The sequence below is a fragment of the Euleptes europaea genome, chromosome 4, assembly GCF_029931775.1.
Source record: "Euleptes europaea isolate rEulEur1 chromosome 4, rEulEur1.hap1, whole genome shotgun sequence".
Lineage (NCBI taxonomy): Eukaryota > Metazoa > Chordata > Lepidosauria > Squamata > Sphaerodactylidae > Euleptes > Euleptes europaea.
This window is the reverse complement of record NC_079315.1, coordinates 578166-722344: the sequence shown is the minus strand read 5'-3', so window position 1 is coordinate 722344 and position 144179 is coordinate 578166. Positions and strand designations below refer to the sequence as shown.

General features: G+C 46.9%; 1 protein-coding gene across 1 annotated transcript; it reads right to left on the bottom strand.

Annotated features, from left to right (window-relative positions):
• Window positions 1-73431: 73431 nt before the first annotated feature.
• DLG5 (discs large MAGUK scaffold protein 5) lies at window positions 73432-142127 on the bottom strand. Its single transcript, XM_056848469.1, has 32 exons — window positions 142067-142127; window positions 135275-135443; window positions 133240-133383; window positions 129032-129215; window positions 120448-120707; window positions 117865-118177; window positions 117098-117328; window positions 114697-114881; window positions 113698-113823; window positions 113062-113194; window positions 112158-112285; window positions 111814-111989; window positions 104671-104774; window positions 103962-104054; window positions 101945-102970; window positions 101036-101174; window positions 100486-100630; window positions 99640-99761; window positions 99443-99535; window positions 98475-98643; window positions 94361-94523; window positions 92286-92419; window positions 90319-90483; window positions 89284-89467; window positions 86528-86676; window positions 85270-85440; window positions 84160-84356; window positions 81931-82074; window positions 80517-80644; window positions 77606-77715; window positions 75890-75999; window positions 73432-73565 (listed from the first exon to the last, which is right to left on the bottom strand). The coding sequence occupies exons 1-32, from the start codon at window positions 142107-142109 to the stop codon at window positions 73462-73464; spliced, it is 5742 nt and encodes a 1913-aa protein (XP_056704447.1). The 5' UTR covers window positions 142110-142127; the 3' UTR covers window positions 73432-73461.
• Window positions 142128-144179: the final 2052 nt, after the last annotated feature.

The window sequence follows — 144179 nt, the reverse complement described above, 5'->3', positions numbered from 1 at the left end:
TCAGGGTGCGCAAGAACGGGTTCGGACGAGAAAAGCAGCTTGAGCGTATCGAAAGCCTGCTGGCATTCCGAAGTCCATTGCAACCGAGCTGAGGGCAAGGCAGCTCCCGCCCCTTTCCCTTTTGTGCGTAGGAGCGAAGTGAGAGGGAGCGCTACCTGGGCAAAATTAGGGATGAAGTTTCGGTAAAAGTTAGCAAAGCCCAAAAACTGCTGTAAATGTCTGCGCGTGGTGGGGGGGGGGGTCCCACTCCATTACCGCCCGAACCTTCTCGGGGTCCATCTCTAAGCCTTGATGGGAAATCACATACCCCAGGAAAGTGATGGAGGGTTGATGGAAGTCACATTTAGAAACCTTAGCAAACAGTTTGTGCTCGCACAGCCGCTGCAGCACCTCGCGTACCAGTAGTACATGCTCCTCCATGGTTTTCGTATAAATGAGGATATTGTCCATGAAAACCACCACCCCGCGGAACAACAAATCATGAAGCACTTCATTAATTAATTGCATGAACACACTCGGAGCCCCCGAAAGTCCGAACGGCATCACTAAGTACTCAAACATTCCAAAACAACTGGAGAAGGCAATCTTTGGTTCGTCCCCTTCTCGACCCGTCATACGTGATTTTCAAATCTCGGCGGGCCGGTGGAGCGGGACGGATGGGAGGTGCGGGGGCCACGGGTGGCTGTCGTCCTCCGTCCGGCGGAGCCACGGGTGGAGTCTGAACCTTCAGTTCATCCATGGCTTGGGCCATGTCCAGCATCACTGCTTGCATGGTATCCATCCGGTCCAGTAAATCCTGGCGCTCTGTCTGCCAGCGCATCTGCTCCTCATCCATCTGGTGAAGTAGCAGGGCTTCCTTTCGGGCGGGATCGTCCTCGAACCCCAACCCGTGAACCACAGTCCGTCTTGACTGCGCGTCGCTCTTCGAGAGCGACCAATGCCGGGGAGATTCCAGCCAGCTCTCCAAGCGAGTTTGCTTGGACTTTGCACCCAAACCTGACCCTGAGTCAGCTCCACTGGGCGTCTTCCCAGTCGACTTCCCTTCCGAAGGGGGTAGGTCAGGCTTTTTGGGTACAGCGTTGTCCTTCTTGTCGCTGTCGTCCGGCTTGCCATTGTCATCCCCGTTGCCTGCCATAGCTGTCCAGGAACGGTACAGGAGCAGGTCAACGAGGCAGAGACTTGCAACTTAATGTGAGGGTTCCCAACCTCCCTGTGCAAACTCCATAAAATCACTTGCTCAGACGGTCATGCAGAAACAAGAAACTTTATTGGAAGCTTCAGAGAAGTACAGGCCTTACACTGGTAAAGTTGCAAGTGAATCCAGATTCACAAAAGCAGAAATATAACCCCTACAGGGAAGCAGATGTCAAACGTGTATTACGGGAATCTACGAGATAATTGTGCATAGTACAAACATCAAAGAACTCAGAGCTTGTTAGTACTATCTACCCACCAAGGCCACAGTGGTGGAAGGGAGTCAGCGAGAGCCAGGGAGGGACGTGGGAAGAGGGGGGAGACATTCCAACCTGGGGCCCGTCAGACGCTGCGCCTGAACCAAGGAAAGTCAAGAGACCTGGACTGCTTTTACGAGTCCAGGGGGGGGGGAAAGCATACAAGCCAAAGGCCTACCAAAGGTCAGGCATACAGACCCTCACAACCACCTCCCGAGGAAGCCTGTTCCACTGAGGAAGCACTCTGTTTGCAGAGAACATATTAAATGTTTTGGCCCTGATTCTTCAGTGTGGTCCTGCTTAAGTCATTCAAGCTATGCTTCTTTTCAATAATATTTATTAAATAAAGATTTGAGTCTTCCACCTAGGGCTGCCAACCTCCAGGTGGTTAATATAAAGATAGACACTTCTGTGTGTATAATAGTTAAACCAAAATTCACACAGGTAATAGAACCAATTTAGGTATCCTTTATGGGAACCTCTGAAATGGACTGAATATCCTAGACTGGTTAGGCAGAAGGATCAGTCTTCTACCCATGGGGAGTTTAAACTTGTGCTTCTAAGATAAAAAAAAGAAATACATACCAAGTGAAAAGATTAAGGTTGAAGAACTGATGAAGATCAAAACGGCCGTCTTCCTCACCTGTCTGACTTCTGATGAATATATTGTTGCTAAGAAGAAGAAGAAATATTGTTAGAATTATTATATACATGGTGATGTGTTTACTTGCCTATATTTAAAACCAGGATTATACACTTACCTGTTTGTATGCACCTACTGGTGAACAATACATGTGACTTTGTAATTTATGACCTGTGCTTGGATATGACTTTTGCATTACGATGGTAATATTGGAATTGTATTGAAATTGCTTGGAATATTTGTTTTCTATGTGAATTTTGGTTTAACCTCCAGGTGGTGGCTGGAGGCCTCCCACTCCAGCCAATAGAGATCAGTTTCCCTGGAGTAAAATGGCCACTTTGGCCATTGGACTCTCTGGCATTGAAGTCCCTCCCTTCCCCAAACCCCGCTCTTCTCAGACTCCACCCCAAAAATCTCCCATCGGTGGTGAAGAGGGACCTGACCATCCCTACTTCCACCACCCAATAGCAAAGGCTTTTCCTCTACCGCTTGATGTTACCCAAGAAGGAAGAAATGGCACTGAAGGATGGGGTAACTTGGGGGGAGGGGCAAAATTAGCCAGTGATGAAATTGCAGAGAGGAGGCAGGAAAGGATTGGGGTGTGTGGAGGGAAGAATTTCCTAACAGTCAGAGTCCTCAGTGGAACAGGCTTCCTTGGGAGGTGGTGAGCTCTCCTTCCCCGGAGGTTTTGAAGCAGAGGCTAGGTGGCCATCTGTCAGCAAGGCTGATTCTGTGACCTTAGGCAGATGATGAGAGGGAGGGCATCTTGGCCATCTTCTGGGCATAGAGTAGGGGTCACTGGGGAGTGGGTGGTAGTCGTGAATGTCCTGCATTGTGCAGTGGGATGGACTAGATGACCCTGGTGGTACCTTCCAACTCTATGAATCTATGAGGGAAAAGAGTGGGTTTCACTGAAGATATTGCTTCAGGAACAGGCAGCAACATGGCTTCATTTAAACCTTCCTACCCCATTCAAAGTTCAGGTTCAGGGAAGCTGAAAACATGATGCTAAACTGCAAAGAGTGTTATTCGAACAGACTCAGATGCCATCCACATGCGGGGGGAACAAACAGAATCAGGGTGTGTGTTTTTTATTTTGAAAGTTGACTATGAGGCAGGGGGACATTATATAGCTTTATTAAATTATGCATGGGGTAGAGACTGGAAAACGTCTTCTTTCGGAAGACGTGAAATCAGGGCCACCCACAGAAAGTTACTGGCAGTAGATTCAGGCTCGGCAGGAGGAAGTGTTTCTTCATATGCAGCACAGTTAATCCATGGAACTCCTTGCCACAGGATGAAACAGGTCTAAAGGCACTGTAAAGCAAATAATATTTATTGCAGAATAAGCTTTCACGCGCTGGAACTCACTTCCTCCGATGCATTAGAGTGTAAATCTATCGAGGCTGATTTACACACACAATCAAAAGATGGTGGAGGGAGGGGGGTGCTACAACAAGAGGTCTATTCGAAACAAGACCCGTCCCAAAGATAATCCAGTTTGCTCATTTCAGGCATGAGACTCCCAACGGTTGCTTAATAGGCAAAATGTAGAACCAAGTGCAAGATTACATGGGATAAGCAGATACAGAAGAGGAGTTGTTTTTTATATGCCGACTTTCTCTCCCACTTAAGGAAGAATCAAACCGGCTTACAATCCCCTTCCCTCCCCCTCCCCACAACAGACACCCTGTGAGGTAGGTGGGGCTGAGAGAGCTGTGACTAGCCCAAGGTCGCCCAGCTGGCTTCGTGTGTAGGAGTGGGGAAACAAAGCCAGTTCACCAGATGAGCCTCCGCCGCTCATGTGGAGGAGGAGTTGGGAATCGAGCCCGGTTCTGCAGATCAGACTCCACCGCTCCTAACCTCTGCTCTCAACCACGACACCATGCTGTGGAGGTAGAACTGGATCATACCCTTGATATTTAGTGTTTGCTATAACTGGAAGATGACCTGTCTTGCGCATTTGACCGTTGTGCCATGGCCTCTGACAAGCGGCCTCCGTTGAGAGTGTCTGCTTTGACAGCTGCCGAAACCACAACAACGCTCCCATGTCATGTCAGAGCCTCCCTGGGATGTTGGAGCTCCGTGGCTGGAATGCCGAGGGTGCCGCTTGGCCCTGAAAAGTGCCACGAAGAGCTCCGGTAAGGGCAGGGGGTTGCAGAGCGGAGGAAGAGGAGGCTCAGGTCTCCTCCCCTTCACCTTTTCCACCCTCAGCCATGCCCTCTCCGGAGCTGCTGTAAGCATTGGTAAGGACAAAGGAACCCTTATTGCGGCTGTCCCTTCAATCAGGACAATTCAGGGGGAGTTTAAAAAGAAACCCTTTCCTTGGTTTTACAGCCCAACTGTCAGGCCTGTGTTTCATCAGTTAGTTTTGTTTTCTCACCGATTCTCTCTCAAGGATTGTTTTGCATTCCTGGTCTCTTTGAAGCCTGTAGATGTCCGTGGGGGCAGCGGCGCCTCTGTACTGTTTGTAATGTGTCCGAAATAATCTCATGAGACTGTACTGCTGAGTGCTTTTTGCAATGCTTTATATTATCAAGTGCATGCCAGTTTCCTCCATTGCTGTCTTGGGTTCTCTATGCTCTGCTTACCTATGCTACCATTAAACCAACTTCTTTGGACTACTTCGTCTCCTGCTGTGGTTAGTGGTTCTCGATAGGGCAAGTGCTGACACCAACTCCTCCTCTGGTTGCTTTTTTTTAAGATAGCCATTGGACGTTCCAATCAAGTGAAAGCAGCAGGAGTCCCAAGCTTGGTGCCCATGGGTGCCATGGCATGTGCCGACGCCTCTCCTGGAGCGTGCCAAGTCTTTTTAGGAAGCGGGCAGGGCCAGGCGGGCTTCTGATTGAGCGCTGGAGATTTGACTGCAGAGTTTTAAAGACGTTGCTTTGGCAGCAGCTGCCACCTCAGCACAAGGATCTTCGCTGTGTAAGGGAAGGAGAGCTGAGGGAGCCATTTTGTGGCTGGCTCCGCCTCCTGAAGCGGCCATTTTGTGCCCCTGTGCCCACCGTGCTGGGTCAGAATTCCAAAGGTGCCCACAGGCTCAAAAAGGTTGGGGACCTCTGCTCTAAAGCATTTCAAATTGGTGGGTAAACTTTAAAATATGTGTTCGTTTATTTATTTAAGCATGCTCTTTTAACCCACCTTCCTACACTGAATGCAGACTCAAAGCCGCTTCCAGTGTTAAAAAAGAGCGACAACAGGCATAATGTGTTTGTTAACATATCATATCTAACACGTTTTCCTTTCCTTTTGCTTATGTATTAACTTTACATATAGTTTGTCTTCCTCCCTGAGATTCAAGGCAAGTTATACAGTGTAAATGGGTGCAATCAATAGGATACGACCTTGCTTATTAGTTGTCAGACCGGCAGCCCCTCTCCAGGGTCTCAGGCACAAAATGCTCTTTTACATCACCTGCTATCTGGTCCTTTAACTGGAGATAACGGGGATTGAGCCAGGGACCTTTTCATGCCAAGCAAAGGCTCTACCACTGAGCCACAGCCCATCTTTAGACAGACTAATGCTCACTTTTCACTCTCATGCTATATTTAAATCTCCCATTTGCAATTTTTCACTTACAGTTTTTATGCAAAAGTCTGAAATTTGTCAAATTCTGAATATAGTACAAAAATAAAATTAATTTTGCCTTCAGGTTGAAAGTCAGCGTGGTGTAGCGGTCAAGGGCAGTGGACTCTAATCTGGTGAACCATAGAATCATAGAGTTGGAAGGGGCCATTGAGGCCATCTAGTCCGACCCCCTGCTGAATGCAGGATCAGCCTAGAGCATCCCGGACAAGTGTTATAGAACCATAGAACTAGGTTTGTTTCCCCACTCCTCCACCTGAGCAGCAGACTCTAATCTGGAGAGCCGGGTTCAATTCCCCACTCCGCAGGAAACCTGCTGGGTGACCTCGAGCCAGTCACGGTTCTCTGAGAACTCTCCCAGCCCATGCAGAGGCCGGCCGTGGCAGAACCACCTCTGAACATCTCTTGCCTTGAAAACCCTACGGGGTAGTCATAAGTCAGCTGTGACTTGACGGCAAAACACATACAAGCTGGACAGCAGAACACAACCACATTACTGTAGAGGCTGGGCAGTGCCGTGAGAAAATCCTCTCCCTTTTGGGCCAGCGCTTCTCAAAACAAATATTTGATTAGAATTGTTCTGCCCTCTTACCTTGAAGGCTCAAGGCCTCCAAATACTCCAAATACACATTATATAATGCAGTAAACTCAAAAACCAAAAAGCACACACCGTAAGACAGACCCTGAAAGCCATCCAGACCTCCCAGGGCTTCTGGAATGTTCTCCCTAGGTAATGATCACCTCTGTTAAAAATGAGAATCGATAGGGATGAAACAACAAGTGGCAAATTATTAATTAATAACTCATTTGGGGGAACTAGGATCCATCTCATTTGGGGTTGCCAGGTCCCTCTTTTCCTCCGGCGGGAGGCTTTCGCGGTTAAGTGCCAACGCACACGCAGCACTTCCGGTTTAGAACCTGAAGTGCCACCTCGCAAAGGGTCTTTACCTCTTAGTTTGAGTGGTAAAGTGGCTCTTTACCACTCAAACTAAGAGGTAAAGGCCCCTCGCGAGGCAGAACTCCTAGTTGTAAACCGGAAGTGCCCCACGCGGTATGCTCGTGCGCATGCATGTTTGCCCGCCGACCTTCAGGTGGTCGGCGGGCAGAGGGGGCAATTGCCGGGGGGTTGCCCGCCACCAGCGGGCACCTGGCAACCCTAATCTCATAGGATTTTGCCGTTGGTCTGATACCCTAACACAGTGGATCTCTCCCTGTGGGTCTTTACCCGGGAAGTGGATTATGCAGGTCTCTTGCAGGTGGGTCGCGAGTCCCAAATTCTGGAGTTGAGTTCCTGTGGGCCCTTTCTCCCCGTGGTAGGAAAGGGGGAGTCTGGGGCTCCCTGCTGAAATAGTGGAGGTGGGGAGAGATTGTCATTTCCAGGGATGTTTCTTCTTCTTCCCCTTCCTCTTCTTCTTGCTCCTCTTCCTCCTCCTCCTCCTCCTCCTCCTGTGGCAGGAGTTTGCCCCGAGCCTTCAGGGATGGCATTTGACTCAGTGACCACCACCAACAAAGAATCTTGTGGCACCTTAAAGACACACTTATTCAGGCACAGGGGTCCCCAACCATTTCGAGCCAGCGGGCACCTTTGGAATTCTGATGGAGGGTGGTGGGCGCAAACACAAAATGGCCGCTGCAGGAGGCGGAGCCACAAACACGCACACACAAAGAAAGCCCCAGAGCAGGGGACAAGAGGAGTAATTTAAAAAAAAATACACTGGGAAAGAGGAGTGAGAGAGAGCATAGTCAGTCCGTTTATTACAGTGATTGCCAGCAAAAGAGAACAAATATACATTATATACATTATAAATACAAAATAAACAGTTACTAAAAACCCAGATAAAATATTCTCTCCCTAAAGGTGGGCATAGTCAATAATTTTAAATCCTAAATTATTAAAATTTTGGCCATATTTTAATAATTTAGGATTTAAAATTATTGACTATAAAGTTATGCATGGTTTGGAGAGTGTGGACAGGGAGAAGTTTTTCTCCCTCTCCCATAATACTGGAACGCCAGGTCATCTGCTGAAGCTGGAGGGTGAGCGATTCACAACAGATAAAAGGAAGTAGTTCTTCACGCAATGCATAGTTAAATTGTGGAACCCCCTGCCTCAGGATGTGGTGATGGCTGCCAACTTGGAAGGCTTTAAGAGGGGAGTGGACATGTTCATGGAGGAGAGGGCTACCCATGGCTACTAGTCAAAATGGATACTCGTCATGATGCATACCTATTCTGTCCAGGATCAGAGGAGCACACTTATTATCTTGGGTGCTGTGGAACACAGGCAGGACAATGCTGCTGCAGTCAAAGTCTTGTTTGTGGGGCTTCCTAGAGGCCCCTGGTGTGAGGGTCTGTATGCCTGGCCTTGGGTAGGCCTTTGCCTTGTATGCTTTCCCCCACCCCCCTGGACTCGTAAAAGCAGTCCAGGTCTCTTGACTTTCCTTGGTTCAGGCGCAGCGTCTGACGGGCCCCAGGTTGGAATGTCTCCTCCCTCTTCCCACGTCCCTCCCTTGCTCTCACTGACTCCCTTCCACCACTGTGGCCTTGGTGGGTAGATAGTACTAACAAGCTCTGAGTTCTTTGATGTTTTGTACCATGCACAATTATCTCGTAGATTCCCATAATACACGTTTGACATCTGCTTCCCTGTAGGGGTTATAATTCTGTCTTTGTGAATCTGGATTCACTTGCAACTTTACCAGTGTAAGGCCTGTACTTCTCTGAAGCTTCCAATAAAGTTTCTTGTTTCTGCATGACCGTCTGAGCAAGTGATTTTATGGAGTTTGCACAGGGAGGTTGGGAACCCTCACATTAAGTTGCAAGTCACTGCCTCGTTGACCTCCTGTACCGTTCCTGGACAGCTATGGCAGGCAACAGGGATGACAATGGCAAGCCGGATGACAGCGACAAGAAGGACAACGCTGTACCCAAAAAGCCTGACCTACCCCCTTCGGAAGGGAAGTCGACTGGGAAGACGCCCAGTGGAACTGACTCAGGGTCAGGTTTGGGTGCAAAGTCCAAGCAAACTCGCTTGGAGAGCTGGCTGGAATCTCCCCGGCATTGGTCGCTCCCGAAGAGCGACGCGCAGTCAAGACGGACTGTGGTTCACGGGTTGGGGTTCGAGGACGATCCCGCCTGAAAGGAAGCCCTGCTACTTCACCAGATGGATGAGGAGCGGCAGCGCTGGCAGACAGAGCGCCAGGATTTACTGGACCGGATGGATACCATGCACGCAGTGATGCTGGACATGGCCCAAGCCATAGACGAACTGAGGGTTCAGACTCCACCCGTGGCTCCGCCGGACGGAGGACAACAGCCACCCGTGGCCCCCGCACCTCCCATCCGTCCCGCTCCACCGGCCCGCCGAGATTTGAAAATCACGTATGACGGGTCGAGTGACCAGCTGACGTTTTTTATGGTGCAAGTGGACATTTTTATGCGTGAACAGGCCCGGACTTTTACCTCGGAAGACTCCCGGGTCCAATACGTGGCGTCCCTCCTACAAGGTGAGGCGGCCGCCTGGATGGTACAGCAGTATGAGCTCCGCTCCCCGGTCTTGCGAAGTCTCGATGACTTCATGGTCGCCCTTTGACACCGTTTCGAGGACCCGCATTTGGGTGAACGAGCAAAAACTGCCTTACAACAACTGCGCCAAGGGACTAAATCTGTCACGCAGTATGCAAGCGAATTTCAGTCGCTCTCGAGTCGAATTTTGGATTGGAGTGAAGCTACCAGGGTGCAGTGTTTCCGCGAAGGTTTGAACCCGGAATTGCAACACTGGGCTTTCATGCAAGGTAACCCTCCTGATGTGGAAGGGTGGGTCCGTCACGCCGCGGACATCAAAACCGAAAGCAACTGTTGCTCCTGTCCCGACAACGCACCGGACGGGAGACCAAGACCCGTGGAGACAGGCCCGGCGGTCCGAAGGACTCTCGTCCCCCCTCGGGGGGAGGACCCTCCGCGACCGAACGCCGTAAACACTTTGAGAGCGGGGTCTGTCTCGTTTGCGGGGGGAAAGGACATTTTGCTTCTCAATGCCCTTCACGACCCGGACGTCCGGGACCGTCTCGTCCGGCAACGGCCGAACCTGAGAAGCCCCCTCCCAAGGGGCAACCTCGCCGCCGGAGCGGCGCACCAAGCCGACGGAGCACACCCTCGGCCTTGCACGCACGCGCCGAGGTCGAAGCCTCGGGCTCTCCCAGCCCATCGGGGCCACGGATTACAAATGAAGCCTTTGACTCGTCGGAGTCACGGATTACAAATACCGCAGCTGCTTCCTCCAGTGAGGAGGAAGACTGGGAACTGTCAGCAAAAAACGCCGTCGGTCTGCTGTAAAGGGGGCTCCTCAGCAGACCGCCCCGAACGTTGTGCAAGGAGCTCCATTGATGGTAAGCGCTCAGGAAGACAATGTGTATGTAAAAGTCAATCTCTCGCTGCCCAAAGGGGGGCCCACATTAGAATTTACGGCCCTAGTTGACTCGGGTTGTGCCCGCACCCTGATAAGCGAAGAGACTGCCCGACAATTGCGCGTTAAGCGAAAGCGGCTACCTGAACCCATCCGTTTTGCCCAGATGGATGGCAGTGACTTTAAAAAAGGACCTGTAACTCACCGCACTGCCGCGGTCGTCATGGCTATAGGGGAACATTGGGAAGGCTTTATTCTACCATTGCCCCCATCACTGCGCCCGTTGTGTTAGGGATGAATTGGTTGCTGGGGCACAATCCCTCCATAGACTGGGTTGAGCGGACGCTCACCTTTCCCCGCAACCCATGTGAACTTCATGATAAAGACCGAGTACTGCACACTCCTGCAGCCGCCCTCGTAGGGGCCCCTTCAATCGGGCTTCCACTGCCCAACTTCCCAAAGAGTATTCCCAGATTGCCGATGTGTTTGATGTGCGGGAATGCGACGAACTACCCCCCCACCGGGAAACGGACTGTGCTATCGAGATAGTGGGGGATGGCAAATTGTCCAAGGGGAAGGTCTACCCCATGAGTCCTAATGAAAAGGCGGTGTTGCGAGACTATTTGGACACCAATTTGGCACGGGGCTTTATCCGCCCGTCTAAGGCTCCATACTCAGCTCCCGCCTTCTTTGTCAAGAAAAAGACAGGAGACTTAAGACTGTGTATTGATTTCCGTAGACTGAATGCTGTCACTCAGTCTAATGCATACCCCCTCCCGCTCATTCCAGACCTTCTCGCACAATTGAAAGAGGGCCGAATCTTCACCAAATTGGATTTGGTGGAGGCTTACCACCGAGTCCGCATACGAGAAGGGGACGAACCAAAGACTGCCTTCTCCAGTTGTTTTGGAATGTTTGAGTACTTAGTGATGCCGTTCGGACTTTCGGGGGCTCCGAGTGTGTTCATGCAATTAATTAATGAAGTGCTTCATGATTTGTTGTTCCGCAGGGTGGTGGTTTTCTTGGACGACATCCTCATTTATACGAAAACCATGGAGGAGCACGTACAACTGGTACGCGAGGTGCCGCAGCGGCTGCGCGAGCACAAACTGTTTGCTAAGGTTTCTAAATGTGATTTCCATCAACCCTCCATCACCTTCCTGGGGTATGTGATTTCCCATCAAGGCTTAGAGATGGATCCCGAGAAAGTTCGGGCGGTAATGGAGTGGGACCCCCCCACCATGCGCAGACATTTACAGCAGTTTTTGGGCTTTGCTAACTTTTACCGAAATTTCATCCCTAATTTTGCCCAGGTAGCGCTCCCTCTCACTTCGCTCCTGCGCACAAAAGGGAAAGGGGCGGGAGCCGCCTTGCCCTCTGCTCGGTTGCAATGGACTTCGGACTGCCAGCAGGCTTTTGATACGCTCAAGCTGCTTTTCTCGTCCGAACCCGTTCTTGCGCACCCTGATTGTGAAAAACCTTTCGTGGTCCAGGTCGATGCCTCTGACGTCGCCATGGGGGGTGGGCTCTCTTGCAACGGGACGAGAACGGTCAGCTGAAACCTTGTGCCTATTTTTCTAAAAAATTCTCCCAATCTGAAATCAACTGGGCCATTTGGGAGAAAGAAGCCGCTGCTGTTAAACATGCCCTCACCATTTGGAGGCATTTTCTGGAAGGGGCAGAGATCCCTTTTGAGGTTTGCAGCGATCACAAGAATCTAGAGGCTTTAAAGGGGGCTAGAAAGCTCACCGCGAAACAAATTCGTTGGGCACAGTTTTTTGCCAAATTCCGCTTTGTCCTGAAACATGTGCCAGGGAAGGACAATGTGTTAGCGGATGCTCTTTCTAGGCTCCCCCAATACCGCAATGACTTTGACCGGCCGGTGGATTCCCTGTTTACCCCTGAACAGAGAGGCGAAGTCTCGGGACTCGCAGTAACCACCCGGTCCCAGTCCCACCGCCAGGATGTTCCCCTCCTCAAGGGAATCCCGGAGGCTTTCCAACAGCGGCTCCGGGACGCTTCTCTGAGGGAGGCGGATCAGCAGGTGCTCCCCGCACATCTCGACCAACAGGGTTCCTTGTGGTTGCAGGGAGGTAAGCTTTATGTCCCCGAGGTACTCCGAAAAGAGGTGCTGGGACTGGTTCACGGGGCCAAACTTGCGGGGCATTTTGGGTTTGTAAAGACTTTGCATTTATTGCGGCGTCAATTTTGGTGGCCAGGTATGAGAGCCGATGTGGAGTTGTACGTGCGCAGCTGCCCTGTTTGCGCCACGGCCAAAAAACGGATGGGAAAGCCTCCCGGACTCTTAAAGCCTCTGGAGACCCGACCATGCCCTGGGAAGTGATCGCCATGGATTTTATCACGGATTTGCCCCCAAGTCGGGGGAAAACTGTACTGTGGGTGATAACAGACTTATTCTCCAAACAGGTTCATTTTGTCCCTTGTGCGGGACTACCATCGGCCCAGAAGTTGGCTAAACTGTTTATTAATCACGTGGTGAAGCATCATTTGATTCTGAGGAAGGTCCTCTCCGACAGAGGGGCTCAGTTCGTGGCCAAATTCTGGAGGGCCTTCCTGAAAGTCATGGGGGTGGAAGAGCAAGGACTCTCTTCAGCCTACCACCCCCAGACCGATGGTCAGACCGAACGTGTCAATGCTGTAGTAGAATGCTATCTAAGGTGTTATGTCAATTACCACCAGGACGATTGGGTAGACTTACTGCCTTTTGCTGAATATGCCTACAATAACGCCCCCCATTCCTCCACAGGTTTCAGTCCTTTTCACGTGGTTTATGGAAAGGACTTTGGACCCTTTGGTTCTCCTAACATCCCTCCTGAACTTGAGGGGGTGCAGGAGGTTCAGGATTGGATACAAGTAGTGCAGACCACTTGGCCCTGGCTGCAAAAGAACCTGGAAAGGGCCAAGCGCAAGTACAAAGACCAGGCCGATAAACATCGGTCTCCGGGGTGGGAACTCAAGGTGGGAGGGCAGGTTTACCTTTCCACAAAGAACCTATGGTCACTTCGGCCTTGCAAAAAGCTTAGTGACAAGTATGTAGGTCCTTTCCCCATCACCCGGGTGATCAATGACGTCACGGTAGAGTTGGAACTTCCCAAGTCTCTTCGAGGGGTGCATCCGGTGTTCCATATCAGCCTACTTAAGCCGTATGTCGCTGCCCCTCAGTTCCACCCCCTCCCTAAGTCTGAAGTTCCTACAGTTGTGGGAGGGGAAGCGCATCTTGAAGTTTCTAAAGTGTTGGACTCTAAACTGAAAAAGGGAAAACTGTTCTATTTGATCCGCTGGAAGCACCTGGGGTCCGCCCAGGATGAGTGGGTGGCCGCTCCCCATGTGGCGGCTCCCCGTCTGGTTCTAGAGTTTCACTCTGCCTATCCTGACAAGCCTCGTCCGCCCGGACTCGGGGGAGGGGGGCCTTAAGGGGGGCAGAATGTGAGGGTCTGTATGCCTGGCCTTGGGTAGGCCTTTGCCTTGTATGCTTCCCCCCCCCCCCCCCGGACTCGTAAAAGCAGTCCAGGTCTCTTGACTTTCCTTGGTTCAGGCGCAGCGTCTGACGGGCCCCAGGTTGGAATGTCTCCTCCCTCTTCCCATGTCCCTCCCTTGCTCTCACTGACTCCCTTCCACCACTGTGGCCTTGGTGGGTAGATAGTACTAACAAGCTCTGAGTTCTTTGATGTTTTGTACCATGCACAATTATCTCGTAGATTCCCATAATACACGTTTGACATCTGCTTCCCTGTAGGGGTTATAATTCTGTCTTTGTGAATCTGGATTCACTTGCAACTTTACCAGTGTAAGGCCTGTACTTCTCTGAAGCTTCCAATAAAGTTTCTTATTTCTGCATGACTGTCTGAGCAAGTGATTTTATGGAGTTTGCACAGGGAGGTTGGGAACCCTCACACCTGGTTGGCCACTGTGTGAACAGACTGCTGGACTTGATGGGCCTCGGTCTGATCCACCAGGGCCTTATGTTCTTATGCCCACCTTTTCCAAGCGAATTTTGATCGCTACAGAACAGAATTTAGCTACCTGTAACAATCTATTAAGATCTCCTTCCCACAAAAGGTATTTCAATTTCTCCACCTCTTAGCTAAAATCTGTTGTATTAATAAGTGGGCAAATCAATTTCTAGCGCATTTCCTCATAAAAGATACATCTGAATAAAACATGACCTACATTCTCTATTTCTCCTGTCTTACAAGGGCATCCCCACTCTGATTTTGCTAGCTTCCTAAATTTTCCATCTATAATCACTGATGGTAGCGCCTGCCGAGCCTCTGGCCAGGGTTGGGGCTCTTCTTGGCTTATTGAGAGAGGGGATAAAACCAAGAATGTGGTGGCCGCTGCTGCTCAAACAGCTACTCAGACCTCCAATGGCCAACCAGAAGCCCTGCTGGGCAGGAGCCCCCCACCTGGACACACACACCCCCAGCAAACTGTTTGTTTGAGGGTCCATCCAAGTCAGTATTGTCTACTCAGACCAGCAGTGGCTCTCCAGGGTCTCAGGCAGAGAGGTCTTTCACATCACCTACTTGCCTGGTCCCTTTAACTGGAGATGCTGGGGATTGAACCTGGGACCTTCTGCGTGCCAAGCAGAGGCTCTGCCACTGAGCCAGGGCCCCTCCCCTAAGGTTCTGCTTTCCTCCCAACCTTTGCAGTGCTGCAGCTTTGATCGACAGGCAATTGTTTCATAAAGAGTTAAATCAGTCACAAACCAATCACCAATAAACTGTGTGTTTTATAAACGTTCTACCATGCGGTATTTGTATAAGTTGTCCTCAGCAAGGTTAACGCCTGCCAATCTGTTGGGAACTACACTGTTTTCATGCACGCGCAAAAAAAGTCGACGTGAGCCTGTTCATCAGGTAGTGAAGTCCCTTCTTTTCAAACTAGGGTTAATGTCAACCTCCAGGTGGGGCCTGAAGATCTGCTGGAATTGCAGATGATCTCCAACTAAAGAAATCAGTTCACCTGGAGAAAAGGGGCTGCTTTGGAGAGGGAACTGTACTGCATTATACCCTGCTGAGGTCCCTCCCTTCCCCAAACCCTTCCTCCTTCCTCCTGCATATCTCCAGGAATTTCCTAACCCAGAACTGGCAACCGAGCAATCAGCTCACATGTGATCGATACAGTTGAATTTAGCAAGTTCATCTGTCAAACATGTTTGGTGCAAGATCTCTTTGGTGCAGCATCCCTTCAAATTTTGGTTCACCCGTGAGTCTCACTGAGTTAGAGCTCCTACCTCTGAATAACTGTATCTCACGGGGTTATATTGCAGGTGACATGGAATAATTCCTCCACCTCCCCAGTTTCTTGTCAAAAGAGCCATCCAGAAAATGTGAAAAAATAAATTCACACATGTTTGGCCTGCTTTGGAGTGGGATTTTATGTGATTATTCATTGCCAATTAAAGCAGCTACTGAATGTTGTAGATATATGAAAAACCTTGTAAAATGGCATATAAAGTTGTTAAATGGAAAAACATGTTTCCCATATGAAGTTTTCACTGACATAAAATCTTAAACCGTGACGTGTTGACAAGACAGCCCAACGAACACCATAAAACTGCCTTCCAAGCAGGCTTTTAAATCCCCATGGAGATTTGCTGAAGTGCTGCTGATCTTCTCCCCTCAGCAATTGAAGAACTATTCTCATGAGTGAGACTTCGGGTTAACACTGTGAAAAGATCATTTTATACCTCGGTGTTATGAGGTTCCAACTACCTGTCTAAGAAAAGTGTTCAAATGTGGTGTATTTGTTGCGTGGCTGATTTGAAAAGCAGTAAATGTTAACAAAAATCTTTCACAGAAATTAGACTGCAGAACAGCCAGGATACCCCTGGAATCAGCGTTTTGATTTAAAGCAATCTCTGAACATAATGCAAGAGTCTCTACACTAGTAATTAAATGCCTTGGAGCATTGTAAGAACATAATATATGAGCCCTGCTGGATCAGGTCAGTTCCTCTGGAGGTCCAACTACCCTAATCATTGCGCTGGTGGAAAACCATGGTTCATGATGTCATAGAAATGGCACAAGGCAGTTATCACATGGTTGTGATATCCATTCCTAATCATTGCACCAGTAGAAAATCATGGTTCACGATGTCATAAAAATGGCACAAGGCTGTTATAAAAGGCACATGGTTGTAATATCCATTCCTAACCATTGCGCCAGTGGAAAACCATGGCTCATGATGTTATAGAAATGGCACAAGGCTGTTATAAAAGGCACATGGTTGTGATATTTATTCCTGGTGCTATCCCACTGAAATCATTGGGACTGAACTGACATCCGTACAGGCAAAAGTATGTTTCTCTTCACATAACATGGAATTCACTTATGGAACTCTCTGCCACAATATGTGACAATAACTGTGGAGTGGGTTAAATCCAGCCGGCTTTTTCACTCAGTCGCACCAAATTCCCCACCTTACTACAGCCCCTGTTCCAGGTGGGTTTTGTCCATGCAGCTCCCATGATTCTCAGTAAAGCTTTTTGGGGGGTCAGTTGGTACCCCCCCCCCTTTCCTTTTTCAGCAGTGGAAAAGCTGTTTGGAACCAACCCATTGGCTTAGATGGCTTTCAAAGAGGTTTAAAACTCCTGGAGCCGTCGTTGCTAAAGAGAACCTCCAGGGTCAGAAGCAATGTACCTGAATGTCAGTTTTTGGGGGCAAAAAGCAGGGAACAGCTGTTGCCTTCCCATCCTGCTTTAGGGCTGATCTCCTCCCTGCAACCCTGCAAAGTAGGACATGCTAATGAGTAATGTCTTAACCTAGACAAACTCTTATCCAACGACAGGGCTCTTAAGATTTTAGATCCAGAGCTGAAATATCATAAAATCTAATCTCTGATCAACTGCAATAATAGTTAAGAACAAATAACTCAGTTTAGTCGGTTGCTTGCAAACTAATACACTTTGTTTTGTCAAGAATTATTCACTTGATTTTATTTAAAACATTTTTGTGCCGCCTTTGCACCCCAATACAGTCGGCAAACAGGTGGCAAACATAAAAACATTTAAATCATTAAAACATAATTTCAAATGCACACATAAAGTATCTGACATATGAAGAAACACATAAAGCCAGCTGTTTTGTTGAGAACATCTGGGGCATGGTTTTGACACGCTGATTTGAATTCAGCAGAGCCTCCCTTGACTGGTACAAACAATGCAGAGAAACAAGTAATCTTTAGAGCTCCCCCTTGTGGAGAGTCTGGGCACAGCACACCATAGTTCTATGCTGCCCATTTTTAAAAAATGCAAATACAAAATGATTAAAAAAAAACCAAGCAAGTGGTGGGAGAGGGGGGTTGTATCATATGCCATAGATAGATTTATGTATACCGCAAGGACAGTCGCATCTAAAGCAGTAATTTGCAATGTGGAATCAAAAAGGCCGTAGAAAGTGAAACAAAAGCTTATTTAGGTTTAAGAGCCTGAGTATATCCATTAACTAACAAAAGGGTACTAGATAAAAGGGAAAACGGAAAAATTAATCACTTGAGCGACTCGAAGAAATAGCAGTTTGAAGGTGATCAGAAAGCCAAAAGCAGCCGTGCTTCAGGCCCAGGACGCTTTTAAAACTGCAGCCACAGACGTGAAAGACACCAGGGTCGATTCTTTAGCACAGCAAGATGCTGGTACTGTAGAGCCATCAAAATGAAATATATGGCTAATAAATTGAAATACCGAGGAACTGAGTAAAGAAGTTTTTTAAAAAGTCCAAAAATGGTATTACCAGCATGATAGGAAACATTTATCTTGCTGTAAATTCAAACCGAGCATTTGAAACGATCCCTGAGAACACCTAGCGCATGAAAGAAGGTAAAGTACCCAAAGTTATAAATGCCTTGAGGCCCGGGGTTGCCAACTGTCGGTTGGGAAATTCCTGGAGATTTCAGGGTGGAGTCTGGTATGGCAGGATTTGGGGAGAAGAGAGACCTCAGCAGGTATAATTATGTCCACCCTCGGAAGCAGCCGTTTCCTTCAGGGGAATTGATCTCTATAGGAGCAATGGCACACCTGTTAGGCTTGGAGTAGGGCTGCCAACCTCCAGGTGGTTAGCAAAAAATAGACACTGCTGTATAATTGTTAGTTACAAGCCAAAGAATACAGTTCCCAAGGAAGAACTTATGAACCTGGACTAGCTCTGAGGAGCAGAGGATATGGTTTTTGTACTACCCATGAGGATTTTTGCCATCGGCGGGAGCTTTTTGGGGTGGAGCCTGAGGAGGGAGGGGTTTAGAGAGGGGAGGGACTTCAATGCCATAGAGTCCAATAGCCAAAGCGGCCATTTTCTCCAAGTGAACTGATATCTATTGGCTGGAGATCAGTTGTAACAGCGGGAGATCTCCAGCCACGACCTGGAGGTTGGCAACCGTACTGGTGGTGGAGACTGGGAAGGTGTTCTCATTCAGGGTGCCCAAATAACTGGGCTGGTTCCTGTCCAGAACATACCCATTTCTCCCCAGTAAGGGAAGTCCGTTAGCACCCCACGGCTCTAGAGAAAATGCACAATTTCCAGTTCAGTAGTAATTTAAGGCCTGGACAATGGTCTTTTTCAACGCAGGCCTTCTTCAGATGGACTTTGGCTCTGGAGTGCAAGGTGAAATCTTGCCGTTTAAACTCTGAAGTTTGCTCAGCCGTCCGTAAAAAGTGTTCTTACAAACCCCTGTGCTGGAGTGCTTCTATAAAGGGTACAATTATAAAGCATTTCAGCCTTCTTCCCTGTGCTGCATTACCTATATAAATGCCATAGCCATTTTGAGCAGCCTTTTTGGTGCATCAAGACTGAATTATTCTCTCTGTATTAGATTGCTATTATTGCATCTACAAAGACAAATCAATTAATATCTATGAAGATTCCAGCTGATGAAGCTGCAATTTTGCAGTGAAAATGCTAGTGTGCATCCGGACCGCGTTACTGTGGACTTCTTCAATTTTTCAGCTCTCCTCGTGTTGCTTTTTGAAGAAAACAACCTAGAGATAAGACTCTTACTTACCTTGAAAAAGATTTTCCACCTTGGATTTGCTTGTACATACTATCACTGCTGTTTTCACTTGTCTGTAGATGTTACACATTGTTCACAATATATGTTTGCATAGTTTGCTTGTGTATTATTTAAATTAATTGGTTTGAGCCTAGTACTATATTTATAGTACCTGGAGGTTGGCAACCCTAATCTCCTCCCTTCTTCTTTTTCCTGTCACATGACCTCTGATATCACATGACTTCCTGTAAAATGTCTCCACCCTACCTGTTTGGATACAAACATCCCATCACAGGTCCAAATACCTTGACAGTTGTGCCTTTGTGCACTTCTGAAATTCTGCTCTTATCACCCAAGTCTAAAACAGCTGCTTCAGCGGACGGTCCCTTTGCTGCTAGATCGCTGAAATGTTTGCAAGGCTGAAATTAGGTCACCTTTCCAGTATAGCCTGAATACCAGTGTAAGATTAAGAAATGGTGGAAGCAAGTAGATTCTGTTACACTGAAGCCATAGCCTATGTGACATTCAGCAGGAGCTTGGGTTGCGTTTTAATAAGCTACAAACAGCCGATACAGCCCATGGAAAAATAACTCTTGAAGATTTTCCGCTTTGATAATGCAACCGGGCAATCAGCAAGAGTCAGAGGGGATGAAAAGTCATGTCACGTATTCATGGAGAATCCCTTGACCTGTAAGGCAACTCAATGACAACTTTACGGGAAGATGGACCGACCTGGGCAAGCTATGGAGATTTTTGTTATGGATTACGAACAGGAGGCCATTGAGAAGTTTCACAACCAACAGGTAACTTGTAGTCACAAAAGTACAGCAGGAAGAAACCTTGAATTGAACCGGCTGCTAGCAAGAGCCAAACTGAGCCTGTTCGTGGAAGCTGTTGAACACATGAACACATGAAGCTGCCTTCTGCTGAATCAGACCCTCGGTCCATCAAAGTCAGTCTTGTCTACTCAGACCGGCAGCTGCTCTCCGGGGTCTCAGGCAGAAAAGGGTCTTTCACATCACCTACTTGCCTGGTCCCTTTAACTGGAGATGCCACTGGGGATTGAACCTGGGACCTCCTGCATGCCAAGCAGATGCTCTGCCACTGAGCCACATCCCTTCCCCTCTTCCTAAGTGGCCAAATTCCAGCATTTGCAATACACTACAGTTTTCACATGAACCCGATATATTTTTATGGATGGAGAACAGCAAGGGAACAGTCTGGAGCGAAGTTTTCCGGCAGAAGCCCCATTGAAATGGAACCTGCAAAAGAATATGATACTGATCCTGCATGGTGTTGTGGTTAAGAGCAGCGGGCTCTAATCTGGAGAACTGGGTTTGATTCCCCACTCCTCCACACAAAGCCTGCTGGGTGACTTCGGGCCAGTCACAGTTCTCTCAGAACTCTCTCAGCCCACGCGGAGGCAAGCAATGACAAACCACCTCTGAACGTCTCTTGCCTTGAAAACACTATGGGGTCCCCATAAGTCAGCTGTGACTTGACGGCACTCTCCCACCTCCACAACCTGTGCAATTCTCTTTCATTTTAAAGGGTGTTTACGCAGGAGGAGAATGCCTTGTTGAACCTTGTACCCAGTCCAGAGGAGGGCAACAAAGATGGTGAGGGGTCTGGAGACCAAGTCCTATGAGGAAAGGTTGAAGGAGCTCGGTATGTTTAGCCTGGAGAGGAGACGACTGAGAGGGGATATGATAACCATCTTCCAAGTACTTGAGGGGCTGCCATATGGAGGATGGTGCCAAGTTGTCTTCTGTTGCCCCAGAAGGTCAGACCTGAACCAACGGATTGAAATTAAATCAAAAGAGTTTCCGTCGAGACATTAGGAAGAACTTCCTGACCGTTAGAGCTGTTCCTCGGTGGAACTGGCTTCCTCGGGAGGCAGTGGGCTCTCCTTCCTTGGAGGTCTTTAAGCAGAGGCTAGATGGCCATCTGTCAGCAATGCTGATTCTATGACCTTAGGCAGATGATGAGAGGGAGGGCCCCTTGGCCGTCTTCTGGGCCTGGAGTAGGGGTCACTGGGGGTGTGGGGGGGAGGTAGTTGTGAATTTCCTGGTGGTCCCTTCCAACTCTATGTTTCTATGGTTCTGTGATTACCATTCTTCTGTAGTGTCTGCTTCTTTTAGTCTTATTCTGTCCACTCGGGACTTGTGTATCCTCAGCTCGCCTTGGGGCCATGCAGCGAAAGGAGAAAGCGGGATTAATCCTTCAACTTTTGCTATTCTGAACCCGCCTCCCTGACTTGTGATGAGCATTTTCAATGAGAAACAACAGGTCCTTTAAAACACACTTTTTTTTAAAATCATGTCTGTGTACTGGTTTCACACTCATTCCTCTCTGCAGGAAAACGTGCAAGCTGTAATTGTACATGGTGAGGGATGGGCTCGGGGTATCTAACAGGGAATTCTTAGTATCATCACTAAATTATAATTCCTGAGGTTAGCTGCGACAGTAAAATCGATATAAAACTAATATAAATGTATAGGGTTGCCAGGTCCCTCTTTGACATCAGCATGAGGTTTTGGGGGTGGAGCCTGAGGAGAGCGGGGTTTGGGGAGGGGACTTCAATGCCATAGAGTCCAATGGCCAAAGTGGCCATTTTCTCCAGGGGAACTGATCTCTATTGGCTGTAGATCAGTTGTAATATCAGGAGATCTCCAGCTAGTACCTGGTGGTTGGCAACCCTATAAACACTATAAACGTATAATGTAAATATGCTGGATGTTCGGTAGTAGCCGTGCTAGAGTGGGACAAAATACACTTGCCAATCAGTCCTGTGCATGTTTACACAAAAGTAAGCTGCGCTGAATTTAATGGGACCCATTTCCAAATTTGCCCTCAATTTGCAAGACCTGGGCAAGGCTGTCAAAGATAGGACATTTTGGAGGACTATGATTCATAGGGTCGCCATAAGTTGGAAGCGACTTGACGGCACTTCACACACACACACACACACACACACACACACACACACACACACACTTCCAAATATTCATACATGGGATCTAAGCCTTAATCTGTCCAGGTGGCTCAAGAATTTTAACACTAGGATTTTCCTCCTAAGTTGTTTTGGAGGCAACATGTTGGATGTAGTTCTCATTAGCACACTGCCAAGTTTCAGTTTGCACTTCATCCTAAGGATTCTAATGCACAGATTAAGAACGGGCGGCTTACTAATGGGCATTTACGTAAAATGGGAATTTTAAAAAGCCGGATCTTTCAACGAGGCATTAGAGAGGAAAAACAAACAAACAAAAAAGAAAGAGGAAGCTCACAAGAGCGGAGAAGACTTTTATCTGATAGATGACAGACAGGAATACCAATCAGAAGACAAGCCTGGAGGAATAACTTGCAAAGAATTAGGACAGAATTAGAAAGAGCTCTTTGCAGCTTCGCAGAGAAAGGCTGTTTGAGGGGGGGGGGCAGTTTCTCTCCTTGCTGACAAGATACGACAGCAGGGAGTCTCTCAAGCTGAAAATGAGACACCAAGTGACCAAGTGACCAAATCCTTGAGGCCAATATCTTGCCTTAAATGTAGCATGTTGTGTAATAAGATAAATGAATGTGCAAATTACAACCAAATTTTAGTTGCAACCCAAAAAAGTAAAGTGCATCCAACAGGGGTCCTGTTGATTCACCCCACTGTGTGATCAGATGCTCTTGGGATGTCTGTGAGGGAGCCATGATGGTCACCTCAGCAGCTGACCTCCAGAGGGTCCATGTGACTTCAGGTCCACGGGATCTACAGGAGGGTGACATCATGGTCCCAGATAAGATGACTTCCAGCAGCATCAAGTCGACCTGGTTTGGGTCATTCTGAGGGTGGATTGAGACAGGATATGAAAAAGGGTAAATTACTATGTGGAAAGCAGAACCTTCTGCACGGGACCTTCTGCATGCTAAGCAGATGCTCCACCACTGAGCCAGGGCTTCTCCCAAAAGAATTGTGTTCAATAGGAGTGTTGGTCACATGAACACATGAAGCTACCTTACACTGAATCAAAGTCCATCAAAGTCAGTATGGTCTACTCAGACCAGCAGCGGCTCTCCAGGGTCTCAGGTGGGGTCTTTCACATCATCTACCTGCCTGGTCCCTTAAACTGGAGATGCCGGGGATTGAACCTGGGACCCTCTGCATGCCAAGGAGATGCTCTACCACTGAGCCACAGCCCTCTACAGCCCTCTATTGATTTGAGTCCAACATAGGGTTGCCAACCTCCAGGCACTAATGTAAGCTCTTGGCCCAATCTGAACCAAAAACCACATCAGAGACAGTCAGGTCCAAAGAAGTTGGTTTTTACTGGTCAAATAGGTTAACAGAGCATAAAGAAAAGGTGACAGCAATGGAGCTTGCTGGTTTGCACTTGGTAACATAAAAGCATGAAAAAAAAGCAAGAGATTACAGAACACAAACAGCGCTGTGGTTCTCACAGCTTCAAAAGAGTTTAGGTATGCATAACAGTCCTTGAGAGCTGGTCAGTGGGAAAACGAAACCAACTGAGACACAGGCCTGACAACTAGCTGGAGATCTCCTGCTATTACAACTTATCTCCAGCCAATAGAGATCAGTTCACCTAGAGAAAATGGCCGCTTTGGCAATTGGACTCTATGGCATTGAAGTTCCTCCCCTCCCCAAACACAAGGATCTGCCCTGGCTGTGTCCCTGATCCACCAGATTCCTCTAAGTTCCACACTCGATCCACCAGATTCTGGTTGTCCAGACCCCAACCACTGGACCAGTCAGGGGAGGGGGACTCTTCCCCCTCCCCCATAGGCTGTAGAGGGCTGTGGCTCAGTGGTAGAGCATCTCCTTGGCATGCAGAAGGTCCCAGGTTCAATCCCTGGAATCTCCAGTTAAAGGGACCAGGCAGGTAGGTGTTGTGAAAGACCTCCGCCTGAGTGCCGGTGTGGTGTAGTGGTTAAGAGCAGTGGTTTGGAGCAGTGGACTCTAATCTGGAGAACTGGGTTTGATTCCCCACTCCTTCACATGAACGGCGGATGCTAATCTGGTCAAACGGGATTTGTTTCCCCGCTCCTACACAAGAAGCCAGCTGGGTGACCTTGGGCAAGTCACAGCTCTGTTAGAGCTCTCTCAGCCCCACCTACCGCACAGGGTGTCTGTTGTGGGGAGGGGGTGGGAAGGCAATTGTAAGCCGGTTTGATTCTCCCTTAAGTGGTACAGAAAGTTGGCATATAAAAACCAACTCTTCTTCTTCCTACAATAAAATCTCAGAAGTCATCCGAATGCTCAAAGCTGGCATTCGTCAGCCCTCTTTTGGAATGGTACACTTCCGTGTGGGTTCCATGCCCAGTGTCAGTGTACAGTCTTGTACGTGCCATGGTCAAAAGAGCAAGGAGCATCGAGTCGCCAAGGCAGAACTTTCCAGGGAAGCTTAACGCGTCTCCAGTCCCCTGAGTGACAGGTGCGCTCAAGGTCTTAGTGACATTGGCACGGGTACAAAGGCAGTATGTGTGTATATATAAGGACAAAGTGTCCTGAACTATCTCACAAATGTGACAGGCACACCGATTATTTCCTTTAACATCTCTCTCCTCTCTCTCTCTCTCTCTCTCTCGCAGCCTTATCCACCTCCCTTCTTTCTGAATCCAGGATATGATGGTAAAACCAGGAGAGCGTCGCTCTTGGGCAGTACAAAGCCAGAAGGAAGTCTGTCTTGGCTCTACAATCTCAGTTTTGGTTCTCCATCAACGTTCATATTTACTAGCAACATTCCTGCCATAGTGGCAGGTGCTAGGGGATGTGTGCTTGTTTACAGCAAGGAGCTCGGGGGGGGGGGCAGCATGGGACTTGGACACCATGGGACTTGTCCTCAATCGGGAGTAGCTAGCTCTTTACCGAAAACGATTGTCCTTCTTCAAGCCTTTCTGTTCACTATGGTTCTTACCTCACTAACCCATCGCCATTTTGGCGTGGGCCATGCCTGCTTTGATGGGTTCTTTGATGGAGAGCTAGCGTGATGTAGTGGTTTAGAGAGGTGGTTTGGAGCTGTGGACTCTGATCTGGAGAACTGGGTTCGATTCCCCACTCCTCCATGTGAGTGGCGGAGGCTAATCTGGTGAACCGGGTTGGTTTCCCCACTCCTACACATGAAGCCATCAGGGTGACCCTGGGCTAGTCACAGTTCTCTTGGAGCTCTCTCAGCCCCACCTACCTCACAGGGTGTCTGTTGTGGGGAGGGGGAGGGAAGGTGATTGTAAGCTGGTTTGATTCTTCCTTAAGTGGCATAGAAAGTAGGCATATAAAAGCCAACTCTTCTTCTTCTTCTTCTTCTTCTACGCCTCGTACACATAGATTTCTAGAGGTGAAACTAATATTCGGATCATGAAACACAAGCTTAATTGGTAGTTAATTGCCTTGCCACTTGTAAGTACTTCACGTCACATTTTGAAGTTCATGAAACATGAGCTTGCCTGGAATCCTCTCGCCTTTCCAGAAGATTCCATCTCCTGATTTGTACCGAGGAAACGGAAAATCGATGGCCAGGGAATGTAGAGACAGAGGCCATAACGAGGGCTAGAAATGGGAGTTTGGAGGGTTAAAAAAAGATCTGCAGTGAACATAAAACTTTTATCAAACACTTTCGATTTTCTTGTAGTCACTTGACTTGTCGCTGGGAGATTTCTGATGTAGCATTTTCAGGTCGTTCATATTTGCTGATAAGTAACCACAATTGGTGTTATCGGGATCTTCAGCTAATTGAGGTTAGCTTTGCACAATTTCCCACATTTCCATGGGCAGAGGATGCCTCGCAGGCCGAACTGGCTTTAGCGTTCTATACCATTAGACATTAATCTTGAAGCAAGTTTTGGTTTGGGCCTCAGGCTGCAGGAGTTCACAAGTTGGGTCACAAGCGGTTTATTCCGAGATCACAACGGTCTTATCCTACTGAACTAGTCCAAAATGGCATGTCTTTTTAAATTAGTCCAAAACAAACCAACCTACTTCCACAAGGGCTTCCCCCACACACACCATGGAAAGCACAAGCCCCCACCACCACCACCACCATGTTAAACGGGAACGTCCCCATGATGTGATGTTTATTCCAAACATGACCCACAACATTCCTCGGGATCCCCCTTTTAAAACAGATTACAAATATATCTGTTTGAATCTGGCTCAGTCTGGCAAGTGGCTGCACGGGACACACACACACCCCTTGTCTTTACAGGGAGGGGGACACAGATCTGCTTTTCAGATTGGGGTGGGGCAGTTGTTACCCCCCCCTCCTTCTTAGCCCTTAGAAGGGCTTTTCCCCTCTCCCCGCTCAGCTGTGCCATAGATTTACAGGGCAACTCAGTAGAGAAAGGGAAAATGAGAAAGGGGGGGAAGGGGCCACAGGGGGTCCCAGTAGGGTTGCCAGGTCCCAGCGGAAGGTTTTTGGGTTGGAGCCTGAGGAGGGTGGGGTTTGGGGAGGGGAGGGACTTCAATGCCACAGAGTCCAATTGCCCAAGTGGCCATTTTCTCCTAGTATACTGATCTCTATCGGCTGGAGATCAGTTGTAATAGCGGGAGATCTCCAGCAAGGGCCTGGAGGTTGGCAACCCTACCAGTACAGGAAATCCAGTTTATTTGCTCTAATTGGTTAGTTCTGTCAGCCTCTCCTCCTCGGACTGGTTTGGCAGATGGTTTGCCATCGGCTGCCTCTGTGTAGAGAAACTGGACTTCCTTGGTGGTCTCCCATCCAAATACTAAGCAGGGCCGACCCTGCCTAGCTTCTGAGATCTGATGAGATCGGGGTCGCCTGGGCCATCTGCGTCTGGGTTCTTTAACAATTACCTCCTTTCAAAAGTGCAGAGTTCCCACGGTGGAGGTGATCCGGCTCAATTCTGTGGTACCTGAAGCTGCCTTTTCTGCAGAGCTGCGCCTACCTTGGCAATCCAGTCCCATCCACCTAGAAACCATTCACCCGTCTAAAGTGTTTTTCAGGGAATTGGATGTAAAATCGCACGGGAGTTGTATTTGCCACTATTCTAACTTGCTGGAATAAAGGTTATTTGATAAATGGCGGCATTTACTAGCACAGAAATGCCCAAGAATTGTGATGACAAGAAAAAGAATTACTTTTCAGACATTACGCTGCATGTATTAGAATTTTATTTACTGCCGCTTAAAACGATCTGTTCTCCGGAAAGGAATGGCATGCCACATCTAAAACAATTGGATAGAAGATTTCTTTTGAACTTCAGGCTGTTCCTATTTAAAATCTCCTCAGATTTGGCTCCGGCCATCATACTTTCCCCCAGTTCTCATGCTTACAGACTTTTCCATTTCCTCCTCACATATTACCACGTAGAACCAACACATTTTCTGGTGCCCACCAAGTATTTTTAGGAGGTGGGCAGGGCCAGGAAGGGCTTTTGCCCAGTAGGGTTGCCAACCTCCAGGTAATCAGCTAAGGAATTATTCAGTACGCAGCCACCAACACACTTATTTCTTTTACTTTTTTCACACTTATTTCTTTTACTTTTGAGAGGAAAAGCCTTCAAGTATTCAATTATATACTTATTTTACAAGATAAACCATCATATGCACTTTTTATACAATATGTTAGAAAGCTGTTGTATCATTTATACAGGGAAATATATATACACAGATATATCACTGTTCATATAATTCATCTTATTCAGTAGAACAATGTCCCTTATGAAATTCTAACTATGTATAAACCAAACTTGTCAAAACGTTCCAAAAGATAAATCCATGGTGGAGCCTGAGGAGGGCGGGGTTTGGGTAGGGGAGGGACTTTAATGCCATAGAGACCAATTGCCAGAGTGGCCATTTTCCCCAGGTCAGGGGTCTCAAAACTGCGGCTCTTTGGCTCATTGAGTGCGGCTCTCCAAACTTGGTTCGGAGCCCCTGTTCTTGCGCCGGCAGCCGGGCTGCCGAGCCAGCGCGCCTGAGAGAGCGAGAGAGCGGGCGAGCGGGCGCGCTGTCTCTCCCCCCACCACCACCGTGGAGAATGCCCGGGGCCCCCTTTCCCTTGCCCTCAATGGTTGGGAGGCTAAAGCCTCCCCTCCCCTCTAGCCGCACGATTGCTGGGCAGGTGGCTCGGGGGTTCCTGCCCCCCCCCGCCTATCAGCTGTTGGACGGGGCGGGCTTCCTTTGGTAGACCTGGCCTCCGGCTGAGTCCCATTGGGAGGCCATGTCTACCCACTGGCTTTTTTGGCAGCAGACCTGGACTCCGAGGAGGGGGAAAAGTCCCCCTTCAGAGGCCAGGTCTACCAATTGGCTTCTATGGGCCTCCGGAGGCCAGGTCTACTGCCAAGAAAGCCAGTGGGTAGACCTGGCCTCCCAATGGGACTCAGCCGGAGGCCTGGTCTACCAATAGGCTTTTATGGCAGTAGACCAGGCCTCCAGACGAGGACTCTGGACGGGGAGGGGAAAATGGCAGGGACTTATAATTTAATTTTTATCAATAAATAAGATCACTATTAAGTATGATATCAAGTTTTATTCAGTGTACCTATAGTTTAATTAAGACTTAAAACTTTAATTAAAGTTTATTAAGTTAATAAACAGTGTACCTACCTATATAGTTTAAGAAATTTGGCTCTCAAAAGAAATCTCAATCATTGTACTGTTGATATTTGGCTCTTTTGACTAATGAGTTTGCTGACCCCTGCCCCAGGTGAACTGATCTCTATCAGCAGGAGATAAGTTGTAATAGCAGGAGATCTCCAGCTGCTACCTGGGTGTTCGCTGCTCCTCCCAATTTGGTGTCATCTTCACATTTAATGAGTAGTCCCTCCACAGCCTCACCCAGATCATTTATAAAACTACTGAAAGTACCGGGCCCAGAACCAAGCCCCGTGGCACCCCACTGGACACCTCCCTCCAATCAGATTGAAATGCCATTGACAGCTACTCTTTGGGCGCGGTTCTCCAACCAGTCCCCTACCCACCTCACTATCCTAGGGTCCAGCCCACAGTCCTCCAGTTTACCCATCAGAACATCATAGGGAACCCAGTCAAACGCTTTACTGCAATACAGGGGAATCTCATGGATGGCGTTCCCACAATCCAGTAAGCTGGTCACTCGATCAAAGAAGGAAACGAGGTTGGTCTGGCAGGACCTGTTGGGGACAAATCCAGTGGCCCACCGGGATCTTTCCCTGTCAGTGAAATGGCCAGCCTGCCCCTGTACCTTGGCTGGACTGTGCACTCTTCTCTTGCCTGGTCACACTGCCTGGTCTGCTCTTTCTTATTTGATATATAGAGTTCTGCCAGAGATGCAACTTCTTTTGGGTTCTTGTACCAGTGAGGAATATTTCTCCTCCCCAACATCTCCTTTCCTTCTGACTTTGCCTTGTTCTTGTCCTTCCAGGAACTGGCCAGTTTCAGCAGGGCCCTGGCCAGTTTCAGTATACAGCCTGCTCTATTTTAAGTGCTTTAGAAATATTGAACAATGACAAAAAGACTGTTTATATCAAAGCTCTTAGTGTTTAAGCTCAACGTTGTAATCAAACAAACCACTGGCAATATCCAACTGTGCCATCATATGTCAATAGCAAATGAAATAAATGTCATTTCCTGCCGGCAGCTGGAACTGTCCCCTGTCCCAGATCCAAGACCGAGGAGGCAACAATATTCCCAAGCTCCAAATCTGGGTGTGTGTGCGCACGCTAGAATGCTAACCTCCATTATGAGCCACATTACATGCTACAAGCTAAAATCCACATGCTAAAATTCCCCATTACCTATAACACATGGTTGCCACAAGAGCTCCAACTCAATTCTGAAGCCCCGCAGGGGCCCAATTTGGATTGAGGCCATGGCACGGAGGGAAGGTGGGCTTCAGCCTCCCCTCATGGTGCTGTTTTCTTGACCCAAAATGTTCAGTGCATCTACAGCCCCCACAGTGGGACAAATAACATCCCCAGGTCTATTTTGGGTCAAGAAAATGGCACCGAGGGGACAGAGGGTTGCCAGGTCCCTCTTTGCCACCGGTGGGAGGTTTTTGGGGGGGAGCCTGAGGAGGGTGGGGTTTGGGGAGGGACTTCAATGCCATAGAGCCCAATGGCCAAAGCGGCCATTTTCTCCAGGGGAACTTATCTCTATTGGCTGGAGATCAGTTGTAATAGCAGGAGATCTCCAGCTACTACCTGGAGGTTGGCAACCCTTGGGGGACACGGTAGCCCCTCCTTCCCCCACACAATGGTCCTGATCTGAATCGGGCCCCTGCGGCACTTAGAATTGAGTTCCTACGGGGAATTCACAGCTGCTGTACCGCAGCAAGTCTCCGTGATGATCACATGTTACATCTAATGTGTAGTTTTGACCTTTGCTAGTGTGAGAGGTGTGTAACCATTTTGGGATACACTTTTAATCCCGTTTCTAGGGAGAGATTCACAAATGTTCCTTGTTGTGGTATTTTTCCTGAGCACCAGGTGTCTTGGGCTTCATGAATTCCCGCTATCAGATTTCTCGGTGGAGTGGAACTCCTTTAACCAGTTGGGGTACGCTTTGAGTTCTCCGTTTTGAGGGAGATAAGCACAAATGTCTTGTTTTGAGATTTCCCTAATACTCAAGATATCTGCAGCCACACATAGAACCAAGCCAATAACGTCTAAGGTTTTCCAGCCAAAAGGATCAATTACTGATTTGCAGTTTGTGAATTCCTAGGTGGAAAATGCTCTTATATGATTTAAAAATGTGAAATACGCTTCAAATGTTACCTATTCAATACAACATTTATAACATTCAATTGCTTTCCTCAGAGTACCAGAGGATATTTACAGCGCAACCAAAAATACAATGTAGATTATGTCAAAATCAAGTGTTTGATTTGATATATTTTGATAGTTTTCCTCTTCTCCTTTGGCAGTATCATAATCCATAGAATGTTTTTAAGTAGCAGGAAATGGTAGGAAAACACGCTTTCTAGCACATATTCTAGTAAATCTGTCCAAAGGAAAAATACTCAAGAGCTGCATCTCGTTGCTGAAACTAACTGCTCCACATCAGACCTAGAACCAACTCAAAATGAGAGAAAGAAGGCTGATGTAGAGATGTTTTTCTTTCCCAAAGCTCAAATGGTGCGGCAGAAATATTGCGTATTAAATTGCATTTTTATATGATTTGACTTCATCCATCCATCACTTCTTAACTATGAAGCCGTGTCTCAAGGACAGCCTTGGTATCATTGCTATAATTACTACCAAACCGGCTGAGCGATAAATTGCAAATAAAATATAATATCGCCGATTAAAAGAAGATAAGGAGCAGGAATTTGGATCAGGGATGGCTCCAAAATTATGCATGTTATCAGATTTCTTTTCCTCTTTTACCCAGCTTGTGGGTCACACACCACACAACTATTCCAGCTCTTCGTCATTGTTGACAGGACCTTGTTAAAAGAAGAAGACCTGGTTTTTATACCCCACTTTTATCTACCTTTTAAGGAGTTTCAAAGCAGTTTACAATCACCTTCCCTTCCCACCCCACAACAGACACCTTGTGAGGGAGGTGGGGCTGAAAGAGCTCTAAGAGAACTGTGATTGGCCCAGGGTCACCCAGCAGGCTGCATACGGAGGAGTGGGGAACTGAACCTGATTCTCCAGATTAGAGTCTGCAGCTCATGGGGAGGAGCGCAAATCAAACCTGGTTCTTCAGATTAGAATCCACCACTCTTAACCACTACACCACGCTGGAGTATAACCTTCCAAAGTGACCATTTTCTCCAGGGGAACTGATCTCTGTCACCTGGTGATCAGTTGTAATAGAGGGAGATCTCCAGCCGCCACCTGGAGGTTGGCTTCCCTACTGTGGAGTCTCCCAAAAATACAGAACCTTTAGGCAGGACATTTGACCACTTCTAGCAAGCAGACTCCTGGCGATGTCTCCTGCCTTCTGGCTGCACTCAATGGACTGAGTAGAAGCTAGAAGGTTCAGCCTGGTTGGATGCATCCAGGTGGGCCACATGCCTACCTTGGGTGGCCCCAGAGAGGCCAAGAGCCCATCCAACCAGTCACTAACTTTACCCATTCTTTAATTGGCAGTGCCATACTGGATGCACTCAAGAGGATAACAAGATTAGCTGCTTAGGTGGCAGGAAACGACCTTGCCAGAACAAGAGGGAACACCCTGTACTGTGAGCGGTTAAAAAAAAAATGCAGGTCATGTTTATTTTGCTCTTCTTTGCTTCAGGATCCAATTAAGCCCTCTGTTAACTTAAGCATGAGTAAGCAGGGCAATTTCTTTCAAAGCACCCAGCCAAGTACGGGGACTGGCAGACGCCACAGGGCTGATTAACAGCTATTCTTTGGTGGCCAAACAGCAGACTTGGTTGCCAGCCTCCAGCTAGGGCCTGGCACTCTCCCAGAACTGCAACTGATCTCCAGAGTACAGAGGTCCGTTCCCCTGGAGAAAATGGCTGCTTTGGAGGGTGGACTCTATGTGATTATACCCCCACTGAGGTCCCTCTCCTCCCCGTGCTCCGCTCTCTTTCCTCAAATCTTCAGGAATTTCCCAAGGAGGAGTTGGCTACCCTATTTGGGGCACCTCTCAGGTTTATCACAGCCTAAAGTTTGTGGGCTGGAGACAACTTATCACTGCAAAGCAAAAGCAACAAGTGAAAATTGCTAATGCCTGATTTACATCTTTCTTTCTTTCTTTCTTTCTTTCTTTCTTTCTTTCTTTCTTTCTTTCTTTCTTTCTTTCTTTCTTTCTTTCTTTCTTTTCCTTCCTTCCTTCCTTCCTTCCTGTCCAGACGCCTTTGGCTCGTCTCTCCTGTGAAATCCCTGGTATGCCTTGCTCGGAACATACCAGCCGTTAATTGCCTCAAGAGCAAGAGTTTCTCGTGAAGGAGAATGCAGGACAGCGAAAGCTTGTGGCCTTCGGTCCAGATTCTTTTCCCGTGCCACACAAGAAAACAGCTGCTAACTACCGGATTACTGCACTGGATGGCAGAACTATGGGAGAAGCACCGGCTTTGAAATGTGCAACTGTTGTGTCTCTGACATGCCAGGGAGCTCTGGCATTGCTTCTCAGTGACCGAGAGAGAAAGAAAGAGGTCCTGTTGGTCGTGTCCAACAGCTTTAGTTGGGCCGCCATTTAGAAGAGGAAGAGGAGGAGGAGAAGGAGAAGGAGAAGGAGAAGGAGAAGGAGGAGAAGAAGAAGAAGAGGTTTTTAGATGCACTTTACATTTCTAAATTTCGTACAGAGGATTGTGCACCTGCGGTTTGCGGCCATTTGTGGGCATTCTTTCCCTGTGTATTCCCAAACTGTGCAAACTGCAAAAAAGCAATCTTGATTTGACTGCATATTTCATTGTATCAAGATGCTTTTTTATGCCTGTGGTCTACTGGTACACAGGACTCCATGTTAGGGTTGCCAAGTGCCCGGTGGCAGCGGGTAAAATCCCTCCAATCCACCGGGCCGGCGGGAAACGCATGCACACCCACCCACGCAACGCATCCATGTCACTTCCGGTTTTCCCTGGAAGTGACGCGGACGTTCTAGCAACCTCTGCCGAAACTCTATGGCAGTGATGGCGAACCTTTTAGAGACCGAGTGCCCAAACTGCAACCCAAAACCCACTTATTTATCTCAAAGTGCCAGCACGGCAATTTAACCTGAATATTGAGGTTTTAGTTTAGAAAAAACAACTCATACATTAACATCTTTTGCCTTAAAAGAAAAATACAATAACAGAGCTTTCAATGATACAAACAACTTTTTATTGAAAGGTAAAAGTTTGCATTTGGCATGCTTTTGAACAGTTAATGTTTGTTCAAAGCCCCTAAGCTGGGCGGCGGGGAGTCCAGGAAAGGCAGACGCGACGGCTGCTCAACTTACCCGCGTGTGCCCACAGAGAGGGCTCGGCGTGCCAAGTCCAGCACGCATGCCATAGGTTCGCCAACACGGCTCCATGGAAACCATAGAGTTTCGGCAGAGATTGATAGAGCATCTGCGTCGCTTCCAAGTAAACCCGGAAGTGATGTAGGCACGTCGCACCAGGCGCGCGGGTGCGTCGTGCGCTGAAGAGAAGCTCCTGCTGATGGAGCTGCAGGCCCTGGTAATCCTACTCCATGTGCACTTCAGAAGTCCATCAGGATAAAGAAAAGGAAATACTTCTTTACGCAACAAGTGATTAAAAGGTGGAATTCGCTGCCAGAGGATGTAGTGATGGCCACAGGCATAGACAGCTTTAAAAGAGCATTAGACAGATTTGTGGAGGAGAGGTCTGTCAGTGGCTACTAGCCATGAAGACTGAAAGGAACCTCTATATTCAGAGAGAGTAAACATTTAGATACCAATACTAGGTGGCAACCTGAGCAGAAGGCCTTGTCCTCTCTGCCCTGTTGTTGGACCTCCAGAGGAACTGGTTGCCCACTGGGTGGGACAGGATGCTGGACTAGAGGGACCACTGCTCTGATCCAGCAGGGCGCTACTGATGTCCTTATGAAGGCCTCGGCGTCTATGCCCTGTTGGTTGGCCATCCAAAGGAACTGGTTGGCCACCGCGTGAGATGGGATGCTGAACTAGATGGACCACTGGTCTGATCCTGCAGGGCTCTTCTTATGTCCTTATGTAGGCCTCGGCCTCTATCCCCTGTTGTTGGACCTCCAGAGGAACTGGTTGGCTGCTGTGTGAGACAGGATGCTGTACCAGTGGTCTGATCCAGCAGGGCTCTTCTTATGTTCTCAGGCCATCTTATGTGTGTGGGTCTCTCTTGCTGTATGGGTTGTCTGTCTTTGAGTACCTTCCTGTTTTCTGCGCCAGCCAAACCCTCGTAGTTCTTTTCTTGGCAACACAAGTCCTACGCCATCGCCCCTTCGGCTTCAACCCAGATGTCAGCTTTATCACCTTCAAAAATACGATGGTGTCAGAAAATTTATGTACCACTTTGAGTCTTGCTCTCCTGCTTGCATCGTAAACTGTAGCAAGGGCTGGATAAGACATCCCTCAAGATAACGGCGAGTGACACCAGTCTGGATGTTTAAAGAAAAGAAACCTTCCTACTTGCTGGCTCTGCCATTTCTTTGAAGTCATTAACAAGGCATAACAGAGTCTCTTCTGCATAGTTACCGAAAGGTTTCCTTGTATTTTCAGAGAACATGTGAATTAATCTACGCCTCTTATTCATCCTGTATGAGAAGGCAGAAGGACGATCTGAGGCAGATAAATGACTTTTCATAGCAATGACGGATTGGCTGGAAAAGGTGTTCCAAAGTCAGCAAAGTAAATACAATATGGGCTTGATGCATGAGTTTGACACGCAATCTATGGCGAGATGGGAAAGGGAAGGGTGTCACTTTGACAAATGACTACTTTTGATGAATGAACTTCTTATTTGGGGCTCAGGCAAGTGACTGGCTATAAGCTGGCGCCGTCATCTGTAAAAGACTGGGACAGATCCAGCCTGTCTGTTTAAGTGGGAGAGATGCACAGAGACAAGAAGAAGAAGAAGAAGAAGAAGAAGAAGAAGAAGAAGAAGAAGAAGAAGAAGAAGAAGAAGAAGAAGAAGAAGAAGAAGAAGAGATGTTTTTTATATACCAACTTGAGTCAATCAATCAATCATCACCTTTATTGGCATAAAAGGGAATAATCAGAACAGTCTAAATACATCCAGCATAAAATTTAAAAATTTCACAGTTAAGATACAAGCTCCCTTATGCTTATTGCACGTTGTAAGAATTCTGCTACCCAATTGGTTGAGTCTGGGTTCTGGTTATTCAATAAGAACAATAATTTATATTTATCAGATGACTCCTTCTTTTTACTTAGCAAGGGTAATAAGAATTTGACCCGGATTTCTGCATACAAATGGCAGTATAACAAAACATGAGTAACAGTTTCAACAGGAGCATACTCACAAGGGCAGAGTCTGTTCATATATGGAACTTTACGATATCTCCCCTCTCTCAGCACTGCGGGCAAAACGCCGACTTTCTCTACCACTTCAGGAAGAATCAAACCGACTTACAATCACCTTCCGTTCCCCACAACAGACACCTTGGGAGGTACGTGGGGCTGAGAGAGCTCTAAGAGAACTGTGACTAGCCGAAGATCACCCAGCAGGCTTCATGGGGAGGAGTGGGGGGAATCAAACCCAGTTCTTCAGATTAGAGTCCATTTCTCTTAACCACTACACCACGGTGGCTTTACATGAAACTTACTTAGAAACTTATAGTCTGGCTCACAATTTGAGGTGTTACGAAAGAATTTAGCAAGCACTGTACCAAAAGACAGAAAGTATCGATAGTTTCAGGAGGGTTAGGCTGTGGTAGTCCCATAAATTTTGAGTCCAGTAGCACCTTACAGACCAACACAATTTCCCAGGGTAAAAGCTTTTGAGAGTATCTGAAGAAGTGAGATTTGTTTACAAGAGCTGGAAAGTTTTGTTGAACTTTAAAGTGCTACTGGACTCGAAGAATGTGTTTATTTTAATAAACATATATGTTGCTTCTGATTCAAGCTGTGGTTGGCCACTGCTTGAAACAAGACGATGGGTTTTTGCTCTGATCCAGCAGGCTTCTTATATACCAATCAGAACATAAGCCAGGATTCATTTGTCAGCAACAGGGTTTTAGCTTCCTCCTTACAAGTGGCTCATCATTTGGAACAGTCACATCATTTTCAAAAGTACTGAATGTTTGGGTAGCCTTTTTTCCCCACCAGAACCAGAAAAAAGAATTTAGTATAATCTTCCTGTTCATATTATACAATCATTTTGAGACTAGGGAAGATCAGGATTGCCTAGAACTGAGAAATCAATTTAAAAAAAAAAGTGTTACTGTATTATTGGCTGAAAGACGAGACTTTCTCATGTTAAAAATTATACCCAGTGGACAAGATTAGTCTCTGTGCAAGCTTCCGGATCGTTAAAAATCCAATGCTCTTCCCACATAGAAGCAGAGAGCTAGTTTATGCGATCGCCAGACTGAAGTGGAGCAAAATGCCCCAGAACTTTCCATGCTCGTAGAGTTGCCAGGTCCCTCTTCGCCAACAGTGGGAGGTTTTTGGGTTGGGGCCTGAGGAGGGTGGGGTTTGGGGAGGGGAGGGACTTCATTGCCATAGAATCCAATTGCCAAAGCAGCCCTTTTCTCCAGGTGAACTGATCTTTATCGGTTGGAGATCAGCTGTACTAGCGGGAGATCTCCAGCCACCACCTGGAGGTTGGCAACCCTACGTGAACATTTCTTCTCAAAAAACCCCTTTGGAATTCTGCATTCTCCCTTGCTGGACTGCAGCTCTGCTCAGCATAAAATTGTTTACAGATAGTTAAATCAAACACAAATTGTATACAATTTTAATCTGCACAGCCTATCAGAAGAAGAAGAAGAAGAAGAAGAAGTGGTTTTTATAGTCTGATTTTCTCTACCTTTAAGGAATCTCAAACCGGCTTACAATCACCTTTCCTTCCCCTCCCCACAACAGACAACTTGTGAGGTAGGTAAGGCTGAGAGAGCTCTAAGAGAACTGTGACTAGCCCAAGGTTCCCAGCAGGCTTCATGTGGAGGAGTGGGGAATCAAACCGGGTTCTCCGGTTTAGAGTCCTCCGCTCTTAACCACTACACCATGCTGATCTCCAGTGGCCAATCAGAAGCCTCACTAGGCAGAAGTCCCATCTGGCCCCACATTTTCAAAAAACACTTGGTGGGTGCCAGAATGGGTGTTGGTGGGTGCCGTGGTGTCCACAGGCCGTGTGTTGGGTACCCCTGTCTAAGGGGTGGGGCTGTTGCTCAGTGGCAGAGCATCTGCTTGGCATGCAGAAGGTCCCAGGTTCAATCCCCGGCATCTCCAGTTAAAAGTGACCAGGCAAGTGGGTGATGTGAAAGACCTCAGCCTGAGACCCTGGAAAGGCACTGCCGGTCTGGGTAGACAATACTGACTTTGATGGACCAAGGGTCTGATTCACTATAAGGCAGCTTCATGTGTTCAAGTAGTCCTTAGCAATGTTAATGACAGCATTTTCACACAGGAGCAGCTTTGCAAACACCTGCCTGGCAGGTGTTCAAATCATTTAGCTATGAACTGAACAGACCCCATGGCCGGCTCATATTTAATCAGCACAGACATACATAGCAAGTTGGTGGGACACGTTTGTTGTGAAATTGGCGGCACCCGTAATCTCTGCTTGGTGTTACTGATGCAAAGAATTGGGTTATGGTGATCAGGAGAGCAGATCCATCTTCACCCACCGGGCCAATGTTACCTTGCAGTTGTTCAGTGCACACCACAACCGCTGTGTGGAAGGAAGAAGAAGAAGAGTTGGTTTTTATATGCCGACTTTCTCTACCACTTAAGGCAGACTCAAACCGGGTTACAATCACCTTCCCCTCCCCACAACAGACCCCCAGTGAGGTAGGTGGGGCTGTGAGAGCTCTATTAGAGCTGTGACTAGCCCAAGGTCATCCAGCTGGCTTCAAGTGTAGGAGTGGGGAAACAAATCCAGTTCACCAGATTAGCATCCGCCACTCATGTGGACGAGGACGAGTGGGGAATCGAACCTGGTTCTCCAGATCAGAGTCCACTGCTCCAAACCACCGCTCTTAACCACTACACCACGCTGGTGGTTTCCTCCCTCTAACACGCCTTACCTGAAACACTAGCACAGGTACTTGTGATCTACTGCAAGAGAACAGGCCAATGGATAGTTGAGCTCTCGCTTCCTCCCACATCCTGAATCTTAGATCTGTATATGTCATACCGCAAGTTTGAAAATGCTTCTGACTGCCTTGAGCAGTCACTAAAAAATCCCATAAAATCCAGAGATATAAAAGGCTTTTTATACTTGTGCAAAGACCTGGAAGGGAAGAGAGAAAGATTAAAGCTCGGTGGAGTATTAGAATTGCTTCCCATCTCTCAGCCAATGCATCATTCTATCCACACAATGATGGACAACAACTCAAAAATGCAATGATCCTTGCATTTGTGAATCCTTTCCTGGCAAAAATATCCTGTCAATCAGCCTCAGCGCTCCTGCTCGTGAACAAGTGATTAGCAGAATCATAACCTTGCAGAATGGAGTCTGAATGGTTTTTCCTAGCTGTTCAATCCAATAAAAGGGGTGTCTTTGTAGGGTTGCCAACCTCCAAGTACTAGCTGGAGATCTCCTGCTATTACAACTGATCTTCAGCCGATAGAGATCAGTTGTTCCCGTGGAGGAAATGGCCGCTTGGGCAATTGGACTCTATGGCATTAAAGTCCCTCCCCACCCCAATGTACATTTCAAAAGCAGATGAAGGGAAAGGTATTGGGATGACTAAATGCAACTGCAGTAATGTACACTTAAGCTTTGGTTAATAAAGACCTGCATATTCTGGACAGTCCTGCATAGGCTAGATCTACGCATACACAGAACATATGAAGCTGCCTTATACTGAATCAGACCATAGGCCCATCAAAGTCAATATTCTCTACTGGCTGCGGCTCTCCAGGGTCTCAGACAAAGGTCTTTCACATCACCTGTTACCTCATCCTTCTAACTGGAGATGCCAGGGATCGAATCAGAGACTTTCTTCATGCCAAGCAGGTGCTCTGCCACTGAATCACACCGGTCTTGAATTAGGAAACAGTTTTTGTTGCGTATTGGAACCCTTCAGGGCAATGCACATAAGCCTAGAAGAGCAGAATTCTCAAACGGAGACCTGTGGCCTTTTAGCTTAACATCTATCCTGAAATGACCGTTATTTTTAAAAGTAGAAATGATCCCTTTCAAGTTGTACGTTAACCTAAAGTTGTACATTAACCTCCTGTGACTGGGCGGGAAAAGGATAAACAACGTTGAACGCAAACCGGTTTATTGTTGCACCCTTTTGCTATGACGTGTTGAATGATGCACACAAGGCATCCATCTCTAAGGGGCTTCTCCAGTGCCCTGGGGAGGGGGGGATTACAATCAGCAGAAGTGGAATAATCTCTACACACTCTGTTTCATAGTCAAGAGCCTGAAAAGATTATTTTAAAGTCAATTTCTGTGTCACTTTAGTGTGTGTGTACAGTGTTATAGCAACTATATAGCACTATAGCGATATAGCAACTGTGTGTGTGTGTGTGTGTGTGTGCGTGGTTTTAAAAGATGAGAGATTCATCATTCACCTAACATTTGCTGTTAGGTTGGGCAGTGACTTCCTTTAACACTATTGGAAATTGTAGGTTTATGAAGCAGGTGCTCCCAGCACACATCTTGCCTAGGTGGCTTAAGGGACTTGGTGGTACTGGGATGACATGCAACCTGTCTCTTTCCTGCATCAGCTGTTGCTCATTAGGCCGTTCGGCATTCCTAACCCAGTGGAGTGCATCAGCCTCATTACTGCTGTTGGTTAGTGATTTACGCTGGGCTTGTAGCCTGGCGCTCCGTCGCCTGTCTTGTATGTCCACTCTGAGCCTTCAGCACCTCTGCTCCACCCCTCCAGTGATGCTGACCATGATGCTGACCGTGGCTGGGCCTCAGGCACAGCTGAACCCCCCGCCCAAGCGGGAAGCCTGCAGACACGGTTTGGCCTCCTCAGCCTGCGGCTGCTCCTCTCTGCCTTCACTGCCTTCTGTCTGCTGCCGCCGCTCCTCTGTCCTCACCCTGCCTTCCGCCTCTATTTCCTCTTCATCTGAGGCAGTCTCAACAGGCTGACCCACGGCATCCCCTCCTCACTCATTCCATTCTGTTCCTTTTCTGTTCTACCTCATGAAGAGTCCAGTGGGGCTTGCAGACTTCATCCCTAGGTTGAACCAATAAAAAGTATCCTTTCCCCTACTTTGTATTCTCTGTCTCTTAATGCTTCAAAAGAAGATTGCCTTTCAGCTGAAGAAGCCAAAGTCATTTGGATTCTGCAGGCACAGTTCCTGAAGCCTTAAAAAGTAAAAACCTTAGCCTGGAATACCTGCCAGGAAAAGACTACCTCAAATAAAACAAAAAAATATGCATGGAGAGACTCCAGTCCAAAGGGAAGGCTTTAAAAGCATTAAGGCCCCAAGCAATTGAATCTTGTATATCTTTGTTTCCATTATCTTCCACAGTAAAAGACAAGGTAACAGGACTGAATATTACCACAAAACGAAACCAGTATCATCTATCCTATTTTTTAAAAAGCAAATATGGACTTTGGCTTTGTGTCCGGCGATTTGTGGATCAAAGCAGGTAGAACATTCCCCCCCCCCCCAGACACACACACTTTATTTATCCTAGTTTTATAACAGCAGATCAAAATGCAACATTTGCTGGAGGTTTACAGGAAAAATACCAATACGTAATCAATAAGAAATAAGGAAGAAACAACAGCTTCCACTTGAGTAACAATTTACCAGAAATGAATCTAACCCAAAATTATTAAAGTTGATCCAAGAACACTGAAAGAAATGTAATAAATCCAACTCCAAGGGGCAAAGCAGGAGCTGCGGTAGGAGAGGGTATTTTGAGAGGGTAGCTATGTAGAACAGCTAGATTCAAGACCATTAGCACCATAGAGATCAACAAGATAAGCAGAGGCTGATTTAGTGATATCAACGCCAGAAAGCAAATTGTCTCTGCGGCTGCTGACATCCTAACTGCACGCAATGAATAGAGGGGCAATAATTAATACTGGATCATTCTGCAGATCACCGTCAGGACTTTCTTAAACTCTCCTGCTGTGTCAAATGTTGTGAAAGGCACAGAGGGGAAAGTGCTCCGTGGTTCCCTGCTGCCGTTTCCCCCTCCGTGCCTCCCCCAAGCCACACATAAGGGTTTTTCAAGAAAAGAATCGGTGGAATAATACATCCCTCTCTGGCTTCCAGTGGGATTTGCCTGGCAAAAAGTCTTCAGGAGTGTTGAAAAGCTCACCCACACGAGGGGTTGTTCTTTCCATCCCATGGTGTGCAGAGGGAACGCTCCGTTATGGTGAGAAGTAAGCAGAAGGGTGTATCGTAAGGGTTGCTTGCTTCCATGCCTTCTGCCCCAGTCTCAAACAGGCATTCCTCTCATGCTGTGCCTTTACAGAGCAAGCAATTCAGTTACCAGCTTCCATGAGGCAAAATTCTGTAGCCAACAAGCAGAACAGGGCATCTGCTGCTCCATTCAGCTTCTTCGGTAATTATTTTTAAAGACCAAGTTTCTAGCCCTTATAGCTGCGGAGTTGAAAACATGCAGGCACACTGCAATCTCAGGAGCCGGAGAGGGGATGGTATGCAATTTCTAGTGATTGGAGGGGGGAAACGATAGATCTTTGGTGTCTTGAACATCTCTTTGCTTCTTTCCCTTGACTTGTGAAACAGAATCTATTGTGAAAAACAGGGTGTTGTTGTGCAAATGTCAAACGTACTCTCAGGGCCTAGAATGGAGGATTGCCAACTAGCCAGGGATGAAATGTCCTGGTCTGCTCTGTGCTATGAAGAAATCCGTGGAAGAGGCCCCTTGCCAGCAGTGAAAATATTACCTCCTGGGCACTGCCGCAATCTGAACTGCTGTTAAAGGAATAACTCCAACGGAGGGTTTGGAAGTTGGCACCCTTAGGAAGTGGGTTTACCATGGGCCCAGAAGCCTAAACCAGGTGTAAACATTCATGCCACTTCATTCTGTCCCATTTCTTTGGCAAGCAATGCCCACAAACTCCTCTAGATACATGGCCTGGCAATACGTAATATTTTGTTCAACTTTCTGGCTGCTGAAAGATGGATAATGCTATCTGGAAAACTCTGAACTATAAATCAGTCACCTATACAGGCAGCATATTAAAAAAAACACCCTTAAATCTTGCCTGTCTCCCATAAATCTGCCAGGGCTTAGGTGGCGCATCCATTGCTTTGGCACCAAGGTCAAAGATCTTTGAAATCTATGTGCTGATGAAGTGCTAATAAGGGCATAGGAGAAGGATTAGACAGGCAGACGCAAAACAGATCCTAGACAACGCAGGCCAACGCAATGCGAAATGGAAATGTGGTAGACTGAAGTTCAGATCCGCCTTGACAACACGCCTGATGGAAACACCAAGGACTTTGCTGTAACAAAGGAAATTCTAACAGCTTTAACTAGCAGCACAGTAGAGTCAGGAGAACTGCTTTAGTGCTGGGCTCTCCAGCAGGGTTGCCAGGGCCCTCTTTGCCACCGGCGGGAGGTTCTTGGGGCGGAGCCTGAGGAGGGCGGGGTTTGGGGAGGGAAGGGACTTCGATGCCATGGAGTCCAATGGCCAAAGCGGCCATTTTCTCCAGGGGAACTGATCTCTATCAGCTGTAGATCAGCTGTAATAGCAGATCTCCAGCTAGTACCTGGAGGATGGCAACCCTAGCCACACTGCCTCTATTTACTAAAGTCACAGCAGAAAATAAGAACTGCCCTACTTTGCATATTCCAACTTAAGTCCTTGTAAGGCAAATCTGGGGATCTCAGGCAGCTTGTTACTGGGCCCTCTGCTTTTAAACTGTTCTCCTGCCCCTTTAATAGAGGCTTAATGGGATGTTATTGACCTTCAAGTCATGAAAAGCTCCAAGGGCCCATTTTCACCCATTAACCCTCCATTAAAGGGACAGAACGCTTTCTTCTCCAAGCTGTTGGCCACCCTTAATCCAACCCCGGAGAGTCTGCCTCTGGCAGGACGACTCAAGGAGGTTGGCAACCCTAGTGCCATGTTGCCCACCAACACCTTTCTTAGCTTCCACTAAGTGTTTTTGGGAAATGGGTGGGGCCAGTGGGGCTTTTGCCCAGCGGGGCTTCTCATTAACCAGGGGAGATCTGGTTGGCTGTGCAGGTTTTTTAAAATTGCTTTGGCATCAGCTGCCACCATAGTAGCCAATCAGAAGCCTTGCTGGGCAAAAGCCCCACTTGGCCCCCCCTACTTTCTAAACGTACTCAGCGGATGATAGGAAAAGTATCAGGAAGCACCATAGCTCCCACGAGCAACATGTTGGGGAACCACTCCCATAAGGTCTCAAAGCCTCCATGAGCCAATTGAGGATGAGGGGATGTGGTTCAGCGGTAGAGCCTCTGCTTGGCATGCAGAAGGTCCCAGGTTCAATCCCCGGCATCTCCAGTTAAAGGGACCAGGCAAGTGGGTGATGTGAAACACCTCTGCCTGAGACCCGGGAGAGCCGCTGCCAGTCTGAGTAGACAATACTGACTTGGATGGACCCTCAAGGGTCTGATTCAGTAGAAGGCAGCTTTGTGTGTCCATGTGGTTCTGAATTGTCAGCCACAGGAACCCACACCCAGCAAAGACAGTATAGATTATTGCTTGCACTGCACTGCTCAACCCCACAGTCCAAAACCAAAACACTCCGCTTTTGCCAAGGGGAGGCATGAACAGTGATGTAACCGTTCCAGCAGCTGCAGCACAGGGACAAGTGAGCGGGAGAAGGAGGGACCCTCAAGGCCAGTTTCTCCCAAGGACGTTTTGACAGTGTGTGCATTGGGGGGGGGGGCAAATGAAACAGCTGCTTGGCCAAAGGGAAATGCAGCACACGGCGCTCCCCTCCCTGGCGTTCAATATACTGAAGGCAGGTCTTTTTGAAAGGGTTTAACATTAGCGGCATCCCAACATCTGAACTGTTTTGCCGCACAGACATGCTGATTTTAGTCTTTCAGACATCTTTCCCCTGCCAAATCTTACCATGGAAGGTTCTTTGGACCTTCTTGGGAAGGGAGTTTTTGGTTTGCCGAGGAAACAGAAAGTAAAGAAGGCCAACTTTTGCCTTCTAAACAAACTCTTCTTCTTCATCGTCTTGGAAGCCAAGCAGGGTCAGCCCTGGTAGTACTTGCTTTTGATTTTATGCTTGTTATGACCGTGTGGTCACAACAAGCTCATCTATCTATAACTAGTTAAGGATGGGCTACTCTCGGTCGATTGTAAACTGTAGAACACAGACGTTATTCTTTGACATGATTTTACAAGGGATTCTGTTATGGTCGGTTGCTAGTACAGAAATAAAACTGAGCTGAAATAGAAACGAACCCAGCAGGCAGAGATGAGCCTGCAGCAGCGAGCCATATTGAGAGGGTTCTCGTTGGCATGAGGACAGGGTATGAGAAGGGCATACGAGCACCCCTCTTGTCTCCTGTGAAACGTTGGAAGGTGTGGATAACTATGCCCTGACCTGAATAACCAATGACATGGCTTGCTGTACATGTTCCCTTCTCAACGTATTAGCTGGATTTCTCCCATCACCCCAATCCCAGCCCTGTAAGGTTGCCAGGTCCCTCTTCGCCACCAGCATGAGGTTTTGGGGGCGGAGCCTGAGGAGGGCGGGGTGTGGGGAGGGGAGGGACTTCAATGTCATGGAGTCCCATTGCCAAAGTGGCCATTTTCTCCAGGGGAACTGATCTCTGTCAGCTGGAGATCAGTTGTAATGGCAGGAGATCTTTGTATACTGATAAGGCCATTTTAAAAGGTAAAGGTCGTCCCGTGTGCAAGCACCGGGTCATTCCTGACCCACGGGGTGACGTCACAGCACGGCGTTTGCAAGGCAGACTCTGTTTACGGGGTGGTTTGCCAGGGCCTTCCCCAGTCGTCTACACTTGACCCCTCCCAAGCTGGGTAGGGCTTTTGGCTGCTGCTATTTTAAGGGCAGCGTCATGCCAAAAGCATAGATGAATTTCCTGCCATCTCCAGCTCTCTTCCTTATGTTATTTGTTTACCAATGAGGTTGATTTATTTTCGTGGTAACCTGCAAGGGCTCCAAGAAATGCTCACAATTCCCTTCTGCCTTCCCTGGAATAAGCTTGCCTTTCGGGTTAATTCCCTCGCCTGGAGTTTCAAGATTGAGATAGCAGTCCTATTTCCCATCCACAGCCGCTCCGCCAATCAATGAATTATGACTTTTGCCCCAGACAGGGCAGGAATTCCAACCCGCAGAGCTATAGATTCCCCCACCGCAGCAGTAAATCGAAAATCCTCCCTCCCCTAAGCTTAACACGTGGCTTTCTGCTAACTGTCTCAGCTCCCAGTGACTATTTGTAAAGCTTACCATGGGGGGCTGGCAAACACACTGTGAGTTATTACAGAATTGCTACTGGTGGGTGTAGCTGAAGCCGACCATATCGTATGAAGAGAGGGATTATTTCCCAGTTGTTCGAAAGAACCTGATCTTCAGCAGTGAACTGACATGACTTTTCGTTTCCCACACCAATTAAATTAAAGCCCCCAAATTGGTTGAGAGTTCTCCTTGTAGACTTTGTCCACCCAACTAGGCTGCAGCTGCAAATTTGTTCAAGCTGAGTCCTCAAACGGATCATTTGTATAGAATAAGGAAATTACCAAAATACCTCTGTTTGGCCCAAATAGGGTTGCCCAGTCTCCAGGTACTAGCTGGAGATCTCCTGCTATTTCAACTGCTCTCCAGCCGATAGAGATCAGTCCCCCTGGAGAAAATGGCCGCTTTGGCAATTGGACTCTATGGCATTGAAGTCCCTCCACTCCCCAAACCCTGCCCACCTCAGGCTCCGCCCCAAGAACCTCCCACCGGTGGCAAAGATGGACCTGGCAACCCTAGGCCCAAATGAATTAGCTGCCAAGGCTAATTGTTTTCCTGGTGTGTTTTTTTAAAGGACTGGGGAGAGACACCAGCTGCACAAATCATGGCAGACGTAGACTATCATGCCTTTCCCCAAGGTCTTTGATAGGTTCCAGCATTTTGTAGACCCATATAGAATTCTATAGTTGGAAGGGGGCTTATAGGCTCTTCAAATTCAACCACCTACACAACGTAGGAAATCCAAAGTTAGAGCTTTCCTGACAGATGGCTACCCAGCCTGTCTGAAGACCTCCAATGGGGAGAATCCCCATCAACATTAACTGGATCCATTATCAATCTGCTCCTATTGTACTGAAGATTTTTCTTACTGTTCAACCAACATCTGCCCTCTTGTAACTCATTAGATCGAGTCTCGCCCTTTGGAACAGCAGAGAACACATCTTTATGCTCTCTAGGGCTTCCAGACCTCACCGGGGGCAGGGGATTCTTGGCCCCCAGGACCCAGCCCACCCTCCTGCCCCCACCAATCAACTACCAGCAGGGGGACATACCCACAGCAAGGAGAGACCTAGGCTGGCATTGCTGGTGATGCAGCAACATCACTTCCGGCGCACGCTGGAAGTGATGTCATCGTGTTGCTGGAGACATGGGATTCTCTGGGATTTGGGCAAAAACTCAATAACAAGTTATAGGAAGAGGGGGGATCCAGTGTGGTGTAGTGGTTAAGAGCTGTGGTTTGGAGCGGTGGACTCTGATCTGGAGAACCGGGTTTGCCTCCTCACTCCTCCTCATGAGCGGAGGAGGCTAATCTGGTGAACCGGGTTGGTTTCCCCACTCCTACACATTAAGCCTGCTGGGTGACCTTGGGCTAGTCACAGCTCTCTCAGCCCCACCTACCTCACAGGGTGTCTGTTGTGGGGAGGGGAAGGGAAGGCGATTGTAAGCCTGTTTAAGTCTCCCTTAAGTGGTAGAGAAAGTCGGCATATAAAAACCAACTCTTCTTCTCCTTGCTACTGGTAAGCTTCTCCATTGGTTGCCGGGAGGGACCTGGGAACCCTAGCCCTCTCACAAAGGGATAGCTGTCCTCCATATAAAGAAATGTTTTAAACCCCAAGACTATCTATCAGGTACATTAAGATACTGACTAATCAATCTCTAACACACAATGACCCGATTCAGAATCAAATTCAAGTAACTTCTTCACTAGATATAGCAGACTTGAAGGAAGCGATTTGCTTTGCCCTTTTCATGCAGTGGCTGCCTTTCTATACCCAGATGGCAGAGGGAAAAATTAGCCTACGAGTATTACTATTACTCTCTGTCTCGTCTGGCAAGGCTGACACTTTATTTAAACTTTCACTCCAGAGAAGAAACCATTTGTCAAACCCAGCAGGAGATTCTGAATCGCATGGACAAAAACTGGTTGAGAACAGACTTAGACCCTGACAGGTGAGGATGCCAGCCTCCAGGTGGGACCTGGGGATCCCTCAGAGTTACAGCTCATCTCCAGACTACAGAGATCACATCCCCTGGAGAAAATGGGTGCTTTGAAGGGGGGGGGCTCCGTGGCATACCACCCCCCCAGCCCCCCAGGACCTCTGCTTGAGACCCTGGAGAACCTCTTCCAGACTGAGTAGAAAATTCTCACGAAGAGGACTTTCAGTTCACAAAAACATAATGTCACAAGAAATCTTTAGTAAGTAAATCTGTAAGAAATCTATTTCAGTTGACTCTTGTAACCTTGCACAAAAAGCAGCGGCAAAACGGGTTGTGCGGCGGTGCTGGATGAGAAGTACGGGGATCGCTGGGATTGAATTTGCTGACATTTTAAAAAAAATGTTATTTGTTACATAACATGAAGCTTAACACCTACAGTAGCAAAATGGCATTTACCAAAGGATATGAGAAGTCCCATCAATAAAATAATAATAATAACCCACCATTTAAAAAATGTTTAAAATGTAATTGAATGACATCTGATCGGTGGGTGGGTGGTAGAGAATGAGTTCTGACTTTTGTTCCACATTTATAACTACTAAAGACAGATCAACATACCATTACCGTGTGTATAAATGGTAGCAGAGGGGGAAATATATCTTACTATCTTACTATCTTGATAGATTATGGAGAAATATTAACTCAACCCCTTCCCCTTCCGTTCGTATTATTAACAGAGGCAACCCTATGAATATCACATTCTTCTGGAGAAAATGGTTGCTTTGGAGGGTAGTCTTTAAGACATTATACCCTGCTGGGTTTCTTCAGCTCCCCAAACCCAGCCCTCCCCAGACTCCACCTGCTAATCCCCGGCAATATCCCAACCCACAGTCGGCAACGGCAACCCTAGTAGGGGAAAATCTAGAGAAATTCCTCCCCCTTCCGCTGCTGGGAAAGCATCTTGAGATTCAACACAAGATCTCTTACTGCTTTAAACAAACACAGTGAAGTATTTAGAGTTTTACCAGGATTGTGCCCTTCCAAAGATTCGTTCCCTTGTAAAAATGTTGAATAGTTATAAATAAATAAAGCCAGTGTGTGTTGTAAACAGAGAGCTAAGGCAACTGTGCTTGCAAGCTTTTAAACTGGCCTGTCTGACCATCTGTTTGATATCAGTTTTGATCTGCAGCTATTCTCAGGTGATGGACTTCAGCTGCCTGCCGAGGGAAGCTTCAACTGCCCATAGAAACATAGAATCATAGAGTTGGAAGGGACCACCAGGGTCATCTAGTCCAACCCCCTGCACAATGCAGGAAATTCACAACTACATCTGTCCCTACACACCCCTAGTGACGCCTACTCCACGCCCAGAAGATGGAGAAACTATCTATGCAAAACTGGTTATCAGTATCCTGCAGTTCTCTCTTCTTGGTGGAAGTCAGCCAAAGCAGAGAATTCAGGGCATTATTTAATGGAATTGCAAAATAACAACAGAGCACAACTGGGAGAGGGGAGAGACAGGGAGAATCTGTTCAACTCAGTTAGAATGTTGGACTAGGATCTGGGAGACCCAGGTTCGAATCCCCTCTCTGCCACTGAAGCTTTCTGGGTGACCTTGGGCCAGTCACACTCTCAGTCTTATGAACTTCATAAAGTGGTTGTTTAAAAAAATATTATTCAGCATGTGTGAAAGGGTCACAGGAAAGGTGTTGGTGAGCGCCCTGGTACCCACAGACACCATGTTGGGGGGGGGGGCTGTTCTAAATGCTGAAACAAAATGAGGTTCTCACCCACAGCGCATTTTGGGTGAGTTATGTAACTTCAAGGAGGTCTAAGAATTCCCTGTCCGGCATTGTGAAGAGATCCGAGCTGCAGCGAGGGACCCTCACATTTCCTGGAACGAGTTATAAATACAGTGTGCTAATTCTGAAGACTTTATTCTTGGAAGGAATGCGAACAACAGGACAGGACTTTGCACAAAGAATCGCATTCTCCAAACTCTCCCCCTCGCCAAGGTCGCTGTTATTATCTTTCTTAAATGTGCATTGCGACCTATGAATAAAATGCTCGTGACATCTGCGACTAGAATTCCACCCTACTTATGGGAGCCTAAAGGACCCCACCAGTGGTCAGTTGTCACAGCAGCAGTTCTTTTATTCTTCCCACCCAAACTGCAGTTGTTGAAATGTATCTGTGCCCCTCCCACTCCCTTATGTAATCTTGGTTTACAAAATTTGATTCAACTGAGGATTCAAAGAGTGGAGATGCTGGACGTTCCACAATTGGAAGAAGAAGAGCTGGTTTTTATATGCCGACTTTCTCTACCACTTAAGGGAGAATCAAACCGGCTTACAGTCACCTTCCCTTCCCCTCCGCACAACAGACACCCTGGGAGGTAGGTGGGGCTGAGAGCTGTGACTAGCCCAAGGTCACCCAGCTGGCTTCGTGTGTAGGACTGGGGAAACCAACCTGGTTCACCAGATTAGCCTCCGCCGCCCATGTGAAGGAGTGGGAAATCAAACCCGGTTCTCCAGATCAGAGTCCACTGCTCTTAACCACTGCTCTTAACCACTACACCATACTGGCTCTCCCAGCAGTTTCTTTTCCTCCAAAAATCATGCATGTGGAGGCCTGATTTGGATCAGGACCATGACATGAAGATAAGGGGTTTCAAACGCTATGGCACTGAAGTCCCTCCCCTGCCCAAACCCTGCCCTCCTCAGGTCCACCCCAAAAAACCTCCCACCGGTGGCAAAGAGGGACCTGGCAACCCTAGATGAGCAGCGGACTCTAATCTGGTGAACCGGGTTGGTTTCCCCACTCTTACACATGAATCCAGCTGGGTGACCTTGGGCTAGTCACAATCTTTCAGCCTCACCTACCTCACAGGGTGTCTGTTGTGGGGAGGGGAAGGGAAGGAGATTGTAAGCCAGTTTGATTCTCCTTAAAAGGCAGAGAAAATTGGCAGATAAAAACCAGCTCTTCTTCTTCTTCAAAACAATTACGATGCTCCTAGAAATATGAAGTTTTCCCTCCTGCAATATATCTAAGAGACAAGGGATTTAAATCCTCGGACATGCAGTTCAGTGGGTGAGCTTCAGCCCATTGCCCTCTTTCCACCTAATTTACCTCAAAGGGTTCCTGCAGGGATAAAATAGGGAGGGGAGAACCTCGTAGACCACCCAGAGTTCCATTAAGGGAGGAAAACATTAAACATTAATAGATTAACTGTTTTACACAACAAGGGCTGTGAGATTTCTGCTCATAAAGCCACTATCTGAAAAGTCAAATGAAAGGCTTTTTCTAGCTTTGTGTGGGGAGGGGGCTGGCAGTGGGGAAGCAAACTTGGCTTCTTCTCCCAAAAATCCAGCATATGCTACCTGACACTTGGGAAGGCATGCTTAGGGTTGCCAACCTCTAGGTACTAGCTGGAGATCTCCTGCTGTTACAACTGATCTCCAGCCAATAGAGACCAGATCACCTGGAGAAAGTGGCCGCTTTGGCAATTGGACTCTATGGCATTGAAGTCCCTCCCCTCTCCAAACCCCGCCCTCATAGAATCATAGAGTTGGAAGGGTCCACCAGGGTCATCTAGTCCAACCCCCTGCACAATGCAGGAAATTCACAACTACCTCCCCCCCACACACACACCCAGTGACCCTCCAGTGACCCAGTGGCCAAGATGCCCTCCCTCTCATGAACTGCCTAAGTTCACAGAATGAGCATTGCTGACAGATGGCCATCTAGCCTCTGCTTAAAAACCTCCAGGGAAGGAGAGCTCACCACCTCCCGAGGAAGCCTGTTCCACCGAGGAACCGCTCTAACTTTTAGAAAGTTCTTCCTAATGTCTAGACGGGAAACTCTTTTGATTTAATTCCAAAACGTTGGTTCTGGTCCGACCTTCCAGGACAAGAGAAAACAACTCGGCACCTTCCTCTATATGACAGCCTTTCAGGTACTTGAAGATGGTTATCGTATCCCCTCTCAGTCTTCTTCTCTTCAGGCTAAACATACCCAGCTCCTTCAACTTGGTCTCCTCGCTCTGCCCCAAAAACGTCCCGCCGGTGGTGAAGAGGGACCTGGCAACCCTAGGAGTGCTTGATGGGGCTGTTTGCTAACAGGATATGGTTGTACCCATACATGCACTACCCTACCGCCCAAAGGGGAAGAATGGGGGGGGGGCTCCAAATCCTGTGCATACGGGGCTGCCACTAAGGACATCCATTCTCCATTAAGAAAAGACAGTGACTTTTTGTTTAACCGGCTTGATGAGTCACTTCTGAACAGGCCTCCCAAACAAATATTAATTCATCCACCTAAGGCTTAATTTATTGAATCTGAAGTAGGTGCGTTGCGAGGCTGGCCTTCTTTAGCCTTTTATTCTTGATTAACTTTTTTTTTCCTGGAGAGAAAATGCTATTTATTGGATTAGAAAGAGGAAAAAAACATAGCAGCGATTTTCATGCCATTAATATATATTTCTTTTTCTTTAAGAATCAAGAGAGAGTGAGAGAGATGGCGAAGTAATTGTCTTGAGTGCTAGAAAACTCTCTCTAAACATATTAGGCATATTTCATTAGACAATTTTCCACAGTTCGGTCATCTAAAACTTTGGTACCCTGGCATGGAAAAGGCATTTGGAATCTTATTTTACTTCCATAAAGCATAACCATTGTTATTGTTTTTTAAACATGCCAGTTCCAAAGGTTGGTGGTGGAAAGTGCTATCCGGTCACAGTCGATTTAGGACAACCCTGTAGGGTTCTCAAGGCAAGAGACCTTCAGAGGTGGTATCCCATTGCCTGCCTCTGTGTCACAACCCTACACTTCCTTGGTGGTCTCCCAGCCAATTATTAACCAGGACCAACCCTGGTCAATAATTGGATGGGAGAAATGTGGTGTTGGAGGAGAGTGTTATGGATACCGAGGACAGTCAAAAAAACAAATCTGTGGGTTCTAGATCAAATCAAGCCTGAACTGACCCTAGAAGCTAAAATGACTCAACTGAGGCTGTCGTATTTTGGTCACGTCATGAGACGACAAGAGTCACTGGAAAAGACAGTCATGCTAGGAAACGTTGAGGGCAGCAGGAAAAGAGGAAGACCCAACAAGAGATGGATTGACCCAATAAAGGAAGCCATAGCCTTCAATTTGCAAGATCTGAGCAAGGCGGTCAAAGATAAGACATTTTGGAGGACTTTGATTCATAGGGTCGCCAGGAGTCGGAAGCAACTTGGCAGCACTTAACACACACACACCCTGCTTAGCTTCCCAAATCTGATGAAATCCAGCTAGCCTGGGCCATCTAAAGCAGGGCAGAGATGAACAGAGAGAGTCTGCCGTTGCCTGCCTCTGCATAGCAACCCTGGACTTCCTCAGTGGTCTCCCATCCAAGTACTAACCAGGGCCAAGTACTAACCTGCTTAGCTCCTGAGATCTGACAAGATTGGGCTAGCCTGGGCCATCCATGTCAGGGTGAGAGATGTTCACAGGTGGTTTGCCATTGCCTGCCTCTGTGACCTCGGACTTCCTTGATGGTCTCCCATCCAAATTCTCACCAAATCTGGCCCTTCCGGGATCTGACAAGGTCGAGTTTAAAATACTATTCTTTCAATCCCTACATTTATCACTTGCTAAGATCAAGTTGCATTAGGCTACATTGCATTACAGTGTATTCTGCATTGGTCAGACCTCACTTGGAATACTGTGTCCAGTTTTGGGCTCCACAATTTAAGAAGGATGTTGACAAGTTGGAGCGTGTCCAGAGGTGGGCGACCAGAATGGTCAAAGGTCTGGAATCCATGCCCTGTGAGGAGAGACTTAGGGGGTTGGGTTTGTTTAGTCTGGAGAAGAGAAGGTTGAGGGGTGACATGATAGCCATGTTTAAATATTTGAAGGGATGCCATGTTAATGAGGGAACTAACTTGTTCTCGCTTCTCGGTTGCTTCAGAGACTAGGACAAGGAGTAATGGATTTAAACTAAGAGAAAAGCGATTCTACCTAAACATTAGGAAGAACTTTCTGACAGTGAGGGCGGTTCGATGGTGGAATGCCCTGCCTCGGGGCGGGGGGCGGGGTGGAGTCCCCATCTTTGGAGGTCTTTAAGCAGAAGCTGGATGGCCATCTGTTGGGAGCGCTTTGAGTGTGGGATCCTGCATGGCAGGGGGTTGGACTGGATGGCTCTTGTGGTCTCTTCCAACCTTGTGTGATTTTGTGATTTTTGTGATTTTGCATGCAATGCAAAGAGACACCGCATATCAAAATCTGTCTGATTCGCAGGCCAAGAGGATCTCAGAAAAGGGCAGAGGAAGAAGTTCTACAAGAAGAGATATCCAATATTATTGATTTAAATCTATCCTCAAAAAGGCAAAAGATTGTTGCTTATAGAGGTGGCACTGAACTGCGAATGTAAGAGTCAAATTTAAAGACAGTTGATCTTTGGAATGAGAAGAGAGCCGGTTCTTACAGATAGATTTCAGAGGGTACTCCCATGTTGGTCAGCAGTAGAATAGCTCAATTCAAGCCCAGTACACGTTAGAGACCAAAACTTTTTTTCAGAGTATGAGCATTCAAGAGTCAAAGCTCTCTTGAAAGCTTATACCCTGGAAATCTTGCTGGTCTCTAAGGTGATACTGGACTCAAATCTACCATTTCTTACACGTTCTCAGAGCAGACAAGCAGGAAGAGAATCAAAAGAGAATCAATATAGGCTTCCGGTGAACGGCCGCTTTGTATTTCTACACTAAAACAGGCTGGTAGTCTTGTCTTTCTTCCCTGTAGGGCCGTTGAGATCAATTTCAGCCTGGACGTGGCCCTACAGAAGGTCAGAGCTGCCACTTTTCCCCAAATTTTTTTTTAAATGTTACTTCATTTATTCCCGATTGCTCTCCCTGATGGGGACACAAGGCAGCTGACATATAGTTAAACTGTCGCAATCCCTGCCCCAGGATGTGGTGATGGCTGCCAACGTGGAAGGCTTTCAGATGGGAGTGGACATGTTCTTGGAGGAGAGGGCTATCCATGGCTACTAGTCAAAATGAATGCTAGTCATGATGCATACCGATTCTCTCCAGGATCAGAGGAGCAGGCCTATTCTATCAGGTAGGTTCTGTGGAACATGGGCAGGATAAATGCTGTTGCAGTCATCTTGCTTGTGGGCTTCCTAGAGGCACCTAGTTGGCCACCGTGCGAACAGACTGCTGGACTTGATGGACCTTGGTCTCATCCAGCATGGCCTTTCTTATGTTCTTATGACATTATTCTCGCCTTCATTTTGTTTTAACAACCCTGTGAGGTAGGTTAGGCTGACAGTAGAAGAGAGGGGATTTGAACCTGGGTCTCCCAGATCCTAGTCTGACCACCACCTCTCATTGGACGTCTCTGCCTCAGAAGTGGGCAATTCCATCATTCCGATCCGATGTCAACCTGTCCTGAAGATCTCCGTATTACTAGGCAACGTCTGGGTGGTTTAGCATCAGGGGAAATGTGCCAAAGGCACCGAGGTGATGAAGCAGGCAGTAATGGGCATTGCTCACCCCTTCTTAGCCAACCCTCACCATCCCCTGCACACTCATCTCAAAAGAGAGAGTTCAGGTCCATTAAAACGAGATTCTCAGCACAACGGATGCCTGCTTTTAATGTACCTTATCTGTAGTTTTCAGTTTTGTCATAATTAAATTTCCAAGTGCTCATTTCTTGCAATACGTTGCAAATTCCATCAGTACACATGAGAGACCTGGGCCATGTCCGCACTGCACGTTTGCAGCTCTGAATTCTGCAGGCTTTCCTTGCATGTTCCCACTTACCCGAAGGATTCCGAGTGTGAGGAACTGCTCTGGTTCTTGTTCTGGTCTGCCTGTACAAGCGGCAGGTCAGACCTTTGCTGGGACTTTGGTTCAGGCTTGGCTAGAATATCCCCCCCCCCTGCGTAGGCCTCGGCTGGAATGCATCGCTTTCACTCCTCTCACTGTGCCCTCCTCCCTTCCCTGACCTTGGCTTTGCAGAGTTGTAGTAACGAGCTTCTAGATGTCTTTGATGTCTGCCTAGTAGTCTGGCTTGGTACAGTTATCGCCCCATTCCCAAAACATGTGCTGACACCTGCGTGGTAGAACTGTTTATAATCTCACTCTTTTGTAAATGCAAGCACTTGCAACTTGGACCGTGTAAGGACCTAGATATTCCTGATGCCTTTCAATAAACTTGCCTGCTTCTGATGGTCGTCTGAGCGAGTGATTTTATGGAAGTTGCCCAGGGAGACTGGAAAGCCTTACACCGAGGACATCTCCAGAGCGCAATTTCGCCGCGTTAAGCACATCCGCTTATACGGCGAATTAAAAAAAATAACACGTCCTTTACACCCGCAGCCTGAAAGTGGGAACATGCAATGCGTGTTCGATTCGCTTCCTGCTGCCAGCCAACCCCCGCACTCCCCCCGCCTCCCTTACTAACACTGGACCAATCGCCGTCCTTGCTTGGAGCGCCGACTGGGCATGCGTGGGAGGCGTGCCGGTCTGGGCTTTTCAAATGCAGCGGAGAAAGGCAGCACGGTGGGAACAGAAATTTAAAGTCGTATTGGATTCTTTTGTACTGGACGTGTGTAAATTGCGAGGTAAGTTTCTAGTGCGTTCACGGGGCCAGTCAGGTTTGAGAAAGATGAACGGCCTATACCAGGAATTGGAAATCAAAACGGGCATATACTGCACACATTGGCTGACACCGCTCCTTCTGGGGCCAGAGAATAAATTGCGGAAGGAGGACATTCCAGCTCCATCAGAGCCAATTGAACGCATGAAGCTGCCTTATACTGAACCAGACCCTTGGTCCATCAAAGTCAGTCTTGTCTACTCAGACCGGCAGCGGCTCTCCAGGGTCTCAGGCAGAGGTCTATTCACATCCACCTGCTTGCCTAGTCCCTTAAACTGGAGATGCCAGGGACTGAACCCAGGACCTTCTGCATGCCAAGCAGATACTCAACCACTGAGCCACGGCCCCACCCCATTTGGCTGTGGGGCACTATGATTCTTCTACTGGCAAGTGAGTAGGGAGGTGGAGGCTATAGAGTCCTATGTTTTTCTGCAACTGAGTTCAGTTATCCATGGCTGTTTCCCTCACCATCGCTCATCCAACAAATCCAGGTCTTTGTATTAATTATGCATGCCATTTCCAACGGTCAGAGGCCGCCTCACTCTCCCCATGTTTCCCCGCGTTTTGCCCATGTTTTCAGAGACCTGTTTTATCTAGAATTTTTTTTAAAAAAAACACTAAACAGTAGAGCAGTGTTGCATTTACCCTGCACAAATTCCAGCTGCATTTACTGATGGAAGGAATGAACTGTGTAAAGCCGCTCACTTGCCAGCACGGACCCCAGGAGGACCCTAGAGGAGGACAGTAGAGTCAGAAAGGCTAGATGGGACACTTCCTGTACCTTTCCTCTAGACCACATGGCTGCTGTCCCTTTGTTATAGGGTTGCCAGGTCCTTCTTTGCCACCGGTGGGAGGTTTGGGGGGGCAGAGCCCGAGGAAGGCAGGGTTTGGGGAGGGGAGGGACTTCAATAGAGTCCAATTGCCCAAGCGGCCATTCTCTCCAGGTGAACTGATCTCTATTGGCTGGAGATCAGTTGTAATAGCAGGAGATCTCCAGCTGGTACCTGGAGGTTGGCAACCCTACTTTGTAACCAAGTGAGGTAGCCAAAAGCTCAGAATTCATGTCTCTCTTTCCCCGCTTTGTCCTCCATGAGGGCTGGAGGTGGTCTCCACAATCTCTCTCCATCCTAGCATAGATAAATAACTAGAAGCTCTTTGTTCTGCCTCCCCTGTTCAGTACGGAGCTGTTCACAATAGAGGACTTCTATTTCCTTTCGAAAGGCACAAGCCTTGGTGTGAACTTAATGGTAAGCAGCAGGGGCCTGACTCGGATGTGCCAGCCGAGCTCTGCTTTCATTTAGCAACTGCTACTTTCTCCCCAGCACGCCGTTTCTGTGGCGTCAAGTTGGACACCCACATAATGTGAGGAATGGGAACCCGGGGCAAAACGATACACCTCCAAATTTGCACAAGCAAAACCTTCCTGTTCCCTCTTCATCCTGGAACGTTCTGCTCTTGTTGCTGTTTAAGGGGCTCGGTGTGAGACCCACACGAGTGCAGACCAGGCCTGGCTTCCGTAAGGCTGCCAGCCTCCGGGTGGGGCCTGGAGATCTCCTGCAATGACAACTGATCTCCAGACTACAGAGATCAGTTCCCCTGGAGAAAATGGCTGCTTCGGAGGGTGGCCTGTATGACGGTATACCCTTCTTGGGTCCTTGCCCATATCTCCCTTTCTCCAGCCTTCACCCCCAAATCTCCAGGAATTTCCCAACCTGGAGTTGGCCGCCCTCTTTATCATGAGCTGATCGGCTGGCTCTTGAAATGGAGCGTTGTAGGGTTGCCGACCTCCGGGTACTAGTTGGAGATCTCCTGCTATTACAACTGATCTCCGGCCAATAGAGATCAGCTCACCTGGAGAAAATGGCCACTTTGGCCATTGGACTCTATGGCATTGAAGTCCCTCCTCTCCCCAAACCCCGCCCTTCTCAAACTCTGCCCCCAAAACCTCCCGCCGGTGGCGAAGAGGGACCGGGCAACCCTACAGCCTCCCCAGCGGACGGTCGCCAAGGCCGCCTATTCCAGGTCGCGTCATTTCTGTCTCTCTCAAGCAAAACTGTGTTTTTGCCACTGGGCTGTAGATGTTCCCAAGCTCCTTTCAGGTCATGGGGAACTTGCAGTCTGAGTTCAGATCTCAGCCAAGCCTGTTGGCCCTCCTAATGCTGCCCCTGCTGTGCAGAATGGAGAGCCGTGTGACCCAACGGGACCGTGGCTCAGCGCAAGAGAATGGACGGAGGTTACAAGTTTTCCATAAACGTTTCAAACAAGTTGATAATCTGCGCATAAAATCCAGGCCGCTGCTTATTCAAATGTCCATTATTTTCAAGCGTTGCAGGTCAAGCTAAGGCCAGCTGTGGGCTGTTTTGAAGCTGAGGATCCTAAAAGGCAAAAAGAAAGAGAGCGGGAGGGAGAAAGAGGGAGCCGAATCAGACTTGGGAAGCCTTATATGGCCAAAGTCTGCTGCCCAAACCATGGTGAAAGTATGCTGAAAGCCTCAAAGATCACAACACCACCTGGCTGGGTGTCAACTTCCTTCTCATAAAGGTATGGCTGTAAAAGGGAATTACTTGGTGACAAAGACGCTTCTCGTGTTGGCAGCAGGCCGGCTCGTTTTCCATCACAAATTCACCAGGCGGGAGATCTGTCATGGAGGAGACCTGTTAATGTTCTGAGACCTGGCCTGTTGTTGTTCAGCATTCGGACAACCACAGCCCGTCCTGCCCAAGAGTTTTGTCTCCACAACTGCTAATTTATAGGAAATGGATGGCTACGATACAAGGAACTGGATAAAAGCAGATCGGATGAGACTAGGGTTGTGCAAAAAATTTTGGTAAATTTTAGGTCCAGGTTTATTGGGCCTGGTTTTTCTGGTAAATGTGGAATAAGCCAAATACCTGTACCGGTAAAGGGGTATTTTGGCTTTATTTCCAGGTTTACCGAAACAATTCAGGTCCATTAGTCCATGGGTTTTTTCCCCCCCAAAGCTCCTGTGGGGGCATTTTTTGAGGTAGAGTTCCCAAATTTTCAGGGTACCTTCCAGAGACTCTCCTTGCATGAACCCCAAAGTTTGGTGAAGATTGGGTCAGGGGGCCCATTGCAAGCATTCATAGGAAAATGGAGTTTTCCCACGATTTCTTGGGTATGGTGCGGCCATTACAGAATTTTACAATTCTTGCAACCCTGGCTGCTGCTGCTGCCGCCGCCTACGATCATCCAACTGAAGAACAGAGCTTCTTCAGTTCTCCTACCTTGGAGGGTAGGAGAACCCAGTGGGTCCATTTCATTGTGATAGGGAGGCATTCTGCCCCATTAATTTACTATTGGAAGGAACCTTGGTGGTCTTTTGTATATGGCAGGGAGGCTTTTGCCCACATGTATAAGAAGAAGAACGGAAGAAGCTCTGTTCTTGCGAAACGACTACCAAACTAGAGGTGTCATCTTGTTGCTGTTGAAGAACCTTCTGCTTTTTGTTTTTATATATATTAGGTGATTCAACCTGTCTAATTTGTGTTATACAGGACCATTCACGAATAGGACCTTGTTCCTTTTGTTTATTTACCTTGGACTGTTTCTTCTTGAGTGTAACTTCCTTTGGAAGTGTTTCTGTTTACATATTGTTATTTATGTTTTTGCTTACTATGTTGTTACATCGCAGAATTCTACTTCAGTAAATCGAACTGTTTATGTGAGCCCTCGTGCTGTTGTTATTGTTAAAACCTCCAGGTACTAGCTGCAGATTTCCTGCTATTACCACTGATCTCCAGCCGATAGAGATCTGTTCCCCTGGAGAAACTGGCTGCTTTGGCCATTGGACTCTATGACACTGAAGTCCCTCCCCTCCCCAAGCTCCGCCCCAAAAACCGCCCGCCAGTGGTGAAGAGGGACCTGGCAACCCTATCTCCAGGTGACAGAGATCAGTTCCCCTGGAGAAAAGGGCCGCTTTGGCAATTGGGCTCTATGGCATTGAAGTCCCTCCCCTCCCCCAAACCCCGCCCTCCTCAGGCTCCGCCCCAGAACTTCCCGCCGGGGGCAAAGAGGGGCCTGGCAACCCTATCCAGCCCCCCTCATTGTAGCTCTGCCTGGATTCCTCTCTTTCTCTCAGCCCCAGGGCTTACGGATGCACCCGATTCTTCCGGGGGTTTGACCTCACACTCAGGTTTCACTCCCTGTGAGATTGTTCCTCATGAGCCCCCGCAATCTCTGATCACCTCATGGGGTCTATGAAGTACTGCTGCTCTAAACAATTAAACATGGAAAGAAACTGGCCCCTGTTGATAATATTGCTGCTATGGTGTTTTGTTAAAAAAAAAAACCACAAGCAACAAAAACGCACTGCTTTTTTGGCAGTTTAACCTTCAGTTCTCCCCTCTCCGCTGTTTTAGAAGACAGTCCTTTGGCTCCTCAGCTGTGGTCTCGCTCCACATCCATTCTTTCCTTTCCATCGCCCTCCCTTTAAAACAGTTATGACATCAGTCAGTAACCCTGGAATTGGGCATTTGGAGAAAGCCCGTGAAGAGCTTTCTTTGTTTAGCCTGAAGAGGAGAAGACTGAGAGGGGATATATCACCATGTTCAAAGTACTTGAAGGGCTGTCATAGAGAGGAGGGTGCCCAGTTGTTTTCTGTTGCCCCAGAAGGTCGGACCAGAACCAACGGGTTGAAATTAAACCAAAAGAGTTTCCGTCTAGACATTAGGAAAAATTTTCTAACTGTTAGAGCGGTTCCTCAGTGGAACAGGCTTCCTCGGGAGGTGGTGAGCTCTCCTTCCCTGGAGGTTTTGAAGAAGAGGTTAGATGGCCATCTGTCAGCAATGCTGATTCTGTGACCTTAGGCAGATGATGAGAGGGAGGGCACCTTGGCCATCTTCTGGTCACTAGGGGTGTGGAGGGGGGAGGTAGTAGTGAATTTCCTGCATTGTGCAGGGGGTTGGACTTGATGGCCCAGGTGGTCCCTTCCAACTCTACGATTCTATGATTCTAGAGGCCAAGGGAAGAGTATTTTATTTGTCCAAACGTTTATATGCTGCCAATTGGACCCCCTGTTCCAAAGTTCACCAAACTTTGGTAACCATCTAAGGAGAGTCCCTTGCAGCCACACTGCAAATTTGAGGACTGTACCTCCAAAAATGCGCCCCCCCCCAGGAGCTTCAAAAAATCCCCATAGAGTAAAATGGGCCTGAATTTTTCAGTGAACCTGAAAATAAGTCGAATACTAGAATTTACAGGTAGTATCTGGCTTATTTCAGGTTTACCCCCCAAAAATCCAGCCCAATAAACCTGAAATTTACAGATTTTTTTTTCTTGCATGACCCTACAAAGGCAGCTTACAGTAATAGTTAAAACATTTTCGGTTCAAAACCAAAGTAAAACGACAGGGATGTCTGTCCGCCTGGACTAGGGCTGCGAAGGCATTTCTTAGCCCAAGAACAGAAAGACATTAAAAATCACTGACGTGTGTAAAAAAGCAAGATCATTTTGACCGATTCAGAACTCCTCGTTTCAGATGTGGGATATCTTCTTATGTCCACAAGGCAGAATATGAAGTACCATATCCATTCAGGGAAATGAAATATAAATATTTGAAGGGCTGATCAAGTCTTATGCTCTCAACCTGTAATTGTAGCCATTAGGGGAAATTCTTTGTCGAGGAAGTCATTTGTAGGAGTTTAAACACATTCTGCATTATTCAGGTGGAATTCAGGCAGTTTAGCCAGCCCCTGGCGGAGGCAATCCCTAATTAATGGAGAGAATCTGCTCTCCTTGCAAGACGTGTGAGAAGAATCATTGATCGAGGGTGCCCAAAGGGCTCTCGTTCATGCACCCCACAAGTGGACTCTGATCTGGAGAACCGGGTTCGATTCCCCACTCCGCCACATGAGTGGCAGACTCCCAATCTCGTGAAGCGGGTTGGTTTCCCCACTCCTCCTCATGAGGCCAGCTGGGTGACCTTGGGCTAGTTACAGCTCTCTTAGAGCTCCCTCAGCCCCACCTACCTGACAGGGTGTCTGTTGTGGGGAGGGGAAGGGAAGGGGATTGTAAGCCGGTTTGATTCTTCCTTAAGTGGTAGAGAAAGTCAGCATATAAAAACCAACCCTTCTTCTGCTGCTGCTTCCTCTTCTTCCTCCTCCTCCTCCAGCTACCATTTTCACTTCTGAGTAGTTCTAGGAATTCCCAGGAACTCTATGGTAAGAAACATCCTGTAAGTAGACGAGGGCTTTATTTTTCTTTTTAAATTTTTCTCCCGGGACACTGCGGCCGCCCCCCCCCCCGCCCCCCGCCGCATAACCCTCCTGCTGGTTGCCAGGCACGGCCTAATTTGCAGAAAACACAGAGTTATTCTGAGCTTCCACATTCCCCTGATGCTACCTGGCATTATCCTTTCCTCAAGATGCAGTTTTCAGTACTACAAGAGCCAGCTAGATAAAATGCACAAAGGAGTCGTGGAAGCAAGGAGAAACAAGATAACCGTACAGGTGGATTGAAGAGTTTACAGAATTGATAAAATGCCTTTGTGCTCTGCCACAAGAACATTCCCATTGCTATAAAGAAAATTATGTGCACAAGACTCCAGATAAAGGGCCGAGGATTGCACGTGCTCAGTAGAGGATGAAAACCATAATTTGCTGTCCCAAGAGAGGGCAATAAAGAATCAGCTTTTTAATTTGCTGGGAGAACCTTTGGTGATTTAGAATTTTTTTTTAAAAAAAAATTATTTTGTAATAAATCCTGAAGTAAATGGTCACACATCGTTATAATAAGTCTTAATTTGGTTAGAAAGAGGGGGAATACTTCATTGCCGGCTGTATTTTAAATATTTAACACTTGAACATACGTGAAACTGCCTTATACTGAATCAGACCATCGGTCCATCAAGGTTCATATTGTATACTCAGACTGGCAACGGCTCTCCGGGGCCTCAGGTCTTTCCCATCACCTACTGCCTGGTCCTTTCTAACTGGAGCTGCTGGGGATCGTACCTGGGACCTTCTGCATGCAAAGCACAGCCCCTCCTCTCCAAGGCACTCTGCTTGGGGAGGGGCTGTGGCCCAGCAGTAGAGCATCTGCTTGGCATGCAGAAGGTCCCACGTTCAAGGTTCCCTTTCAAGAGGGAAAGCTGAACACACAGCGAAACAGTTTATGAAGTATATACGCCAACAAACATTTCCAATATACCTTTCAGACAGTCCCACATAATGAAATAGCTAGATTTGAATCCAGGAGTGCATTAGAAACCAAGAAGATTTTTTTAGTTATACACTTTCAAGAGTCAAAGAAGGGAGCTTCGACACTCAAAAGCTGAGGCTCCGAAAATCTTGTCGGTCTCTAAGGTGCGACTGGACTCAAATCGGGCTGTTTTGCTGCCGCCCAACACAGCATGTTGAATCCGGGCATGCAAAGCTGTACAAGGCCGTGTAGCTGTGTCCACGGCAGAAGAATCATTTGGACCTTCTGCTTGTAGCTGGACTTGTTGCAAAGTTCGCAAACATTTTTTTGCTGTTTTCTGTACAGGTAGAAGCATCGTCCACCTTGTTTGCCAAGTTCTATTTTGCTTTCCCATATTATCCTCACCTGATAAGCGCTCCAATGGCTTTCACAGCATTAGTGGAATGTCAACATATGATTAATTGTAACGGGCATCGTTGACTCGTTCAGTGCTATTGGACATATCGTACACCATGACAACAGACCTCTCCAGGAGTCCAAGGTCCGCGTTTTCCGTTATTCTTATGTTTGCACTGAGAGCGGCAAACGCACCTGGCGCCTCATCACATACTGGCCACGTTCACATCTTCCCTTTGCCATGAGGGGAAGTAACATCATAACCGGTGAAAGCTCGGAAGATGGGTGGTGGTTGTGGAATGTGCAGTCAAGTCAGAGCCAACTTACGTCAACTCGGTAGGGTTTTCAAGGCAGGAGACATTCAGAGGTGGTTTTCCATCCCCTGTCTCTGCGCAGTGACCAGAGACTTCTTTGGTGGCCCCCCATCCAAGTGCTCACCAGAGCTGACCCTACTTAGCTTCCGAGGTCTGAGGAGACTGGGCTAGCCTGGGCCATTCAGGTCAGGGCAATAATTAAGTGCTGTCTAGTTGCAGCCCACCCACTTATGGTGAGCACCGTAGGGTTTTCAGGCAAGAGATGTTCAGAGGTGGTTTGCCATTGCCTGCCTTTGCATAGCGACCCCGGACTTCCAGCTTGGTGTAATGGTTAAGAGCAGTGGTTTGGAGAGATGGACTCTGATCTGGAGAACCAGGTTTGATTCCCCGCTCCTCCACATTAGCAGCGGAGGCTAATCTGGTGAACTGGGTTGGTTTCCCCACTCCTACACATGAAGCCAGCTGGGTGACCTTGGGCTAGTCACACTCTCTAAGCCCCACCTACCTCATAGGGTGTCTGTTGTGGGGAGGGGGAGGGAAGGCGATTGTAAGCCAGTTTGATTCTTCCTTAAGTGGTAAAGTCTGCATATAAAAACCAACTCTTCTTCGTCTTCTTCTTGTATCCTTTCCCTTCATTAGAAGCCTCTCGCAACCCATAATTAGTGCATGCCTGGCGTGTCCAAGTATTGGCGGTTGTGGGAATATCAGCTTTTCCATGTGTAAAAACAGCCATACTATTCAGGCAAATGTTTTGAGTTCTCAAGGCATTTCCTCTCTTTGTTATGCCAACCGTTGGTAGCAACACTTTTATTGCAGATATCCAGTCCATCATGAATTGGGGGGGGGGATTCTTATTACAATCTCCTAGGGAGCTTTTCCAGCCATTTGGGCCTGTGCTAGTTCCTGTGCTTCTCCTGCCCCACCCAGACCCAATTTCAACCTTCAGGCGCAAAAGGGAAACCCCCCCCCCCCATTCTGTCCGGTGCAATCTGCTTCTGCTGCAGGAAGAAGAACCTCTAGCGTCTTCTTCAAATGTGTTTGCTGCGGTTTGCTGCGGTTTGCGGCGCTAAATGTACCACAACTGACCCATCTCCAGCACCATCTGCTGGGGTTTGCGTGTGTCATTTTGTGACACGGTCGCTTCAGCTCCCGAGGATTTGGGCCAGCTGCAACTTCTCACAGCTCTTCAGAGCCGTCACTGAGAGAGATGCGAGGGTGGGCGGATTTCTGTGCTGCGATAGCTCTCTCCAACCCAACTGACAGTTCAGGCAGGAGCTGAAGAGCCAGGAGGACACGTCACGGCCTTCATGGTTTTCTGGTGGGCCACAGACCGGAGCTTGAAGGGGGACATCTGGTTAGACTGAGAGAAGAACCTCCCACCTCCGCTATCGGAGGCCAGTGGGAATGGCCATCAGTTCTATCAGGCACCATCATGATCAGCAATCTTCACAGTGTCCAGAACAAGAAGGATGGATGTTTAGCCTGAAGAGGAGAAGGCTGAGAGGGGACAGGATAACCCATCTTCAAGTACTTGAAGGGCTGTCACATAGAGGAGGGTGCCGGGTTGTTTTCTGTACCCCAGAAGGTCGGACCAGAACCAACGGGTTGAAGTTAAACCAAAAGAGTTTCCATCTAGACATTAGGAAGAATTTTCTAACAGTCAGAGCGGTTCCTCAGTGGAACAGGCTTCCTCGGGAGGTGGTAAGCTCTCCTTCCCTGGAGGTTTTTAAGCAGAGGCTAGATGGCCATCTGTCAGCAATTCTGATTCTACGACCTTAGGCAGATGATGAGAGGAAGAGCATCTTGGCCATCTTCTGGGAATTGGAGTAGGGGTCACTGTGGGGTGTGGGGGGGAGGTAGTTGTGAAATTTCTGAATTGTGCAGGGGGTTGGACTAGATGACCCTGGTGGTCCCTTCCAACTCTATGATTCCTCTACAAAAGGTTGGGTCTTAGGATGGTGAGCTTGTGTACCTTGTCAACGAATGCTCACTGGGTCTCTGCACATGAAATTTTAACACATAAAGCTGCCTTATCCTGTGGGAGGGGCTGTGGCTCAGTAGTAGGGAATCTGCTTGGCACGCAGAAGGTCCCAGGTTCAATCCCTGCCATCCCCAGTTAAAGGGACCAGGCAAGTAGGTGATGGGAAAGACCTCTCTGCCTGAGACCCTGGAGAGCGGCTGCCGGTCTGAGTAGACAATACTGACTTTGATGGACCTCGATGGTCTGATTCAGTATAAGGCAGCTTCATGTGTTCATCCTGAATTAGATCCCCGCTTGAATACATGAAGCTGCCTTATACTGAATCAGACCCTTGGTCCATCAAAGTCAGTATTATCTACTCTGACTGGCAGTGGCTCTCCAGGGTCTCAGGCAGGGGTCTATCACATCACCCACTTGCCTAGTCCCTTTAACTGGGAATGCCGGGGATTGAACCTGAGACTTTCTGCATGCCGAGCAGATGCTCTACCACTGAGCCACGGCCCCTCCCTGACCTTGGTCCATCAAGGTCAGTACCATCTCCTCTGACCGGCAGTGGCTCTCCAGGGTCTCAGGCAGAGGTCTTTCACATCACCTGATTTTTTAAAAAAAACAGGAAATACCAAGGGTTGAACTTGGGACCTCCTGCATGCCGAGCTGAAGCTCTACCACTGAACCCCGGCTCTTCCTGCTACCTGCCCTGTTCACTGTGACTGACAATATCCTATAAATCTCTGGCTCCCTAAACAGCCTTCTGTATTCACTGGATGGCTCACCAGCAAATATCTCGCACTGCAGTGCCGTCGGATTCTTTAGCGGCATCAATTTCTCCTCCACCGCCTTTAGTAACTTCCCTGGCCTGCTTGTAATGTTGATCAATCCCCTGCTATATGTTATATTTTATGCTGGCCTTTGGCTGTAATAAAAATAAATGAAAACGATCAATCCCCAGCACCAACTATTCTCTCAAAAATCTGAGAATCACAAAGTTCTCCTCCTCCTGGAATTCACTATAGCCACCTCCAGATACTTGTTTTTCCCCTCAAAGGTGAGGTGAATAAGCTGCTAGATTTGAGTCTGGTAGCACCTTAGAGGCCAACTAGATTTTTGGGGTGTACGCTTTCAAGAGTCAGAGCTCCCATTGTCAGATGTGAGGTGAATGAAGAAGAAAAGTTGGTTTTTATGTGCCGACTTTCTCTACCACTTAAGGAAGACTCAAACCGGCTTACAATCACCTTCCCACCCCACAACAGACACCTTGTGAGGTAGGTGGGGCTGAGAGAGCTGTGACTAGCCCAAGGTCACCCAGCTGGCTTCATGTGGAGGAGTGGGGAATCAAACCTGGCTCTCCAGATTAGAGTCCGCTGCCAAAGCAGCCATTTTCTCCAAGTGAACTGAGAGATCAGTCGTATCAGTTCACCAGATTAGCGTCTGCCACCCAGATCAGAGACCACCACTCCAAACCACCGCTCTTAACCACTACACCACGCTGGCTCCTATGAGAATGAAAAGCCAACATGTGTTATTTAAATTGCTGCTTTAGCAAAATGACAGTTTTCAGCAAGATAAAAATACATTTTACAATCTATCAAACAATGTGACTATCAGTATTCGCTGCCAGGGAATTTATGAATCGGTCATAACATTATTAAGACAGGGATCCCTCTGACTGGAGAGTTCAGGCATGGTGGTAAAGGGTTAAAAACATGGATGCCTTCTTGCCTTTTCAAGAGGCTGCATCTTCCCCAAGAACCATTACTATAATAATACCCCTGACAAACTGAATGCCTCTAGCAGAATCTGAATCATTTTCATGAGCATTTGTACTTATTGTCTCCATTAGCCGGACAAGTGGAATACCTCCTCCTAGAGTGGCGAGTCAGAGAAAATAGGTAGTTTCCAGGGCTACCCTGTACAGTTGGGGGTTTTTAGTCGTCCCCCCTACATCTACTCTCAAATACTTTTTTTCAAATTCAGATTAATTTCTCTGCTGTCTCTGAGCTTCTTCAGCTGCAGCACCGCGGGGGAGACAATTATGCAACGGACTGCAGTGTCCACCATGGCGCTGTGTCATTCATCAAAGCCAAGCGCATTATTTCTAGGATTTAAAAAAAGCCACCCTCCATTCCTCAAGGCACCTGCTTGCCCTTGCCACAGCCGAACGAGCCTCGACTCCCGGATGGCCAGCCGGCCAGCCGTTACGAAAAGCCCCGAGCGCTCTCCTAGTGTCAGCAGAAGCCCCAGTTCAGGCAGGAGATGATACATTAATTTTACCAAGTCAAATGATTAGTTTTGAATGGACTACTCCATTTTTTTGCTAGCAGGGAGAATGCAAGCTTGTGCCGCGGAGGACACACACTGCACACAAAAAAGGCGTGGTCTCCAGGGACAGCGGCAACTTCTCCCAAGGTCACCCTCACGGTGTGGTCACAATAAGAACATAAGAAAGGCCCTGCTGGATCAGACCAAGGGCCACCAAGTCCAGCAGTCTGTTCACACGGTGGCCAACCAGGTGCCTCCAGGAAGCCCACAGACAAGACGACTGCAGCAGCATTTATCCTGCCTGTGCTCCACAGCATCTCATATAATTATATATAAGAACCTAAGAAAAGCCCTGCTGGATCAGACCGAGGTCCATCCACTCCAGCAGTCCGTTCACACAGTGGCCAACCAGGTGTCTCTAGGAAGCCCACAAACAAGACGACTGCAGCAGCATTTATCCTGCCTGTGTTCCACAGCACCCGATATAACAGGCCTGCTCCTCTGGACCTGGAGAGAACAGGTGAGCATCATGACTAGTCTCCATTTTTGCTAGTAGCCATGAATAGCCCTCTCCTCCATGAACATGTCCACTCCCCTCTTGAACCCTTCCAATCTACCCCCATATCAAGAAACTCATCCAAGAGGTTAGACAGGGGCCTGGCTCAGTTTTCAGTGCCCCCCCCCCCGAATTGAGTTCTGTCAAACAAAATGAACAGCCCCTCCCGTGAACACATGAAGCTGCCTTGTCCTGAATCATATCCTCCTCGGTCCATTATTGTCAGTGTTGTCTACTCAGACCGGCAGCAGCTCTCCAGGGTCTCAGGCGGGGGTCTTTCACATCACGCACTTGCCTGGTCCCTTTAACTGGAGATGCCGGGGATTGAACCTGGGACCTGCTGCATGCCAAGCAGATGCTCTGCCACTGAGCCACGGCCCCTCCCACAGTCTGTGGTATGATGGAGAGGGGGGGCAGACCCCATCCTCTCTGTACAATGGAGGCCACTGTGGACGGAGTCAGCTGCAGCCTCCCGTTCAGTGCTATCTGAGCCCACCCACCCCCAAATGTTGCTGAGCCCTGAACTGGCCCTGATAAGGTGAATGACATAAAGCTATTGCATTAGCAAAATGGATCTTCCCAAGGAACCACATGAGAGACAAATCAGAGGTCTATGGCAAGGAGGGGGGAACAGAGAACCCCCCCTTTCTATTAGTAGAAATTATTGCTAGGATCCAACAGCAACATTTTGCTCTTGGCAAAATGGACCACGTCAGCCCATTGGGTTTGTACCCCCAGCCCAAATGCCCTGCTGGGCCTTCCGTGTATGTTGACAATAAAAACTGCATTATAAGAGCCACGCCCTTGATGTTGGATTAATATTAGGCAAATCCACACATGCCTATCTAGGCCAGCAACAGCTTAGTTTGGGATTACAGCTTCCAAGACTCGTCTCTGTGGGCTGACGCAGCCCCCGATGCTCTGAAATATAATTCTGCTGCGTGGTAGAAAACGCCATGAATTGTCAACGGGTGGATTGTCTGCTACTCTCTCAGCCCCACCTACCTCACAGGGTGTCTGTTGTGGGGAAGGGAAGGGGATTGTAAGCCAGTTTGAGTCTCCTTAAAAGGTAGAGAAAGTCAGCACATAAAAACCAACTCTTCTACTACTACTACCTTTTTTGAGGGGGGAGGGAAATGGACAAGCAGGGAAGGATGTAGGAATAGTAAAAAATAAGGTGTACGTTAAAAAGTGGGTCTAAATAAATTTGTATATGGTTGGAGCAAGTATAATCAAGAGTATCTACTATTAAGTTGTTAGTATAGTTTACTATTAATGAAAATTATTATTATGTTAACAAATTGCTATATGGTCATCCAGATCTTATTCCTTTGTTTTCTTTTATGGGTATATGTATGCTATTTTTTCTATGTACTTTTTCATTTTCTATTTTGTATTCTTGTTTGTATTATTTTCTGAAATGAAATTAAAATCTCTTTTAAAAAACTGGGTGTTGTGTTAACCTGTTAGAAGAAGAATTGGTTTTTATATGCCAACTTTCTCTACCACTTCAGGAAGAATCAAACAGGCTTACAATCACCTTCCTTTCCCCTCCCCACAACAGACACCTTGTGAGGTAGGTGGGACTGAGAGAGTGTGACTAGCACAAGGTCAACCTGCTGGCTTCATGCGTAGGAGCGGGGAAACAAATCCGGTTCACCAGATTAGCGTCCGACTTAGCCATTTTAGAACTTCTCATAACTTGGAGAATTATACCTTTTTTTCCTGACCCATATTATCAAGGGGGAAAACCCAGCAACAACAAAGAACTCTGTTGCCAAACTGGCTTCTGGAGCCTGTTGTGTGTGGATGGGAAATTGGACAATGCTTTTTTTGGACAGGGCCTAGGATAGTAAAAGATCCTCAGTGGGACAGGCTTCCTCGGGAGGTGGTGAGCTCTCCTTCTCTGGAGGTTTTTAAGCAGAGGCTAGATGGCCATCTGTCAGCAATGCTGATTCTGTGACCTTAGGCAGATGATGAGAGGGAAGGGCATCTTGGGCATCTTTTGGGCATGGCGTAGGGGTCACTGGGGGTGTGGGAGGGGAGGTAGTTGTGAATTTCCTGCATTGTGCAGGGGTTGGACTAGATGACCCTTCCAACTCTATGTAGGAACGGGGTTGGTTTCCCTGCTCCCACACAGGAAGCCAGCTGGGTGACCTTGGGCTAGTCACAGCTCTCTCAGCCCCACCGACCTCACAGGGTGTCTGTTGTGGGGAGGGGAAGGGAAGATGATTAGAAGCCGGTTTGATTCTCCCTTAAGTGGCAGAGAAAGTCGGCAAATAAAAACCAACTCCTCTTCTTCTTCTTTCGTAATTAGCTGTGTTGGACCACTGGCGCTTTAAAGTATAAATTAGTTTGGAGACTTCTTTTTGCTGAGAGAAGAAAACGAGTTGTTGTATTTTTAATGTGGTAGGGGTGTGTCTTACTGGGAAATGCTACAGATGTCTGCACATTATTTCTTTTCTTTTCTTTTTTTGTAAATTTTATTTCTGAAGCTTTGTTTCTATGGATTATAGCAATAAACTGAACTAGAACAATCTGCATCATTTCCATGCGAGTCAAGTTATAGAAATTGACCTTTATTTAAACACAATACTCAGTTTCTTTAACTTTTTTTTGTTTTGATACAAAGTGACTTTTTTTAGTATAGAAAAAAATCCATGTTGCAACAGTACCGGTTTGTTTCAAGCGTACCGCTGAAGTCCACCTCTGGCCCCTCTCTTTAAAAAAATATATAACTGCTGTCCCTCAACTTATAAACAGTACTCCAACTAAGAATTTATCAATAGGCTTTCTACATTTTTTCCCCTCTCCTTTTTCTCTCTCCTGTATTTTGAACTATAAAATAGTGTCTGGAAAAAACAGAGGTTAAAATTTCCAACCAATTTTTTTGTCTTTGAACAACTGTGCAAGAAGAATCCCTTTTTTAAAAAATTAATGCAAATAAAAGCAAAACTAAAAACTGAAGGGTAAAAAAACCCCAAAAAGGTGGGGAGGGAATCTTTCTACATTATGAAATGTTAGGAACAGGTACCACAATGCAAACGATACTTGAACATCGACAATAAAGTTACAGTACCTACAAAACGCGACATGCAATCTTCTTTTTTTAACAAAGGAAAAAATAAATGCACGCTGCTGGAAAACAAGGTTAGAAGTGCAAAGAGAAACATACGATGGAATTTGGTACAGTCAGGAAATAAGTATTGTAACATTTTGTTTTAAAAAACATACACTATTTGTTGACAGAGGCAAAACTAAGAGTTACAGGAACACACTAGAGGTTATCAGATCCCTAAAAACTCAGACGGTGCATCTAATTAAATTAAAAACCCCTATGATTACTACACACCAAAGCATGAGCCATGTATGCTTCCAATTAAGCAGGCTACCTACACAAGCCATTAAATAATGAAGTCCGGGGCCGGTTATTAACCCTTCTCATCTGCTGTTCAAACACAGGCACAGCAACCCAAAATTACTATTCCTGGATACACAATAAGCACAGTTTGATCAGATACGTTATGACATTAAATATTAGATCCATGCATAAAAGCAGCCCCGGAACTTTTGACAGACAAAGAGCTTGTGAAATAGGAGCAGCGGCCTGACCCAGGAGTTCGGAGGAGGGCTGCGTCTGCCTGAATTCGCTTCCGAAACACGTACCTACGCGAAAACTCGTTCACAATTTTTGTGCGATTATTCAGACATGAAAAAAGTTTGGCGCCGAACGACAGACCTCTACCGTGGCGAGGTCAGGCTCCCTCGCCACGAAGGAACTCCTCTCTGGCGTCTGCTTCTCGTATCAGAAGCGGAGAACGAAAACAAAACAGAAAACAAAACGAGAAAAACTTCGAACCCATGGTAAAAAAAGAAAAGAAAATTCAAGTAAACATGAACCTCCAAGTACTTGGGGAGGGGGAAGAGAGATTTTGTAAACGTATTTTAAAGGGTTTCTTTCACTTTTTCTGTAGCCTTGCAAAGTCTTTTTTTTTTAACGAGGAAAAAAAAGGAATTCTGTATTAGTCCATTTGTATAGAAACAAACTTCTGGGAATTCTGCCGACGCAGGGGTCACCGCCTTCCAAGTCGCTCATGGGAATCTATAATCTGCACCCACCATACCGGCAGATATAAATGGACTGCCCCACCCTTCCCTGTTTATTTAAAGTTCTGTTGCAGAATTTCAGCCATTTTATAGCAGGTGTCTATAAGGGGCCAGCAGGAATCCACAGGACTTTGTTTTGCTCTTGATCCACAGTTGTCATGATCTGAGTGCAAATGGTAGAAAGAGGACCACCTTGGACCACACCTATAAAAAAAAAAGGAGAATCATACATGGCAAATCAATTTTCCCTCCCAGAACAAAACAGAAACTGTATTTATTTATTTATTTCTCTCACAGTGATGTAAGATACTGGACCCTCTTGGCCATCTTCTGGGCATGGAGTAGGGGTCATTGGGGGTGTGTGTGGGAGGTAGTTGTGAATTTCCTGCATTGTGCAGGGGGTTGGACTAGATGACCCTGGTGGTCCCTTCCAACTCTATGATTTTATATATATATATATATATATATATATATATATATATATATATATATATATATATATATATATATATATATATATATTTGTTTGTTTAAGGCCCTATTCACATTACTCTTCTAAACCGGCTGTCATCCGTTGCTGGCCCATTCTGGAATAAAGCGATTCAAAGATGGGTGTTCATACAGCTCATTTCAATCTGTCTATGAGCCATCTCTAAAGCCCTTCTAGCCAGTTCAAACAATGCCACGATTCTTTTCCCTGCCTATTTTGCCGGTGCGTTCTTTTCCGGCTTTTTATTTTTTAACCGTTCTGAGATTTGCATTATATAGCGCTATAGCTTCCTTTTTTGCTTCCTTTTTTGGAGCTTGTACATTTGGTATTAAAGCATTGAATATGCATTGAAATTTTTGATGTATCTTTTATCTTATTTTTCCTCTCCCCTTTTTTCCCTTTCTGTATCCCTCTTATAAAAATAAAAATAAAATAAAATATTTTTGGTGTGTGTCAGCAGTTCTTCAAGATCTCAGCAGAACATGGGGGGGGGGAGAGACCTCTTAATTAGGGTAGCTAGCTCTCGCTAGAAAGACAGCCCCCCCCCAAAAAAAAGGCAGGAGTGATGGAGAAAGACTTGGCATGCAGATGGTTCGCTTAATTAAAAAATGAAAACGGCAGGCGGAATAAAGCAGCTCTGATCTTCTAAAACAACTGTTTTGTGACTGATCCCACCCAAAAGCTATTTTCAGCAGAATCAGGTGACGACGTTTACACATGAAATCTAAATATGGTCCGAGGGGACCCTGTTATAGCACACAATAAACTCTTAGCAGCGGGGCTAAGTTTAGCCTCGAGACTCCAGCCGTAGCAACAAGCCATTATTTACAAATATTAGAACGAGCCACAGAAGACCAGGCCCTTTATGGGCCTACTTAATAAAACAAACGCAGCTGAAATTAGCAATATTTGGGGGGGTGATGGATTTAGAGGATGAAAGAGAGAGCAAACACACATGTTAATGAGAAGCAAAATTAATGATTTAAAAAACATATTCAAGGCAGTCTCAGAAGGCAGCCGTGTTATTCTGCAGCAGAAGAGCTACATTCGAGTCCAGGAGCACCTCAGAGACCAAAAACATTTTTGGGGTATGAGCGTTTGAGAGTCAAAGCTCCCTTCATCAGGAATCAGGGCTTTGACTCTCAAAAAGCTTGTACCCCAAAAATCTTGTTAGTCTCTGCGGTGCTCCTGGACTCAAATCTAGATATTCAAAGCAGATTCTCAGGACGAAGGTAAAAAAAATAAAAATGCATGGTATGGAGAGAGTGGGGCAGGGAAAAGCTTTTCTCCCTCTCTCATAATACTAGAATGTGGGGTCATCTGCTGAAGCTGGAGGGTGAGATTCGAAACAGACAAAAGGAAGTATTTCTTCACACAACGCATAGTTAAACTGTGGAACTCCCTGCCCCAGGATGTGGTGATGGCTGCCAACTTGGAAGGCTTGAAGAGAGGAGAGGACATGTTCATGGAGGAGAGGGGTATCCATGGCTACTAGTCTAAAATGGATTCTAGTCATGATGCACACCTGTTCTCTCCAGGATCAGAGGAGCATGCCCTATTATTTTGGGTGCGGTGGAACACAGGCAGGATAAATGCTGCTGCAGTTGTCTTGTTTGTGGGCTTCCTAGAGGCACCTGGTTTGCCAATGTGTGAACGGACTGCTGGACTGGATGGGCCTTTTGTCTGGTCCAGCAGGGCTTTCCTTATGTTCTTAAGTGCTACCACTGAAATGCATAAGTGATTGTGCAGGTGGGCTGATGGGATTCCCTTGAAATGCCCCAAAGCACTCAAAAGCAAACGTTTCCCCGTTATCATGCAGGAAATCTTTGGACACAACCCTGTTCCCACTCAAAAGTGATTTGAACTCATAATATATCCAACTGTCAAGAAGATCCTCTACACAGCTTCTGGTTGATAAGAGACAAAAATATTTTAAGGAGGGAAAAATGTTTAAGAACATGTCAAGGAGAACACCGAAGAGCCAGATGCAAACTTTCCCAATTTGCTCTGGCTTCTTTCATCATAATAAAATACGAACCTGTAAAGTACTTGCTGTACTCCTGTTCTATTTTCTGAGCAGTCTCAAACTGTTCTTTGGAATGTTTCTGGGTAACTTTGTCCCGCAGAAAGATTGGGTCTTTTTGCTCCCTGTAAACACACAAAACATATTTTAAGGGCCTTGACGTTTTAAGGGCCAACTTTTCCAGCAAAACTGAGATAGACAGCAGGAAACAGAACACATTTGCATCCCAGCCTGATTTTTCTACTGACGCAACCATGCGCAAAGGGCGCCATCTGCTGTATGGCATAGAAAGGCCACTCCTGATGGGTGGTGCAGAATCATAGAACCATGAATCATAGAATCATGGAGTTGGAAGGGACCACCAGGGTCATCTACTCCAACCCCCTGCACAATGCAGGAAATTCACAACTACCTCCCCCCCACACCCCCAATGATCCCTACTCCATGCCCAGAAGATGGCCGAAATGCCCTCCCTCTTATCATCTGCCTAAGGTCACAGAATCAGCATTGCCGACAGATGGCCATCTAGCCTCTACTTAAAAACCTCCAGGGAAGGAGAGCTCACCACCTCCCGAGGAAGCCTATTCCACTGAGGAACCGCTCTGACCGTTAGAAAATTCCTCCTAATGTCTAGACGGAAACTCTTTTGATTTAATTTCAACCCGTTGGTTCTGGTCCGACCTTCTGGGGCAACAGAAAACAACTCTGCACCCTCTTCTATGTGACAGCCCTTCAAGTACTTGAAGATGGCTATCATGTCCCCTCTCAGTCTTCTCCTCTCCAGGCTAAACATACCCACCTCTTTCAACTTTTCCTCATAGGATTTGGTCTCCAGACCCCTCCCCATCTTCGTTGCCCTCCTCTGGACATGTTCCAGGTTGTCTACATCCTTCTTAAATTGTGGTGCCCAAAACTGAGCACAGTACTGAACCAGCCACAGTTAATCCTTTGGGTTGTTCTACTTGAGAAGGCATTCTGCTTTCAGCAAAAGGAAAGCAAGCCGGGCCAATCCGATCAAGCGCGGCAAAGCAAATGGTTCTGACTCCGCTGTGTTTGGCTGTCCAGCCTTCCTTCACATTGTGCTCTTCTCTGCTAAGTTTATTTTTAGAATCACAAAGTGCAAAACGTCTATTACAAAAAGAAGGGATAGAAGGTCATAGGATCCCAGCTTCCCACCCTGCCTCACTGTGATCCTGAGCCTAAGCTTGCCCCCTTCCTAGGGTTGCCAGCTCCAGGTTGGGAAATACCTGGAGATTTTGGGGGTGGAGCCTGAGGAGGGCGGGGTTTGGAGAGGGCAGGGACTTTTATGCTTTTCTACCCAGTCAGGGTCCACAAAGCAAGCAAAAATAAAAACTTCTAAACATTTGAACAATTAAGAACAGTTAAAATGGTAAAATAATTCAATTAAAAGATACCAGCTGGATATTAAGATTTTTTTATTTATTTATTTTTTACAGTGAGAGTAGTTTAGCGGTGGAATCAGCTACCTGGGGAGGTGGGTGAGCCTCCCCCCTCTCCGGCAGCCTTTATGCAGCGGCTGGACAAGCACTCATCAGGGATGCTCTAGGCTGATCCTTCCAACTCTGTGATTCTGGGATTCTATAATTCTATGAGAAGAGAGATCTGTGGGCGCACAGTTCCCACACAGGTGGTCTCAACTCCTTTTTTAAAAAAGCAGGATTGGGCCGGGGAGGGACCTCTAAAACAGCCCATCCCACGTCTGACTCTTACTTGATCTGCTTGGCGTTTTTGTAGCGAATGAAGACGACGATCGGGTAGATGTGGATGCTGTGGAGCCGCTCAATGGCGTGAGGAGCGATATCCAAGAGGCAGTGGCAGTCCTGGCAACAAAACAGCAACAACGGGGACTTGCAGAGCAATTTGTAAAGCATTTGACCGCCAGGAATCCTAACACACCTCCAAACTAGGCCGGTTGTTGTTATCGTCGCAACCGAGCTCCTGGAAGCCATTCTGACTAGTTAACAGCTGTACATCCATCACTTACCATCGCCACGGAGACGTCACTTCCGCCTTCCTGCTCTCTGTGCCAGACCCCTCTTCAAATACTATAGCAACCAAAAAATCTATATTTATTATAGAATCATAGAGTTGGAAGGGATCACCAGGGTCATCTAGTCCAACCCCATGCACAATGCAGGAAAGTCACAACTACCTCCCCCCAACACCCCACACCCCCCAACACCCCCAACACCATGCCCAGAAGATGGCCAAGATGCCCTCCCTCTCATCATCTGCCTAAGGTCGTAGAATCAGCATTGCTGACAGATGGCCATCTAGCCTCTGCTTAAAAACCTCCAGGGAAGGAGAGCTCACCCCCTCCCGAGGAAGCCTGTTCCACTGAGGAACCACTCTGACTGTTAGAAAATTCTTCCTAATGTCTAGATGGAAACCTTTTTGATTTGATTTCAACCCGTTGGTTCTGGTCTGACCTTCTGGGGCAACAGAAAACAACTCGGCACCCTCCTCTATATGACAGCCCTTCAAGTACTTGAAGATGTCCCCTCTCAGCCTTCTCCTCTTCAGGCTAAACATTATGCACAATTGTATTTAAAACCACGGGGCCTAGTATACAGGCTTCTTTCCAAAAGGCTTTCATATGTTTTTTTTTACCTTGTACAACGTACATGTCAGGATGTGTATTATGAAACTGTATGTATGACCACTGAGGAAGGTCTGCAGAAGACCGAAACACGTCTGGTCAGTTTTTGGTCATTTTATGTACTAACTTCAACTGTTATTGTGTTGGTATTATATGTTCCTATGTTTGTGCTCTTTAGGAAGCCTGTATTCTAGGCCCCATGTTTTAAAATACAATTGTGCACAATATATAATAAATATAGATTTATTGGTTGCTATATTACATATTGTTTAGCTCAACCCTTTTGGTTTCTATTGACTTTTAGGTTGAGTTTCTTTGTTCTCCTTTTTCTCCAGTTGTCCTTCAGATTCAGATTTATTATTAATACAGCATAGGCCAGTAGAACACATGTGTCATTTAACCAGTTGTCCCTCTTAAAGTACCCCATTTAAACTTCTCCTGCTGATAATCAAAGGTTTTCTACTCTTTTTTCCTCCCGGTTCTTCTCCTCGCTCTCTTTTCTCCTCAGGTGTCCTGATTCCCTCCCCCCCCCTTGCCCGAACCCTAATTTACACCTCCCGCCCCCTGGCAGTGCGGGCTCTCTCTTCTGAGGGGCTCCTGCTCACCACTGGACCGCTCTTATTTCCTTGCATCCGGCTGGTCCCTTCTGCTGGCGCATTTAAATGGAGGTTAAAATCTCGATCCCCTGCTGGTTCAGCTCCCATCCCGCTCACAGATGAGCCAATCTTCAGAGCTGAATGTTCACCAGACTGTTCATTTGTGTCTGAACAGCTGGAACCTCTTAAGACTCTGGACAAAAGACGGCCGGGTGTACACAATTGCATTTGCTTATGCATGCGTCTTCCCGTTAAACACAACGGCAGGAGATCTACTTTTATTTATTTTCCTCATACCACCACCTTCCTTCTCAACGGGGACCTGCAGTGGATAGCATCACTTTCCTCTCCTCTATTTTTACCCTCACAACAACCCTGTGAGATATTTTCAAACCCTGCACACACACACACTACTCCCCTCCCATGCTGTAATGTTCCAAATGCTTTGGGCACACCAGTTCAGCTCAGTTTCAATACTGGTGCTACGCTGGGAGAAAAGGTCTCTACAAAACCCAATAGCACGCTGGCTAATCTCTAATAAATGTCATAATCTCTAGTCTCAATTAAATTCAAAAAAGGTTACTGGAAACATAACTATAATGACATATGAATAACAAAAACCAACCAATGGTAAGTGCCCTAATTGGGCAAAATACGTCTCCATGGGTCCAAAATCCACAAATGGCAACAAGGAGTGGAGTCCACTGCTTAGGAAGATGCCCTGCTTCTTCTAATGAACTTTCTTATTCTCTTTTGCCCACAGGTATATGATCCCGTGGTTTCAGCTTTAGATCAGTAAATGCCCAACTTAGGATCAATCTCAGGAGGCAACGTGTTAAACTTTTGTTTTATTATAACACATATAAGAGTAATGGACCCCTTTTGATTGTTGAAGCCTTAGGAGATAAGTGATATCTGGAAATTTTACATCCCTGTCTTGAACACGAGCCTTAGTTCTTACTTGACCATCTCAGCAACTACATGCTGACTCGGCTTGAGATGTAAAGAACATGGAAGAAGGAAAGTTATGCAGAAATAGTTTTCTGCTTCTTCCAGAGGGTCGCCGTGTCAGTCAGCAGTAGAACCACTAGATTCGCGCCCCGGAGCAACTCAGAGACCAACAAGATTTTCAGGGTATGAGATTTCAAGAGTCTGAGGAAGGGAGCTTTCACTCTCGAAAGCTTCTATCCCCAAAAACCACGTTGGTCTCTCGGGTGCTACTGGTTCTCCGTTGGCACACCTCTGATACCTGGCTCCCCCTCCGAAGAGTTCAGAGGAGCGCATAAAAGGCACCCGGGCAGCCTCTTGTGTAAGAAGCCCATAGGATCCTGCCTGCTTAGCTTCGGCAGGAGAAAAGCAGCCCGGGTCCCCCTTTTTGACAGAGAAAAATCCCCAAGGATAAAAGCCACCCTGAAAAGAGGCACACCTTCTCTGTTATCTCCTTTATCGAGGCAACTGTCGTCACGTCGAAGTGCCCGCTCCTGCGCTTGTAGTCTATGAACAGGCAGTCTTTCACTCCCCGCTCGATGGCTTGTTGGGAGGCCTTCATCACCTCTGTTGAAGAAGGACAAAAACAAAGCAACCTTTTATTTGATTTTTAAATGGAAATTAATTTAGAAGGAAGTCAGTACACAGATGCTTTCCACCCTCCACCTTTTTTTCTTTTTGGAAAGCGCAGTATCGTTTAAACCAGGGCTTCTTAAACTTTTTCCACTCGCGACCCCTTTTCACCTGAGAAATTTTTACGCAACCTTGGGTATAGAGGTATATGAACACATGAACACATGAAGCTGCCTTACACTGAATCAGATCCTTGATCCATCAAGGACAGTACTGTCTACTCAAACTGGCAGCAGCTCTCCAGGGTCTCAGGCAGAAAAGGGTCTTTCACATCAACCTACCTGCCTAGTCCCTTTAACAGGAGATGCCGGGGATTGAACCTGGGACCTTCTGCATGCCAAGCAGATGCTCTACCACAGAGCCACAGCCCCTCCCATGAACACATGAAGCTGCCTTACACTGAATCAGACCCTTGGTTCATCAAGGTCAGTATTGTCTACTCTGACCAGCAGCGGCTCTCCAGGGTCTCAGGCAGAAAAGGGTCTTTCACATCACTCACCCACCCAGTCCCTTTAACTTGAGACACCAGGGATTGAACCTGGGACCTTCTGCATGCAAAGCAGAGGCTCTGCCACTGAGCCACAGCCACTCCCAAATATAAAATAGGTATATAAATCAAACATTTACTGATAATAAATCATAAAGAAATTTACTTTAAAACAATTATTTGGTATACATATAATTTTACCATTTAATGTTGCTGAATTTTTCACGACCCCCACATTCAGTTATGTAACCATGTGGGTCATGACCCACAGTTTAAGAAGCTTTGGTTTAAACCAGTTAAATGCTATTGTTTGCCCTTTGTGGACATTTTTTTAAAAGCGTATTCGGATCATCCAGGAACCCAGGCTTCTTCCTGCTAAGACGGTGAGACACAGCCTGCCTGCGTACTCTCCAGAGGAAGGGGAGGGGCTTGAACAGGTCTAGAGCCCACCACTCTTAACCACACCACCACGCTGGTAACACAGAAATTGAGGGGCTTAAAAAAACAAAAACACCAGTTGCTGGAGAGATGCACCACAAAATGCACCACTTGCTGTGCATTTTCTCTTTCATAAATTACAGTCTGAGAGCTGGAGAAATGTGGCCTCCGCAGAACAGAAATGCTCTCCGGGGCAAAGATGGTGCCCCACACACATAACCAACCACCATGTTCCTGCTGCCCCGCCTGGATGTCCCTTTGTGGCTGGACGACGCTCTGGCACAAGCACGCTTACCAAGAGGACACCTGCAAAATTTCCCTGGAGATTCCTTCACCAGCATGTCCTTCACAGCGTCGGTTAAGGGCCCGAGGATAAGCACGGGCCGCGGAGAGGCGCAGTCCACCTTCTGGACTCTCTGATAAGCCAAACTGACCGCATCTGGAAAGAGGAAGGCGGAGGAAGGGCGCTCAGTGCTAAAGTTTCTGGAAGACAAGGACACCCAGCAGCAGCAGACGTGCCCCAGGCTTCGCACTTCCGGGGTGGGAAACTGACTTTTGAATTCTGTAACAGTATAAAGCGTCTTTTAAAAAACGAACCTGCAAACATATATTTGGGTGCAGATCCTACCCTTATCTCATACCAATCCACTGAGTAAATTTCCTCCAATTTCTGTGGCTCTTCCATGGGGAAAAAAGTCACTGATGTTGCAGGGGGGGCTTCTTTGAGGGTGACGGGATCCACCCCGTTGAGATTTTAAAAAGCGGCAAGCGGTTTCATACCCTGTGAGTCAAAACCTTTGCTTCTCGGCACAGAAAAATCAATATCAGGAATTAGGACAGAAACAATTTTGTTAGGGTTCTGCAGACTGGTGTGTAAGGCAAGGAAGGCCAAATTCCAGCTCTTAATGGGGACTCATGATTTTACTAAATAGTGTTTTAAGGATATTATTTGTATTCGTTTATTGTATCCGTTTATTAATGTATATTATTGAATTTTAACTATTAGTATTCGTTTTCAGGTTTATATTCTTTGGATGTTGGAAGCAGCATGACTGTTGTAGATCTCTGAATTTTATATGGAACTGGTCAATTCACCATAATAAAATACTGACTGACTGACAATTTTGTTAGGTATACCAGGACTATGTTCAACATTCAGTCCTAACTTTGTAGCAGGAAGAGTTTAAGGCAGCTTGATTTGTTGACTTGAGGAACTGGTTGGGTTGGCTACTGTGTGAACAGACTGCTGGACTTGATGGACCTTGGTCTGATCCAGCAGGGCCTTTCTTATGTTCTTATTCTTTTAAAATATGTATTTGATTTTATCCAAGTATTCCACTCATGATGGCTTCCACGTACAGGGTACATATTGACTCCTGGTGTCTGTTCGCCTGAATGTTTACAGTATGTTGAAACATACCCACTCTCTTTGGGCACGATCCACTGGGAATTTCTTCTGTAAAAGCCAGTCATGTAAGAGAAAACCAGCTGGTACCAACAGGGATAGTAAAAAGACTTCCCCGGGATCTTTGTAAGAGCATCCGCATGAATTTATGTGCATGTGAATATTATGAACGAGGAAACGATCACACTATTTTCCAGTACTTGCTACTTTTAGAGCTGATCTACAGGACAAGAAAACACACGACAAAATGCAGCCAGGAAGCAGCGTGGCTAAAGATTCCCTCTGTCCAGAGAGGAAAACTAGCATATCAAGAAGAATATATGAATAGAGAATTTGGGTGGCACAGGGTAGCACCTGTGTCAAGTCTTATTAAAAAACTGTATTTATTCAGGGTACACAATAGATATGATAAAAAACACTAGGCCTGGAATACAGGCCATGTGTAAAATGACCAGTGTAAACTGTTACAGATATATTCCACACAGTTGATGATATACATAATATAAATGACCAATAGACCAGACTCGTTTCCCTCTCTTCGGCCTTCCTTAGTGGTCATATATACAAAACATGATAAATTTTGTTGCTGGTTGGTGTGAGACACATCCAGAAACATTATAACCGATGCTTGTGTGAGCAAGTTACCACGCTTAAAGACCTGTGAACGGTGCTATTACTTTACATCTGGCCGCACAAGATATGAGGGTTTCTAATTTCCGGATATGTGTTTTTAATAACCATGTTTTATATATATGACCACTGAGGAAGGCCAAAACGCGTCTGGTCTATTGGTCATTTATATTATGTATATCATCAACTGTGTGGAATATTTCTGCAACAGTTTACACTGGTGGTTTTATATGTAGCCTGTATTCCAGGCCTAGTGTTTTTTATCATATCTATTGTGCACATTTAATAAATAGATTTATTTTATAAGATTTTATCATTTCCAGCTCAACCTTTGAGGCTCCCTATACTTGCATGGTTGAATTCCCCCCCCCTTTTTTTGTTGGCAATTGTCTCAAACCCAAAGTAAATAAAGTAAGCAGGCCTTTCCCCCTCCAAGCATGAACAATATGATTTTGCTGCACATTCGCTAAATGCAACAGAGTCACTTGCCGTCCAAGAAAGGAATGGAGTCTGTGCTGATGGTATCGAGCGCCTGCAAATCCTTCCCATCTTTGGACCCGCTGCGTTTGTGCTTATGTTTCCTCCTAAAGAATGACCTCCGAGCCGCAGCCGACGAAGTCTTTGTGGAGCTGTTTTCGTCTTTCGCCTCAGACATGCTGTGCCTCCGGTAGAACTCCTGCTCCATCCTGCAAGGAAATGGGTTTGGTAACTGAACTGAAACGGGACAGAGGTGCTTTCCAAACCAATACCAGGGTTGCCTGGTCATGCCCACGCTGCCAGGAGGCAGCTGCGTGACAGAAATGGCACAAGACCTCCCAAGCTGATGTCTTTCTTGGTGCGTGTCCCAAGTGCCAAACCAACAGGCCAAACGATGAACCTCAGCATTCCTCAGGAGACTGCCAAGGGCTCTCCAAGGAAAAGATCAGTCCTGGCAGATAAATGTCCCCGATAGACACCTTGATCACCACTGTTGTCCTTCTCCTCACGGCTCACCCCTTCAGAGGAAGGCCGCGCACATTCTGGAGCCCATTCTCAATTCACTCATGGTGAAAAGCCCTGGCCCTGTGGAGCCCAATGCTTTAGGGTCACCCCACCCCATGAGGCTGCTAAGACGGAGAAGGTGAGAACCAGAAAGCTTAAAAGATGGCTGCCCTCAACTTGTGACTCTCTCGTTATGTCAAGGTCTTAGTTGTAGCCATGGGGCCCAGTTCTGCCTCCTGCTCTTGATCTCCCTGATCCCAATGGAAAAAAAAAACTAATTTAGTGGCTTAAAAGGAAGGAAGGTTGTGCCTTCCTGTGTCCCAATCCAAGGGCCGAAATTAAACGTGGACGTCATCTCTGTCTAAAAATGCCACGGCCATGACCATGACCAGCTATTTATGCAACCGTGTGAATCAAAAACCAAAGAGTCCTTTCCATTTTTAGGAGGTGGGTAACAATCAGCAGCGCTAAAAATGGCCTGATGGAACAGCTTGCTTAATTGAGTGCTATTAAAAAAAAAAAAAAACAGGCCATCTCGCTTGCCCTTTCGCAGTTCCTCTCAACAGCCCACTTTTAGCAATGCTATAAACCCCATCTATAGACGGGAGATTTCATTACATGTATTTGCTGGGGATCTGCCCTCTTTCCAGCTTCTGGGCGTTTTCATCCAGCTGCCAGGCCATCCAGCAGCCGAAGCTCCCCTGCGGCAGGGTGTCATCGACGTACAAGATGTCGTCTTTCTTAAAGCTCAGATCCTGTTCCACTTCTGCGAGCCGGTCATAAAGTGCTCTGCAAAGGTCGACGGACACAACTGGTTACTCCCGGTCAGGGACTTGCAGAGTCTGACTAGCAACCTCCTGGAGTGAGGCAGGTACCGGGACAACATGCGCTCCAGCCTCACAGCCCTCCTCAGGTACAGGGCCAGAAAAACGTTGGTTCCTCAGCACCGGAAGGCTATTATTATTATTTAATTAATTAATTAGATTTCTAACTCCCCCTCCCTGGCCAGGCCCAGGGCGGGTAACAGCAATAAAAACATAAAACATACGTATCAACAGAACAATAAAATATTTACGACAATACAACGGGGCAGCAACAGGGCTCCCACACAGCCCATTTAAATCCTACTGCACTGCCTAGTAAATTATATTTTTGTCCTTCTTATTTCGCTACACCTCTGCATCTACTCTGTCAGCTCTTTCATTCTTAACACTATATTATACTTGGACTTAATTACACGCTGATTAAACTTTGATATTTACTGCTTCTTACATCACGCCTAAATCTGCTATAATACCATATTCTAATCTATATTTTCTAATTGTTTCATTGCTGAATATTAAAATTACATTTGAGCTCCTCGACAGATCTTTTGTTCAGCAGATGAGTCCAGCATTGCCAAATGATGGCAAATCTGACCAATGTTCTTAATTGCCGTTTTTAAGTCTTTGTTTTTAACTCTGTTCTTCGTTTGTTTTAATGATGTGTGTTTGGTGGAAGGTTTGATTTTAACAGTGTTAAAATGCGATTTTTATGTTACCATGCAAGCAATAATAGATAAATTGCTTCAACACACATGACCTCCAAATGTAGGCATTCTGGGACTTTTGGCGGTCTGTTCACATATGCATAATTCAGAATTTATTAATTGTAGAATCAAATGACAAACAACCATTGCAGATTAAATCTCTCTGAACAGAACATCCATACCCCCTGTTGTCAACTCAACCACAACATGTTCTGGTGGCGTTCACTACCTCATTTCGCTACACACTCAGAAGGGCTGAAAAATGAAATGATGCTCAGATGCGTGCAAACCAGCCCTCAGTAGATGATGATTCATATTCTGGTTTGCTGAATGAACTTTAAAAAATACCTGACGTAGAACCCATCTCCAGGTAACTCTTTGATCCTGTTGAATTCCTGTATTCTGTGCTGAGCTTTTATTCTGACGCTTTCTCCCGGCTTCAGCATTTCCAGGTAAGCTTCCTCTGCAGTTTTATTCTGCATGTCCACAGAGCCGTACTGTTCAGAAATTGAACACAAGAGAAACAAAAGGACCGTTGTAGAGTCCAGCATAGAGTAACAACAGAATGTTGGGTTTGAGGGGAGGGGCTGCGGCTCAGTGGTAGAACATCTATTCGGCATGCAGAAGGTCCCAGGTTCTTTCACATCACCTACTGGCCTAGTCCCTTTAACTGGAGATGTCGCGGTTCGGGCCGTTAAGTGCCTACACTCTTAGAAAGGTCCCCTTCCTGAGAAGGGATATGTTATCTTATTCAGCGAGACACCACTAGACCTTGCTGTGTCATCTGTGTCATCTGGAGTCCTTTAAAGACTTCTATTAATATTCTTAACTGATCATTATTAAGATCAGGCATTGTCTATGTACATGCTATGCATGCTCTTTCTAGTTTTAGACAGCAATGCTGAATATATAAATACTATGTGTTAGCTTAAAGCTGTTTACAGTCTCTTTGACTGTGCCAATCTGTGTATGTGCATTGTGCATATCTCACAGAGTACAGAGAGTCTCCTTTCCCTTCTCTGGTCTCTTGCTCTGAGGAGGTTCAGAAGTCCCTCTGTTAAGTAGAGGACGTTCTGACACAATCTCAGAGATCTAGCTATTAGCCCTGTATTCAGGATGCTTCTTAGCATTGGTAAGCCAAATAGGCTTAGTTTGTAAGAATCCATAAATCTGATGGACTCTCAGTGTTCCAATACATGGAAAGATCACTGCACTTAGATTCCCATTCAAAGAATAGGAATTCTAAGGGTCTCTATCCTCTTCTAGGAATAGAGCAGTCTCACAAGAAGACTGTAAGTAAGATATGTTGAAATATCCAGATCTTGATACTTCAAGATATCTCTGAGAACTGCTGTCCACGCAAGAACAGAGTTTCAATGTTTTACATCTCAAGCCTTTTGAGATGGAGGTGCTACATCAGACAGCTGCAGTCTGCCAGTCATAGCACTCTAAAGTGCCAGCTGTACTGTGGCTGTTATTTATACTATTTCTAGACCCATTAAGAGTGTTCCTTTATCCCCTCTTCCTTATCCTTCAAAAGGGTACCCTTTATTCTCTCTTATCAGATACCAGGAGCTTAGTGGCATCTGCTCCTGTCCTCTGATATCTTATTGTCCAAATATGGACATCCTTTCCTTTTATTCCTCTGTGCCTAAAGTATAAATACTCATTTCTGAGTTACATGATCACGTTACATATTTAATTTCTATACCATCCTCTTCGTTAGGACAATACGCATTAAATGAGACTACTTAGAAATCTGTAGCACAACGTTTAACTATATAACTCATGAAACACAATTATAGCTGACATTGTCACTTGCAAAGAGTCATTGTTTACATTTGGCTGTATAGCCTTCAGAAGGCAAGAAAGCATATTACTCTTATCTTAAGAGAACTGTAATGCCTCAATAGCACAGTTTCAGCTATTGAGACCTTGAAAAGGCCTTTGAGATTCTGACATCTGGCAGCTGAGTCAGAAAGGTGACTTTACGCTGCCCCTTCAAGGGAAGGTGTCAGCTCTGCCCCTTCAAGGACAAAGCCAGAGTAACTTTAGTAGTTAGCTTTGATAGAGCTAACCTTGAGCTAGCCTGTCAGCATGACACAGAGCTAGCTTGTCAGCATGACACAGACTTTCATTATACATTACACAAACCTCTGTATGTGTATGATGTGTTTAAGCTCTATATGAAATTAATTCTGCACATGTTCACAAGATACCATGATCATGTCAGAGACTGCTACAGAGATGCCGGGGATTGAACCTGGGACCTTCTGCATGCCAAGCAGATGTTCTACCACTGAGCCACAGCCCCTCCCCATGGATGGGAGACAGCCAAAGAAGTCCAGTGTTGCTACATAGAGGCTGGCAATGACAAACCACCTCTGTTTTTCTGCCCTTACCTGGATGGCCCAGGCTAGCCTGATCTCATCAGATCTCCTAAGCTAAGCAGGGTCAGCCCTGGTGAGACCTCCAGGGAAGTCCAGGGTTTCTGCGCAGAGGCAGGCAATGGCCAATCCACCTCTGAACGTCTCTTGCTTTTGAAAACCATATGGAGCTGCCGTAAGTCAGCTGTGGCTTGACGGCAACCTCCCCACCCTCTCGCAAGGAGCATTAGATATTTGTTCACTAAAGCTGCTACATCCTGAACCCCCTTTCCGATACTGGGGCAGGAGAGAAGCAAATGACACACTGTGAAGCAAAAGGGGGGGATTCTTCCTTTGAGAAAATACACTCAACAGAGGCCCAACTCAGATCAACAAAACAAAAGTTTCCAGTGTCCCTTATCAAGCCCACCCCCCAACTTCTTTGCAGACAAGGGGAATTAGCAATACTATTCTGACCGAGCTTGGAAATTTAGCCAGACCAACAACAGCCTTGAAAACAAAACTAAATAGTTAGGAAAAAAGAACCTTGCCGTTATGCAAACGACCCCGAAATTTACACAAATCAAACAGAAGTTCCTGAACATACCAAAGTAAAAATATCCTCCCCCTCCCAATTGAATATACTTGCTTTCTTATACATTCAGCGTGTTTTGGGCCCATGATTCCATAATGAATTACGACATTACCCCTTACCTTCAATTCACATCTACCGCTTACCTCAAGGATCATGTCTCCCAGCACCAGTCCATCGGGTCCCCTGGCAGGGCTGTCCTCTTCTAGATCCGACACAAATATTCCATACAGGTTCCCACCACAGATTTGGATTCCAAGTTCCGCCTGGGACTTCTTGATGACAATGGTTCTAGGCTCAGGGGTCTTCTTGCTTGTGTCCATGGAGTTCCTTTCAAGGACAAGGAACAAGCAAGACCCAAGGTGTAGGGCCTTATATTATGGCCCCATCCCCTCACCAACCAGTTAGGTCCTAACTGATATCCATTTGCCAACTCTTGGCTTAGGAGGGGGGGGTCAGAGGAAGTCCCCAGGTATTTGACTGGGGAATCTTTTATTGAACAACTGGCAAAAAGGAATCTACTCTTTTCCCTGCAAAGATGCCTTCTTCTCAGGCTCTGGCTGTCAAACTCTAAAGAACCTGTATAGGACTACCCAGATCTAAGTAGGTTGAGCTCTGGTTAGTACTTGGATGGGAGGACAACCAAGAAAGTCCAGAGTTGCTACACAGATGCAGGCAATGGCAAACCACCTCTTACACTGGCCCGGATGGTCAAGGCTGCCCAATCTTGTCCGATCTTGGAAGCTAAGTAGGGTTGGCCTTGATTAGTACTTGGATGGGAGACCACCAAGGAAGTCCAGGGTTGCTACACAGATGCAGGCAATGGCAAGCCACCTCTGAATGTCTCTTGCCTTGAAAACTCTACGGGGTCACCATAAGTTGGCTATGACTTGACAGCATTTTCCATCACTACCACCGGGCCCCAAGACAAAAATTCTGTCGGGGCTCCCCTCACACCATCCAGAGCCAACTGTCATGTGAAAAGAATTCATGTGACTTGCTCAGCTTCATGGGCTGGCAGCTCCGTGGCATTTTGCTCCCCTCCCCCGCTCTCCGGTCACTGCTTCTTGGCCACCCTGAACCTGGACCAGTGGCATGCCCCCAGCCATCAGGAGCTAGAGCATACTTGGACCAGAACCGATGCCAAAGCCAGACTTGAACAACAAAGGGAGTCAGCCTACCTTATGGAGTTGCGGGGACTGGTCGTGGGTGTGGTCTGTTTGGAGGGGGGCGTCATCGTCCCTTCGTCCTGTTCACTCACGGTATCAATCACCGAATGGCTGTCAGGGGTGGCTGCCCCACTGCCTTGCGGAGTGGAATGGCTGCTCACAGGTTCTAGGCGGGAGCTCAGATTAAAAGAAGATTTTTTTAAAAAAAACGCATGATACGAAACGTCTGGTAATTCCAAAAACACTTCATCCCAATTATGAAGATTTCAAGGACAAACTGGGTCCAAGATTTAAATCAAGTTATCCTTCGTGGCTTTTCAACCCAACCTAAATGAAGGTTGTACGGGGGGGGGGGGTGTCTCTACTTTAGGTAGCCCCTGCATCAAGCAGAAGCTGAGGCCTCCCGTCTGTCCCGGGAGAGGAAATGCATATCTAAGGTCAAAATAACCCATGACAAAGCGTGAAGTCTTAACTGATCCAGTGGGTTCACACACACACACACAAGACAGACCTGTGTGCGTTTGTTAAGTGCCATCAAGTCACTTCCGACTCATGGTGACCCTGTGAATCAATGTTCTCCAAAACGTCCTATCCTTTAACAGCCTCCTCTTGTTGGCGCTTCCTCTTTTCCTGCTGCCCTCAACTTTACTAGCATGATGGTCTTTTCCAGTGACTCTTGTCTTCTCATAATGTAACCAAAGTACGATAGCCTCAGTTTAGTCATTTGAGCTTCTAGGATCACTTCAGGCTTGATTTGATCTACAACCCACTGATTTGTTTTTTTGGCTGTCCACGGTATCCGTAACTCTCTCCTCCAACACCACATTTCAAAGGAATCTACTTTCTTCCTTTCAGCTTTCTTCAATGTCCAACTTTCACACCCATACATAGTAATAGGGAACACGATGGCGTGAATTAACTTGATCTTGGTGGCCATCGTGCCTGCCAGTACTTTCTTTGGCTTCTGCCAAGCTTTTCAGAAAGTGGGCCGTTGTGAGGCAGGACTTGTTAATGGCCACCCTCATTCAAATGAAAGGTTTTCCACTGGAGGATGAGGATGACTAGTGAGCACCTGGGCTTCCCTTAGTCTGTGTGTCCGTCCACTCCCCCTTCAGGATTTCCCTTCTTCCCAGGAAGTGTGACGAGGGAGGTACTCCATTTGGCTCTGCCTCCTAAGGCAGTCATTTGGAATCACAGAATCATAGAGTTGGAAGGGACCACCAGGGTCATCTAGTCCAACCCCCTGCACAATGCAGGAAATTCACAACTACCTCCCCCACACACACCCAGTGACCCCTACTCCATGCCCCGAAGAGGGCCAAGATGCCCTCCCTCTCATTAATTGCCTAAGGTCACAGAATCAGCATTGCTGACAGATGGCCATCTAGCCTCTGCTTAAAAATCTCCAGGGAAGGAGAGCTGACCACCTCCAGAGGAAGCCTGTTCCACTGAGGAACCGCTCTAACTGCTAGAAAATTCTTCCTAATGCCTAGATGGAAACTTCTGATTTAATTTTAACCCGTTGGCTCTGGTCTGACCTTCTGGGGCAACAGAAAACAACTTGGCACCCTCCTCTATATGACAGCCCTTCAAGTACTTGAAGATAGTTATCATGTCCTCTTTCAGTGGTCTCCTCTTCAGGCTAAACATACCCAGCTCCTTCAACCTTTCCTCATAGGACTTGGTCTCCAGACCCCTCACCATCTTTGTTGCCCTCCTCTGGACACGTTCCAGCTTGTCCACATCCTTCTTAAATTGTGGTGCCCAGAACTGAACACAGTACTCTAGGTGAGGTCTAAGCAGAGCAGAGCAAAGCAATACCATCACTTCGCGTGATCTGGACACTTCACGTGATCTGAAGTTTGGCTCCACCTCCCATGGCGGCCATTTTGGGGTTGCACTCACCACCCCTGCTCAAAATGCCAAATGTGCCCACAGGCTCAAAAAGGTTAGGGGTCCCTGGTCGAAATGTATCTTACCTTGAACGCGAGTGATTGCCAAGCTGGAACATGTGTGGATTATACTGTGCCAGAATCGTAATGGTGTCGCACTGCTGCCCGATGATCAGGCGAGCCTGCTGCTCCGTAGCGTTCCGCAGGTTTATCCCGTTAAACTGGGGGTGGGAGGCAGAGACAGGTAATCAAGCAGCACGTTTTCACTGATGGAATTGGTATAGATTTTCTCATTTAATTACATATTACTTCTTGAAACTTGACACACCAAATTATCAATAAACCAAGGGATAAGGCAGACAGTGCCGGCTGCTGCTGGTTTTATTTAATTTAATTGGTCCCTTGAAAAGGTGGGGGAAAGATCGATGCTATCATAAAATTTGACAGTTGGACTTGACTACTTGCGTAAGTGGATAATTTACTGTCCACCTGAAGTGGAGTGGAGTTTTCTGAAGAGCTGTGAAAGACAGTGAAATACGTCTCACTGGTGCAGCAATTTTACACATGAAGAAAACAGTTTCAACACAAGAAGCATTTCAAAGGTGAAGAACAGCACATTTTTTAAGCTGATGGGAATGAATTTCCTGCATTAGGAATTTCCTGCATTGTGCAGGGGAGGGGGTGGGACTAGATGACCCTGGTGGTCTCTTCCAACTCTTTGATTCTAATCACCATTAAGTTGTAAGTAAAAGAACGGGAGAGCCCCATGGCACAGAGTGGTAAACTGCAGTATTGCAGTCAAAAGCTCTGCTCACAACCTGAGTTCGATCTCGACGGAAGTCGGTTTCAGGTAGCCGGCTCAAGGTTGACTCAGCCGTCCATCCTTCCGAGGTCGGTAAAATGAGAAACTAGCTTGCTGGGGGTAAAGGGAAGATGACTGGGGAAGGCACTGGCAAACCACCCCGTAAACAACGTCTGCCTAGTAAACGTCGGGATGTGACATCACCCCATGGGTCAGGAATGACCTGGTGCTTGCACAGGGGACTACCTTAAAAAGAAGGGGAGGGGGAGCTTTAAAGCACACAGAGGTAATACAAGACCGATGGATAACCACTGTTGTCTAAACTGGCGTTTCAGAAATACTTCCCCAGATTCGAAAGCCCCACTCAGGAATCAGGGCAGCATATAGCCAGCTGAGGGTCATCTGGCCAGCATCTGTACTCCTGTTGGTACGCACGTCAGACCACCGGCCAATCAGCCAACTACCAAACCAGGATATGAAACCATAAATTTGAAGTGGATTTGTTAACCCCAGTGGGTAGCCGTGTTAATCCGTCTGTGGCAGTAGAAAAGAGCCAGAGTCCAGGCCTACTACCCCTCTTCCTATCACACTTAATCCAATCACGCCCGCTGTTGGCATTTACCTGCTATTGCCACTGGGTGTCCGAATTCGCTCTTCTCTACTTAAGGACAGATGGAAATTTTGTTAGTCTTTAAGGTGCTCCTGAACTCTCTCTCTTTTCTATTGTTAACCACAGTCTTAAAACGATGATTTAATGTCATGAACTAATGTAGACTCCTCGGGTTAATCCTGGTGCTATCCTCGTACTTTCCCTGGCTACAGAGACGTTCGGCCACAGTGAAGGAGGGAGGTTGAGGGGGGGACAGGATTGCTCTCTTTATGTATTTGAAGGGCTGTCCCTTAGAGGAGGGCAGGGAGCGGTTCCTGTTGGCAGCAGAGGATTATAGGACTCGCAATAATGGGTTTAAATTGTGGGAGGAGAGGTACCGGCTGGACATTAGGAAAAGGTTTTTTACGGTAAGAGTTGTTCAGCAGTGGAATCAGCTACCTAGGGGAGGTGGGTGAGCTCCCCCCTCACTGGCAGTCTTTAAGCAGAGGCTGGACAAGCACTTGTCAATGATGTTCTAGGCTGATCCTGCATTAAGCAAGGGGTTGGACTAGATTGCCTCTATAGCCCCTTCCATGATTCTATAAATGAAATGAAGCCAACATCTGTTAAAGTAGGCCATTATCCAAATGACTTTCTGTGAGCTGAATCCTGGCTTCATAAACTAGCCGCAGCTACCCCAAACCACGTTTTCACGTTATGCCCCAAACCAAGCCAATAAGCGGCCGAGCCCAGTTTAGAGATAACCACTACCTCCAACAACTGATCGCCATATTCAAGGCTGGCCTGATGGGCGATGCTCCCTCCTGTGACTTTCGACACAAATATGCCACCGTTTTCGCCACACACGATGGAGATCCCCAGAGGCTCAGAGCCCTTCTGCACTTTCACATGCCGCGGTTCTTCCATGTACGGCCTTTGGGAGGAAAAGAGCAAAGAGCCACACATTTGAAACACGGACCAAAGCAGAGAGACAGAGAAGAAAACAAACCCAAATTAAGTGAATTATATGAATTACTGCCCACCCACCCTCACCAGTAGAATGAAGACAATCTTAAGCAGTTACTAAAACGCTCTGAGAAACATTCCTTTCACCGGACCATGCAACGGGTGGTGGGCCAACTCAAGAGTAAATCAAACAAGTAACATTTTAAGTGCATTTGGAAAGGAGGACAAAGAGGGAACGGGACAATGGCGGTGAAAAGGGGAGGCAAGAAAACACAACCCTCATCCATATTATATATAGGTTAACGAACATATATAATATGCCATTTAGAAGACGTTCTAGAGGAAAAAGCCTTAAGCTGGGATTCACAAAAGTCCAGGAGACTTCAGAAGCCAATGAGCAAAAATATACAGCTGCGAATCAAAAGGTAGGCGAAAGGGAGACCATTTCCATATTTAATATTTGTGTGCAGGGGCAAACACGACGTTAGTGTCAATGAAATTAAGCAGCTGTAAAATAAAGCAAACACGAAACAAAACGACTCAAGCCATTAAGGACGGCGGCTTGCATGGTCGCATTTCCATTACCATGCAATTTTTTTTCCCCGTTGCAGGAAGGGGGGATTATCCAAACATGTAAAATAGCACAGGGAAGGTGCGCAAAAGACCACTGGAGAAGGACAACCTTTATAATTCAAGCCAACCTCAAACTCCTTAGGGAACAGAACGTGGGCCTGGGAACCACAGGGATTCTCAGAAAAGACCTATTACGGAACAAGTATCTGAAAGATGCAGAGGGGTGCAGAAAAGAAAAAGAGACACACTTAGAAAGAGAGAGAGAGAGATCAGCAAACACAGAGGCTACACAGCTACAGCGAGGCTGGACTCCACGCTCTTAAAAGCCCAACCTCCCCCTGGCTTAGTCGGAATCCAAGCCATTCAGGTCCGGAGTATACTAAAATGTCACTTATAGATGAAGACCCACAGGTTACAGTAGGAACGGCAAAGTTTTTGTGCAGCGGCCTGTACAATCCGTCAGACACTGCTCGGTATGCCAATAATTTTAATGGGCAGTATATATAGTTTGCAAATTGTGCAAATAACTTTTTTACAATTTGTATAAATCTGTGGGTAGAGTGTAATACTAAGGGTTTCGGTGGTAAATTGTGAGGAGCTGTGCTGGACTATGACTGTTTTTTAATAAAGATTGAGTGATTGATAAAAGCTCAACCAGAGCTTATTTAACCCTTGCTGGTGGGTGTATTGCTTGATGGGCAATGCTAGGGATGCTCTAGGCCAGAGTTTCCCAAACTTTTTGAGTCATGGAGCACTTTTCAGGAGGGAAATTCATCACGGAGCACTAATTTTCACCTAGCACCTATATACTAAATGACACTAGTATTTTTCTTTCCAGTCTCTTCATGGAGCACTAGGAGATGTTTCTAGGAAAATGACAGTAGCAGTATCTAACCACGGAATCATCCCAGTTTGCTTAGGTTTTTATTCAGCTGACATTATCACCCCAAACACAGAAGTCCAAATCAGTTTTTTTTTTTTAAAATGACAAAGCAAATCTAAATTTAACATTTACTTGGTAAGTGGCCTTGGGTATATCAATACCTTTGTTTGACTTCCCCTACCAATAAAATAGGATCATGAAGAACCTATGGAAAACAAATTCAAGGGGAGCTTGGGGAGGAGACACACACACACTAGTCCACTCATCAGCAGATAAATAAGTCTGTGAGGCAGGATCATTGATCGGTAATCAACCATCATTAGGACATTAGGAAGAAACGTCTAACAGTCAGAGCGGTTCCTCGGTGGAACAGGCTTCCGCGGGAGATGGTGGGCTCTCCCTTCCCTGGAGGTTTTTAAGCAGAGGCTAGATGGCCATCTGTCAGCAATGCTGATTCTATGACCTCGGGCACAAGATTCAAAAAACACTCCCCATGCCTACGGTGAAGTTACACCTCATTTTATGGGCTTACTGGAATCCTACCCTCTTCCCTGTTTGGAAAATAAGTTTTAATCGCAAGAGATTAGCGTTAAGACCCCTGTCAACCAGCCCCCTATTCTCTCCCCGCAATCAAGTATGTTCCTGTGTAACTAGCAGAAATCCTGTTTTAGCCAAATGTGTTGCCAATATAGCAATTAAAGTGGAGTTGGCAATGAATTCTCTCGTAATGAGAGCCGGGAGCTCTACTTTTAAGTGTTGGATAAGGCTGGTGCTAAATACAAGCCCCAATATCTACGTGCAATGTCTTGGGAATGATCATTATTAAGTCACCATGGAAACAAATGGTAGATAAAAGGGCTAATCAGCTAGGATTCTTGATAGATGCTATAAAAATCCTGGACCTATCTGCTTCCACAGGCTTTCCAGCCTCCTGGTCCACGTGGACGTACTCCTCATTCGGCACATCCCACCTCCAACTCCTTCCAGAGAACTCCTGTCCCCTCCTCTCTCAATTAAGACACCTCCTAGCAACCACATGCTGTAACTTCAGACATCTGGAACGTTTCCAGAGGAGGGCAACAAAGCTGGTGAGGGGGTCTGGAGACCAAGTCCTATGAGGAAAGGTTGAAGGAGCCTGGTATGTTTAGCCTGGAGAGGAGAAGACTGAGAGGGGATACAATAACCATCTTCAAGTTCTTGAAGGGTTGTCATACAGAGGAGGGTGCTGAGTTGTTTTCTGTTGCTCCAGAAGGTCAGACCAGAACCAACGGGTTAAAATTAAATCAAAAGAGTTTCCGTCTAGACATTAGGAATAATTTTCTAACAGAGCGGTTCCGCAGTGGAACAGGCTTCCTCGGGAGGTGGTCAGCTCTCCTTCCCTGCAGGTTTTTAAGAAGAGGCTAGATGGCCATCTGTCAGCAGTGCGGATTCTACGACCTTAGGCAGATCATGAGAGGGAGGGCATCTTGGTCATCTTCTGGGCATTGGAGTAGAGCTCACCGGGGGTGTGTGGGGGGGAGGTAGTTGTGAATTTCCTGCATTGTGCAGGGGGTTGGACTGGATGACCCTGGTGGTCCCTTCCAACTCTATGATTCTATCTCTGACTTAGAACAGGATTCCAGGGAAGTATGCCACAAACACAAACCAACCATTGTCAAGTGGGTACAGTTCCTGAGCGGCCAGGACTGCTACTGAGCCCCTTGTGTTGACTGTGGGCAGAGGGTCCTTTCTGCCACCCGGCCCTGGCAATCTATTCGGAAAAGTTCCCAGATGAAAGGGTTTCTATTCTATGAGAAGGCAGTGGTTTTTGGAGTTTGCACAGCTTCGTTTTTTGCTAGTGCTTCAGCAAATCATTCAACGGTTTGACCGATAGTTAGCCAGTTGATCCACAAAGAGCCAAACTAAATGTGATGGAGAATTCGTGGTCACCACAAGTTCTCCATCAGAAAAATCACACTTGTCCTTTGCTCGGGGCATTATTTCATCTCATGTTGCGCTATAAGGACTTAGTTACGATGGGTTAACGATGCAGTTTGTCTCTTCCTGTGCTGAACAAGCGCTACTTACACGGGCTGGAATTGTATGGACTGCTCAAGTAGTACTCGTCAACTTTTTGTCTTGTTCAGTATTATGCTGATTAGATGGTAAATGTATTAAACGTATGGTAGATATAGCATGGTAAAAGGTTTAAGAATTAATATTATATGTGTCATGCTATAGACAACGTGTAGCACAATTGAGACATTTTCATGTTCAGATTATATTGGTACACATACCTAAGGCGATTGAGTATTATTTATTCATTTGTTTACATTTGGTCATAGTTGCTGATTTTTTGTTGAATACAAGATCTCCATCTTAAAAGGCCATGGGGGTGGCACTGAGCTCTTTCCCCTCCACCCCCGCCCCCTTTGAAGTACCAAAAGAACCACGGGGGGGGGGCTATTAGGAATCCCAACTTACTTGTCTTTTCGCCGCTGTCCTATTGATACCGGACTCACTGAGATCCTGGGCAGCGTGGAAAGAGAATTCTGTGACTGGCTGCTGGCGAAGGACGAGGTCTCCACGTTCAGCGGTGACTGCGGGGGAGTGATCAGACTGGGGCTGCTGCATTCGGAATGCGACAGCGAACCTGCGGAGAATGTAAGAGCACCCATGCAATTTGCACCCAGAGCCAAATGCAGACGTTCTCTTCGGCTGGGGTCCCCAGCATGGTTCTTGTGGGCGTCGTGGCACCTGCTGACACCTTTCCTGGCACCCTCCAAGTGTTTTTAGAAAGTGGGTGGAGTTGAGGTGGGGCTGTTGGCTCAGTGGCAGAGCATCTGCTTGGCACGCAGAAGGTCCCAGGTTCAATCCCTGGCATCTTCAGCTAAAGGGACCAAGCAAGTAGGTGATGTGAAAGACCCTTTTCTGCCTGAGACCCTGGAGAGCTGCTGCCGGTCTGAGTAGACAAGACTGACTTTGATGGACCTTGATGGTCTGATTCAGTATCCGGCAGCTTCGTGTCTTCATGGGTGGGTCTACTGGCCACTTGAGGTTTGATCAACTGTGCAGATTTTTCAAAACGTTGCTTTGGTAGGAGCTGCCACTGCAACGCAACACGGCAGCCGTTTTGTGGCTGGCTCCACCTTCTGCAGCAGCCATGTTGTGGCTGCACCCACCACGCTGTGCCAGGATCCCAAAGGTGCCCACAGGCTCAGAAAGGTTGGGGACGCCTGTTTTAAGCAAAAAGCCCACTGAAAGTACTTCCCTATATTGCTACGCATTTGTTACCAGTTCTGACGCTGAGCTTCCAAACGAAAGTAAAAGGACAATACAGACACATTTTAAAAATAAACCAACAGCAGATGCTAGTTTTGCACGGCTCTGCTGATGCACGAATGCCCAATAAAGAAGTAAAAGGAGGGGGGGGATGGTGCATTTTTTCTTACCCCTGTCGGAGCCAATGATGGACCTCGGGTATCTTGGCGTCAAGGGTATTTTTATTCGCTCTGTTCTATACTGCAAATTGCTGGAAGAACCTACTTCAAGCACAGAAGGGAAAACCTGAGCCTTTATAACAACGACACAATGATGAAAACGAATGCAAAGAAATCCTCTGCGTGGTCTAGTGAGAAACGCCACTTACTGAGCCTCGCGCTGGATGGAAGCGAATTGGAGCCGTGAGATGATCTCGTGTGTGAATTCTCAGGACACTCACTGGGGTGCTTGTGGCTCAGGTCCAAACTCAAGCGCCCTTGGTGCTGAGCGCTGAAACCCGCAGAAAAAACGTTGTTACCATTTCAAACGTGCTGAAGCAAAACGGTGTGCTAAGTAGCACACAAGACTCAATCCCTGAGAGATGGGTGCGATCTAAAAACACAGCATAGAGGGCAACAAAGATGGTGAGGGGTCTGGAGACCAAGTCCTATGAGGAAAGGTTGAAGGAGCTGGGTATGTAGCCTGGAGAGGAGAAGACTGAGAGGGGACATGATAACCATCTTCAAGTCCTTGAAGGATATGATAGCCATCTTCAAGTCTCCATAAGAATGTTATATAGAGGATGGTGCCGAGTTGTTTTCTGTTGCCCCAGAAGGTCGGACCAGAACCAACGGGGTTGAAATTAAACCGAAAAAGTTTCCGTCTAGACATTAGGAAGAACTTTCTAACAGTTAGAGCAGTTCCTCAGTGGAACAGGCTTCCTCGGGAGGTGGTGAGCTTCCCTGGAGGTTTTTAAGCAGCGGCTAGATGGCCATCTGTCAGCAATGCTGATTCCATGACCTTAGGCAGTTCATGAGAGGGAGGGCATCTTGGCCATCTTCTGGGCATGGAGTAGGGGGTCACTGGGGGTGTGTGTGGGGGGGAGGTAGTTGTGAATTTCCTGCATTGTGCAGGGGGTTGGACTATATGACCTTTGTGGTCCCTTCCAACTCTATGATTCTATGATTCTAAGCATTTTTTATCTGATTGAGCGAGACTTGTTTAAGGCACGTACCTGGGATGCAGATGCTGATGGCAGAACTGGCTGGCAACGGAGGGACAGTTGGTGGTGCTGACTCTATGGCTCCAAGCCGTGTAAACAGGGTTCCTCATAACAGCCGTTACTGCGGGACACGGGGCTATGTTTCTTGGTACCGTACCTAGAGGGGAAGGGAACTATTTATTTATTTTTCAGATTTAATAGCCTGCCCTCATTCCCAGCAAGCCAGGCTCAGGGCGGGCAACAACCTTTAAAACACATAAAACCATCAGACATCGATAAAACATCAGCAACATCAATAAAACATTGTTAATAAAACCATGAGCAGGTGGCCTTAAAAACTAGCCAGATGCCACCATGTGACTGGGTTTCAACAGGTCAACCCCCCACCGATGTCAAGAGTGGGGTGGGGGGAAAAGATGGGGAGGCCAGTAATGGTGGAACCACCTCGCAATTGCCTGGGCAAAGACAGACCCCACAAAAATTCAAGAAAATCAAATCAGGACACAATGCATTGCTGACCCACAGCGGGAACGGCTGTGGTTCCCGAGTCATGGCTACCGACCTGCTGACAGGCTTCCGGAGTAGAGGGAGGGAGGCACGAACCCATCGCTGTGCCTGCTAGACCGTTTCGGAGAATACAACGACCACTCCTGTAACTCAGGAGAAAGATGTTCCTCGCTTGCCGGAGTATACTTTTGTACCTGTGGGGAAAAGTCGAACGAGTTTTTTTGGACTAGATGACCCTGGTGGTCCTTTACAACTTTATGATTCTATGATTTGTTTAAGTGACACTATGTCGGACTGCTTGGGTTGAAAACTCCATTTACAGAGAGGTTCCAGCCACCTCTTCCAGAAAAGTCAGGTTTTTGTGACACGTAGATTTGTGTTCTTTCTGCATGTTGGTAGCTGTACATTGCGCTGCCCTGCAGTGACCCTACATGCTCCACCTCCTACCAAACTGCTTATCCTGGAACATTAACAAATACTGATAACCATCTAACCCAAGGGTGTCAAACATAAGGCCCGCGGGCCAGATCCGCCCCCTTGAGAGCTCTTATCCGGCCCACAAGCCAGCCGAGGCAGCCACCCCCACCCCCCACTCTCAAACTGGGCTGCCCAAGGAAGGGCCCGGCTCAACCAGGCGGCATTTATGTCCTATCCAGCCCGCGTAACAATTGAGTTCGATACCCCGATCTAACCCTTTGATTTAGGCGAAGCACTCCACAGTTTTCAGAATGTCACACCTGAACACATGAAGCTGCCTTATACTGAATCAGACCCTTGGTCCACCAGTGTCAGTATTGTCTACTCAGACCGGCAGCAGCTCTCCAGGGTCTCAGGCAGAGGTCTTTCCCATCACCACCTTGCCTAGTCCCTTTAACTGGAGATGCTGTGGATTGAACCTGGGACCTTCTGCACGTCAAGCAGATGCTCTACCACTGAATCACGGCCCCTTCTTTCTCATAGATACCTGATGAGACGGGTTAGGAATGAGCACAGGTGTTAGTTTATGTCTCAAGGCAGGAGCAGATTTGGGCCTGGGTCTCTTAATTTCAGGCTCTTCCACCCTTTGAAAGCCGATATCATCTTCGCACGATTTCCTTGATGGCAGGTGAACGGAGTCCAGCCCCTCGCCCCTATAATAGTGTCCGGAAGGCCTCCCTCGCCCCTTGTGAACGCCACAGTCCGGTTTGAGGTCGATGGACATGGGGGGCTGGACAGTAGCTGGACTGGGGGGTGGGGAGCCCGTCGTCACCGTGGAGTCCGAGGTGGAGCTGGCCTGCTGTTTGTGTTTGAACTTAATGGAATCACTTCTCTTAGGAGGCGTGGGAGGGGTGGAAACGGCTTCTGTTTTGGAGGGCTGGGGCGAGTGTCCTAACACCTGTTTCGGAGACAAATAGTCCATTTTGGGAGGAGTCAGAGGTCGTTTGAAAGTGTCAGGGTCGAAGATGGACTTCCTCTGTTTTGGCTTTTTGTACACGGAAAACTTTTCCGTCTCTGCAGTCGCAATGTTGACCATGACTTTAGGCCATGTGCCGCCGCTGTGTTTCCCAGCGTGCTCTTTGTCTAACGTGCCCTCCCCCATCATGCAGTCCGTCACCGCGGGCTCAAAAGGCAACCTTCTGCTGTCCAGGTTGACAATCCCGTAGCTCGTCTCCCCATACACATCTGGATTAAAGGAGCCCAGGCTGTGTTCTGAGTTACTATGGCACCCGTGGACCGAGCCACGGTGAGAGTCGGCATGTAAAACACCGCCGGAGAAGGGTTTGAGATCACAATACAAGCCACCTTCTTGGTCACTCTGGTCCTTCTTCACATCCATTATGTCTGGGCTGAAAATGTCCGTCTGGGTAGAGCTGTTGTGTTTCAAATTTCTTTTGTTCTGAGCCTGAACCTCCGACGTATGGACCCTACAGTTGGACATTTTCTCCGAATCCTTCAGGTTTTCAAATATGTTTTGACCGCTCCAAGACGAACTTGAGCTCTGAGGAAAAACCTGCATGGGGGAGGGGTGGGAGGGGACAGAAACAACCATCACAAAAAGGCCTTCAGTGGAACATCAAGACTACAGAACTGTTCGATTTACCCACAGTAAAAGCTTTGCCGTCTGGCACTCGTGGGGAACGGGGGTTGCAGGTTAATCAAACATGCCGGATAGTCAAGCTTATTGCTCTGCATTGGCATTGCCCATTGAGCAAACCCCACCCCACTGGGAATGCAATGGCTGCAGCCCCCCACATCTGGCAAAACACTTCCCCTTCCCCCATAGCCACACGGCTCTCCTGCACCGCAAACTCCAAATGTGCCGAAGCGCCCGGATTCGGACGTCTCACCATACTGAAGTCAGATCAGACTTCCTAAATCAAGAAGTAGTCTTCCATCTCAGCTCAACGTGCAACAGGAGCGGGGAAGAAGCGCATGTGGGGTAAAAGCAAAACACGCTGGAGCTCACCAGAGAGGCCTGAATATCGCCTGGGGGGTCTCTGGAAGCAGTCCCAGCCACTGACTGCCAGCAGGCACTAAAAGGAAAGGGATGGAGAACCCGGACAGGGAAGGGACAACTGGGGAGGGAGACACAGCTCAGGAGCAGGAGCAATGCGGTGGAAAGAGTTTTCCCCAATACATCACTGCAGCTGTCAGATTTGCAGATGGGTAGCTAGGGTGTCTATGCCTTGACTTGGATGGCCCGGGCTAGCCCCGCCTCGTCAGATCTCAGAAGCTAAGCAGGGTCAGCCCCGGTTAGTACCTGGACGGGAGACCACCAAGGAGGTGCAGGGTCACTACGCAGAGGCAGGCAAAGGGGAAACCACCTCTGAGCATCCCTTGCCTTGAAAACCCCACGAGGGGTGGCCATGCGTCGGCTGTGACTTGACGGCCCTTTCTACCACCAGCTAACGTATTTAGCCACTTTACAGCAGATGCCCGTAAACAGCTGCTTCAAGCAGAAGACAGACCTTTGTTCCCTTTCCTTCCTTGTTGACACTCACCTTCATCAACGAAAGTGTAAGAGACTCCCTGCAGTTCCGCAGCAAGGCTTCACATTCAGTCAGCGATTTATTATCTAGTGCAATGCCATTTATCTGGAACCAAAGGGGGACATTAGGAGAAGACAAGAGTCACTGGAAAAGACTATCATGCTAGGAAAAGTTGAACTTGAGGGCAGCAGGAAACGAGGAAGACCCAACAAGAGATGGATGGACTCAATAAAGGAAGCCCACAGCCCTCAATTTGCAAGACCCGAGCAAGGCTGTCAAAGAGAGGACGTTTTGGAGGACTTTGATTCATAGGGTTGCCAGGAGTTGGAAGCGACTTGATGGCACTTAACACACACAAAGGGGGACATATCAACAGAGTGAATGCTGAGATCAGGTAAATGCTTAGGCATGCTGCCCTTCACTAAAATGAAAACTCTGAGCTGGGGGAGGGGGTCTGCGCTAAATTGTGGTTTGACATGATGCTGGAACAGTTAAGGGCTGCGCTTCATCTTCAGGACTCCCTGCCTGTCGAAAGGGGCTTACTAAGAAGATGAAAAAAGAAAGCAGAAAAAGGGCTTTAACCAAGGTTTGACTGTATGTCAGGAAGCAACAAACCGTGGCTTTGGTTCTAAACCATGGTTAGTGCAAACATGGTGTGATCACTGAATTGAGCTTATAAATCAAACCGTATCTAAAATATACTTTAAAAAAAAAGACTCACGGCAATTATCCTGTCTCCCACCGAGAGGGACCCCTCTTTGGCAGCAGGGCTACCAGGAACTACCGCAGCAACGAACACTCCATTTTCTAGACTAATCCCACTATCTGAAAGTGAAAAGACAGAAACACGTGTTAGTTATCACCAACTTCACAAGGGCAGCACACCAAGTATGCTTGGAGCGTACAGGAGTCATTGTTCTAAATCAACTACTGGTGGGAAGAAAGGATGCAAGCTCAAAGCAGGGACTCATACAGAGATGCTCCTATCACACCTGATGAAGAGCCCGTGGGGCAGAGTGGTAAGCTACAGTCCTACAGTCAAAAGCTCTGCTCACAACCTGAGTTCAACCCCGACCGAAGCTGGTTTCAGGTAGCTGGCTCAAGGTTTACTCAGCCGTCCATCCTTCCATGGTCGGTAAAATGAGTACCCAGCTTGCTGGGAGTAAACTGTAGATGACTGGGGAAGGCAATGGCAAACCTCCCCATAAACAGTCTGCCCAGTAAACGTCAGAATGTGACATCACCCCATGGGTCAGGAATGACCCGGTGTTTGCACAGGGTACTAACTTTACCTTGGGGAGGGGCCATGGCTCAGTGGTAGAGCATCTGCTTGGCATGCAGAAGCCCCCAGGTTCAATCCCCGGCATCTCCAGTTAAAGGGACCAGGCAAGCAGGTGATGAGAAAGACCTCTGCCTGAGACCCTGGAGAGCCGCTGTCGGTCTGAGTAGACAATACTGACTTTGATGGACCTTGATGGTCTGATTCAGTACAAGGCAGCTTCATGTGTTCATGTGACAAAACACACCCAGCCTCAGACTCCCGGGTCAGACGGCCCCCCCGCCGGTAGCGCGGAGAGCGCACTCCAGCTGAAAGCTGCCTGAGGGCAATAAATCTGCCCTCAAAAACATCGGCAAGCAGCAATCCTCGGAGAAAGAGGGGATGCTGATTCGGGAGCCGGTGGCTGCCCCGTCATTTGAGCGATAGCTGCCGAGAAATCGGCGGTAGTTGCTCTGACGGGTGCTGCCGAAGAGCCGGCGCCATCTTCAAAGGGAAAGCTGGAGAGATGCGGTGGAGGACTCTGATTTTAAAAGCAAGTGTTTTACTTTGAAAAAAAAGTCTTTACATATAAAACTGGGGTGTTTGGCAGAGTTGATACTAAAGAAGACAACTTTGATTTATCTATAACTTCATTAAGACTCTCTCAGTGACTTTTGGCTTTTTGCCAGTGGATTGACGCAGCTTAAAAATTACTTTCAGTATGGAAGACACTTAAAAAAATAAGAAAAAGAGTAAGAAAACAACTACACAGACATGGAATATAACATCTGATATGTCATAGTGAATGTGTTTTCTCCAAACTGATTGACTTATCTGAACTAACTTTTTTTAAGCTGATGAACTAAAACAAGTACTCTGCCTCCCCCCTTCTCCTTTTTGTGGATTACAAATTGGATTCTGTTTAGTCCTCAAGGTCAATGGGAAAAAAGGAGAAGCATGCCAGAGAGTTTCTCAAAGAAACAAAGTTACAGGTTCAGCTTCCCCCACAAAGATCTTCTGTATCTACAATGACGTCACCACTGCTAACCACATCATTAACTGCAAAGATGGCTCCTAAAGCTAAACCTGAAGTGACACTTAATTCTGTTTTTGAATTGCTAACTAAGACCCATCAAGATGTCACAGAAATGAAGCAGGAACTGAGTCAAAATACTGCCACTACTTCTCAGAATTCAGTTGCAATAGCTGCTTTGCAAGATACAATTACATCCCTGACTGTTAGACAAGATAAGGTGGAAGCTAAACTCTCCAAAACTACACAGAAGACTAAAGAGATCAAGAAAAAGGTAGACACCTTGGAGATGTCATTAGAGGCCTCGCGAGAGAGAGATGAGAAGCAAGAAGACCAAATGGCAATGCTTGAACTTAAGATCAAGGAATGTTCCCTTTGCATACGCGGGCTGAGGGAAAAAATTGAAGGAAGAGATTTGCGGGGGTATTTGAAAGGACTTTGGGCAGAATTTCTACAGGAAGATGAAGAAGTTGTGGAAGGGATGATTGTAACGGCTTACAGAATTAATTCTGCATATGCAACTAAAAGTAAAGTACCAAGGGACTGTTTACTTCAGCTTTTTTCAAGAAGTCCCTGTGATCTTATTCTCAACAGTCATTATAAGTTACCACTTAAAGTTGAGGACGAACCTCTGAGATTACTGAAAGAAATTCCTGCAAGATTGTTGAGAAAAAGGAAGGATTTTATGGAGATTGTGGAACGCTTAAGATTAAATGGAATACAATTCAGATGGGAATTTCCGCAAGGCATTTCTTTCACCTTTAAGGCTAAAAGGTTCAAGTTCACAGATACCAACAAGGCTGAACAGTTCCTGCGAAGATACGATGCAGAGCTTTTTAAACCAGCTAAACCAACTAGACAACTGCCTGCTTAAGAATCTACGGAAGAAGAAAAGGCATCTGAGGCAACTGGTGGTGGAGACCTACCAATAGAACCAGCAGAAGAATCCCTGTCAGATGACAAGGAAGGCTGAACAGAGACAAAGTGGGGGGAAATATGGGGGGTAGGGGGTAGGCTATGGGATATAGATGACATTTGGCTTTATAAAGAGAATGGATCTAACTGATTTTTTATATGCTACAGTTTTATCATGGAACATAAATGGGTTGAATTCTCCTAACAAAAGGAAGAAAATATTTCATCATTTGCAAAAGTCTAAAGCTAACATTATTTGTTTACAGGAAACGCATATTGTTCCGAAGGATATAGCAAAAAGTGAAGGTAAACTACCTGGAATTTTTAATGCTCTCACAGATTAATGGGATATGTTTGATGTCTGGAGACTGAGGAATGGTAATAAGAAGGGATATACCTATTTTTCTCCAAGACATCTTACACACTCCAGGATAGATATGCTATGGCTTTCGAAAGGGTTGACAAACAAATCAGAGAATCCAGAGATTTTACCTAAGGTACTATCAGATCATAATGCGCTAACAGTAAAAATTAAAATAGGGGATAGAAGATATAAACCTTGGATAGCAAATGAATTTGTTAAAAAATAGTGGAAAAATTAAAGGTGGACATACAGAATTATTTTAACGAAAATATAGGTAAGGGTGTTCGGGAAGATATTGTTTGGGATGCCAGTAAGGCGGTGATTAGGGGAGTATTAATTCAACAAAATACAAGATGGTTTAAGGAAAGGGAGGTAAAGAAAAAAAATATTTTGGATGAAATAAGACAAGGAGAACGACAACTTAGAAAGCTTCAGGATAAAACAGCTAAACGGGAACAGCTTGATAAGATTAGAAAATGGCAGCATCAATATGAATTTTTAATATCGGATGAAATTGAACAGAAAATTATTTTTAACAAACAAAGATTTTTTGAACATGCTAACAAGCCGGGTAAAATGTTAGCATGGCAACTCAAACACAAAGAGAAAAAAGTACCGATATCTCAAATTAAAAGGAAGGGTAATATAACAAGAGATAAGGAGGAGATAATAGAAACATTTGTGGATTATTATACAAATTTATATAGAAAGAATTTGGTGTCGGAAATCGATATGGATGCATATCTTACCCAATCAAACGAAAAATAACTCAAGATAACAAAGAATTACTGGATTCTCCAATAACTAGGGAAGAATTACAAGAGGTAATAGGTAAAAGCAAAATAAATAAATCACCTGGGCCCGATGGATTTACTGCTTTTTATTATAAAGTATTTAAAGATCAGTTAAGCCCTTATTTATTAGATGTGATGAATTCTTGTTTGTTAAATGGGTCTATTCCTCAAACTTGGAAACGAGCAAATATAGTATTAATACCGAAGGCGAATATTGATACATCGGAAGTTAAAAATTACAGACCGATTTCATTATTGAATAATGACTATAAATTATTTGTTGCAATTTTAGCAGCTAAATTGAAAAGGGTATTAAATCAAATAATACATGAAGACCAAGCAGGTTTTTTACCAGGAAGATTGATTAGTCAGAATGTAAGAGTGGTAGTAGACCTTTTAGAATATGCAGAACAAGACACAACTCCGTTAGCTATGGTATTTCTGGATGCGGAAAAAGCATCTGATAATGTGAATTGGCAGTTTATGATTAAGATATTACAATTTATGGATTTTGGGGAGAACTTTAAAACTGCCATAAAAAGCGTATATACATACCAAACTGCTACTTTGTTAATAAATGGAATGGTGTCACCACAGATTGAAATCCAGAAGGGATTGAGACAAGGATGTCCTCTTTCTCCTTTGTTATTTTGGTATTAGAATTTTTATTAACAAATATTAGGCAAACTGAGGAAGTAATTGGGGTAAGACTGGGGAGAAATCATTATAAAGTTAAAGCATATGCAGATGATCTTGTATGTTTTTTGACTGATGGAATAAGATTATGGAGGTTTATGGACAGCTTTCAGGTTTTAAAATTAATAAAAATATAACTAAGATATTGGTTAAAAATATGACTCTTTCACAACAACAAACATTGATTAAAAAGACAGGATTTAGTATCGAACATAAAATTTAATATCTAGGTATATGGATATCACATAATAATCTTAATTTATTTCAGAATAATTATGTGAATCCATGGCAATAGATAGTAAAAGATTTAAAAAGTTGGGAAAAAATACCATTATCGTTGTGAGGACGAATTTCAGTAATTAAAATGATGCTATTACCTAAGATGCTTTTCTTGTTTCAAAATTTACCAATACTGAAAGGTGCACAGATATTTAAAAATTGGAAGAAAGATATTTTAAATTTTCTCTGGGGCAAAGAAAGACATAGAATAGCATACAATAATTTAGTGGAATTGAAAGAAACAGGAGGGTTGGGATTACCAGATTTGAGAATGTATTATCAGGCAGCTTGTTTCATCTGGATAAAAAACTGGATTCTATTAGAGAATCCGAAATTATTGGAATTAGAGGGATTTAATTTACGATTTGGGTGGCACGCATATTTATGGTATGAAAAGGAGAAAGTAAATAAAGATTTCAATTCCCATATTATTAGGAGTAGTTTATTACAAATATGGAAGAAATATAAAGGTTTCTTGGAAAATAAAACTCCCGGTTGGATTAATCCTATAGAAGCTTTTGTGAAAAGGGGAGTCCATTTAAATCTGGATACTAATATATATAGAGAAATGATAGAATGTAAGGATGGGATTTGGATGTTAAAAACTAGAGAAGAGCTTCAAATTAAAGATTGGTTTTTGTATTATAAAGTAAGAGATATATTTAATAAAGCTAACAGAAAAGGGTTTAATTATACCAAATCTAAATTTGAAATTATATTAATTAAGGGGAATAAAGGACTGATAGGAAGGATGTATAAATTATTGATAGAAATGAATTTGGAACAGGAAAGGATTAAACCAGTGATGGTGAAATGGATGAGAGATTTCGGTTATAATATAGATCTGGAAGTATGGGAAAATTTGTGGAAGAAGCAATTTTAATTTACCATTTCCAATGAAATAAGAGAAAATTTATATAAAATGTTTTATAGATGGTATATAACTCCTGTATTATTAAGTAAAATGAAAAAAGAGGACGAGGGTCTTTGCTGGAAGTGCGGAACGAATATAGGTACATTTATGCATGTTTGGTGGAGTTGTAAAAAAATTAAGAGATTTTGGAGATCAGTTTTAAAGGAAACTAATAATTTGATTAACTCAAAAATAAAAAAAGATCCTGCCTTTTGTCTATTGGGTATTCCTAAAAAGAATTTAGATAAAGGTGATAGAGTCATATGCCAATATAGTTTTGCTGCAGCTAGAATTACAATTGCTAAGAACTGGAAGCAAATAAATAAACCTTCAATTAAAGATTGGAGAGAAAAGCTATGGATGTATATGCGGATGGCCAAACTTACAGATTCTTTACGTGGTAAAGATATGAATTTTAAAAAAATATGGCTAAAGGCCGCTGCATATTGGGATAAATTGGCAAAAATGGACTTTACAGCTATAGTTAATGTAAAGGTAAAGGTCCCCTGTGCAAGCACCGGGTCATTACTGACCCATGGGGTGACGTCACATCCCGACGTTTTCTAGGCAGACTTTGTTTGCGGGGTGGTTTGCCAGTGCCTTCCCCAGTCATCTTCCCTTTACCCCCAGCAAGCTGGGTACTCATTTCACCGACCTCGGAAGGATGGAAGGCTGAGTCAACCTTGAGCCGACTACCTGAAACCAACTTCCGTTGGGATTGAACTCAGGTCGTGAGCAGAGCTTTTGACTGCAGTACTGCAGCTTAACTCTGCGCCACGGGGCTCATATAGTTAATGAATTATAGATTAATGTGTTTTTAATAAATGATTATAATAATAGATTTTTAAATACTGTCATAACACCACTCCGGGAGTCCAAGGGTGGAGGGCACAAAGGTGGGTGGTGGAGATTTGGGCACTATATACTTTATGAAGGATAACATATATTGTATTTGTACTGGATGTAATAGTGCTCTCTGTGTGATTTTGTATTTTTTTTTTGTTCGTATTGTATTATGATTTTTTTTGTTTTTTTAATATAAAAAAGCAATAAAAAAATTAAAACACACACACACACAGCCTCAAGCTGACTGGTCAGGGATAAGACTACAGGGGAGGTACTGGGTAGATTCTGCTACCTAGCGGCAGCTGAGTAACATCTGTCTGAGTTTGTTCTCCCCTCTGCACACAGGCATATAAGGCCTGGGCATGGCCAGAAGTGCAGGCCAAAGGGCAAGAGTGAAAGGGATCTCGATCTCTGGTTCTTCACCCCTGGAGCCAAGTGGAAGATCAGCCAGCCGAGAGAGAAGACCTACCCTTCCTTTCTTGTTTGGTTTGTTTTCTCTGTTAATTGTTAGCCGCTTTGGGACCCCCACTGGGAGGGGGAAGGCAGAATATAAATATGCTAAACAATAAACAAACAAATAAATAAAACACAGCAGTGAACAATGCAGAGATGCAACAGGAAATATCCTCTCGACAACTTGCTGGGCTCCCAGGAGTGCACACTCCAAACCACAGTACGAATTCAACCTGGCAGCACATTCAATTGCTCATCTTCATCGGAGTGCCCGAATGCATGGCACGTCTCCCTCCAACTCAGGACAATTTACCTTTATGGCCAGAAAGACTGATGTGCAGAGGCGTTATCACCTTCCCGCCTAAGGACTTCCGCCTGCGAATGACCATGTTGATAACTCCTCCGCCGTTGAGCACGGCCTTAATCACTTGCTTCCTGTCCTTGTTGGTGAGGTCCACGTCATTGATCTTCAGCAGCCAATCGTTTACTCTGATGAAGCAAAGCCAAAGCAGGGGGGGGTCTTAGGCATGTGTAACCCCCACCCCTACTGACCCATAACAACCACTCCCTTCTCTCCATGTATTAATCTCTGCCCGTTTGGGTTCTCTTCCTCGGCCCAGAGGTGGACCCGATTAATGCTAACCACGGACTCCTTACCGCAAGCGCCCATCTGCAACACTTCCTTTGTCCACTTTGGTGACGAATATTCCGCAGTCCCCGGGAAGATACGGCTCGTTCACACCTTCAGCCACGTCGAACCCAAGAGCTTTCAAATCCATATCTTCCTAATTAAATTAAAATTTTAAAACACCACTTGTTATCTGCAGTGATTTAGTGCACAAAAGGAGTGTGAACGCATGATCTTCACTGTGCCTTTATACTGCAAGGAAGAAATCTCCAGAAATTGGTATCTGACTAAGGGAGCGTTTACTCTTGACAGCTTATATCCCAAAAATCTGGTTGGTCTCTAAGGTGCTCTTGGACTCAGGTCTAGCTCTTCTACGGCAGACCCACACGGCTACCCTCTGAAACTATCCAGAAATTCATGTTATGGCTCAGACAGTGCTTTGCCCCCATATTATTTTTAATGTATTTAAACCAGTGGTGGTCCCTTCGTGGTCCTTGAGGAGAGCCATATTAGCAACTACCATCAACCAAAGGGGCCACATGACCACTGTATGCCTTGTGCGGCACCCCACCACACACGCGTGTGTTAAGTGTCATCAAGTCGCTTCTGACTCATGGCGACCACATCCTATTGTTTGCATTATACTGTGTAATCCACCTTGAGTTTCAGTGAATAGGTGGGCGATAAGTAACGTAAATACAATAATGAATTAAATAAATACACAAGATTCATACACAGGTTGTGAATCGTTGAAGTTATGTGTACATTTACAAACACAAGACATTTTATAAACCATGGGAACAGTGAACCCTGGCTGTAATGCTTGTGCTTGATTTCTCTCCATTCCAGTGTTGTTGTTGTTTTGCATGCCTCCAACAGGTGGCGCTCTCCCGTTCTGGGGCTGCTCTTGGCCAATAGAGTTCCTAGACTTACCCTGTCCTTCTCAAACTCCACCACTTCCGTTTCCCATTCCAGCGAATCGGTATCAATGGCCGAATCGTGAGAGCTATGAGCCATCAACTGCCGAAACCTCGCTTCCTTTTCCATCTGATTCTCCATCTTCTCTCTGCAAGAAGAGACATGCTTGAGAATTTCAGCAAAGGCAAGTGGACATTATATATTTTAATTCTTAAACTCTCCTAATTATCGCATGCATGCTACATTGATGACATAATATCATTTACATTGATAACATAATATCATTTAATTAACATGGGCCAAGTATACATAAAACTGCAACCTCTTTCTTAAATAAAGTGTATGCAAATTTCAGATACATCCTTGAATACTGCTATTCGGAAGGGAACTTACCAAGCCCTAGTTCAGCTTTATCAAACTCATCTCCTCTATCAAAAGAGTTTCCGTCTAGACATGAACCACTTCTGAACGTCTCTTTCCTTGAAAACCCTACGGGATCACCGTAAGTTAGCTGCAATCTGACAGCACCTACCACACCACACACAGGTAAGTATTTAAATGTACAGGCTGCCCCAAGGGCTGGGGCAACGAATGCTAATGTACAACGTCAAGACCAAAAGTTAAAGCATGGAAGGGGTTTCTAGAACGCACTTCAGGTCTTTCAATTCACGCACAGCGTCGTTCTTTTGCTTCCTCATGTCATCCAGGTTGCGAAGGGCCTCAGCCAGGTCGCTGACCGCTCGGTCCCTCTCCCGCCGCAGGTTGTCGCACAGAGTCCTTGAAAAGGGAACGGAGTTTAAATCTGAATGCCTGATTCGGCATAAGGCCATTTCAAGTGTTCACAAATTTCAATTGAAAAAATGAATTTTAAAAAGTAACTTTAACAACCCATAAACTGAGTGGGGGGAAAAAGCTTTGAGAAGCTATATACCCATGTTTCAGAAAGAAGTTTGAAATATGATCTTCCGTATGACAACAGCGGCTAGAATTACCTTCATGAGATCTTGGATGTCAGATAATGTTTCAACAATGAAAGAACGAACCATGAAATGTAACTTTTGGTAATCAAACTGACATCGAGAGAAGGATATATCGCAATTGAATATAGCTTGGCAAACCTTTTTCTCAAGAGATTCTCAACTGATACAAGGATATCAGTGGAATGTGATCTCAAATATTTCTGTTAATTTGTTGTGTAAACTTAATTAAGTTATTGGTTCTTGTAGGTTATCCAGGCTGTGTAACCGTGGTCTTGGTATTTTCTTTCCTGACGTTTCGCCAGCAGCTGTGGCAGGCATCTTCAGAGGAGTAACACTGAAGGAGAGTGTCTCCTGTTTCAGTAACACTGAGAGAGACTGTCCTTCAGTGTTACTCCTCTGAAGGTGCCTGCCACAGCTGCTGGCGAAACGTCAGGAAAGAAAATACCAAGACCACGGTCACACAGCTCGGATAACCTACAAGAACCAATGAACTCTGACCGTGAAAGCCTTCGACAATATTTTTAATTAAGTTAGTTTTTAAAAGTCTTTTTTAAAAAAACCTTTCAGAAGCTTAAAAAAGGAGTCCAAGAGAAAAGTAACCACAAAGACCAGATGGAGGCTTGTTCCTAAGTTCTGCAACTCTGACCAGATTGGCCGTCTTTCTTTTTACCGTATGCTCTCTCGTTCCGCAACGATCTTGTCACGTTCCTGGAAGGCCCAGTCACGCCGGCACTTGGCGACTTCTGCTTCCTGGACAGCTTCTTTCAGCTCCTGAGACATGGCCTCATATTGCTTCCGAAGCATGTCAATCTCCTTGTTAGCTCTTTCAATATCCAGAGTAGCAGAATCTTGTATCTGGGAAGGCAGAATTAGGTGAAGTTTATTCCATCACAGTTTTGGGCAAGAATGGTTAAAGCAGGGGATTCTTTTTTTTTAAAAAATGTATAACCCTTAACTGAACTTGGCTTTTTAAAAGGTGGGGGTACATTCAATAGGACCTCAGACACAACTGAATGAGGAAAGTCTACTCCTAAGTAAGAACGCATGGGTTCACACTGCATAGCATTTTGCTCTGCCCAGTTTTACTCAGAGGATTTATAAAGAATAATTTTGAATTTGGCACAAGCACAGTTTTGCAGTAGTTTTCAGGCTGCGGTTCTTCTCATCTCCAGAGTCAAAATGCACATGAGGCCCCTTTGGTAGCAAGGAATGGGAGGGGCTGTGGCTCAGTGGAAGAGCCTCTGCTTGGCATGCAGAAGGTCCCAGGTTCTAATCCCCAGCATCTCCAGTTAAAAGGACCAGATGGTAGGGTGATGTGAAAGACCTGTGCCTGAGACCCTGGAAGCTGCTGCTGGTCTGAGTAAACAATACTGACTTTGATGGCCGAAGGGTCTGATTCAGTATAAGGCAGCTTCATGTGTTCATGATTAGTGTGTTGTTGTTTTTTTAATGTGCATCTAAGAGTGCTACATATATATGAGCTTAACAGAGCACATTCATAAGTGAGCCAAGATGGGCCATAACTCTTTGTTCTTGCATTTTAAAAAACATGTAAAGAAACTACCTCTTGTAAGTTTAAGCCCACTACAGTACCGTTCAGGACATTACATAAGAAGATGCCAGATCTTGGAGCGGGTGCAGAGGAGAGCAACGAAGATGATCAGGGGCCTGGAGACCAAGCCCTACAAGAAAAGGCTGAGGGAGTTGGGAATGTTTAGTCTGGAGAAGAGGAGGTTGAGGGGGGACAGGATTGCTCTCTTGAAGTATATGAAGGGCTGTCACTTGGAGGAGGGCAGGGAGCTGTTCCTGTTGGCAGCAGAGGATCATAGGACTCGCAAGAATGGGTTTAAATTACGGCCGGAGAGGGAGCGGCTGGATATTAGGGGAAAAGATTTACAGTAAGAGTTGTTCAAGAGTGGAATCAGCTACCTAGGGAGGTGGTGAGCTCCCCCACCCCACCCCCCGGCAGTCTTTAAACAGAGGCTGGACAAACCCTCGTCAGGGATGCTCTAGGCTGATCCTGCACTGAGCAGGGGGTGGGACTGGATGGCCTGTCTGGCCCCTTCCAACTCTAGGATTCTATGAAGCAGATCCACTGATCTGAATCTGCTCTCACTGGCAGCTGCTCTGTAGACCCTCGGGCAGAGATCTCTCACGTCACTTCTTATCTGATCCTTTTTTATTACAAAAAACTGGAAATGCCAGGGATTGAACCAGGGACCCTTTCAGCATGCCAATCAGATGCTCTACCACTGAGCCACAGCTCCTCTCCGAACCTGCCGGCTTCAGGGCGCTTTCACGCATGCTGAATAATGTACTTTCAATCCACTTTCTGAGCACTATAGCAATTGTTTGTAAGCGGATCCTGCCATTTCAAACGATAAAATCAAGTGCACTCAAAGTTGACTGAAACAGCATTATTCGGCGTGTGTGAAAGTATCTAGTCCAAGTCAACACTCTACGCTCTAATTCTGTTGTCTTTTTTCCTCTGTTCTTTTATTTCAACTAGAATACAATACACAAGAACACTTGCATATGTTATCTTAACATTAAACAGATTCCAAAACCATTCCCAGTATATTTGTAAATACATCTCAGGTCTTCTTCCCTCGCACTTCCATCGAGCTTAATTTCATTCCAATAAATAATGAACAGTTGCAGAATTTTAAGAAATTATTCCTATAGGAAGACTTTAATTCTATTGTCATCCTTGCCAATAAGTGGCAGAGAGAAGAACCACCCAATGCTTCAGCCCAACGCACATGAAGGCAAACAAGAAATTATTACTTGATGAGTTTTCTTGTGATTACCTATTTACATGAACTGTCCAGCAAGATTTTTTTTGGGTATGAGCTTTTGAGAGACTCAACGCTCCCTTAGGCAGATACCAGACGAAGGGAGCATTGTCTATCGAAAGCTCATACCCTGAGATCTTGTTGGTCCCGAAGATGCTACTGGGCTCAAATCTAGCAGTTCTGTTCCAGACTAATATGGCTACCCTCTGGAACTAATTCCTCGAAGCTGAGCTAATGGATCGGCAACCTGTGTGAGGTTGCCAACCGTGACACTACCTGGCGAGCTTGATAGTACTCTCTCAGCAGATGATCCCTCTGGATGATGGCTTCCGTCCTCTCCTTCCTGGCCACGTCTCTCTCCTCCTTCACAGTCTCAATATCCTTGCACGCTTGATCGAGCTCCTTCTGGGCCTCAGCCTTGTCTTTCACTTCATGGCAATACTTTTCCAAGAGCTCGTTCCTCTCGCAGATGGCGCGATCGCGCTCCACTAGCGCCGAGTTGAGCTCCTACAATGAGACCAAGCATTAAGAACGTAAGAAAGGCCATGCTGGATCAGATCAAGGCCCATCAAGTCCAGTGGTCTGTTCACACAGTGGCCAGACCGAGATAGCCGATTCCACTGCTGGACGTTTACTGTAAAAAAACCTCTTACTGTAAAAAAAACCTCTTACTGTAAAAACATTTTTTTCCTAATATCCAGCCAGTACCTTTCCGCCTGTAATTTATGCCCATTATTACGAGTCCTATCTTCTGCTGCCAACAGGAACAGCTCCCTGCCCTCCTCTAAGTGACAGCCCTTCAAATACTTCAAGAGAGCAATCCTGTCCCCCCCTCAACCTCCTCTTCTCCAGACTAAACATTCCCAACTCCCTCAGCCTTTCCTCACAGGGCTTGGTCTCCAGGCCCCTGATCATCCTCATCGTTTTCCCCTGCACCCACTTGATTCTGTCCACGTTCTTCAGAATCAAGCGGGTGCAGAGAAGAGGGCCGGTAACAAATCACTTCCCCACACCGGGACCTCACAGCCCTTCCCATCCCATACCTGTCTCAGAGCTTCCATCTCCTCGCTGGCCACCCTCTTCTCCGAGGACGTGTTCTTCAGCTTGGACTCCGCCAGCTCCAGCTCCGTCTGCAGCTTGTCTACCTCCTTGATGACTTGGTCCCTCTCGCTCATGATGAGGCGGTACTCGCTGAACACGGAGTCTCTCTCCTCCTTGTGCTTCTCAGCGTCCTTCAGGGCCTTCAGCTGCATCGTCTTAAACCGCGTCACCTCCGACTGCAGCCGCTCCATCTCCCTCTGCAGCTCCTTGTTTTGGGCCGTGGCCTTGCTGAGCTCTTGCTGAACCGACTCAAATCTAAAGAAGAGGAAAGAACAGGACATATATCCAAAAGACCCTCTTTTTTTTTTGCTTCTTTGCTATCGGCCTTTACAAAAAACCAGTCTCCTTCTCCAGCTAAGGCACTCCACTAAACCTTTCGAAGACCAAATTAGATTGGAAGGGGGCAGTCAGACAAGTCTCCAAAAATCAAAAGATGGGTAGGAGAGCATGCACGTTGTTAGCTGGACTCATCTCCCTGTGGCTTCTTTCAGGATACTAAAAATAGTAAAGCATAGAATCATAGAATAGAATCGTAGAGTTGGAAGGTACCACCAGGGTCATCTAGTCCAACCCCCTGCACAATGCAGGAAATTCACAACGACCTCCCCCACATACACACTCCATGCCCAGAAGATGGCCAAGATGCCCTCCCTCTCATGTTCTGCTTAAGGTCATAGAATCAGCATTGCGGACAGATGGCCATCTAGCCTCTGCTTAAAAACCTCCAGAGAAGGAGAGCTCACCACCTCCCGAGGAAGCCTGTTCCACTGAGGAACCCGCTCTGACTGTGAGAAAATTCTTCCTAATGTCAAGACGGAAACTCTTTTGATTTAATTTCAACCCGTTGGTTCTGGTCCGACGTTCTGGGGCAACAGAAAACAACTCAGCACCCTCCTCTATGTGACAGCCCTTCAAGTACTTGAAGATGGTTCTCATATCCCCTCTCAGTCTACTCCTCTTCAGGCTAAACATACCCAGCTCCTTCAACCTTTCCTTTTCAGCCAGGCTCACTTCTGGTATTAGAGCCAAGCTGTGCAGAAAACACCTGGAGTGACAGACCACAGGTGTGTGTGGAAAGGTATGTCTTTTGACCCTAGAATTGGGCACCCGCACGCATTTCTTTATTGATAGACGGGGGAACAACAAATGACTCGGCCTGCAGAGACACACTTATGCTTAAGAGCCACAAACGAGGGCCGCTGGCTCTTAGAAAAACGGACACGTCCCTGTAATCCTCTGCTGTAAACAGCTGTGTGTTCACCCAAGGAGGGGGAGTAGATTATATCCGTTGATGGATGACCGGGAACAGAGACCGCTCTGAGCGAGAAGTCTGTGGTGTCACCAGAGCCTAGAGCCAGGGGGTTTCATAACAATTACTTGCGCAGAACCTGGTGCGGTTGCCTAATCGGGTTTGGCAGGCTTCAGCAGCCCAGGCCTCCGGGAAGCAGACTGGTTACTTCACTGCCACGTAACCAGGAGTGAAGGAGTTACAATAGCTGGTCTGTCTGTAAAGTGTCTGTGTGTGTGACGGAGAGAGAGGCAAACAGAGAGACTAACAGGACAGGTTGAAGGAGCTGGGCATGTTTAGCCTGAAGAGGAGAAGACTGAGAGGGAGACATGATAACCATCTTCAAGTCCTTGAAAGGCTGTCATAGAGAAGAGGGTGCCGAGTTGTTTTCTGTTGCCCCAGAAGGTCGGACCAGAACCAACAGGTTGAAATTAGATCCAAAGAGTTTCCATCTAGACATTAGGAAGAATTTTTTAACAGTCAGAGAGGTTCCTCAGTGGAACAGGCTTCCTCGGGAGGTGGTGGGCTCTCCTTCCCTGGAGGTTTTTAAGCAGAGGCTAGATGGCCATCTGTCAGCAAGATTCTGTGACCTTAGGGAGATCATGAGAGGGAGGGCACCTTGGCCATCTTCTGGGCGTGGAGTAGGGGTCACTGGGGGTTTGGGGGGGAGGGAATTGGGCATTTCCTGCATTGTGGAGGGGGTTGGACTAGATGACCCTGATGGTCCCTTCCAACTCTATGATTCTAACTTGATGGCACTTTTCACCACCAGGACGAATGTCACACAAAGAGTCAAGAATTTCTCTACCACCACCACCCACACACACACACAAGCAACCCCTCTGGGCAGGCTCAGTTCTCTTTCCAGCACGCCCTGGCTTGGTGCAAGTGGCAGGAAGGAGAAAGAGAGACCCCCACAGTGGGGCTGTGTGACACCCATGAACACATGAAGCTGCCTTATCCTGAATCAGACCCTCGGTCCATCGAAGTCAGTATTGTCTACTGTGACTGGCAGCGACTCTCCAGGGTCTCAGGCAGGGGTCTTTCCCATCACCTTCTTGCCTAGTCCCTTAACTGGAGATGCCGGGTATTGAACCTGGGACCTTCTGCATGTCAAGCAGAGGCTCTGCTGCTGAGCCACAGCCCCTCCCCAAAATGAGCATACAGAGCAGTAGGCCTCGGGAAGGGCCGTGCCAGCGGGAGAAGCCCCCCCGCCCCCCCAGCTCTCCCCCCATACCTTCTCAGGGAGGCGGAGTACTGCTGCTGGAAATGGATGGCCGTGTCCCGCTGCTTCATCAGCGTGTCCGTCTGCTTCTGCAGGCGCCGGTTCTCCTCTTCCGCCTGCTCCAGCCGGCTCAGGTCGGTGTTGTGGCTGGCGATCTTCTCGTTGTACCGCTTCCTCAGCGCATCGTGGTCCTTCTTCACGCCTTCCAGCTTGTCCATCGCCGTGTCATAGAGCTTGTTGAGTATCTCCGACGACCCGTTCTGCTTCATAACCTGGAAAACGAAGAAGCACGGTTTGAATAAAACTCTCCCGGCAGGGTAGACTGCCACCTTGCTTTAAGAAAAATAAAACGAGGATCCAGAGATATACCAGAGGCGACAGAAAATTTCATGTGGGTACGTGAGAATCGCAGCAGGGTCACAGGGGCATGTGGAATCTACCCTCCAACCAAGATTCACAGGCTGTTAAGGATGTGAATTCAGCCTTGTTTAATGACAAGTTTAATCACTTCTGTTGCTCCCTGTTTGTACCGTTCTGCTTCTCTGAGTTCCCTGCGAGCTCCTCCCGGGGGCCCCTTTCTCGTGGCCATGGGAGAATTTCCACTGCCCGTGTAGCCACACGCCCCACCGCCAAAAGCGGCCCTGGGCTCACCCCCCAGCCAGGCTACTCACTGTGCCAGGCTCAAGGCTTGGCGTGGCAATGCCGGCTTGATGCCAGCAACACTCTCTTGCCTTTGCCAAACAGCTTCGGGGCAGGTGTTCTTTAAAATGTATTTTAAAAAAAACAGAAAAAAACAAGAAGGGGGGGAAAAGGAAGGAAGGAAGGAAGGAAGGAAGGAAGGAAGGAAGGAAGGAAGGAAGGAAGGAAGGAAGGAAGGAAGGAAGGAAGGAAGGAAGGAAGGAAGGAAGGAAGGAAGGAAGGAAGAAAGAAAGAAAGAAAGAAAGAAAGAAAGAAAGAAAGAAAGAAAGAGAGGGAGGGAGGGAGGGAGGGAGGGAGGGAGGGAGGGAGGGAGGGAGGGAGGGAGGGAGGGAGGGAGGTTGGGAAGGGGAGATAAAGGGAGAGGAAGGAAGGAAGGAAGGAAATATTTTTTTCATAGGGGAGCAATGTATTGCAAATGCATTTTGACGCAGCAGAAGTCTGGGTAACAGCTTTACCATCTTATCTGCTCTTTGCAAAAAGTGTCTTCCCAAGAGGAGTCTGTCTGTCCCCTCTACGGCTGTCTGTCCTGAGACCGACAGCCGAGAGAAGCGGTTCTTAAATCAAAACAAACCCTTGCAAACACAACCTGCAGTTGTACTTACGTTTAAAATCTACCACAAGGGGGCGCACCAATCGCAGGAAGCCCCATTGTGGGTCCATCAGACAGGCACAACGATCAAAATGCAATAATAACACCCAAAGCAAACCACCATCAGGAGGGCAAATTAAGGAAGAGGGGCACTGTTCCCCCCTCCCCCCCCCAAGATGCACTTTAAAAAGGGGGCTTTTCTACACAGGCAACAGAGTTGCACTGTACTAAATGAGTCACAAAGTTACTTGCACAAATTATTCTAGGTTGTGGTCTATACCAGGGGTCGGCAAACTCATTAGTCAAAAGAGCCAAATATCAACAGTACAACGATTGAGATTTCTTTTGAGAGCCAAATTTCTTAAACTTAAACTATATAGGTAGGTACACTGTTTATTAACTTAATAAACTTTAATTAAAGTTTTAAGTCTTAATTAAACTATAGGTACACTGAATAAAACTTGATATCATACTTAATAGTAATCTTATTTATTGATAAAAATTAAATTGTAAGTCCCTGCCATTTTCCCCTCCCCGTCCGGAGTCCTCGTCTGGAGGCCTGGTCTACTGCCATAAAAGCCTATTGGTAGACCTGGCCTCCGGCTGAGTCCCATTGGGAGGCCAGGTCTACCCATTGGCTTTCTTGGCAGTAGACCTGGCCTCCGGAGGCCCATAGAAGCCAATTGGTAGACTTGGCCTCTGAATGGGTACTTTTCCCCCTCCTCGGAGTCCAGGTCTACCGCCAAGAAAGCCAGTGGGTAGACATGGCCTCCCAATAGGACTCAGCCGGATGCCAGGTCTACCAAAGGAAGCCCACACCGCCCAACAGTTGAGCGGGCGCAAGAGCAGGGGCTCCGAACCAAGTTCGGAGAGCCGCACACAATGGGCCAAAGAGCCGCATGCGGCTCTGGAGCCGCAGTTTTGAGACCCCTGGTCTATACTACTGTGTTTAGCTTGTTGAAACTAAGATCCTACTAGGTAATTTTTGCATAATTTAATGTTTCATGTAAAGACATGTTTTGCTTCAGTTCCTGTCTTTAGATTTCTGGTTGGTTCTACTACAATCCTATTTCATTGTTTACTGAATGCCCCATCCGGTCAATTGGATTGACTCACTCCATGTGATTACTCAGCCCTGAGTCCCAGTGAGAAAGGTGAACTATAACTAAGGTAAATAATAATAAAATAATTCCTTTCCCTAGATTTAACAGCCATTGGCTATTCATCTACCATTTCACGGGGGGGGATGAAAATTAATTTTTTTCTTGACGCTATACAGAGAAAAGTCGCAGCATCTCTCACGCAATTCACCAATCTATTTGACAGCTGGTAACGCATAAGTATCCGCTTCTCAGGTACTGTCATTCACTGTTTTATCCAGGGAGTGATATATTTATTTTGTGCAGAATTATTTTGTGAACATGTTAAAACAATGTGGGCTTGGGGGGGGGGAACCTCGATCTGGACAAAATGGGCATTTGCGTTCTTCTGTGATAATAATAAAATATTAACAATTGCTCCACAGAATTTATATTCCTGGCTAACACAACACATGACTACCGTAACGATTGTTTCAAACAAGAATGACACACAAATGCTACGAATGCACAGGAGAGCCAAAGTATAAAGTGGTATGATCTGTGGTGGAAACCTGGCTATTAATTACTGGGAGGCCACAAAAACAGCGCAGCAGATGTTCATAAGAACACATCTTTTCGTGGCCCTACTGCTGAATATATGCAAGAAATCTGAAATTGTCTCTATGGCTTCCTAATGTGTAATTTAGAAGAAAACCATAAACGTGCCAGACCATCGTTCGGTTGATTTATGCTGGTGAGCAGCATGGATATTCGTGGACCGGTCCTGATGACAGCCAGTGTGGTGTGGGGATTAAAACGTCGGACGAGGATCTGGGAAATGCAGGCTCGAATCACCACTTGTGCCGTGGAAGCTTGCTGGGTGATCCTGGGGTTCTCTCAGACACAGGCTGGTTGTGAGGAGAAGGTGGAGAAGGAAGAGGAGGAGTTGGCTTTTATATGCCAACTTTCTCTGCCACTTGAGACTCAAACCGGCTTACAACTGCCTTCCCTTCCCCTCCCCACAACAGACACCCTGAGAGGTAGGTGGTGCTGAAACAGCTCTAAGAGAGCTGTGACTAGCCCAAGGTCACCCAGCTGGCTTCGTGTGTAGGAGTGGGGAAACCGACCCGGTTCACCAGATCAGCCTCCGGCCGTTCGGAGAGGGAATCAAACGTGGTTCTCCAGATCAGACTCCACCGCTCTTAACCACTATACCACACTGGCTCTCTCTACACCACGCTGGCTCTCTATCAAGCCTTGCCATGAGGATAAGGATAGGACACTGGAGGAGTCCAGCATAGCAAGAAGTGAGAGTTCCTTCCTTCAAAGCCCCAACATGAAGAAGGCAAGGAGGGAATTCCCACGGCGGCGGCAAGCCTCAGACTCTTAAGCCAGTCAGCTGCCCTGCTGGCAGACTCCATGACCATCTCTGTTGGCGAAAGTCACTCGATCCAAACTTTCCGCCCTTCTAAGCAGTCAGTGGCTGAGCTTTTGGAAGCAGTCGGAGAGACAACCGGCCGCCAACGAAGCCTCCAAAGCCTGCCTAACAAAAGCGGGGGCCGCCTCTCGCTCCCCCATCTTTTGGGGCTAATCCGGGCGAGAAATGACCGAGGCACAGAGGAAAAATAACACGATTCGCTTTGACGTACCGAGGAGAGGAATCGTAGGGCTCCTTCGCTCTCCTGAGCGCGGCAAGAGGAAACTGGGCAGCCGGGTGAGCAGAGGCCCAAGGTTAAGATTATTCATATCCTCTGCTAGACACTGAAATGGAGCGACAGAACCAAGCCCTCGAATCGACTGAGTTCTGTATGCAGATTCAATTTAAACATGTACAGGACCCTTAAGGCCTCGGTCTCGCAAGCAGCAGCCGAGGGGGTGAACCGGCGGACGGACTCGCCACTGCGGCCTGCGCCGTAAGGCTTGCGCGACACAACGCTCCTCTACCTCAAAAAAGATTCTTGCCTATCGGCTGCATTCATACATCTTGCTGAGCCGGAATAAAGTACAAATCCCGCTCACGGCCGTCCTCCCCTCCAGCTGCCGGGTTTCTCCATTCCGGGCTCAGTTCAAAGTTTTCAAAGATGATCAACAGACACCCTGTGAGATAGGTGGGGCTGAGAGAGCTCTAAGAGAGCTGTGACTAGCCCAAGGTCACCCAGCTGGCTCCATGTGGAGGAGTGGAGAAACCAACCTGGTTCACCAGATTAGCCTCCGCCGCTCATATGGAGGAGTGGGGGAATCAAACCCGGTTCTCCAGATCAGAGTCCATGGCTCCAAACCACCGCTCTTATCCACTACACCATGCTGGCATTTTCCCTCTCACTCTGAAAGTGGTAGAATAAGGGTTTTTTTAAATCTCTTCTAATGAATTTAATGTTTTTAATTATTTGCCGCTCATAGCCTGTGAGATGGAGCAATTTGTACACCGGAATAGTTATTCTGAGGAGCCTGTTTTGGCCATCTGGGCACAACCAAAACCCCTCCTTTGTCCACACAGAATCTGTTTCCGTTGCCGAACGTTCATTACGGGAATCAGCCTGCTGCGTTAAGTTGTTTTATTTAATCAAGTTACTGTACCTCTTCCTGGAACTGGTCCAGGTCTCTCTTTGGGAAGTAAATAACAGACTCAGCACTATTTGTAGCTTTCTACCTGACTTGCACCCATACCTGTATGCAACCCATACCTGTATGCAACCTAATTACCTGATCTGACCCACTTTTCTCCATAATGTGACACGCAGCATTTTGAAGCCATCCCTGAAAGAGCATAATTGTTATACACATCCCAGAAATGCCCCTTCTTCTTTCAGGACTTCAGCTTTTAAATTAATGTAGGGGGAAAACACGTTAATCCTCCAGGACAATTGATCGAACAGGATCCAGGGGTCTTTGTAGACCAAACACTGAAGATAAGTCAGCTGTGTGATGCAGTAGCTAAAAAGGCAGCCCTTGGGCTGTATCAACAGAAGTATCGTCACTAGATCACGCGAAGTAATGGTATCGCTTGACTCTGCTCTGGTTAGACCTCACCTAGAGTACTGTGTTCAGTTTTGGGCACCACAATTTAAGAAGGATGCAGACAAGCTGGAAGGTATCCAGAGGAGGGCAACGAAGATGGTGAGGGGTCTGGAGACCAAGTCCTATGAGGAACGGTTGAAGGAGCTGGGTATGTTTAGCCTGGAGAGGAGAAGACTGAGAGGGAATATGAGAACCATCTTCAAGTCCTTGGAAGGCTGTCATACAGAGGATGGTGCCGAGTTGTTTTCTGTTGCCCCAGAAGGTTGGACCAGAACCAACGAGTCCAAGAGTTTTCAGGAAGAACTTTGTGACAGAGCGGTTCCTCAGTGGAACAGGCTTCCTCAGGAGGTGGTGGGCTCACCTTCTTTGGAGGTATTGAAGCAGAGGCTAGATGGCCATTGACATCAATGCTGATTCTTTAAACTAAGGCAGATCATGAGAGGGAGGGCAGAAGGAGCTGTGTCAGTGTTTGGCTCTTGTGGCCCCTTCTTACATGCCCAGGGTAATGCCGATCACCACTTTGGGGTCAGGAAACAATTCTTCCTCCAGGCCAGGTTGGCCAGGGATCCTGCAGGGTTTTTGTTGCCATCTTCTGGGCATGGAGAAGGGGCCACCAGGGGGGTGGGGTGGGGGAGTGAGGCAGTTTTGAGTTTCCTGCATTGTGCAGGGGGTTGGACTAGATGACCCTGGAGATCCCTTCCAACTCTATTATTCTACGGAAATAATCAAAATGTTGTTTAAATGTTTCATATTTAGCCACTTGGCAGTATTCTGGCTCTAGAAAGCAAGAAACTTTCTGGCGCTTGCAAAGTTCAACATAACACTGAATATTAATATCGCTAAATTTGAGCCCAGGAGCACCTCAGAGGTCAGGAAGATTTTCGGGGTATGAGCTTTCTAGAGTCAAAGCTCCCTTCTTCAGGCTTACAGTATCTGACAAAGGGAATGCTCTGACTCTTGAAAGCTCATACCTGGAAAACCTCCCTGGTCTCCGAAGTGCTCCTGGACTCAAATTTAGCTCTTCTGCCGCAGACCAACACAGCTACCCTCTGAAATAATCTTCATGAATATTAACATCTAATTCTACACGGATTTCTAAGTTTCTATTATCGCTTGAAATAAGCATTTTATCTGCTTTAAATGGAAACTCCTGAGGCAAGCTGGAAATAGCAACCCATTGCTTCATCGATATAGCATGCCTGAGGCTAGCCAACTTCCTCTAACGTTCAGGCAGAGTCTATTACATGTTCAAGACAGACTTTACAAAGCCGGGCCGAAAAAAGCCATGCCTCAGGCTGCTGCTGGCACCATTAAGCTGTCAGCAGAAGCGGGCACACTTTGGCAGGATCTCCTTGGCACTATTTCACTGTTACTTTATTACGGCGAGACTGAGAAAGAGTCTGACTGCTCAGTCCCTAACAAAGGGAACCTACCAAACTAGGAGACCCTAGTTCTACCTCAGAGGGTTAAGGAGATCCCACAGACAGACATGGGATCCACCAGTGATGGTGGAGACTGCCATCAAGTCACAACCAACTTATGGTGACCCTCACGGGGTTTTCCAGGCAAGAGACGTTCAGAGGTTTTCTGCTGCCTGCCTCTATGTAGTGGCCATAACCTTCTTCAAGCCCTTGAAGGGCTGTCATATAGAGGAGGGTGCCGAGTTGTTTTCTGTTGCACCAGAAGGTCGGACCAGAACAGACGGGTTGAAATTAAATCAAAAGAGTTTCCATTCTAGAGAATTAGGAAGAACTTCCTGACAGTGAGAACAGGTTTCTCAGTGGAACAGGCTTCCTCGGGAGGTGGTGAGCTCTCCTTCCCTGGAGGTTTTGAAGCAGAGGCTAGATGGCCATCTGTCAGCAATGCTGATTCTGTGACCTTAGGCAGATGATGAAAGCGAAGGCATCTTGGCCATCTTCTGGGCATGGAGTAGGGGTCACTGGGGGTGTGGGGGGGAGGTAGTTGTGACTTTCCTGCATTGTGCAGGGGGTTGGACTAAATGACCTTTATGGTCCCTTCCAACTCTATGATTCTATTCTATGAACCTGGACTTTTTTGGTGGTCTCCCATTCAAGTGCTAGCTTCCCAGATCTAGCCTGGGCCATCCAGGTTATGGCTACCAGTTCATCTTCAATTAGAAAGGAGTAAAAGAAGGGCAAGGAAATCTACCACTGGGAGCCAGAAAAGGCTGGGAGGGAGCATCTATTTGCCCAAACATTCGAGTTTCAAACAAATGAACATATGAAGCTGCCTTCTACTGAATCAGACCCTTGGTCCATCCAAGTCAGTATTGTCTGCTCAGACAGCAGCGGCTCTTCAGGGTCTCAGGCAGAAAAGGGTCTTTCACATCACCTACTTGCCTGGTCCCTTTAACTGGAGATGCCAGGGGTTGAACCTGGGACCTTCTGTGTGCCAACCAGATGCTCTACCACTGAGCCCACAGCCTCTCCCCAGCTGCTAAGCAGTACCCAAACAGAGCCATGGCCACCATGCTAAAATCATGGCCGTCTAGCACGTGGTGGATGGAACTTCCACACCAAGAGGTTGAGGTGGGGGTAAAACTGCAGCATTCCTAGGCATGAGGAACTTGGAAGTAATTTAGCCTTCCAGGCACCTTGAGGCTAGTTTGAGAGAGAGAGAGAGACAGAGGGAGAGAGAGGGAGAGACAGAGGGAGAGAATGTCTTCAGGGAGCCAAAGTACCCAAACCTGCCTTTGAAAACACATAAATGCACAAGAGGCGATATCCTTCCCAGTTCTTTTGCACGCAGCTCACAACACACAGCGTCGTCTTTCTTCCCGGTAACGAGCATCTTCTCAAAGACGTTTCCGGCCCCTGAATTCACAGGGCTGCCGGCAAACCAAGCCAGTTTTCTTTTTATAGCAGAAGCCACATAAGATGAAAGCATCTGAAGAGCTAATTAAGGAGCCTGCGATTACCAGGAGGGATACGGGAGAAATTACTACTTGTTTTAATTTATGCAACTAGAGCTTTGTTTTTAATTGGAAGCCAGCCGCGCTTCGCGGTCCCCTTTTCTGTTATCTATAGAAAGTAACGTCTCGGCATAGTAAAGGGAACGGCGTGGGAGGGACACCCCGTACGATATTCAAGTTCTTGCAAAAAAAAGAGCGAAGAAACGAATTCCCCCCTTAGCAGCCCCTTCCTCTCCACGCGCACTCCTACCAGAGCCGGACCAGAAAGCCGCGTGATACCTGCTGCTGCTGATTGTGCAGGTCGGTGATCTCTTTCTGGTCCTCGTCGTGAAGCCTCTTCATCTCCTCGCACGACTGCTGGAGGTGGTTGTGTTCTCGTACCAACTGGCTGTTCTTCCGCTTCAAGGTGTCCATGTCTTCCTTCAGCTGGGACTGGTCACTCAGCAGGCGGCTGTGTAAGGTGCTACAACGGAAAGGAAGCGGGTAAGGCCAGGTGGGAAAAGCAGCCATGAAGGAGTCGGAAAAGATCCTGAAGTGTAAAGATGAACACATGAAGCTGGCTTACGCTGAATCAGACCCCTGGTCCATTGAAGTCAGTGTGGTCTACTCTGACCAGCAGCGGCTCTCCAGGGTCTCAGGCAGGGGTCTTTCACGTCACCTACTTGCCTAGTCCCCTTAACTGGAGATGCCGGAGATTGAACCTGGGACTTTCTGCATGCCAAGCAGATGCTCTGCCACTTGAGCCACGGCCCCTCCCCAAAACATTTTATCCTGAGTCGACCATGAATACACATGAACACATGAAGCTGGCTTACGCTGAACCAGACTCTTGGTCCATCAAAGTCAGTATTGTCTACTCAGACCAGCAGTGGCTCTCCATGGTCTCAGGCTGAGGTCTTTCCCATCACCTACTTGCCCAGTCCCTTTAACAGGAGCTGCCGGGGATTGAACCTGGGACCTTCTGCATGCCAAGCAGGGGCTCCACCACTGAACCACAGTCATTAGCTACCAAGATCTAGATAATTCATGCCATCGTATTCCCGATTACTATGTACTGGCACATAAACTGGACAATGAAGACAGCTGATAGGAAGAAAGTCGATCCCTTTGAAATGTGGTGTTGGAGGAGAATGTTACGGACCCCGTGGACGGCCCAAAAAAACAAATCAGTGGGTTCTAGATCAAATCAAGCCCGAACTGACCCTATAAGCTAAAATGACTAAACTGAGGCTATCGTATTTTGGTCACATGATGAGGAGACAAGAGTCACTGGAAAAGACAGTCATGCTAGGAAAGGTTGAGGGCAGCAGGAAAAGAGGAAGACCCAACAAGAGATGGATGGACTTCATCAAGGAAGCCACGGCCCTCAATTTGCAAGACCTGAGCAAGGCTGTCAAATACAGGACATTTTGGAGGACGTTGATTCATGGGGTCGCCATGAGTCGGAAGCGACTTGACGACACTTAACACATTTTGTTGCTGCGCCCACCGTGCCGTGCCAGAATTCCAAAGTTCCCGCAGGTGCAAAAAGGCTGGGGACCCCTCCTCCTCTAGAGTAGAAAATCCTTTCATCTGGATGAGGGCAGCCAGTCACAAGCCTTGTCTTACAATCCCCCCCCCCCACTTTCAGATAAGCTTGTCGGGTGCCAAAGAAGTCCTGCGCCCGAAGATACTGCCCTGCTTGGTTTCGACCAACTCTTCACACCATGCCTCGCCTTAAATTAGGCTCCCACCTTGCTCCCGTAAGGGATGAATGCTCATGTCGTTTGCTCTCTGCTTTCTAAGGGGGCCGGGTGTGCTGGAGAGACGTCTGACTGACCACAGCCTTTTGTGTTCCCAAAGGCAGAGGGCCGTTTTCTTTCCTTCTTCTCCTCCTTTTCTCTTTGCCGTCACTGGCACAACTTGCACAACCGTGTTTGCCTCCACCACCATCTAATTCAATTTAGTCTGCTGCGCAACCTGCATTCAGCGTTGAGATGACAACTGCAGAGTTGGAACGGTGCCGCCATCCTCTGAAATGGCTTCCTTTCTCTCTCTCTCTCTCTCTCTCTCACACACACACACACACAATTTTGTGTTGTTTTGTACTGAACATCCTGTCTGAGGAAGAATTTCTAAAGAACACAAAAGCTTTGTACCCCTGTGTTGTGATATTTTGATGCTATACAGCTTTTGTTTTTGGAAAATCAGATGGGAAAGTAAGAAGGGCCCTGCTGGATCAGACCAGTGAGGGTCCATCTATTTCCACATCCACCACCCGATGGCCAACCACCAGCCCTGGGGGGTAGGGTTGCCAACCTCCAGGTACTAGCTGGAGATCTCCTGCTATTACAGCTGATGTCCAGCCGACAGAGATCAGTTCCCCTAGAGAAAATGGCCCCTTTGGCAATCAGACTCTATGGCACTGAAGTCCCTCCCCTCCCCATACCCCGCCCTCCTCAGGCTTCTCCCCAAAAACCTCCAGCTGGTGGCGAAGAGGGACCTGGCAGCCCTACTGGGGCGGGGGGGGGGCGACCAAGCAGGGCATAGGGACTGAGGCGTTTCCCCTGAGTTCGCTTCCTAGCGCTGCTGTTCAGAGGTAGACTGCGTCTGGATTCAGAGGTTCGCCGTTATGACTAGGACCGGAGTAGAGAAAAATCACAGCCGTAACAAGGGGACGGGATATTTTTATATATGAACAGAAGAGATTTGGCAGAACAATTTTGCTATTCAAAAGCTGTTTAGGGTGTCAATAACTTTTTAAAAAAAATTCTTCAATAACACTTTTTTGCTTCTTTTTTGCTTTATTTACTGGGAGTGGCCTGACCCTACCCGGGCCAGAGTTGGTTACGTTACAGCACCGAGGCAGAGTCAGCCTGGACAACGCTGGTGTGAATTCTTAGTGAAGCCCCCATTTTCCATGGTGGCAATGGTGTGAATTATTATTTAGGTGCAGTTTTATGCTGCCAATTTGCTTTGAGCTCTCAGGCAGACAATGAAACAGATATTCTATTAAATGGAGAGATAAAACCTTTAAAAGGTTGCCATGGAGCTGAACTCTCATAAGAACATAAGAAAAGCCCTGCTGGATCAGACCCAGGCCCATCAAGATCCAGCAGTCTGTTCATACCGTGGCCAACCACATGCCTCTAGGAAGCCCACAAGCAAGACGACTGCAGCAGCATTTATCCTGCCTGTGTTCCACTGCGCCTACTATAATAGGCATGATCCTCTGATACCGTAGAGAATAGACATGCATCATGACTAGTATCCATTTTGACCAGTAGCCATGGATAGCCCTCTCCTCCATGAACATGTCCACTCTCCTCTTAAAGACTTCTAACTCTATGATTCTATGATTCTATTCTATGACTTCCAAGTTGGCAGCCATCACTGCATCCTGGCGCAGGGAGTTCCCACCATTTAACTCTCCCCACTTAATAGGCTACTCCGGCGCTTCCCCTGGAGAGAACTATTACCCATCTCAGGTCAGTAACAAATGACAAGTCTGGATTTTGGGACACGGTCAGCATGCTGCGGACTGCCGTGTCGACCGCTTGTACAGAATTATTATTAAAGTCAATTCCCCACCTAGTTTTTTGCTTGAATGTGCGTTAGCCAGCTTGGTGTAGTGGTTAAGAGCGGTGGTTTGGAGCGGGGGAGTCTGATGTGGAGAACCGGGTTTGATTCCCCACACCTCCGCATGGGCAGCGGAGGCTAATCTGGTGAACTGGATTTATTCCCCCCACTCCTCCACACAAAGCCAGCTGGGTGACCTTGGGCTAGTCCCACCTCTCTCAGCCCCACCTGCCTCACAGGGTGTCTGTTGTGGGGAGGGGAAGGGAAGGCAATTGTAAGCCAGTTTGAGTCTCCCTTAAGTGGTAAAGAAAGTCAGCATATAAAAACCAACTCTACTTCTTAAGATTTCCAAGTGAAATCTGCCAAAGGTGGTCTACGGACTTTAACCCTAATAAACTGTGTTCGAATCCAACAAATTGGACATCAGAACTAGAAAGCAACAGAGGACAGGAGATGCTTCGCTTGAGTCCTAATTGGTCTTAGGGGAATCCTCATTAATGCTGCCGTTTACTTCAAAGTCCTTCAAACCTAGAGCTAAGTCAGGCGAGAAAGAGAGAAAGAGGAGAGAGAGAAGAGAGAGATTGCATCTTCCCATTCAGACAGGAGAAAGTCACAGAATCGTCACCACTCTGCTTTTTGTTCTCCTCCCAGCTCAGCTTATGATCCATCACAATTTTTTTCAGACGCCAATTCTCCATCTGCAAAGATTAAACCTCTAATCCTCAATCAGCTTCCAAAAAGCTCTTAACTCTGACCCCTGACCAATGTTTAAAATCATGATGTTGTAAAAGCATCCCCCGAAGACAAGGAGACCCGCTGTTACATAAGGCCTCCGGCTATCGAGACACCCACCGGGTACCATTTATGGGCAGAGGGAGAACCCAAAAGGGCATCTTCAGACTGCATCTCTGCCTGGTGCATTTACTTACTGATAAAAATCAGCCTCCTTGGCCGCCTCCTCGCATCTTTTCAGCGTCTTGGTGTGCTGGTTCTGCAGAGACTGGAGGTCCGACATCGCTTTCATGCACTGTACCTTCAACCTTTCATAATCGTGGTTTGGTTTGGGGCTCGGCCTGCCACGAAAGGAAACTGTCAGGGGTCGGATGACATAACAAGCCGCAACCTTAAAATAGCGCTGATTCAAAACGTTACATACTTTTACAACACTGATGCACTACATACTTTTAAGTATTAATTTAAACAAAATGACTTGGAACTGCAAATATTGGTAGAATCATAGAGTTGGAAGGTACCCCCAGGGTCATCTAGTCCAACCCCCTGCACAATGCAGGAAATTCACAACTACCTCCCCACCCCACCCCCAATGATCCCTACTCCATGCCCAGAAGATAGCCAAGATGCCCTCCCTCTCATCATCTGCCTAAGGTCATAGAATCAGCATTGCTGACAGATGGCCATCTAGCCTCTGCTTGAAAACCTCCAAGGAAGGAGAGCTCACCACCTCCCAAGGAAGCCTGTTCCGCCGAGGAACCTCTCTGACTGTTAGAAAATTCTTCCTAATGTCTAGATGGAAACTATTTTGATTTAATTTCAGCCCGCTGGTTCTGGTCCGACCTTCTGGGGCAACAGAAAACAACTCGGCACCCTCCTCTATATGACAGCCCATTCAAGTACTTGAAGACGGTTATCATATCCCCTCTCAGTCTTCTCTTTTCAGGCTAAATAATACCCAGCTCCTTCAACCTTCCCTCATAGTAGCGTTAAGCTATCTTACAGGATAGCGAGAAAGCAAAGGAAAGGTGTGTTTCCTAGAAAGGAACATTCTGCGCGCTGGCAGAAGCTTTATTGATGCCAATGGGGGTACCAAACTAGTATGTTTAAAGGTGCTAATCGGCTAATTCAGGATTCCCCAACACGGCACCATTTTTTGCTATGTTTTTTAGAGCTGTGTTTTTGGATTTACTATGGTATTATTGTTTTAAAATGTTTTAAATGTTTTAAAACATTTCATTTTGGTGATGATGAAAGGCAGGAATTGAAACACTGAAATAAACACAGCTAGATCTGAGTCCAGGAGTACCTTAGAGACCAAAAAAAGGTATTTATTACATTCCACAACCAGCAAATACAGCAGAAGTAACACCAACAAGATTTTTGGGGAAACCTTAGAGACCAACAAGATTTTAGGGGTATATCAGCTTTCGTAAGTCAGATACCCCCTGTGTCAGATACCACTGAGGGGGCGTGGCTCAGTGATGGAGCATCTGCTTGGCACGCAGAAGGACCCAGGTTCAATCCCCGGCATCTCCAGTTAAAGGGACTAGGAAAGTAGGTGATGTGAAAGACCCCTGCTTGAGACCCTGGAGAGCCGCTGCCGGTCTGAGCAGACAATACTGACTTTGATGGACCAAGGTTCTGTTTGGAGAGGGGCCGTGGCTCAGTGGTAGAGCATCTGCTTGGCATGCAGGAGGTCCCAGGTTCAATCCCCGGCATCTCCAGTTAAAGGGACCAGGCAAATAGGTGATGGGAAAGACCCCTGCCTGAGACCCTGGAGAGCAGCTGCCGGTCTGAGTAGACAAGACTGACTTGGATGGACTGAGAGGGATCTGATTCAGTACAAGGCAGCTACATGTGTTCATGTGTTCAACTGACTCTCGAAAGCTGATACCCTTAAATGCTTGCTGGCCTCTAAGGTGCTACCTGGACTGGAATCCAGCTGTTCTACTGCAGACAAACAGAAGCCAGCTTAAAGAAATCTGTCCCTGCGCACAGGCCCAGAAGTGCTTTCCAGAGCAATTCTTCCTGCACTCAAATCTCTTAACGTTTGGGCACGCCCGCTGCAGAGCACACACCCACCACACAGGAAGTGCGTCGCCATGTTTGTCAAAACAAGTCCCCACACAGGAAAGGCGGTGCTTCGTGGGATCTCCGGCCCACAGAAGCCGCGCTTAAGAAACCCCGGGAGCAACCCCTCGCAGGGGGCTCAGCTTATTCTTCTCTTACCTGCAGTCGTCAAAGGTTGACCCGGGAGAGGAGAGTGCCAGGCGCTTCCGCAGTTCGTCCCGCTCACGGGTCACCTGGCGGAGCTGAAACAGAACCGTCTCCAGCTTCTCGTTCATCTGCCTCACGTCTACGACCGCCGGGGGCGGCGAGGAGGTTTTGCCCGTCGTACCTGTGGCCAGACGCAAGTCAACAAGGCAGAATCGTAAGAGGTCAAATAAAATCAAGTTTATTTACGGTCAAAGACCAGCAGCAGTTGACATCGTTCCAGCCATATTAAAATTATCGGATATCACCATTACAATGATACATCACATCTCTGCTCCAAGGTGCTAAATCCCTAGTCTAAACAGATGACTACTGTACTCTACTCCAATTTATGGGCAAGGACATCTCATCACACACACCTGCACACAATTTGTTAATATACCGCATTAGCAAAAAGTACATTTAAAACACCTAAATACATTAACTATAATTAACAAGAGTGTTTAAAATTTAAGCTACCTTCTTCTGTCTTATTGAGCACGCCAGCGCACAAAATGTTTGCCACCTTAAAGGTGGTTTCACTGGGACAGTCAGTGAGGAGGTCAGTATAAAAGGAATTTAGTCTGCCTGGATATTTGTGCAATATTGGGCTGATAAACCTAGATCTAATCTCCTGATAGACATAAGAGGTATGGAAAGCTTCCTTTAAACCGTCCCTTTGCCGGTGGAGTCGGCAACACGAAGGGGTTCTCCTCACACGGGGCGCATGTCAGGACAGCGGGGTGACAATCTTCCTCAGGGCACCAAGCCTTGTAAACTGACCTGTGTGTAGCAGCAACAAAAGTCGGCATGTATATCCCATTCACCAGGAGTTACAAAAGATTCTTCAACAAAAATTTATGCTTGACCTTAAGAACATGCTGTTAGGTATTTTGCCACCAGAACTTCCTTCGCAATGTAAAGTCTTGTTTAAGTACGCAACCACTGCGTAACCAGAGTCATCCTAGCAAGGAAATTGAAACAACCACCACTTCCAGACACAGAAGAATGGAAGGATAAATGAATGGACTATGCCACCCTGGCCAAAATGACCTACACGGCAAAAAAACCCAGTGATGAGACACAAGAACAGTTTAATGAAAAATGGAAATCATTCTACAGATATGTTGAGGCTCAGTGCCAATAGAAATAAAAATAGTAACCTCATATTATAAAATAACAACGTAATTTCAAGTTTAGAGTAGGAAACTGCTACGCTCACTGCAATAGGTTAAATGTTAGACGTAGAGGGTGTTTGTTTTTTGAACGCTGGTATAATTTAGCCAGAACAACAGAAGGTAAAATTAATAATGCTGTCTGCTGGATTAGCCTCTATGTTTATGTCTATACTATCTTTTTCTTTATGGCAAGATGGATTCCCTCTTATTTTACCCATTCCCTTTTTTCCTTCTATATCCCTATCATATTATAAAACTAATAAAATATTTCCCCCAAAAAGCCGATATATATAGGAGGATGCCCCAAATACACTCCCCCATCCTGCTAGCCCAGATCCCGCAAACCACAATAAAGCAAGGAAATGTCCAGCCCTGTGGATAAGAACAGCCTCAAAGCAATGTGGATATTTCAGCGATCATCCAAATAGCAGAACGCCTACTCTCGAAACACATCTTCATCTCCATGGGTACCAGTTCTCCCCCACCCCACCCCTGCCAATTCCGTGCCATTTCACACATTACATGGCAACAACAAATCCAGATTTGCTTATATGACACTCAAAACAGAGCAGTAGCCAGTCTTGGTTTTCTAGCAAGCGGATGTGTAGAAACACGTCTGTTTTTGCACAGTTCTTCCCAACAAGGTCCCCAAAATGGCCTGCGGCACCTTCTCCCCTCCTCCACTTCATCCTTACCACCGCCCTGTGAGATAGGTTCAGCTGAGTGACTGTTAAGTTCCCATGGCAGAGCAGGGATCCGAACCTGGATCTCCCAGATTCTAGTTCTATCTTGGGGTGGTGGTGGCAATTTGTGGGGCTGGGGCGAGAAAAACAGTGCCTCTATGGGCAGGTCCTGAAAAAAAATTCTTCTTAGGAAGAACTTCCTGACAGTCAGAGCGGTTCCTCAGAGGAACAGGCTTCCTCGGGAGGTGGTGGGCTCTCCTTCCTTAGAGGTTTGAAAGCAGATGCTGGATGGCCATCTGTCAGCAATGCTGATTCTGTGACCTTAGGCAGAAGATGAGAGGGAGGGCATCTTGGCCATCTTCTGGGCATGGAGCAGGAGTCACTGGGGGTGTGGGGGGAGGTTGTTGTGATATTCCTGCATTGTGCAGGGGGTTGGACTAGATGACCCTGGTGGTCCCTTACAACTCTATGATTCTATGATTCTAAAACATACACCTTTCCATTCCACATGGCGTCCAAGGTCCTATACCAAGCCAGGTTTAGGAAATACTGCAACACGGTGGGAGAAAAACATAGATACAGGACAAATGGGAGAATGACATCGAGCCTCCAGATCCACACGTCGATGTCTTCTGCAGTATGAATTCTTACAGATTTTGAAGTTCAATGTGGGTAATTTGAGCTCTATGGAATGCAATCAGTATGAAGTCACAAGAAGAAGAAGAGTTGGTTTTAATATGCCAACTTTCTCTACCACTTAAGGCAGAATCAAACCGGCTTACCATCACCTTCCCTCCCCCTCCCCGCAACAAACGCCCTGTGAGGTAGGTGGGGCTGAGAGAGCTGTGACTAGCCCAAGGTCACCCAGCTGGCTTCGTGTGTTGGATTGGGGAAACCAACCTGGTTCACCAGATTAGCCTCCGCCGCTCATGTGGAGGAGTGGGGAATCAAACCCGGTTCTCCAGATCAGACTCCACCGCTCCAAACCACCGCTCTTAACCACGACACCACGCTGGCTCTACAACCATGGCAAAAACACTAAAAGTTCTGCTTTTCTTCACGGTGAATATCCTGTAAGGTTCCACAGCGTTGTTCTGTGTGACTCGGCATATGCTCCGAGCGGCCCTTTAGCTCATGTGTGTGTGTGGGGGGAAGAAATGCCAACACCCTTCCCTTCCCTTAGAGAGCACATTTCGCTAAGAGGCTTTTTTATTTCATCTGACAGCTTAACTTCAACGGGAAGGAAGTAACCTGGGCACCCAGCTCCATCTCCCTTCTCTTCTTTCTTCCACCTGACCGGACGCTTCGACAACCACAACCCTCCCCATTCTCCACTCCCGTCCCTTCCCACACACCCGGGCCTGGAGACCAAGACCCCGTTTTCTAAACTATTCCTCCCTTTTTAGCAACGCTATTCTTTTCAGACAAACTGGATTTGTCGAAACATATTTATTGCGACCACTGCCAAATGCAGCTTGTCTGTCGGCTTCAATAAGTGCTTCGCAACTCTCCTTTTTTAAAAAAACCACTTAGCCCTGAGAAGTGATCATTAGGGGGGGGGGTCACCTTTCTGGCATCCCTCCGAGTTGCTCGGTTCCATCCCAGCCACTGAAGCGCGCTTGTGGCTCTAATAGGGGAACTGCCTCGATTCCCCACTCCTCCACACAAGCGGTGGACTCTAATCTGGAGAACCGGGGTTGGTTTCCCCCACTCCTCCTCCACGTGAAGCCTGCTGGGTGACCTTGGGCCAGTCATGGTTCTCTCCGAACTCTCTCAGCCCCACCTACCTCACAAGGTGCCTGTTGTGGAGAGGGGAAGGGAAGGTGAACACATGAAGCTGCCTCATACTGAATCGGACCCTCGGTCCATCAAAGTCAGTACTGTCTACTCAGACCGGCAGCGGCCCTCCAGGGTCTCAGGCAGAGGTCTTTCACATCACCTACTTGCCTGGTCCCTTCAACTGGAGATGCCGGGGATTGAACCTGGGACCTTCTGCGTGCCAAGCAGATGCTCTACCACTGAGTCGCTCTGAGACTCCTTAAAGGTAGAGAAAAGCAGGGTAAAAAAAACAACTCTTCTTCTTTGGCTGAAAAGTGGTGGAGAAATTCAGCAACAGACAAACAGGACCTCCTACAAAGGATGCGCCCCATTAAAACCTCTGCATGCTTCTTGGCCAGGCCGTTCAGACTGGCTCATCCTTTTCCGACCTCCATGCTCGAGAGCTGCCGTCAGAGGGAGGGCCCATGGGGAGAAGGCTTCCATCTGAGCATCAGATTTCCCACCCAGAGGAAGAAAACGAAAACACATCTTCTCCCACTGGCAGCTTCACCCAGGGGCGACAGGGAAGATCGTAATCCGTAAAAAAGGCCGTTCTGACGTCACGCACACCGACCCGTCATGGCTCAGCTCAATTATTATACAGGGGAGAAGACGAGACTAATAAAAGGAAAGAGTCTATTTACAGGCAATTATTGTGTTACCAACTGGGTGTGGTGTGAAAGAACACAGAAGGAAAGAAGAACGCAGAAGTTTCCCAACTGCGGGGCAGAAAATGGACACCTCTTCTTCCTTAAAAGTTAGCATTATAAGCGCCCTCAACACAACCCAGAATAATCAAGAAGATCCTCCCTGTTTGTTTTGTGGAGTTAGGGGTTTCATCGGGGTGGTGGGGCAAGGGAAGGAAAAAAGGTTCCCGCAGACTTCTCCCACCTGGTCAACCATGGCTAGCGCTGGGCCAGCCCTACATCTCTCCCACCCCTCCGTTAACGAAGATGTGAGCATTTTGAGTTTCTATAACAACAACAGGAACAGCACTGACCATTATTTTTACAGTCAGGCCCTGCTGGAGCGGCCGGCGCCTCCCTCCCAGCCCCCGGGCCCAGTATGGCGCTCACCTCGGGCACAGCTGGCGGCTCGGGCCTCCCCCCCCCCCGCCATGCAACACCCCGTCCCTTCCGCATCACAGCCGCCCGGGCTTGAGGGGTGTTTGCATTCTCACACTGCCTGCAGAGCTGTGGCTCAGTGGCAGAGCCTCTGCTTGGCATGCAGAAGGGCCCAGATTCAGTCCCCGGCGGCATCTCCAGTTAAAGGGACCAGGCAAGTAGGTGATGTGAAAGACCCTTTTCTGCCTGAGACCCCGGAGAGCAGCTGCCGGTCTGAGTAGACAATACCGACTTTGATGGACCGAGGGTCTGATTCAGTATAAAGCAGCTTCATGTGTTTATGGGAGGGGCCATGGCTCAGTGGTAGAACATCTGGCTGGCATGCAGAAGGTCCCAGGTTCAATCCCCAGTGGCATCTCCAGTTAAAGGGACTAGGCAGGTAGGTGATGTGAAAGACCCTTTTCTTCCTGAGACCCTGGAGAGCCACTGCCGCTCTGAGTAGACAAGACTGATTTTGATGGACCGAGGGTCTGACTCAGTATAAGGAAGCTTCATGTGTTCAATAGAGCCCGCCTGTATAGAAGAGGACCAGGACATAAGCGCATTCCGTTGTCATCGTGGTAATAGCAAGTAACATTGTTGGGGTCCATCCCATCTGGGCCCCTAAAAACTTAACAGCTGTTTCCACCAAAATGGTGTCTGCAACACACCCTGTGTGAACGGGGACACCTTTCCTCAAGATCAGCCCTCATGCATGTATTAAACACGCCGTTCAGTCTTTAACAACCTCCACGCCAGGAGACAGCTTAGCTCGACGGCACGTAGGGAATCCAAGTCAGCTTCAGGGTTTGGCACGCGGCGGCGTCGAGAGCTCGTCATTCAACAAATCAGTCTTCAAAAGGCAAAAAACCCAACCCCTGGAGGCCGGGAATTCTGGGCTAAATAATCCTGAGTCTGTCATCTTTTGCTACCTAAACTGTCTCGCCGATATGAAATTCACAAAACCGAAGAAGGCTACCGCAATGCTGTTAACAGCTACGATGAACAAACTGAAAAATACTTAGTCTGAAAAGGCCTAGAGTGAAGGGGAAAAAGTTTCCAGAATGATTAAGCAGAAGCGCCACTTAATACTAAATGACGCGTCCCCTTCACATATAGAAGTAGTGTGTTTTTAAGGAGAAAGAATTGCTATTTAACAACAAAGCCCTTAAGTAGCATGCTTGGTATCTGAAGCAAGATATGATACCAAATACTGAAGAGTGATAAATTAAACAGAGGACGGTAGAGATTTTTCTGATTTAAATGCTTCATCATTTTGTTTTCAGAAAAAGAGTGGTTTTTATATCCCGCTTTTCTCTACCTTTAAGGAGTCTCAAAGCGGCTTACAACTGCCTTCTCTTCCCCTCCCCACAACAAACACCTTGTGAGGTAAGTGAGGCTGAGAGAGTTCAGAGAGAACTGTGACTAGCCCAAGGTCACCCAGCAGGCTTCATGGGGAGGAGTGGGGAATCGAACCCGGTTCACCAGATTAGAGTCCACCGCTCTTTACCACTACACCACGCTGGTTCTCTCCACAAGTGAACGGAATAACATAAGAAGAGTTATACGAACATAAGAAGTTATCTGCAATACAAATATCTTGCTACACAAGAATGAAAACTTCAAAAAGAGAATTCAGGTCTATTTTAATGCGTGTGTATTTTGAGGAGAGTACACCAGCAGCCACCGTGTTGTAGCAGTCAGAATGTAAGACTAGGATCTGGGAGACCCAGGTTTGAACCCCCTCTCTATCATGGACACTCGCTGGATGATCACTTTCTCTAAGCCAAACCAACCCCACAAGGCTGTTGTGAAGATTAGACAAAGGAGGGGGAAACAATGTTGTAAACCGGTTTGAGTTCCCAGCGGGGAGAAAAAGATGAGATATAAACAACTAAATAAATATGGAAATAGATCCATTTAAGAGTAACAGGCAGCTGAAAGCAAACAACCCCAGCCACTTCACAAACCCAGAGTATCACTTACCAGTACTGCTTAGAGAACTGCTGCTTTCCGAGTCTGATGGCATTATGGACAGGACACTGTACGTTGACCCTGGAACGAAGGAGGGGAAAATTAGTGGCTTAATTGCCGTCTCCGTTCCCCAAGACCTGCAGTTTGCAAGCAGCAGGGCCAAGAGGAACCTCTTCTGCCGCCTCCCAAGTCCCAACCCTCCTCTTCCACAGCTCAGAATGTAATTGCACCAAAATATGGGTCCACGAAACAGAACAGGGGTCCTCCGTAGGGTGTTCCTTGGGTGCCACAGTGCCCATCGGCACTTCTCCTGGCACCCACTTAAGTGCTTTCAGAAAATGGGCAGCAGGGCTGGGTGCGGCATTTGCCTGGCGGGTCTTCTGATGGGCTGTGCACATTAAATAGGATTTGCTCTGTCCCTCTTCGCTATCGGTGAGAGTTTTTTGGGGTGAAGCCTGAGCAGGGTGGGGTTTGGGGAGGGGACTTCAATGCCATAGAGTCCAACTGCCAAAGCGGCCATTTTCTCCAGGGGAACTGATCTCTGTCGGCTGGAGACCAGTTGTAATAGCAGGACATCTTCTGCTATTACCTGGAGTTTGGCAACCCTATCCGTTAAAAGGTTATCCTGGTTAAACAGAACTTTTGCCTGAAATTTTGAAGTGTTCATATGAGAGTTATGTGTGACCTCAGGCTCTACCTCCTACGGCCGCCATTTTGTGGTTGTGCCCCACACACTGGGGGTCAGAATCCCAAAGACGCCAGCAGGCTCCAAATGTTGGAGACCCCAGAAATAGAACTTGTCTGCTGAACAGTTGAACCACCCAAAAACCCGAAAGCTTTCCCACGGTTTGGGCCCACACGCTCGGGGGGGGGGGGGGGTCTGGCACTGTTCTTTTGCCCCCGTGCTATGAAACCTCCCCAATCTTGGACAGAGTTTAAGGGAAAGTTTACTCGCTGCATATTTACACACAGTTCTGTCAGAGTTGTGATTAGTATCTAGGATCTGGGAAAAAAATTTAAATGTCAAGTGATTCTCGACCCCAACGAAGCAATGGCATAAAGGGAAACCCATTAAGCAATTTAATGAAGTGCAGCCAGCCTTGTTATGAGCTGTGACAGAACTCTTGGGGAAAGGTACACTCCCCCCACCCCACCCCCACCCCCACGTTTTGAAATATTGAGCAAATTTTAGTTTGAAAGCAGTGGGAATTCGCTGACCACCACTAACACCCTTTGAAAGACTGCCTTCCTTCCATGAATTTGGCGTATCCCTGACAGAGGCCAACTAAACCAAAAGCAGCCCCATCCTGAAGCTGTGAAATCCTTAAGTCAATAACACATAGCGTGAAGAAGTACGGGTTGAGTATCACATGAACACATGAAGCCGCCTTCTACTGAACCGGACCATCAAGGTCCATCCAAGTCAGTCTTGTCTACTCAGACCGGCAGCGGCTCTCCAGGGTCTCAGGCAGAAAGGGGTCTTTCACCCTTATCCGGACTGCTTGGGAACATCAGACAACTTAGTGATGCAAGTACTTATCGTAAGTTAACGCAAGATCCAACCTCAAAAATAATGTTGTCAGTCCGAACTGTAGTGCAAGAAGGCTTAGCCTTGGACTATGTGACTAAGAAAGAGGCTGACTTCTTAATAAATGAATATCCACGGATTTCTACATTTTATTCCCTTCCCAAGATCCACAAAAGGCTAGATAATCCACCTGGCCGACCTACTGTGTCCGGGAACCAGAGTGTAACTGAGCCATGAGCACAATTTTTGGAGTACCATCTACATGATTTTTCTATAAATACTCCTTCATATATTCTAGACAGCACTTCATTAAAAACGCTGAAGGATTCCTTTTACCAGGGGATGCTGCATTAGTAACGATAGATGTTACTTCGCTATATGCAAACATCCCTTTGGATGAGATACGTGCCATTATAGCAGAACTATTGGAGACACATAGTGGGGGGAAAAACACCATCACATTTTTTGTTGGATATTCTTGACTTAATTTTAGAAAATCATTATTTTCGTTTTCAGGAAAAAATATTTTTGCAAGTGAAAGGCGTGGCAATGGGCTGTGCTTGTGCGTCCTCTCTACCACAAATATATATGTGGTAG

What these genes read in the sequence shown, in the direction of transcription:
- DLG5 (XM_056848469.1), bottom strand. Translation starts at nt 142,109, where the DNA reads ATGCCATCAGACTCGGAAAGCAGCAGTTCTCTAAGCAGTACTG. An exon ending in CATCATTGGCTCCGACAGGG is followed by an intron (nt 98,644 to 99,442) that starts GTAAGAAAAAAT and finishes CATTCTCCGCAG; the next exon opens with GTTCGCTGTCGCATTCCGAA. An exon ending in CTCCATTCCTTTCTTGGACG is followed by an intron (nt 82,075 to 84,159) that starts GCAAGTGACTCT and finishes TCCTCTTTCCAG; the next exon opens with ATGCGGTCAGTTTGGCTTAT.